Source organism: Passer domesticus, chromosome 6, assembly GCF_036417665.1.
Source record: "Passer domesticus isolate bPasDom1 chromosome 6, bPasDom1.hap1, whole genome shotgun sequence".
In the NCBI taxonomy this organism is placed as follows: domain Eukaryota; kingdom Metazoa; phylum Chordata; class Aves; order Passeriformes; family Passeridae; genus Passer; species Passer domesticus.
Genome location: NC_087479.1, coordinates 69,824,516 through 69,932,957, shown reverse-complemented (window position 1 = coordinate 69,932,957; position 108,442 = coordinate 69,824,516). Strand labels below are relative to the sequence as shown.

The 108,442-nt window shown below is 48.7% G+C and overlaps 2 protein-coding genes and 5 long non-coding RNA genes across 7 annotated transcripts; 4 read left to right on the top strand and 3 right to left on the bottom strand.

Moving 5' to 3' along the window:
- Positions 1-6,922: 6,922 nt before the first annotated feature.
- LOC135303947 (uncharacterized) lies at positions 6,923-32,562 on the top strand. The gene is made up of 3 exons (XR_010365370.1): positions 6,923-7,145; positions 31,488-31,623; positions 32,348-32,562. It is a non-coding gene; the product is annotated as an uncharacterized LOC135303947 (long non-coding RNA).
- On the bottom strand, positions 28,955-54,185 carry LOC135303948 (uncharacterized). Its single transcript, XR_010365371.1, has 2 exons — positions 54,096-54,185; positions 28,955-30,233 (listed from the first exon to the last, which is right to left on the bottom strand). It is a non-coding gene; the product is annotated as an uncharacterized LOC135303948 (long non-coding RNA).
- LOC135301975 (serine/threonine-protein kinase pim-1-like) lies at positions 41,542-51,957 on the top strand. The gene is made up of 9 exons (XM_064422555.1): positions 41,542-41,854; positions 41,949-42,055; positions 42,166-42,216; positions 42,421-42,642; positions 42,693-42,819; positions 43,436-43,612; positions 43,847-44,000; positions 44,236-44,401; positions 51,844-51,957. The coding sequence occupies exons 1-7, from the start codon at positions 41,542-41,544 to the stop codon at positions 43,951-43,953; spliced, it is 1,104 nt and encodes a 367-aa protein (XP_064278625.1). The 3' UTR covers positions 43,954-44,000; positions 44,236-44,401; positions 51,844-51,957.
- Positions 54,186-57,021: 2,836 nt separating the features above from the next.
- Positions 57,022-58,024, bottom strand: LOC135303949 (uncharacterized). The gene is made up of 2 exons (XR_010365372.1): positions 57,961-58,024; positions 57,022-57,103 (listed from the first exon to the last, which is right to left on the bottom strand). It is a non-coding gene; the product is annotated as an uncharacterized LOC135303949 (long non-coding RNA).
- A 5,939-nt stretch (positions 58,025-63,963) lies between these two features.
- On the bottom strand, positions 63,964-67,767 carry LOC135302207 (uncharacterized). The gene is made up of 3 exons (XR_010363908.1): positions 67,620-67,767; positions 64,631-64,763; positions 63,964-64,353 (listed from the first exon to the last, which is right to left on the bottom strand). It is a non-coding gene; the product is annotated as an uncharacterized LOC135302207 (long non-coding RNA).
- A 21,488-nt stretch (positions 67,768-89,255) lies between these two features.
- Positions 89,256-91,760, top strand: LOC135302206 (uncharacterized). The gene is made up of 3 exons (XR_010363907.1): positions 89,256-89,285; positions 89,667-89,713; positions 91,185-91,760. It is a non-coding gene; the product is annotated as an uncharacterized LOC135302206 (long non-coding RNA).
- An 8,869-nt stretch (positions 91,761-100,629) lies between these two features.
- On the top strand, positions 100,630-104,365 carry LOC135303946 (pituitary tumor-transforming gene 1 protein-interacting protein-like). The gene is made up of 4 exons (XM_064426248.1): positions 100,630-101,525; positions 101,629-101,694; positions 102,076-102,122; positions 103,594-104,365. The coding sequence occupies exons 1-4, from the start codon at positions 101,317-101,319 to the stop codon at positions 103,635-103,637; spliced, it is 366 nt and encodes a 121-aa protein (XP_064282318.1). The 5' UTR covers positions 100,630-101,316; the 3' UTR covers positions 103,638-104,365.
- Positions 104,366-108,442: the final 4,077 nt, after the last annotated feature.

The window sequence follows — 108,442 nt, the reverse complement described above, 5'->3', positions numbered from 1 at the left end:
CGGGGCGGCCCCGCCGAGGGGCGCCGTGCGGGACGCGGCGTGAGCCGGGCGGGAGAGGTGGGACACGGACGGGACGGGACGGGAGCAGAGCGAGTGTGAGAGCGAGAAGGGGATGGGGAGCCAGTGGAAAGTCGAACGGAAAACCCATCGAGAGAAGCGCTGCTGCTGCTTCTGTGCCCCGCGGAACGAAAGAGAGAAAGAAACAAATCACACCCCAAAGTCATTCCTATTAGAGAAATAACCAAAGAAAACAATGGAGCAATAAAGAAGAGTGCTGGCTTGTGGCTTCTTTCTTCTTTGGGTGAGACGAAGCATTTCATGGGGAAGAATTGCCTCTTCTGACAGTTTTGCCTGAGTGGACAGGAGTGCAGCATTGAATTTTGAAGTCGAAAAGGGAAATCGTGTCAGTAATGTCATCTCTTTTCATCCTCTCTTGAGACAGTTGCAGGCTGCCAAAAGACATGGGCTGCAGTGTGGAACTTGGGGCCAAGTTTCTTTTTCTGCCAGAGGATGAGAAGGGGAAGCATCCCAGAATCATGGAGTCGTGGCATGGCTGGGCTTGGAAGGGATCTGAAGAATCCCATGGCTGCAACCCCGCTGCTGTGGCTGGGGAGCCCTTGCACTAGACCGGCTTGTCTGGAGCTCCGTGCAGCCCGGCCTTGACAACTGTCAGGGACGGGACATGCACGCCTTCTCTGGGCAACCTGTTCCAGGAGAGTCTTTTTTTCTGAATCCCTTAGCTAAACCTAATCTGTCTCCATTTGGATCCAGTCTCCCTTGTCCTGTCCTTGCCTGCCCTTGTACAAAGTGGCGGGGGGGGGGATTGGTTGTGGAAGAGATTAAGAAAAGTGCCCAATGAACAGACAATCAGTGCCCCACCTCTAACAGATAGGAATAGAATTCCCCTATTTGCAACCTAAGACAACTGGGATCCTGGATCCATTTTTCCTGTGGCTGCGGGTCCCAGCCCCAGCGGAGCAGAACTGGGAGCTGGGACTGCGATCCCTGATTGCCGATCCCCTTGTCTCTCTCTCTCCTGTTCCCTCCCTTTCCTCTGGGGGATCACAAATCCCAGAGCAGCTGCAGAGCCCCGTGCCCAGCCCGGGTTTCCCAGCAAAGGGAGGCCTGGGGGTGAGGTGCCCCGGGCTAGCCAGGAATGGGGGTCCGGGGGTCCCTGGGCTCATGGAAACAGGGAACCCAGGGGCTGGCAGAGGGGGATACCCGGGAAAGGGGGTGCAGGGGGTGTTGGTGCAGGACAAGGGAGTGCAGGGGGTCCTGGAACTGGGGAAGGAGATGCAGGGGGGTCCCAGTGCCCCAAAATGGGGATTCAAGGGGGTCCCCGGGGGAGTCCCCAAAGCCCCTCCCAGGGGGAGCAGGAGCTGGGTCGGGAGCTCTGGGCAGAGAAAAGGGGGTGACCCCGGCATGGGGGGACATGGGGGAGTCAGACGCGCTCTGAGGGGGGACACGACCCCCGGGGACCCCCCTCACCTTCTCCCGCAGGGGAGGCCGAGCCCCAGCCCAGCAGACGAAGCCCAACACGAAGCCCCCGAGCCCCGGCAGCACCTTGGGGGGCATCCGGCGGCAGCTCCGGGGGCGGGAGGGGCAGGATCCGGGAAACGGCGGCTGGGAAGGGACCGGCACGGACTGGGACAGGCTGGGATGGACTGGGACAGGCATGGACTGGGACAGGGATGGACTGGGACAGGCATGGACTGGGACAGGCACGGACTGGGACAGGCACGGACTGGGACAGGCATGGACTGGGATAGGGATGGACTGGGACAGGCATGGACTGGGACAGACTGGGATGGACTGGGACAAGCTGGGATGGACTGGGACAGGCACGGACTGGGACAGGCTGGGATGGACTGGGACAGGCATGGACTGGGACAGACTGGGATGGACTGGGACAAGCTGGGATGGACTGGGACAGGCACGGACTGGGACAGGCTGGGATGGACTGGGACAGGCATGGACTGGGACAGGCACGGACTGGGACAGGCTGGGATGGACTGGGACAGGCATGGACTGGGACAGGCACGGACTGGGACAGGCTGGGATGGACTGGGACAGGCATGGACTGGGACAGGGATGGACTGGTACAGGGATGGACTGGGACAGGGATGGACTGGGACAGGCTGGGATGGACTGGGACAGGGATGGACTGGGACAGGCACGGACTGGGACAGGGATGGACTGGTACAGGGATGGACTGGGACAGGGATGGACTGGGACAGGGATGGACTGGGACAGGCTGGGATGGACTGGGACAGGGATGGACTGGGACAGGCACGGACTGGGACAGGGATGGACTGGTACAGGGATGGACTGGGACAGGGATGGACTGGGACAGGCTGGGATGGACTGGGACAGGCATGGACTGGGACAGGCTGGGATGGACTGGGACAGGCATGGACCGGGACAGGGATGGATTGGGACAGGCTGGGATGGACCGGGACACTGGGACACACCAGGGTACACCGAGATACCCCAGGACACACCAGAATACACTGGGACACACCACACCCAGGACTGGGACCCACTGGGAGCAGGATCAGAGCACACTGGAACCTAGCAGGACCAGAAGTGGGGCAGTAGGGATCATAGTGGCAGCAACTGGGATATACTGGGAGTGACTGGGATCATACTGGTGGAAACTGGAACTATATTGGGTTAGCTGGATGTGACTGGAAAGGACCATGAGTATGCTGAGGGCAACTGGGATATACTGGGAGTGTCTGTAACCATACTGGGGGTGACTGGTTTGACTGGGACCATGCTGAGGGAGAATGGGATCACACTTGGAATGACTGGGCCAGTGCTAGGGGCAACTGAGAGCAACTGGGATCATACTGGAGCAACTGGGACCACAGTGAGGGTGACTGGGGTCATACTGGGATCATATTGGAAGTCACTAGGAGCAAGCTGAGAACAGCTGGGACTATGTTGGGGCAACTGGGATATACAGGGAGTAACTGGAATCATGCTGGAGTTGACTGGGAGTCGCTATGAGCAACTGGAATCATGGTGGAAGCTACTGGGAGCAACTGGGAGTGCGTGGAAGCACGCTGCAGGCAACTGGGATATACTGGGAGAGGCCAGGAGTGAGTGGAATCACAGAGCAATCATAAAGGAAGCTACTGGAATAATATACTGGGAGTGACTGGGATGGTACTGGGAGTAACTGGAACCATACTGGGATGATAGTGGGGGAAAAGGGCATTGTACTGAGAGTACTGGGAGTGACTGAGATGATACTGGGGGTGAGTGGAACCATACTGGAAGAGGCTGGAACCATCCTAGGGTTGAATGGTAACACCTGGGACCATTCTGGGATCATTCTGGGAGTGACTGGGATCATACTGGGATTGTAATGAATGCAACTGAAAGTTACTGGGATCATACTGGGTGTGACTGGGAGCCACAGGGCCCATGCTGGGAGTGACCTGGGCACCCCTGGGGGAACTGGGGCAACTGGCCCAGCTGGGGCTCAGGGTTGTTCTCCCCCAGGGCTGCCCCGGGTCCTGCTGCCACCTCCGACCCCACAGAGCCAAGGGACAGGGGACAGGGACAGGGGAGAGCTGAGGGACAAGGACAGGAGACAGGGACAGGGACAGGAGAGGGACAGGGCAGAGCCAGGGAACACGGCCTGGCCGAGGGACACTGAGCTCCAGCACTTGGGGCTGTTGCCCTTGGGCTCCCAGCACAGCCCAGGGGCAGAATCCCCTCCAGAAACTGTTGTTTGCTTTCAGCTTTGCTCTGCAACATTCCCCAGGAGCCCCTGCAGCGGCTGCAGCCCGGCCGGGTGCCCGGGGCCACCAAAGCCGCTCCGGCAGTGCCCTCCTGCCCTGGGCAGGGCACACAACAGCCAAGGAAAGGCTCCTGCAGGGCTCAGGGCAGGCACAGGGCACTCCCCTGGCGCTGCCACGGGCACAGCAGAGCCGGCCTGGGCACAGCATTGGCACCCATGTCCCATGCAATCCCAGCAGGGATTATGTCTCATTGTGTTATAAATGAGAAGCTTGACTAGACCAATGTTCAGGCAGCAATCAATATATTAATTAATATGGTAAAGTATGAGCAATACAGCACTTGGTAACAGTGGGGGAAATTTTCCCTGCAACTGCACACCGATAGTTGAGGCTTACAGGCATTGATAGGGGTACTCATAAGTTTTCTCAGCAGTTTCCATTCCCAATTTTTATGTCACAATTCTATACACTATTATGATTTAGTTTTTCTCAGGATGTATCCCAGAAAGGAGTATCCCCAGATGGTGGTGTCTGTCTTCTGAAAGAAGGAAGAAATCTCTCAGCTGGTGAGGTCCAGATTCCAGATGGGTTCACCTTTTAATTGCAAATCTCATAACAGTGATATCCAGCTTCCCTTGGTGGAAACTATCAATCCTTGGGTAGATGTTCATCTTCCTTTGTTAAGCTGCTTTTCACTGTTTTGTTAATGCGTCGAGATAAGCATGTTTCCTTTTGATATCTTCTAAAGCTATAGTTTCAAAGATCCTTACTACAAACAATATTCTAAAATGATACTTCAAAAGGTTATTATTGCAAAACTCTTTTTAGCTCAAAGCAGAAAATTCCTGTCAAACAGCAACATCCTTAAAGCTTTAATTCAAATGCTCCTAAATCAAGATTTATAAAGATTAATTGTGAACAAAGGAGAGGTTCAAAGGCCTTCTTCCATGCTTTCCTTCCTCAGTTATTTATTAGAATTGTCTTTATAACTGTCCCACAGTCAGTTTCTACACATATCACAATCACAGATATACACGTTGCCTGTATGTACCTGACATGAAACACAGCTTTGTATTTCACATTACTCCCTTTTTTCTTTTTGTTACTTTTATTAACACTTTCTTTATAACCTTTTAAAATTTTAAGCCTGCTTTACTTTTCTCCTAATCCTATCTCACAACAAAATAAATATATAAATATTCAAGTGACAATAAAACCCACCACACTCATGAATACATTAATTAAGAAATCTCAAAATTAGAAAAATCTTAAATTAACAAACTATAACACTACAATGTCACAATAAACCTTTTGCCAAAATTTCTCTAATTTTCTAAAGTTCCCAGTAAAGGCTGTTTTGAGCCTCTGAGAATCTCTTGTTGGTATTTCTCCAGGGAGGCCAACTCAAAGGACAAAATAATAATAAGTCCTTCTAAAGGTCTTCTTGAGAGAGTTGTTTGGAGGAAACAGCTGCAAGAGGAAATCTGGGAGCAAGGGGAAGGGCATAGATCCAGCTGCTCCAATTGAAGAGATGTCCTTAGACATGGCCATTTAACCAGGAGAGCTGGAAACACCTGAAGGAGGGGGTCATGAAATATTAGACTGAATGTTGGTGGCTCAAATAGAGGGGAAGATCAGTATTTCTTCTCCTGACATCAGTAGAAGAATCCATGAGATCCAGGAAATAATTTCCTGTTCCCGATGGGATAACTTTGCCATTTCTTAAATGTACTCAAGTGACCCAGGTAATAAAGGTTTGCTTGTATATGATGAAATATGCAAGTATTAAAACCTGTGCCCCTTTCCAGGCAGCCATCAGCTGTGTGCCCATGAACAGGCAGTGCCACTTGTGCCCTGAGGTGCCCAGCTGGGATTGGATCTCTCCGAGAGCACCTGAGGGAGAGCAGAGCACCTTGCAAGCTGCAGGTCCCTGACTGCCCCGCAGGGCTCCTGTCCCATCAACATCTGCTCTGCTCCAGTGTGAAACAGGGCCCAGCATGGTGCCGGGATCATCAGAGAGCTGAGGTGTGTGCTGGAATTCAATGCCCTCCCCATCCCGCAGCAGCCCTGCATTTCCCTGCTCCAGCCTTGGTCTCAGCACAGCCATGGAGGCTCTTTGGGCTCCTGACTGTTCCTGCAGCCCCCAAGGGCAGCTGAGCTCTGCCTGTGGCAGTGGGGTTTTTTGAGGTTGTTTGGTCTCCTCTTGCACTGGGTTTGAGTATGTTTGGTCTTTCCCTGTCTGGCTGGAATGGCAGTTTGAAGATGTTTAGTCTATGTTTGCCTCCTGTCTAGCCAGGGCACTTGCAGTGGTTTTTTCCCCTAGCCTGGTAAGTTCCCTGTCAGTTCCGGGTTTCTCTCTTTGCTATGGGTTTATGCCTTTCCCATCTTAGCTTCTGACCTAACCCCCACCCCGATTTCCCGCTCTCTCTTACGCAAAAGCCGCTGTTTTCTCTGCCTCCCGGCTCTGTGCCACTGTCTGCCCTTCCAGCTGCACGGCTCCCGCGCTCTGCCGGATCCCGTGCCCCGCCGGCTCCCCCTCCGCAGCCGGCACCCCTCTCCGCCCGGGAAAGGAGGTCACCCCGCGGGGCATCGGCCGCCTGGCTCCTGCCCGCGCCGCCGGCACCGCTGAGCCTCCTGTGAGCCACGGCTCCTGGCGAGAGGGGGATCGCTCACACGAGCACCGCTGCTGCCAGCGCCGTGAGGAGAGAGACTGTCCCCGCCGCCAGGAGAGAGACTGTCCCTGCCGTGAGGAGAGAGACTGTCCCCGCCGTGAGGAGAGAGACTGTCCCCGCCGTGAGGACAGAGACTGTCCCCGCCGTGAGGAGAGAGACTGTCCCCGCCGTGAGGAGAGAGACTGTCCCCGCCACCAGGACAGAGACTGTCACCGCCGCGCTGCCGCTGCCTGCGAGTGCTGCACCATCTTCTCACGCCGGCGCTGCTGCCACCGCAGCAAAGAACAGCTCCTGTGCCACGCTGCCGATTCCAAGCAGCGCCATCCTGGCGCGGGACAGAAATAAAGCGGCTCGGAGAAGCCAGCACGGGGTCGTTCCTTATTTCCTTTACAATGAATCTCAGAGGCTGAGCCCGCGTTTCAGCAGCCGAAGCGTGACCCTGCCGGCCGGCGGCAGAGGTCGGGCACGGCCGCTCCTGGGCCTGCCCCGATCGCCTGCAGGGATTGGGGCACGCTGGTGCACACCTCAGCTGTCTGCAGGGCGCACGGACGCTGCTGCCAAGTGAAGTTCGTGCTCCGTCAAGCGCTGCCGGTGAATTCGCACACTTTCTGCTTGCTGCAGCTCCCGGGAAAGTCAACCCCCTCCGTTCCAGACGTGAGAGGAGTTTTCCCCTGGTTCAAGGACTACCTCCGAGATTTTCGTTTCAAGAATCTTGGGTTTCGTGAGTATTCCGGTGGCTGGGACGGACCGGACTGGGGCACCTTAAAATTGGGTGGGGGTGACTCCCGGGGATTAGGGGAGGCACAGTGCACAACATTAAAAACTCCTATGGCTGGTGATTCTTGGGTGTTTTTGTTTGACCTGGGAGATGGATGGAAAAGAACCTAGCAAATAGTCTCAGTCTGAGTTTTCTAGTGGCCAGGACGGACCCGACCGGGGTGCAATGGGGTACAGCGAGACTGTCTGCTTAGGAGAAGGAAGTTTATAAGCAAATTGTGGATTCCTTGGTGGGGGAGGGTTTTGTTTATCACAGGTGTTATAAATGATAAGCTTGACTACGCCAATATTCAAGCAGCAATCAATTTATTTATTAATGAATATGGTAAAGTATGAGCAATACAGCGCTGAGTAGAGTGGGGGAAATTTTCCCTCCAACTGCACACTGATAGTTGGGGCTTACAGGTATTTAGAGGGGTACTCATAAGCTTTCTCAGCAGTTTCTATTCTCAATTTTTACATCACAATTCCAGCTATCAGTAGCAAGGGATTTTTATTTTAGTTTTTTCAGGGAGAATGGGAAATTAAAAATACTTTTTCTTCCTTAGATGCTAATGTATCTTTTACTAGTTTTTCTAGGCTGTAGGATAATGATAAGTGCAGAACAATGTTCTTTTATGGAACCTTATCTCCTTGTAACATTTCAGTTAAATGCCAGTTGATGTTTGGCTTCTCCTTCTTCAACTTTTTGGCTAAACGTTTCCTAAACCTCCAGTGGCTGTCTCAGCACCACACTGCCTGTATATCTGTAAAACCAGCTCATAAAGAGGAGGAGCATCCCAAAAGAGATTGTTTGGCTCATTTTAGTCTGTTTATGTTTGGAATACGGAAAGTTCAGTTGTGTAATTCACAGTGATTCAAAAATGAATGAGGGAAATATCATTTGCACTTTCCCCATGTGCATGTCCAGTAGCAAGCAGCCTCTGCAAAAAACACAATACTGCTTTTATTCATCCACAATGTATCAAAACAAAATTGGTTAAAAGGGGAGATGTGAAAAATTTAATGTTGGCAATGTGCTATTGGTACCTAGTTTGGGTTTTACTTTTTGGTAATTTAAAACCTGATCCTTCACATTCCTACTGGAGACCTTTAAGTTCTAGGCATGGATTAAGTGCTTCTGAAAACCAAAATTTTGATTAAATGTTCACAGCCAGTGAATTGGGTTTTGTCATTGTATTTTCAAAACATGAATATAGAAATAAGCCTGCAAACACCAGCAAAATTAAAAACTACTTGGTTTGGCCAATGAAGCACAAGCAACCAAATGTGTTCAAACTTGTAGAGAATTCTTTGTTTTCATTTTCACAAGTTTCACTTGATTTCATGGAGGATCAAAGTGAACTAACAAAAAATAACTGCTCCCACAATAACCAGGAACAAAAGAAGAACAAATCCTTCCTCAACATAAAACACAGCTCCCTCTCCTCTGTCTATTGACTCTGACACACCTCAATATTTTGTTTAAACCAGTGCATAAAACGCCTTCTGAGTATGTTTATTTTACCTATATAGAGTGTCTGTGTGTGAAATTATATTTATACAAACACGTATTATTAGTTGTACATGTAGGCATGAGAATGTAGATAAATCTAATAATTTAGCATTACTAACAACCTGACTGGGTGTTAGTTTCAGTAGTAGGCAGCTTAATAGCTGAGAGTGTTGAGAGGTAACATTTTTCACTTTTTTTCCCTGTTATTATTTTGCCCTGATTTACTGGGCAGGTTGCAAGAGTGGTGAAGTAGGTCATGGGGATTTATTGTTTGAAAATAGAAGTTCAATGGGTCAGAGATTGGATTCAGGCATGGATTGAACCCAAAACATCCTGAAAGGTGATGATTCAGAATTCTGTCCCTGTCTTGATTCCTTCTGTCTGAAACTCAGGAGACAAGTCTGCCTGACCTCTGGCAGCTTCAGTCTCACCCATATTCCTCATAACTGTGTTTGTAATGGACCAAAAACTCCTGCGTGGCAAGGGAAAGCTTCCAAAATCCCAGAAGAGACAAAACTGTTACTGCAGTGTATCCCATAGGATTTTCCATAGGGTCCTCCTGTATTCACAAGCAACCATCTGATGATGTTTTGGAAGAAACCAGACTGGAAAGTCTCCTTTGTGAAGAGAGGAAGGTGTGAATATCAGCAGGGCAATGGGGTGAGAGGAGACTGGAACAGCTGCACTGGCCTTTCCTTTTCCTCTCAGCACTTTGCTGGAGGAGGATCACAGTGCCTCAGAAATTCAGATAATAATGAGGACACTGTGGAAAAACCCAGACTTGTAGAAGGTTGAGAAGCAGGTGAACAGCAGCTTTGGAGAATAGCTGTGTGACAGTGAAAACTTAATGCAGTTCTAAGAAATAGTATCTGGCATGCACTGTTTGGGACTTGAAAATTGGGAGAAAATTTGAGATTTTCGTATAAAAATTGGTTGGGTGGGGTTGTTTGGTTGGTTTTTTTTGGGTTTTTTTCTTTGTTTGTTGGGGGTTTTTTGGGGGGGGGTTGGGGTTTTTTTTTGTTTTTGTTATTGTTGTTGTTGTTGTTGTTTTTTAATAAGGAAGTTTAAAAAGGAAAAATAAAAATCATTGAGAAAATTTTCCTGGGCCCATCTGGAGCATAAGTGGGAGAGGGAGCAGTGAGGTGGGTAAAATGGAGATTAGTATGGTGGATTTGGCATTTTTCTGAAGCAAAACAGATTCTTAAATGTCAAGAGTCAGGAGTATTAAGTGTTTAGGAAGCTGTCGAAGAAGAGAGTGGTGAGAGCTATATGAAGAGTGTGTGGTGAATTGCATGAAAAGATGAGTTTTAAAGAGCAAAAAATCTTCTGGGAGGCTGTTGCAATTAAAATGGAGGACGAGGTGTTGGCTGAGATGTGTACTCTCCTTTTTTTCTTTGTATAACACATTATTGCTGATTCCTGTGGAATGGTACAAGGTGTGAGAAAATAATTCTTTTTTTTTTCAGTCTATATGTGATCACAATTCAATTCCTGAGGACATTTGTATAGTATGATACACCTTAGGAAGTTACAATGTAGAAGAATTCAGATTTATACTGGCTTCAAGATACTCACAGCATCTGGTATGAGTGAGGATGTAGATTTCAAATGTTGTCCCTCCCTTGATGTCTCCAGTCACATTGGTCACATTCTTGCTGAATTTTGTATCACTTTTCTAAACTTCAGTGCTATACAACATTGGCACTGCTTTTCTGTCTGGCTCCATCTGTCCTTTCACTCCATCTGAGATATTTAACTTCAGTGTACAGAGGATTTGGCTTCTCAGCCCCTGCCAGCTTTTCCCCAGGAGCCATAGGTGCTTTGCTCTTCCCTGCTGCTTTTCATGCTCCACAGAAAGGCACAGTTTTTGAGCCAGCCTTTGGCTTAATAGCCAAACCATCCCTCTGTGAAGCATGAAGGACAAGAGAGAGCAGCGGGGCAGCCCCAAGAGACAGATGGAAAAGAAGCTGACTTGGTGAAATCAGCAGCCAGGCTGTGCCCCACCTCACACAAACAAACCTGGCCACAAAGAGCAGCTCAGGACAGCTCTCAGGCTTGAAATCCTGCTGCTGAGCTTGGAGGGAAGAGCAGCTGGAGCTCCCTGGGAAGCCACTTTGGGCCAATGTCCCTCCCAGCTGTGCCCCACAAGGGCATTCACAGGGGTGACTCACGCCCCTTGTCTGTGGAGGTGCCACCCTGCTCCACACCAAACCATCTGACTCACAGACAGTCTAGCAGAGTGGCAAAACCTCTCATGTCTTTACTGTTCTTAGTACCAGACAGTAGTTACAAGATTTTCCAAGTCTGTGTAGATGATATAACTATACTTAATTGGGGCCTCTTTGTGATCACATGGCAATTGGATAAGCTAAAAACCCACCAAAGTACAAAGCAAAAGGTCATCTTACTGTTGCTTGTTCTGTTTGCTTTGGTTAGCAGTCAGATCAGAACTTTGGCTAGTGGAATGGCCATTTTGAAACACAAATCTCTATTCAAATCAATAAATTATAACAAGAGTACACTCCAGCTTCTCATATTCAAATATTTTTACAACTCTTAAATTGAGTTGCCTGGGTCCACAGTAATGGGTTTTTATTGCTTATACAATTCAAAGTGTGTGTCACCTTCGTCCAGAAAATGCTATGGACTCCTCAGTAAAAAAAAAAATTGAATTATTAAGAAGCAGAAGCTCCTTCTTCCTTCTCTTCCTTCTCTTCCTTCTCTTCCTTCTCTTCCTTCTCTTCCTTCTCTTCCTTCTCTTCCTTCTCTTCCTTCTCTTCCTTTCATTCTTCTTCTGTTTCTTTCTATCCTAACCAAACTGAAACCACTGGCCAGAGGAAAACAAATTTTAAAAAAGGAATAGTAACAGAAATGGTTGATGTAGAAGGCCTTTATTTCCCTTTCATGCATGAAAAGCATGATCAATACCACAAGCATATGTTTTGCAGCACACTCATTTGTTGTCATCATGGACTCTCATTCTATTCCTTTGGTTGTATCTTTCAGAACACCTTGAGACTAATTATTATAAGTAAATATTACAATATGTGAATTTCCTCTGTAATAGAGGGTTTCTCTAAGTTTTCACACTGCAGCACAATAAATGCATTTTAAAAATGCCATGGAGGAATGAGGTCAGCTGTCAATATATTATGAAGAGAGTGAATTCTATGCACAGGTCTTACTGCATTAATTAAGATAACACAGGGATATGATTGTAAACTCTTTAGATACATGCTGCCTTCTATCAGCTTGTCATCTGAGAAACTGGTTGGTAGATTATCCTGAACATAATGTCAAGGTTTTTAATCAAAACATGTTCCCTATTCAGAAGAAAATCATATAATGGCATTAGCAAAAGTATTTGAATTAGATCTGTAGAGAGAAGGATGTTGTAGAAAAGGGTTGGGAAAAAGGTAATAACAGGCCTAGCAAGTGGAGGTACAGGAACAATGGATTGAATTATAGCATGGAAGGCAAGCTGTTCTCTTTAATCAATAGTGGGTGACCCTCTGTAAAACCTCCTGTGTCCAGTACAATTTAAAACTCAGAAACCACCTCGTGTGTCTGAGACTTTCCCAGTGGAGAAAAAAACCCATATTCTTGGCTTCCACAACAACAGAGTTGTTTTGACAGGCTCAGCAGGCTCAGAGTGTGGCTCTGCAGAACGCCTGGGTGCACAGGGTGCTTTGCCCACAAAAGCTGAGGGAGAGGCTGGGGAAACACGAGGCAGAGTGCTGAATGGGTATGGCAGAGCCAGACTGTACAGGTATGGATGTTTATGGGTGTTCATGCAAAAGAAAAGGGATTCCTGGAATGGCAAACATGCTGGAAGCACTGTGTGTTAACTCCTGGCTGGCTCAGTGCTGGTCCCTGAAGGGTGCTGGAAAGCATTCCAGACTTGGAGACCTTTGATCTGTCTCAGTCCCAGGTGACTGACTTGTACCAGCTCCCTACAGAGAGCAAAAGGCTGAAAGCCTGGCTTGTGTGTTCAGCAGCAGATGGAGGCTACAAATGTCTTCTCTATCACTAGGAAGAAGTGTCCTCTGCTTTGTCCAAATGCAACTGATATAAGAGTTCTCATGGTTCTCTGTCACTGGACAGAACTGCAAACTTTCGTTTCAGCACGTACATGCAGCCTGATTCTTATTTTATTTTATTTTATTTATTTTATTTTATTTTATTTTATTTTATTTTATTTTATTTTATTTTATTTTATTTTATTTTATTTTATTTTATTTTATTTTATTTTATTTTATTTTATTTTATTTTATTTTATTTTATTTTATTTTATTTTCAATAGCAGCATTCAGGACTGGCTTTATGATTTCTGACTGAGGACCCTAAGTAGGTTTCCAGAATTGGAAGTGTTCAAACCACATCTCCTCCAGCCCATGCACAGAGGGAGGGGAATCGAGTGTGTCCTGCCCACAGTGCAATTTTAACTAGAAATCCTTTTCTCCATGGGTAGTATGGACTCCCAGAGCAGGTACTGAAAGCTCATGCTTGCTGGGGTTAACCTGAACATTTGCACAGGAAGGAATAAAGCTACTGCCAAGTGGTTTGTGGAAAGCCCACCAGAACATGGTGAGATTGTTCTGCTGTCCTTGTGCTGAAGACCTTTGTGTTCCAGGCACAGGAATTGTAATTTCAGCTGACTGGAAACACAAGACAGTGGCTCGTGGCATGTGAGTGGCTGTTTAGCAATGCAGCCTGCTGTAAGCACTTCAGGTCTCTCTTCCAGACTCTGCACTCTTGTGGTACCAAATCCTGCCCAAGGAAAGTGCAGCAGCACTCAAACTGCAGTGTGGGGGTGTCTGGTGCTGCCTGTGCTACAGAATTTCAGCTGTGCTCTCAGTGCTTGATAGGAGACAGAAACCCTGGGGGCTCAGAGACACTCAGCTTGTCCCTCAGGTGATGTGGAACAGAATATTCCTAGGAATAAGGTCAAGCTGGAGAGGAAACATTTCTGTCAGCTCTTTCCATGCCCCAAAGAAACCACATATCCCCATTCTTCCACACTGCAAGCAAGGAGAAAAGAGGCCAAAACATGTAAGATCATCAAACTGGTTTAGCTGCAGAATGAGAAGGAGATAGACAAGACACATTATCATTTCTATTTTAAAAAGTTGGAAGAGTTTGCAAAGTTAGGGTATGGGGTGACACCTGGAAAAAGAAATCCTGATCCCTTCTGTTTTTCCCACACCACTTAGGTGATTGGAAGTGGTCAGCACCACTGAGTTTGTCATATTCCATATAGCAATAGTTGGAAATTTTGTTTTAATCTGAAGCTAGCTCAGAACATTTAACTTGAGAAAGTGTGTTTTGTGGTCAGTTATAGTATTTTAGTGCTTTTTACATAAACAACTTCCTCAGTTTTCAAATGAACTTGCCCAGATACCAAAAACGTTGTCTTCTCCTGTGATATGTGAGGATGCAGTTCTTGTTCTAAACTTCAGTTCCTGCCAGCAATGCTTTTACAGCCATCTGACATGGCACACATCTGCCCTTCTATAGCATTTATCCTTAAAAAACCCTCCAAGAAATCTCTGGAGGAATTTATTACTGAATAATAATGGTTTCTTAAGAGAGGGAGTAGAGGTATAATCAGAAGTGGAAACACTTGAAGCAAGATCTCTAGAATCTACTGTTTCCTACTGTAATCTCACTTAGGAAAGCATCTGAAGTGTGTGCTTGAATCGTAGTAACTACACAAGCAATAAACACATTTCCTAAGTGTCGTGGGGACAGGACATTTTCATGCTTATTATCCCAAATCGTAGTTTCTGTTCCCTGCTCCGTTTGTTGTGTCTATCGTTTTGTCCTTCCCCCCCCCCCCCCCCCGCTTGGGGGCTCGGCTTTTTGGCATGCTTGCTTGGCCGGCTGGCTGCTTGCTTGCTCTTCTAGCTTTGCTTCTCTTTCTTTTTTTTCTTGCTTTTTTAGCTCGCTTGTTTTTTCGCCATTTTTTTTCCTCCTTTCCCCGGTTTCTGTTGTTCCCTTCCTTCCCTTTCCCCCCCCCCCCCCCCTTTTCCCCCCCGAAGATATCGGACCGGCACCGGGCAAGGGGCTCTGTCCGGGGTCTGCAAGAGAAGCTTCGTACCCTCCGCAGCGAAGAGAGAAACGGCTCGACCCCTTGGACTGGTGAAACATCTGTTGCCATCTCGGGCTATTTCTCTTGTGCTGGGAGTGTTTTTTTTGTTGTTCTTTAATAAACAAGTTTTTTCCACTTCCCCTCTGAAGAAATTCTTCCCGAACCCAGTGGTGGGGAGGGGGGAAGGTGCGGAGGGTTTTGTTTCCTATAAGGGGCTCCTTTGGAGATATTTTCCCTAATTTGTCCTAAACCAGTTCAAATAATTTGGTGGCCCGTACGGGGATACCGGACGAAGTGGAAAAAGCTTTACTCTAATAATATTTTTTGGCTTTAACTGTTTGTGGGAATATTGGTATGTCTCCTTTTAAAGTTGTAATGTCATTTGGAGTGAAAGCCTGCCTCTATCTCTGGTCATTAGAGTTCTTTGAAGTTTTCATAGCTTTATGGTCACTGGGGTTATTTTCTTATCCAGAAATAGCTCCGGTATTGTCCCTAATACGTAGCTTTTGTAGCAGAAGGGCACTAACCAGAATATTCATCGGGCTGGGCTTGAGTGTGATACTTTGCAAGGGGCTTATAAAAATGTTGTTATCGGTTCCAGGAATGTATAATTCGTGGTTGCGGCTGTGTGTTAAATTTGTTATGGGGGAGGAGGTTATTCAGCCTTTGCTTTCCTTTTCCTCCTCCGAATTGTTTACATTTCTATTAGAAAATGTTCAGTTCTCCCTGACTGCCAAGGACACCATCTTTCTGTTATTTAATTTAACAACCTTGCTCTATACTGTCTGCAGTTTATATAAGATGAAGGCTGCAATTTCTAGAGGGGCTGGTGAGACCCCTGATTTAGGGGTACAACCAAGGGTAAAAAGTCCTGAGTGGTGTGGGAAATGGGAGGATATGGGCCAAATTTTAAAGGAGTTTTCTGATCCGGTAGACTGGGACTTTCCATCTGAACAAATTCAGAACCCGGCTGAGGTGGCGAAGTACCTGAAAGGGAAATGCCAGGATAACCCTAAGGAGAAAAGGATCCTTGCAGTGAGCTGGGCCCTGGCATATGCTTATCGTACCCTGCTAGATACTGTAGGGCAGCAGACAGAGGCAGGGGGACAGGGAGATAAATCAGCAGCTATCCCAGTTACTCAGGCTGCAGCTAACACCCCAAGCTCGAAGCCAGCAGTTAAATCAGACAGTGAGCCTCAGCCAAGGGCTGTTGCTACTAGTACAAGAAGTGGAAAGTGTACAGATAAGACTGACCGACCAGTGGAGGATGATGATGATTACGATGCAGGAGAAGGACCCTCAACACCTCCTGACATAAAATCAGGAGTCAGAGCAACTGGCACAAGATCAGAGGCCACTATTGATTCCTTCTCCCTGAAGGACCTTCGAGGCCTAAGGAAGGATTATCGGCGACAGCCCGACGAATCTATAATTAGTTGGCTGGTCCGCCTTTGGGATGCGGCAGGGGAGGCTACCATTCTGGATGGCACTGAAGCGAGACATTTGGGATCCCTGTCACATGATCCCGTCATCGACCAAGGCATGATGAGGGGGGCTAGCCCTCACAGCCTCTGGGAACGGGTCCTGGACAGCGTGGCACAGAGATATCTGTGTGCCGATGACCTCTATGTTCAGCAGACACGATGGACGACCATAGAACAGGGGATCCAACGCCTGAGGGAGATGGCAGTGGTGGAGATCATTTTTTCAGAAGATGTAACAACTAGGAATCCGGACTTTGTACCATGCACACCTGTAATGTGGAGGAAACTGGTGCGACTTGGGCCACCTGAATATGCTTCTGCGCTAGCAATAATGAAGCGGGAGGAGGTATATGAGACTGTACTCGATATGGCGAAGAAACTTCGGGCATATGCGGATGCTGTACATGGCCCAACTCATGCCAGAATTGCAGCTGTGGAAACACGACTGCAGGAACTAGAAGACAAAATAGAGGAAAGCAGCAAGAAACTCAGGGAAGAGATTAAGGAAGACCTCCTCCAAATTTCAGCTGTACAAATTAGAGGCCCTGGTACCCAACGCAGACGTTCCCTTGTTGGGGAGAGAAGGTACACCCCACGAGCTGAGTTGTGGTTCTTCTTACGTGAGTCTGGAGAAAACATGAGGAAATGGGATGGGAAGCCTACTGCTGCTCTGGCACAACGAGTGCGTGAATTGAAGGAAGGTAAGAAAAGGAAAGCAGCCCCAGTTGCCCGTAGCCGAACAGCCAGGTATGATGATGATGATGACATGTCTGATCCCCTTGAGGGAACCTCCAAGACATATGCCCCAGGAAAGAAGGATAAACAGGCGTAGAGGGGCCCTGCCTCTAGCCAGGTAGAGGCATGGGAAAACCGTATCTTTTGGACGGTGTGGATCCGATGGCCTGGCACATCAGAACCACAAAAATATGACGCTTTAGTGGATACTGGTGCACAGTGTACTCTAATACCATCGGGACATGTGGGGGCCGAGCCTGTTTCCATTGCTGGTGTGACAGGGGGATCACAACAACTGACCCTGGTGGAAGCTGAGGTGAGCCTGACTGGGAAGGAGTGGAAGAAACATCCCATTGTGACTGGCCCAGGGGCTCCGTGTATTCTGGGCATAGACTTCCTCCGGAACGGTTATTACAAAGACCCAAAGGGACTCAGATGGGCTTTTGGCATAGCTGCTGTAGAGGCAGAGAACATTAAGCAATTGAACACCTTGCCTGGACTGACAGAAAACCCATCTGCAGTAGGACTCCTGAGGGTAGAAGAGCAGCTCGTGCCAATTGCGACCTCGACAGTGCATCGCCGGCAGTATAGAACGAATCGAGATGCCGTGATCCCCATCCACAAAATGATTCGTGAGCTGGAGAGCCAAGGGGTGGTTAGCAAAACCCACTCACCCTTCAACAGCCCCATCTGGCCTGTGCGTAAATCTGAAGGGGAATGGAGATTGACGGTGGACTATCGTGCCTTGAATGAAGTGACTCCACCACTGAGCGCTGCTGTGCCGGACATGCTGGAACTCCAGTACGAGCTGGAGTCCAAGGCAGCGAAGTGGTATGCCACTATTGATATTGCTAATGCATTTTTCTCCATTCCTCTGGCAGCAGAATGCAGGCCTCAGTTTGCTTTCACCTGGAGGGGCGTGCAGTACACCTGGAACCGACTGCCCCAGGGGTGGAAACACAGTCCCACTATCTGCCATGGACTGATCCAAACTGCATTAGAGGAGGGTGAGGCTCCAGAACATCTGCAATACATCGATGATATCATTGTGTGGGGGAAAACGGCAACAGAAGTGTTTGAGAAAGGAGAGAAAATAATCCAGATTCTCATGAAAGCCGGCTTTGCCATCAAGAAGAGCAAAGTCAAGGGACCTGCTCGAGAGATCCAGTTCCTTGGAGTGAAGTGGTAAGATGGACGGCGTCAGATTCCCACCGATGTCATCAATAAGATCACAGCTATGTCCCCACCAACCAGCAAAAAGGAAACACAAGCTTTCCTAGGCGCCATAGGGTTTTGGAGAATGCACATTCCGGAGTATAGCCAGATTGTGAGCCCTCTCTACCTGGTCACCCGCAAGAAGAACGATTTCCACTGGGGCCCTGAACAGCAGCAAGCCTTTGCCCAGATCAAGCAGGAGATTGCTCATGCTGTAGCCCTTGGCCCAGTCAGGACAGGACCAGATGTGAAGAACGTGCTCTACACTGCAGCCGGGAACCATGGCCTGTCCTGGAGCCTTTGGCAGAAGGTGCCTGGGGAGACTCGAGGCCAACCATTAGGATTCTGGAGTCGAAGCTATAGAGGGTCTGAAGCCAGCTACACTCCTACAGAGAAGGAAATTTTGGCAGCCTATGAAGGAGTCCAAGCCGCCTCGGAGGTGATTGGCACGGAGGCACAAGTCCTCCTGGCACCCCGACTACCAGTGCTGGGGTGGATGTTCAGAGGAAAGACTCCCTCTACCCACCATGCCACCAGTGCTACATGGAGCAAGTGGATTGCTCTCATCACACAGCGCGCCCGTATTGGAAACCTGAATCGACCTGGGATTCTGGAAGTAATTACAAACTGGCCTGAAGGTGAGAATTTTGGTCTCGCTGATGAAGAAGAACAAGAAGTGACACGAGCGGAAGAAGCACCACCATACAACCAACTGCCGGCAGAAGAAACACGGTATGCTCTTTTTACTGATGGTTCTTGCCGCATTGTGGGAATGAATCAGAAGTGGAAAGCAGCTGTATGGAGCCCCACACGACAGGTCGCAGAAGCCACTGAAGGAGAGGGTGGATCAAGCCAACTCGCTGAACTTAAGGCCGTTCAGCTGGCTCTGGACATTGCTGAAAGAGAGAAGTGGCCAAAGCTCTACCTCTACACTGATTCGTGGATGGTAGCCAATGCGCTGTGGGGCTGGCTGGAGAGATGGAAAGGGGCTAACTGGCAGCGTAGAGGAAAGCCAATTTGGGCTGCTGAAGAATGGAAAGATATTGCCACCAGGTTAGAGAAACTACCTGTGAAGGTTCGCCACGTAGATGCCCATGTCCCCAGAAGCAGAGCTAATGAAGAGCAGCAAAACAATCATCAGGTAGATCAGGCTGCAAGGATAGGGGTGTCAAAGATAGACCTAGATTGGGAACACAAGGGAGAGTTATTCCTAGCTCGATGGGCCCATGATGCCTCAGGCCATCAGGGTAGAGATGCCACCTACAAGTGGGCACGAGACCGAGGGGTGGATTTAACCATGGACAGTGTTTCTCAGGTTATCCATGACTGTGAGACGTGTGCTGCCATCAAACAGGCCAAGCGAGTGAAGCCCCTATGGTATGGTGGGCGGTGGTCCAAATACAAGTATGGGGAGGCCTGGCAGATTGATTACATCACACTGCCTCAAACCCGCCAAGGCAAGCGCTACGTGCTCACAATGGTAGAAGCCACCACAGGATGGTTGGAAACCTACCCTGTGTCTCATGCTACCGCCCGTAACACCATCCTGGGCCTTGAAAAGCAGGTCCTTTGGAGGCATGGTACCCCTGAGAGGATTGAGTCAGACAATGGGACTCATTTTAAAAATAATCTTATTAACACCTGGGCTAGGGAACATGGCATTGAGTGGGTATACCACATCCCCTACCATGCACCAGCTGCAGGTAAAGTGGAGAGATGCAATGGATTGTTAAAGACCACCTTGAAGGCATTGGGTGGGGGGTCTCTCAAGAACTGGGAGCAGCATTTAGCCAGGGCCACCTGGTTAGTTAACACTCGAGGTTCCACCAACCGAGCAGGTCCTGCCCAGTCTGAGTCCCTCAATATAGTAGATGGAGATAAAGTCCCAGTGGCCCATGTCAGAGGTTTGTTGGGGAAGACAGTATGGATTAATCCTGCCTCGAGTACAGGCAAACCCATTCGTGGGATTGTCTTTGCTCAAGGACCAGGTTATACCTGGTGGATAATGCAGAAAGATGGGACAACCCGTTGCGTACCTCAGGGAGATCTGATTGTGGGATGATATAATTGTTTGTTAAGCGTGACCACCATTGTCTGTACATTAGATCATACAGACATGAAACAGAAGGAAATATGAAAGTGTCGAAGGTCTGAGCAAGTAAGAATGAAAGAAAACGTGTAAGTGTGGAAGGTTGGAGCAAGTGAGAAGAAAGTTTACGTTGTTCAATAACATGTTCACGATATGGGATAAGGGGTGGAATGTCGTGGGGACAGGACATTTTCATGCTTATTATCCCAAATCGTAGTTTCTGTTCCCTGCTCCGTTTGTTGTGTCTATCGTTTTGTCCTTCCCCCCCCCCCCCGCCCTGCCTGGGGGCTCGGCTTTTTGGCATGCTTGCTTGGCCGGCTGGCTGCTTGCTTGCTCTTCTAGCTTTGCTTCTCTTTCTTTTTTTTCTTGCTTTTTTAGCTCGCTTGTTTTTTCGCCATTTTTTTTCCTCCTTTCCCCGGTTTCTGTTGTTCCCTTCCTTCCCTTCCCCCCCCCCCCCCCCTTTTCCCCCCCGAAGATATCGGACCGGCACCGGGCAAGGGGCTCTGTCCGGGGTCTGCAAGAGAAGCTTCGTACCCTCCGCAGCGAAGAGAGAAACGGCTCGACCCCTTGGACTGGTGAAACATCTGTTGCCATCTCGGGCTATTTCTCTTGTGCTGGGAGTGTTTTTTTTGTTGTTCTTTAATAAACAAGTTTTTTCCACTTCCCCTCTGAAGAAATTCTTCCCGAACCCAGTGGTGGGGAGGGGGGAAGGTGCGGAGGGTTTTGTTTCCTATAAGGGGCTCCTTTGGAGATATTTTCCCTAATTTGTCCTAAACCAGTTCACTAAGAAAGAAGGACTGGCCCATGTACTGAAAATGTGGTGAATATTTTGAAGAACCATGTTCTATATTAGATCAGTGACAGAAATTATGGTAATATGACAACTCTGCTTTACAGACTCTTTCTTTCCCTGTCACTCTATGACTTTCATTATATTATCTTTTTGTCTTTCACCTGTTTCTTCAAATTGCATGGGTTACTCCTAGGACATAGAAGAATCTTACTAGGCATGGAGAAAAGCCTTGTCACAAAGAAAAAGGTGCTGCTCTTTTAAAACATTGGTCTGGAAAAGGATGATACAGACTGATGGAATTATTGTCTTAGCTCTCCATTGTCTTATTTATGCACACATCATTTTTATAGCTATTGTTTGTTGGCTCCTTAAGTTACAGTAATTTCTTTAAGACACTCCTTAAGATGGATGTAGTGTGAAGTGTATATAAAATAGTTTTCCAAAGTGGATAACAAAATGTCCAAATATTGTTTCAAGTAAGCAGTAAAATACCTAAAGCCATGCCATAAATGCTGCATTAAAAGTGAGCTTTCTTCAAACCTTTTGGCATGAAACCATCACAACATCCTGCCAGGAAAAAAAAAAAAAAAGAAAGCAATAATTAAACCTGATTTGAAGCATCATAGGAGACAGAGCTGGGAGCTGGGTAGAAATTCTCTGTCCTACCAATTTCCTGTAACTCCACAATACAATTATGTGTGACAAAAAGGATTATTCCCTGGACCAGGTGTGTTTGGTAGCGTATGGTGAGGTCTGAATACCTGCCATAAAATTGCTGCTTTTGGCCAATTTCTGTTGCAGTAGATATTCCCAAATCTGGAATATCCAGAAGATTGAAGGTGCCTTCCAATTTCCCCAGTGGCTCGTGATGCTGTCTAGCACACTAGCCTTGCTAAAAGGTGTTTGCTTGGTTTTAACAAGGAGATTCTCCAGGAGCTTTGGTGAGAAAGATACTGGTTGTTTTCTTCTGGTTTATTCTTTCTCCTGTAGATAAGAAACGAACAGTGTTTTTGTGTGTCTTCAGATCAGTTGATGGGCAGAGTGGGCATTTTAGGGCCACACACACATCCTAGAGATTTGTAAACAAGAACGTGTGAAAACTGTATGATGGAATGACATCTTTCTTTTCACATGGTCTGCTTTCCCTTCCTGTGTGAACTGCAGTCTTCACTGTATTTGCTTTTTTGCTTTGTTCTGAATGTCACCACGTACCACGAGCACTCCTTGGGTGTCACCCTACGGGGTCATGCAATTAAGCTGTAATTGAGCAGCTGCACATCCATGGGAGGCTGTAGGGATACTCTGAAAATGTATCAGAGCAAACCAATGGACAGTTGTTTCCCTTGACTGGAAATTGCTTTGCATGGATTTGAGCAATAATCCATGCCATGACACATATCAAGGACATTGGAGCTGTTGCCAGTCATTAAAAAGCTCCAGAGTCCTGTAGGATTATTTTATATACCATATGAGAATACAGAGAAGTAATATTACATCACTTTTTGTTAAAATTTCCCATGAAAATCAGATCATTGTTCTTCTTTGGCTGGGCTTTTTTAAAGAAGGATGACCAGTTTTGTAAAAAAAAAATAGTATTTTTCCCACATATAAAACTAATTTCAGTGGAAAGTTTTCTATTATCGATACACTTGAATAGTGTTACACTGGATTTGCATGGATTTAAATGAAATCAGAAACCTTCCAAAACACAACTCATTGACTTTGCCCTCAGAGCTTGCTTGAAAGGTGTTGACAGTGGCCTGTAGGAAGGTAAAGAATTATGGTTAAATTAATGATGTAGTGATAAATTTTGATTTCCCCTTCAGTATTTTTAATAATCTGAAAACATTTAATGGCTATTTTGTGAGCTACCCATTAGTGATGTGAAATAAACTAGTCCTAATCCCAATTTACAGAAATAAGCACAGTTATTTCAACAAATAAACAGGAAAGAAGTTTGTACTGTTAGCAGCAAATCCAGCCTTGTGAAGCAAAATGTTGCTCCAGGACAATTCTAGGTGGCCATAATCAGTGGCAAATTTGTTTTGGTGTTTGAGAAACCAACATCTCAGTAATTCAAGTATTTGTCAAGTATAGCTCAATAGAGAAACTCAACATAGAGATAAAAAGTACAGCACTTGCATTAGGTATTTTTTTTTGTCTGAGAGTAGTTTATTCATTGCTGATTGTTTCCATTTCTAAATTTAGCAAGTTAGGTAAAAACCCAACAATAATAGTACAGTACAAATGGAGAATTTTTATTCAGGGAAAATTGCATTGGCATGTAATGAAAAACAACACCTCACCAAAAAATCTGGATGGTTTAGGATGGATTGGGTAAAATCAACTAGCAATGGAAACATGAATTTTCTGCAGGGGAAAAAAATGTAGTTTTATTTTGATAAATATTTTGATAAAATGAAGGCAATCTGAATTTCACTTCTTCCAGCTCCCCCAGGCTTTCATTGCAGAGCCTGTCAGCTGAAGGGAATGGTGTTTTCCTAGGACCAGAATATTTTCTCTGCAAGTGTGTCTGCAGAGATGCAGGAGCAATCTGAGGCTCCACTTCCATGGCTGTGTCATTTAACCACGAGAACAGACTCTTACCAGGGAGAATTGCCAAGGCTTGCTCCTTCATTGCTGCAGGCACCTGCAGAAATGGTAGTGCAGGGCATGGAATGCTCTGATCCCTGCCATACAGAGCCACGCTCACAAGAAAATAGCTCCAGTGAACAAGGACAAGTGGAAGGAAGGGCTTGACAATCCTGACCTACCAATCTCAGAAAGAATCAATCTGATTTTGAACTCCAGTGTGCAAAATTGGCACAAATATCAGCTCACATCTTTAAAAAGTCTTCATAACATGCAAATCCCAATTAGTCACCTTTGGTGACTAGGTAGCAAAATATTATCTGTTATCAGCCCATCTTGTTGTGGTAATTAAGCTTGCAGGGAGGTTTTATTCCTCTGTCTGTGATGATCTTTGGTGCCCTAAATTTAATTTCTTTTCATAATCCCTACAGGAGCAAGCAGCACAGAGGAGTTTTAACTAATAAAGTATTGGAACCTTGGAAGCACCAAGAACTTGGCAGAAACACCCATGGGATGAGATAAATTTTCGTATTTAAAAACAAACAAGCAGGCACTATAAGCCTTAGTAAGGCTGTGAGCAGTGCTGGCTTTCCATTGCAGAGCCTTGCTGGCTTTTAGAAGAGGGATGAGGGGTGCAAAGGCAGCAGTAAAAGCCATGTGGTGGCTTCTGTCTGTTCTCTTCCTTCCTTCTCAGCAATCCAAGTCACCAGGTGCTGCAGAGCACCCTGCAGCAGCCGCTCCTGCAGGGACAGGCACAGGCAGCAGAAAGCTGCTTTTCCTTGGATTCAGGCTCAGAATTCTTTGTGCGGGAGCCCTGAACTAGCCTGTAGAACCAAGTGGTCAGGGAAGAGACACTAGAAATCCATCCCAGTTTCTGATGTCAAGCTTGATTCTTTCATCTGCAAAGCAGGATGGAATATCATTTCAAAATCTGCAAAGCTGTTGCTTTGAAATGATGTCTTCACATCTGCCTTTGGATGGGGAACTTAGTAAATAAATCTGAAGGCAGAACTGAAAAATGGGAGTCCCTAACCACTCTCAGCTTTGCCACTGTACTTCAGCAGTGCAAAACACTTAGAAAATATCACTTATAGATATGGTTTATTGCACTTAGAAATATGGCTTATACAACGTGAATTTTGTCCTGGTGTTCAGGGTCACAACACTGAATTTTACTTAAATATTTCAGTTACTCTTGTATCCCTCTTCTTTTACCCAAAGGCATTCACTGAGCCAAGGTGGTGTCACATTTTTAGCATTGCCCTTTAGAAGCTGATTGAACTTTAAAAGCAGCTTTTTATTTCCTCACTGAAACTAAATAGGCTACATCCTGAAAGTTTAGACCACTTAAAATTGGCTCATAGATAAACCTTTTATTTATTACTTATATATTAGTTATTTATATTGTATTGTAAACTGTGTGAGTATGACTTTAGTAAAAAACTGCATTCCTATAATAGAATTATTTCTCAAGCTCAGGAACAGACTCCCAGCAGAAGAAAGCCTTAGGGTCTATCAGGTAACACAACCAAATGTAAAAGCAAACATCAGCTTCTCTAGAAGTGAGGTGTACGACTGCCTTTGAGAGAAAGATCATCCTACACTCACAGCGAGATGTTCTCTTTCTTTTTGGTAATTGACAGTAAAAAGAAGTGCTGGAGTACCTGGTGGCATGAAATAAGGGGCTGACAGTGGGAGGAGGGAACAGTGGTTGTTCACTGGGGCTAGGAACGCTGGTACGAGGTGCAAACCTCATCTAGCAGCAGGAATACTTGCTACATGAACAAGATTTCCTGACAGACTCCATCTGTGCCTTCCCACCAAACAAGGTCACTCAGTCAGATCCTAGGAAGCCTAATGAGCAAAGTTGCCAAGTCTCTGCAGTGATAATGGAGGCTTGCTCTGACTTACGCCTCAGGCACCTGCAATATTTTTAGTACTGGAAAATAAAACAGGGTAGAGGAAAAAAGGTCATAATTTTTATCAAACCAGTCCCCCTTGAGAAATATCAGTGTGCGTGCCTGTGCATGAACATACCTGGGTATTTTTTCTTTCTTTTCCTGGTGATTTGCAGTTTACTTTACTCTTGAGGCACTCCTTCAACTTGGGATTCATCCTGGCCATTCATCTCACATCTGCACCTTGGTTATGGAAACATCACTGTGGTGGTACCATGCCCCTTCCTTACAAAACGCTGTATCAACAGCATGTGTGGTGGCTCCAGAGCTGAGGGAGAGGCTTTAACTATGGATTTTTGATGTTCATCAATTTTCTGCCTGGAGTTTCTGTGATACAGTCTGGTCAACTTACAGGAAATATTGTGGTAAGGGACAAAAATAAATTTAGAGCATTGCACACGCCCAGAAAAAAAAAAAATCTCTGCTAAGAACTTTTAGTATTCACAGCTGATTTGTTCCTGTAGACAAGCTGATAGTTAAACCAAAACAACTGAACCACAAGTACCCTGAATCCCTTGTTTGATCTAGGATCTATTCATGTTTATCTGCTTTTGATAGGAATATCTGGTCCAGTGTATATTTCCAGTGTATGTTTACAATTCATCTTTTGCACTGCCTGCAAAAAATTAGCCCCTTATTTGACTTCTTAGTGAGTAAAAGAATTCTTGTCTAAATCTGTGAGATGGCATTAAGGAGACCAAAACCATCATGTAAAACAGTGAAATAAGAAGAGAAATTTAGATGGACAGTCAGTGAAGTTTCTCAGTGCCATCCTTTAGTGCGGGATGGAATGTTTCTGGAATGAAATAGTGCTTCTTGTGGTGAGAGATGTGTTGCAATGTACGGCTATCAGAGTCTTAGTATGGAGAAGATGTGGAGCAGATCTTTTGGAAATGGCTTTACCCTGCAGAATCCATTCTGTGTCACCTTCTGACAGGATTCTGTTCTGCCCCTGAGTCAGTGTAAACTAACTCAGGTCCTAATATCTCACATACAGAAAACTTCTTCACAGGATGGGGAGTCACATTTTCTCTTGTGTGCCTTCACACTCAATGTATACAACAGGACATTGCCAAATTGCACACCTGGTGATCAGAATAGAGCACTAATTTAAAAGTTCTAGGGGATAAGCTTCCAGGAAAATGCACATGCACAAGTGAATATTTCCATATTCTGGAGGAGATGTCTCTACAATTGCCAAGGGACTCTGCATAGTGACACTGGCACTCAGTTGCCTTGTAAAATACAATTGTAAGAGATGTCTTTCTGCAGTGATATAACATCACTGACTGTGGTAGAAGTAGATCTACAAGTGGAAAAGACATGAAAATTTTAATTCTGAGTTGAAGAATACACCAAGATTATGAATTAAATTTTTATTTATTGCTTAACTTACAAAGACACTGTAGCTCAGGCTCTGCAAATATCCAAATATTCAGCAGTGAGTGCAGACTGGAAATGCAGAACTTGGTGTTAAGCCCAAGGCTTTTTGGGATATCTGTCCAAACTTCCAGTGTAGGATGTCCTGGATTGCCCACAGCTTTCAAATGGCAGCTGAAGTTTGCTGTAAGCAGTGCCAAGGTGTTTTTTAGCAATACTCACCCTTCTAAATTCCCAGTTACAAGTGGGGGGTAACTAGTTTAGCAATATGAGCTATATGGAGGTAGGAATTGATGGTTTTCCCCTTATTCTCTGTTGTTTCCTGCCATCTGACAGACTTACAAAATGACAGCTCTGCCCATATTTTCAAAACCATATCTAGTAATATAATGACTCACCTAATAATCCTAAAAGTCCTTTCTATTGCCTGAGAGATGTAATGAAATGTTCTGACGGGTGGGGGTGGAACAGTATGAAATCTCCAAACCAACAGCAAACATGGTATTAGTTCCCATAACACAGAACAGCACAGATGTGCACAGAACAGCACATCACCCTGCACACACACTAAGGAGAAATGAAGGTTTAAGGTGCAGTCTCTCAGCTCTTCTCCCTAAAGAGCAGGTACTTGTTCCCTGAAATCCCTGTCCCACCGTTCCCCAGTTCACTCTGGCACACCACACAGTATTTCACACCTGAAACTCAAAGCAGCTCTGTCCTGGCTGTGCACAGATCTTGAGGTGCACTGACAGCTTCACCCTCAGGCACCAGAATTGCCAAAAACCTGAAGTTTTTTCTCTCCTGTCCCATCACATTTCTGCTAGTAATTATTTTTATTTCTTTTCCCTTCTGACCTTCCCCACAGCCATGCCTGGCTCCATGCTGTGTGTACCAGTGTTCTTTTCCAGCCAGGCCACCTCTCATCTCCCCCTGCCCTCACGCCTCACCCAGGTCAGCCTAAGCCCAAGTTGTAGGTCAGATCTAAGCCCCGTCTTATCTCTTGCTCCACTGCAAAAACAAGACAAGAACTGTGTGGGAAGTGGATTCGTAAAGAATTCTCAAAACCTGGCAGAAAGCTCACACAGTCTTGTACATCTCTGTGCAAACACTGAGTTAAGGTGTGATGACTTAGGAAGGCCATATTTCCTCAATTAAAATGCTTATAAACACTTTTCAGCCTGTTAGCTTTTACCACACAATGCCACTATTACTTCTAACACCAATCACCTATATTTTTACCCCAGGTGATCCTACTACAATCCATCTTTCACAGTTCTAATTCTCTAAAGTATCTAGTCTTTTCACAAGGGCATATTTTGAAACTTATTAAACTTATGAAACTTATTAAAAGTTATTTCTTGTTCAGTCTCTCTCTCAACAATGTCATCTCTATTCTAGAGCCTTCCTAAATCAACACACCTTATCTCAGTGTTTACATACAGATGTACAAGACTATGTGAACTTTCTATCAGGTTTTGGGAATTCTTTACAAATCCATTTCCCACAGAACTGCACCTTGAGTGTGGGATTCCAGGCACTTCTCATAGCTGTCTCACCAAAACTGGCTGTCTGGGCTTAAAAACCACCAGTTTATTGGTTCTTACTGGAAAATGGGTGATATTTTGAAAAAGTGTTAACTCTGGCTTTCTCTAAAACATTATTTGTGTTGGATTTTCCTTTATTTTGCAGTTTTCTTTAGCTTTTATAGTTTTGCATGGGCAAAAAAAAAAAAAAAGGAATTCTCTATTATCTCAGATGGCTGCTCTGACCCTGGATGGGAGAGCAAGTCATTTTTCTATAATATGTATTTCATGAAGCTCCTCTCCTGACCCATATTATTCAGTTATTCATTAAAGCTAAAGGATTGTGTATGCTTTTCCTTTGTTGTTGTTTGGGTGTTTTTTAAGAAAAAACCCAAATATTTTATACATTATAATCAAAATTTAATTTAATTTTATTTATAATTAAAACCATGTCTTAAACTGAAAGGAAAGTTGGTGCCTGAAAAAAACAGTTCAAAATATGTTTTGCTATAGAACCTCTTTACAACAGCAGTGTTGACTTGTAAGAAATTATATGTGTAATCAACAACAAACCTTTTGTGTACATCTTACAATGCAAAAAAAACCTCACTTAGAGAGATCCACAGATGAAGCTATTAGGAAGCATGGATGCAGATGTTGTATTGAATAGCCTTGCACAAATAAAAGGAAGTAAGGGATACAAGAAGCTTCAAGTATTCACTGTCAATAAATTGAATCTAGAAAGACTTGCCACTGGGTAACACAAACCCATATGACATGACTATAAAGAGAGATGAACCTTTTCTTTGGGATCTTCCCATGTCTCTCATTTAACCTTTCAGTTAAAGATGTTTTAAGCTTGAGCAGCTGTCAATGCAGCATTAATATGTGAAAGAAATAGAAGGAAACATTTCAGACTTCCTGCAGAGGCAGTAATTTGCTGGCTGTTCCCTCTCAGGCTTTCATGGTCCGGTGCCCAGGTGTCCTGTCCTGGAGCTCCCTGCCACGCTCACTGAGGGCTGCATTTCCACTGAGCTTTATCTCAGCCTGATAAAATTGTAATTCTTGATGAGTTTCAGCCAGGCATGCCCTAGGAACTGCAGAATAGAATGGGGAAGAGTCAGGGAAAGGCAAAGACAGGCAACACTTCTGTACATTGGTCATAGGACAACTCTTTCATTTCAAGGGAGTTGTTCTGATACAGCCCTGCTTAGCACTGAACAGAGGGTGATTAATGTTTAATTAGTTACAATGCACCTTTTCTAGCAATTAGTGAACACCTCCCCCAGTGACTGAGACCATCTCAGGTTCTGAGACTGGGTTTCCATCACCACCCCAGCACCTGTCTGCTTGTTGCAGCTTGGTTTGGAAAATCACCTACATGAAGAAATGTCCTTCTCTTTGCCAGCTGGGCTCCAGAGGGTTTAACCAACCACTAATAGGACCCCTCATCTGCTGAGTTTTTACTCATTCATGGTCCTGCCTCCCACCACAAACAAAGCACATATGGAAACCTCTACTGAGATTACTCCATTTGTGTCACTCAAAAAGGCACTGACAGTTCCAGTGCCTCAAACAGTGTCCCATACTGTGTTTTCACGCAGGGAAAAGCTAATAATTATAGCAGTGACTCTTTCTGTGACTGGGTAATATGTACAGGGTGTATGATCCATTTCTCTAAAAGAAAAAAAAAGTACTTTTATATGGCAGCATTGGCAGTGAAACTGATTTTTAATGAGTACTTCAGGGATTCCAGATGTCACTTGACAAGTTGAGCAAAAGTGCTAGCTTTTCCATCAGTCTGTAACAAGTAATCATGTAACAGGTGCAAGATTACTCAAGTGGCTCTAAGATTATTTTTGCAGCCAATTTCAGTCCATGGAATTGTAGAAATAGTCCCCCAGGCATGTGAGAACTTTTGTGGTTGTTATCTGTCTGGAGGAATATATAAAGAAATTACAGCCCATCTATAAGTAATATTGATTAGAAATATCTCTGTGGGGAAAAAAATAACCACCACAAAAAAACACCACCTCCAAACCAAAACTATTGCATCTAAAAACCTGGCTGGTTTTGGTTTGGTTTGGGTTTTGGGTTTTTTTTCCCAACTGTACTTATTTAAATTATGTCAACTTTACTTAGAAGTAAACCTTTGCTCTGTGCAGCCTGCCTTAACACAGCATCAGGCCCTGTCTTCTCATGAATGGATGATAAATGAAAGAAATTGGTGAGAAAGTGTCAAAGAGAATCAAAAGTATTTCTCACCTACTCCATGTCACTTAGGGGCATAAACTCTTTGGGATAGATTTCTGTGCTCTTCTGCTTCTCTTTTCTATTTCTGAATGCAGAGATTTCAAAATTATTTTTTTTTCTCAGAGGAAAAGACTGCGAAAATGCTAAGCTGCGTGACCTAAGTGACAGCCTAAACTATGTGCCATAAAGCCTGAAAATGGTGCCTTCCCTGGCATCTCAGGATGTCAAACAACAAATCCCCAGAGCTCCTCTTTTCACACAAAAACAGTGTAGAAAAGACAAAAAACTCCACCTTTTTGTGTCTTCTGTTGGTGTCAACTAACAGAGCTACAAAGCCTCCTGCTAGCTGAGGGCCAAGCCCTCTGTGGGCAGGGTGAGAGCAGGAGCTAAGAAGAAATATTTGCAGGCAGGAAAAGCCACCAAGGCCTTAAGAAGGGTTGTCTTTTGTTTAAATGGTGGATTTTTTAAGCTGTCCAAAAGTGAAAAAAATGCACATTTATTGTAAATGCAGGGCCGCCAACCAGGGAAGGAATGATGAGGAGGACTCCTTATCAGAAGGCTAATTTATTACTTTGATACTATTTTACATTAAAGAATACTATACTATACTAAAGAATACAGAAAGGATACTTACTGAATGCTAAAAAGATAATAATGAAAACTCATGGCTCTTTCCAGAGTCCCGACACAGTTTGGCACTGGTGGGCCAAAGAGTCAGAACAACTCACACCAGAATCCAGCCAGGCAATCACCTGTGGTAAACAATCTCCAAACACATTCCACACGTGAGCACAGCACAGGAGAAGCCAATGAGGTAAGAACTGTTTTTCTTTTTTTCTGAGGCCTCTTGCTGCCTTTCAGCTCCCCAGGAGAAAATCCTGGGCGAAGGAATCCCGTTCAGAGCATGAGAATGCCACAGGCATTCATTTAGGGCACAAGAATATGGACAGAGGTGACACAAGTGCCCTTGGAGGGCTGCAGCTGGCTCCTGGGTTTGGGGACACCTGGGTGTGAAGCTCCAGTATGTCCCAGTCTGAAATAAACACAGAGTTTATCAAAAGTCCCACCATTCCACAATGATCGTTTGCAACCTGAAGCCCAAAGACTGCTTCCTAGTTTTTTTCTGACTATTTAAAACATCTTGGAGGGGTGGAGGGATGGCAGCCATCCAAATTATTTTCATTTTAGCATGACTGTCAAATGAACATAGGTCCACTCATGACAGAAAGTGTTTAAGGGTAGAAAAATGAGAATGGAAGGATTGCGTGGTTGCTGAACAAGCTGCTTGGTTTTATTTTTTATGACAGAAACTCTAAAAGTGCTTGAAAACCAAATTTTTCCAAAGTTAGAAGTGTTCACATGTGTAAGAATTGTCATTAATGGAGGAGTCCTTTTAGAAAAAGTTATTGTAGTTCTGAAACTACAACCCTCAGACCTCAAAATTTCATTAGGTGTCTGAAATCTTATTTCAGTTCTAGAACACACTTAAGCTTGAAAATCAAATTTCTCCTATAATTCAGTTCTCTGTCTTTCCACAGCAATTAAAATAATTACACTCTGTCAAGCTACATCTTTTCACCCTGATTAAAGACAGAGCTGTATGGAGCAAACACATCAACTTGTCTGCTGACAGGTGAAAGAAGAATGCAGAGCATGTCTGAAACCATACTGATAACTTCCCATTGAGTAGTACACAGGCTAAGAATTCATCCTGTATGCTTCTTCTAGAAAATAAACACTTTATTAAGAAAATGATTTATTCTGTATATCCTTAAACCCAGAATGTTTTACTTATAAATCAAAGCTAATGATTTGGATCCTGTCTCAAAATTAATTACTGGTGCATTCTCTTAAACCTGGTTGTATTTGCAAGTAAGTATCTAAAACCAAAGTGGATTAAATTAGATGAAAAAAAAATCTTTGATCATTAAAAGCATATACAGTTATGTTTAAGTTATTAGTGCAGATGATTTGGCTATTTACAACATAATTACTGATTCGACTATAAAAAAAAAAGTATTGCAAATTGTTTCACGTCAATTAGCAGTAAATAAATTATTCCACTGTGCATAAATTTTTTACTGTTGAAAACTAGCACATAACTTTTTATGGTGCTCTCAAAACAGGTCTAATGCAGTGCCAATAACACCCAGAAACCCCCCTGCCTGCTGGGGAGGGGGAGGAAGGCATTTGTCACAAGGAGAACAAGAAATGGAGCTGCACCAAAACCTGCTCAGAGATTAACAATTGCAAATAATATGAGCAGTGAAACATTGCAAAACTGCACAGTATTACAATGCAGCAACAGAGATAAAAGAGAATGAGAATTATTATACAGTGAAAAAAACCCAGAAAATGGTGACATTTTAAAATTTCTATTAAATTTTAAAATTTTATTTAAATTAAAAACAAAAAAGTGAGAATAATAGTCAAGGAACACTCACTAGCAAGAATTATTTTTGATTATTAAAATGTAAGAAATACTATTTTAGAAAGATCAGGAAATATTTAATTGAAGTGTGAAATCAGTGCCATCCAAACAACTCAACTGAGTTTGACCAAGAGCTACCTTTGATTTGCAGGCAATTGGAAAATACATGGGTTTATTTCTCAGTCTCTCTTCAATGACAAGCTGAGACTCACAAGCTGTCATCCCAAACAAGCAACTACTTCTGAAAGAATCCTTCCACGTATTTTAACCATTTTCATCACTGACATTAAGTATAAAGGTTGTTCTTTGTTTGCCACATTGATCTTGGAACAGAAAGATCAGGACACTTCCTTAACCTTGATTAAATAATTTTTGCATTCCTGTCATAAATTCAGACCTGGAATTTCAAAATTCAGAGCAGCTATTTAGGAAAAAAAAGAAAGAAAAAAATAAAGCAACACCCTGAATATTGCTCCAAGTGTCAGTGAAAGGCAAGACAAAAATATTAGGATGTAGCAAAAAAAGGAACCAGCTGTATGTATGATGCCAGTGATGAAGATGGCTGAACTTTTCTTGGGATGACACAGATTTCTGAGCTACCAGTTTCAAGGACAGGACAGAGGCAGTGAGATTTAAAAAGTGGTGTTAACAAATACTCAATTCGTGGTGAGTTTGGGGCTATTTTAAGCATAGCAGAAGAGAAATGCTGAGATATATGTAAGAATTGCATATTGTAGAGCATCTATACTTCTATATAAATTTTACTACAACAGAAGAAGAAGAGGGTATTCACAAATATTTAAATGCAACAGATTTAAAATGCATGAAGACATTCTTACAAAACTTTTCATTAACCTTTGGAACTTGTTGCCATGTGGTATCGCTGGGTCAAGAGTGCAGCAGGATTTAGAAAGAGAGGACATTTTTATGTACAATCAGAAGTTCCCTCGTTACATTAGAGAGCATAAAGTGCTTTTACAGAGGACACAAAGTGCAATGCTTGGGGCCATGAGGCAGACACTCACTCAGGGGGTGAGGAGGGGTGTTTTCAGCTGGCAGCTTGCTCTGTCCTGGCCCCTGCAGGCTCCTTGGAGCTGCTGCTGTGCTGTGGCTGCAGTCAGGGGCAGGTGAGGCTGCTGCCAGTCCATCGTGGCATCACAGCTCTGCCTGCTTCATCTCTGCTCCTACTGCTGCCCTCGGTTTTGTTCATTTATTCCTTTGCAGCGCTGCTTTGCTAGCTGTTTGTGTTACAGGCAAAGCCAGCCTGGCAATCCTGTGTACGCTTTGCTCAGTAAAGAGAAATGGCTGTGATTTCCTGTGCAACACATCTGCTGCATGCTCCTCTTTTTGAGGCAGACAAGCTGCTAATCCAAGGCAGATGTTGCAGTATTTGTTTCACTCTTCACCAAAGAAGCCAGCAGATCTCCTTTCAGGGAAATGCTTTCAACTCAACTCACTCTTCTATTAATTCTTGGTAACTGATTGTAAGAACTGTGTTAGTAAAATTGATATTTCAGAGCTGCCCTGCAAGGGATATTTTTAACATGCAGCAGCACAGCCCCTGTCTCTCGTCACTCGTGTCATGCTGTCACTGTGTGTGCCTTCAGACACAGGCAGGCTGCTGCTAATGAGCTCACCACTCCATGTTCCTCTAACATAGAGTTCACTACTAATGAGAAAAATCCCCAGACTGTACTCACACTCTAAATCAACTTGGCAAGATTGATCAAAATATTCATTAAAACAGTTTGTTCTTCAGCTCAGCCTGAGCCCTGCAGGCATAACTCTCCTGCTTCTGGGAGGGTTGGTGTGTGTGCCTGCGTGCACACATAAGTGTGTGAAATTAAAACAAGGGGCTTGCTTTTCCTCCTCACAGTGTTCAAGCAGCACTTTCAGAAGGAAAAAAAAAATAAAATGAAAAAGAATAGCTGACTTGTCATTACTTTTTCCTCCTTGAAAAGTGCCCAGGAGTCCAGAGAGGCTAACAAAAATATTCTGCACTCCTCTTCTCATGTGCCTGTCATCAGGAGGCCTGAGAATGACCAAAATGAAGAAGCAAATTGTCGTCAAAAGGGCAACTAGCAAAATAACAAATGAAGATGTGTCAGAGAAAGAGAGACATCACTGGCCACACAACCCTGGGAATTTAATGTGTCTTCTGCCTGTCATCTGCATGGTACATTTCCATGTCCTCCTTCAACAGAATTTCCTCTTGCTTTATCAGCCTTGAGAAGTATAGGTTAGCTCACACTATCTCCTTTATCACATGCATTTCAAGATAAAACACAGCCCAGAGAGCCAGGAATGACAGTAACTGACTAATGCTGAGTGAGCTGGACTCTGCTCAGAAGGCTCTAGACAGAAAACCAGAGCAGCACAAATTGCAGGGAGAGATGAGCAGGGGATAGATTTAAAAATCTCAGCTATGATGTTATCTATCCCCCAAAGGGACAAGAATAATTCTTGTTGGTACCAGTTTGAAAGCCAGACACCTTGACTAGTCATATATTATATACTTCTGGTTCATTTCAGCAATAGAGAAGGTTGCTCTTGGTCATCTGACTTCACTATTCATTGCCTAGACATCAGGAGCTTTTTCCAAAGGACTGAGAGAAAACTTAAACCAGACATGGTTTTTAAATACATCATGTGGTACTGTTCACAACATTGCAAACCCCTTTAGTTTAAAATGTTAATGAATTCCCAACAGCCCATTTCTTAGATCTATTATGTGCTATAAAATGAGCTCCTGTGTTCCAAGAAGACTGCAGTGGGGTGCTGAATCAATCGCTCAGAAGCTCCAGAGCAAGCTGCACAGGCAGTGTCCTGCTGAGCTGGAGCAGCAGCTGCTGGTGGGGCTCCCGCAGTGGGGCATCAGGAGGCACTCTGCCTTGGCTCAGAGCACAGAGCCTCAGCAGCTCAAACTGCAGCAGGCAGAAAGGATTCCTCCAAAAACTGCCAGTGGCACACAAAGGCTGTGATCCAGATGTCGTTGTTATGTCATTTCCACAGCTTTGTATTCCAAAGGTGCCAAATTGAAAGTGGCTGCACAACTGACTGGGACATGGACAGCTCTTTCACCATGTGCACTGTGGTATGAGATTTTCTTCCCATTTAAACACTGCTGGCTGCTCAGAGACTTTTGCTGTGGCCTGCCTGCATGCTGAGCACCCCAGAGTTCCCAGAGCAGTGTACCAGCAGCCAGCGAGGCTCCAGGCAGCAGGTGCCCATCCAGGCTGGTTGAGTCTGCCTGGAGGCGCAAGAGCTCCTGCAGTGCAAACGCTCACAAACGAAACCACTGCTTCAATGCAATGATGCCAGCCTTCTTCACAAGAGCAGTCCAGGCTCTGCCAATGCAGAAAGCTGTTTCTTTGTCCAGACAGGTTCTCTGGAGATAAGGTGCTATTAATCAAATGCTCATTTACAAGCATATCATCTGCCATAGAAAGTGAGGACCAGCTCTTAGCACTTTCCTTTCACAGTGCAAGATGCTGCTTCTAATGTGCTTCCTGCTTGCCCACTTTTATCTGGCTGGTGAGGTTTCTTTCTCTTGACAGAAGCTGTCCCCAGGCATCTATTTCCACAAATGGAGGGAAAAGCAGATACTGGAACTGCTTGACTGTTCTGTGGATAGACTCTACTGAAGGCCTTTGAAATTTTCATTAAAAGAGAAGTTTTAGGGAGCGCAAATACTAACATCCTTTAAAAATATTTTTTCTATTTATGCAAGACAACAGCTTTTAGGAATTAGTTAAAATTTTGTTTATTCAGTTATTGAAAGTATTTCTGCTAAAATTTTAAGTCAAAAGTAAAAAAAAAATCAAAACATGGTGTCTAATAATAGAATATTGTCTACTAATTCAAAACATAATTTTGTCTAAAGGTGTGTGTCTCAAGTAGGTTTTGTGAAGATTTTGTTTTCTGCACTGGATTAATAACTGAATAGATAGCAGAGAAAATGAAGCACACAGTTCCTCCTTCCCCTTCTTTGATCTTAATAGGCTGATTCATTTATTTTAAAATCATGCAGGAAAAATATTAATGAAAGTCATCTATTCAGAAGAGTGAGATCTTTGATTTACAAGAGACTTCTGAATCACTCCATATTCCTTGTACAGCTTGTTTTAAATTGTCATGTTTCTTTTTCTGTAGCTTTGAAGCATCTCAGACATTTTCATCATCAGCTGGAGATCACTTTGCTTAGCACAGTTTTTTATTCATACATTTTTTCCCTCAGAATCTTAGGCAGTAGGTACAGAAGGAGGCAGAGAAGTTTGGTTCAGTGGCAGAAAATGCCCTGGCTTACTCTCCTGTGATGTTCTCTCTGATTTTGCCCCTCACTTCCCACCAGTGCCAGACTGTTCTAGGAGAGCTGCTGCAGCCCATGGCTGAAGGGAAATATCTCACCCACTCCCGGAAGGAAGGAAGGAAGGGCGCCCAAAGGCGCTGGGGCGGTATCGCCAGCTTTTGGCTCCGCCTGGCCCGACCCCGACCCCGGTCCCGACGCAGGGTCCAGTCCCGGCCCCGACCCCGGTGATGCACCCTCTTTTTAACCCCTAAATTCCTGCAAAAGCTCTATGCCCAGCCAGGCCAGTCATTTCCCCCTCTGGGTCATCTTTCTGCACAAAGGGACAGCCTACTCTTGCTCCTTCAAGATTTCTTTTTTGCAGTGTTTCCATCCTTCCTGGAACTCGTTGTTTTTATGGGCTGTTTCTCTTTAAAAAATCAGTACCTGATTTGGTGCTTCCCAAATCTTCATCCTCAACAGGCCAAAGTCTGCCCTCAAAAGTCCAGTGTAGAAGATTTATTGATGCCCCTCCTTCTTTTACAGAATATTTAAAAACTCAATAATTTCATGATCACTATGCCCCAAACAGCCTCTGACCAGCACTTCTCCCACCAGCCCTTCTCTGTTCATGAACAGCAGGAGACAGAGCTTTCCTTGGGAGTGGGAATTGCAGGAAACCTCCCCAAAGTGCAGCTTGGAAGGTTCAGCCTGGAGCTGAGGAGAAAGCAAAGTCCCTGCCAGGGTGGAATTGTGGTGCTCGAGGTGTGGCAGCGTGAGGCTGGGCCATGGCCGGCTCTGTGTGCCAGGAGCCAGCAGCGCTGGGTGCAGGGAGCCCAGGGAGGGCACAGAAACGCTGGCTGAGAAATGCTGGGGCACAGCAAGATGGGCGAGTGCAGCCGGCCAGGGCACAGGAGCAGCACGCACAGGGGGCACAGCCTGCAGGACAGATGGCCGAGGGCTGGGCAGGGCTGGCAGGGCCACAGGCACCCAGGCCTTTGTGCCCTGGGCTCGGGCAGCGCCTCTGGAGGCCCCACAGCAGGAACTTTCCTGGCAGGGGCTGCACTTTGGCTCTCCCTCGGCCTCCCTGGCCAGGCTGGCAGGGGCTGCAGGTTGATGGCATTTGTCCTTGCTGCCCATCACATCCCCCTGCCCCACAGAGAGCCCCGAGCCACCCGTGAGGGACAGGCCCTGCTGGCCCAGGCTGGGCTCAGGGCTTGGCCTTTCTGCTTCCCCCAGCCAGCCCAGGCCTTGCTCAGCATTGCAGTTCCCTGCCCAGAGCCCTGGGCTCCCTGCACTCCTGGCCTCAAGGATCTGCTCTCACCAGTCCCTGGGAGCCTTTGGCACTCCCTGCCCTCAGTGGGGCCCAGCCATGCTCCACGGCACTTGGAGTTTTGCTGCTGACTCCTTGAGCAGCTTCTTCATCCTTCTCTCAGTGCCTGAGGCTCCTGGACCCAGCCCCAAATCCACCGTGGGGCTGATTAAAACACAGAAAGCCCTCAGGAGCTCTTTGTCTCCCTTCAATTGTCTTCAAGTCTCCAGGGCTTGTGCAGTGATTGGAGTCAGTTTGGAGTTCTGTTAAGGAGGAAGATGTCAAAGTGCACCAAACACATGATGTTTGGATTTAATCATATGGGTGGTTTTTTATTTTTCATTGCAGAGAAGAGGTGATAGAAGCATTGCCAAAGTGATCTTGATGCTGAATGTCTCCTTAGGAGGTCTGGGCACAGAGACGAATGAACCCCTTTTGGGCTGACCCTGTTTGTACAGCCTGCTGCTCACCCCAGCCTCACCATGTCTGACATGGCCCACCTGGGACTGACATCCTAAAACATGTAAAAATGTTGCTGTAATTTATTATTTTATTTTATTCTGTATCAAATTATTTTCTGTTATTATTTAACTACGTATATATTTATTATATCCATTTCTATTTATAATAATAACATTGTTTTTTCTTACCTAGTTTTTATGTTGTGAAATACAAAGCTATGTTTTGTGTCAGGTACATACAGGCAACCTGTGTATCTGTGATTGGGATATGTGTGGAAACTGATCATGGGACAGTTACAAAGACAATTCTAATAAAAAACTGAGGAAGTAAAGCACGGAAGAAGGCCTTTGAACCTCTCCTTTGTTCGCAATTAACCTTTATAACTCTTCAGTTGATTTAGGAGCATTCGAATTAAAGCTTTAAGGATGTTGCTGCTTGACAGGAACTTTCTGCTTCTAGCTAAAAAGAGTTTTGCAATAATAACCTTTTGAAGTATAATTATAGAATATTGCTTGTAGTAAGGATCTTTGAAACTGTAGCTTTAGAATATATCAAAAGGAAACATGCTTATCTCAACGCCTTAACAAAACAGTGAAAAGCAGCTTGAGAAAGGAAGATGAACATCAACTCTATCAAGGACTGATAGTTTCAACCAAGGGAAGCTGGACATCACTGTTATGAGATTTATAGTCCTTGCAATTAAAAGGTGAACCCACATCTGGAATCTGGACCTCACCAGCTGGGAGACTTCTTTCTTCTTTTGGAAGCTGGACCCCACCATACAGGGATACTCCTTTCTGGGATACATCCTGAGAAAAACTAAATCACAATAGTGTATAGAATTGTGACGTAAAAATTTGGAACAGAAACTGCTGAGAAAGCTTATGAGTACCCCTCTAAATACCTGTAAGCCCCAACTATTGGCGTGCAGTTGGAGGGAAAATTTCTCCCACTGTTACCAAGTGCTGTATTGCTCATACTTTACCATATTAATTAATAAATTGATTGCTGCTTGAATATTGGCCTAGTCAAGCTTCTCATTTATAACATTTCACATCCTTTTCTCTTGGATGCAGTTGGCAAACTTTCTCATGCTGGCTGCCCAAGGGCAGTGTGCTTCTACTATCAGGCACGTACACAGAGTGTTTGCAAGCATGCTTCTAAATCCACAGAATGTCCATTGTTTTGCCTGCAGGGTTGTGCACATAGGCTACAGTGTCTACCCAAAATGCTCTCTAACAGGGAAATCTTTTCCTGAACTAGTAGGGGGAGGGGCTGCTTGAACTTGCTTTCTAGACCGACCCCTTTTGGAGGTTTCCTCCCAAAATCTGCCTTAAACCAGCACAAACAGTTAAAATGAAAACTTCACCAGTGGCACAATTCCACAGCCCACCAGCAAAAAGAAAGGACGTGTAAAGTTCTCCAAACATTGTGCTGCTTTGATGCAAAAGTCATGCTGCACACACAGTGCAGTGTGGAAAGCCAGGAGAAGCTGCAGCTGGTGGCAAATCTTGTGACACAAGCTTGACCTTGCTCTCCATGGAAGGTTCTTGAGAAGAGCAGACAGGAGAAGATTCCTGGAAAACTGAAACAGCTTTCCAGAAGTGAAATGAAAGTGAGAGAAACATTCCAAAATGTTTTCCTCTCTTTATTTCTAGTCTGCCCTTTCCCATGTTGCACTACTTCTCCATCCCATTCATTCCAAATGCACCTCACCTCTAAGATCGGTGACTTATCATGTTTGAGACACCCTAAAATACCATGAGCCACACAACAGTTTTCCTTCCCCTGTTTTTACTGGAAAGCAACACTGCAGATGTAAGTGCAGTGCTTGGGTCAGGTAGGAATCCTACACCAAGGGAATGTGCCCCGACAGTGTTTAACCCGCAGCAAGGACAATGCACAGCAGCGATTGAGGGGATTCCTCTGCCGGCGTGCAGGAGTCAGGGCTCTGCATGTGGGCTCAACACTGCCAAGTTCCCGTGTTTGGACAGACCAAGGGGCTGTCCCGGGGCGCGCGGGGCTCGCCCGTGGGGCTCGAGCGGGGAACGCACACGCGGACAAACGGCCCCGGGGCTTCAGCTGCAGCGGCGGCAGCAAAAGCAGAGAATCTAGAACACTCTTTATCTTTCTCTCTTTCTCTTTCTCTCCCTTCCCCGCTGTCGGACACCCTTCCCTCGGTGTCCGTTTCCCGCCGTCCCTCTCCTCTCCCCGCCTCCCTCTCCCCGTGCCGGGCTGGGCCATGCCCCCGTGCCCGCCCCCGGCCGTCCCGCTGCCGTCTCGCCTCAGCCCGGCTCTGGCCGTGCTGGCGCTGGCGCTGCTGGGCGGGGATCAGTGCCTGGGGCAGGGGCGGCATCGCCGGCATTTGGCTCCGCCTGGCCCGAGCCCGGCCCCGGCCCCGGCCCCGGCCCCGACGTGGGCTCCAGTCCCGACGCTGGCCCCGGCCCCGGCTCCTCCCGGGCCCCGCGGAGGACACAGGCGGCGCGGCCGCTCCCGCCGCCTCCGCCGCGGCTTGCCCGGCCCGAGCTCCGCCGCTCGGCAGCGCGGCCGCCGGGGCGGGTGGGGATGGCTGGCCCGGGGCGCTCGGGGGGCGCTCGGGAGCCGTTGCTGGCCCCGGGCAGAGCGCTGACAGCCGCGTCCCGCCCGCAGGGAAGGCGCAGGAGGCCCTGCAGGAGCGCTACCGCCTGGGTTCCCTGCTGGGGCGCGGAGGATTCGGCGGCGTCTGCTCAGCGACGCGGCTCTCGGACGGCGCCCCGGTGAGCGGCGGGGCCGGCGGCGGGCGGAGGGGGAGGAGGACAAGGAGGAGAAGGTCGGGGTGCGGCGGGACGGGCGTTGAGCTCAGCCCGCTGCTCTCCCTTGCTCGCAGGTGGCCATCAAACGCGTGCCGCGGGATCGCATCCGGCACTGGAGCGAGCTGGTGAGAGAGCGGGGCCGGCGGCAGAAGCCGGGCCGTGCCGGGTGGCGAGGAGCCGGGGCCCGGCAGGGTGGGAGCTGCCGGGAGCCCTGTGGGGAGAGCAGGCATGGGCTGAGCGGGGCATGCAGAGCATCCCGGGCTGGCTGAGGGGTCCCAGAGCCCTGGCATGGCCTCAGCTCCACTGACGGCATCGCGCTCCTCCCGCAGCCCGACGGCACCAGCGCGCCCCTGGAGATCGTGCTGCTGGCCAAGGTGTCCTGTGGGTGTGCTGGTGTCATTCAGCTCCTGGAGTGGCTTGAGCTCCCCGACAGCTTCTTGATGGTGCTGGAGCATCCAGAGCAGTGCCAGGAGCTGTCGGATTTCCTGGCGGAGCAGTGCCAGGAGCTGTCGGTTTTCCTGGCGGAGCGGAGGTTCCTGCCGGAGGAGGAGGCGCGGGGGCTGTTCCGCCAGGTGCTGGAGGCCGTGCGGCACTGCACCAGCTGCGGGGTCCTGACAGGGACATCAAGCCCGAGAACATCCTGCTCGACCTGGCCAGCGGGCAGCTGAAACTGATCGACTTTGGCTGTGGCGCTTTCCTCCAAGACACAGCCTACACCCAGTTTGCAGGTGAGCCCTCGCAGGGGATGCTCCTGGGCATCTCATGGCCCAGCCTGGGTGTAGCACCGGGGCTTCCCCCTACTGCAGCTGGGATGGGATTAATGCTGGAGCCAAGTTGATTTGGTTGGGGTGTGAGGGGGGCCAGCTCCCAGCCCTGCTGACAGCCTTCAGTACCCACTGTGCCCTGGGCTGGGGCTGGAGCTGGTGCAGCCAGCCCGACAAAAACCCCCATGTGGGTAGTGGAGAGGGGGGTCTGACCCCGTGCCCTGGATGGTTTGGTGTGCAGGGGAGGGGGGCTTGGACTGCTCCACTCCCCTTGTTTGCCTTGGCTTATTAACATTTTTTGGGGGCCCATGCAGGCAGCGAGGAGAGTGGGTTTTCTCCACCAGTGGGTGGGTTTTTCCTTTCTGTGTCATGGCTGGGCCTTCCCAGGGTTTCTGCTGCCCTCTTCCAGCAGCACTGGCTTCTTTTCCAGCCCCGAGTTTGTACACAAGTCCCAGGTCATGGTGAGAGGGCAGCAGTCACCCCGTGTGCTGCTGGAGCAGCCCCCACATGCCCGGGGATGCTGGGGCCAGGCTCTGGGAGCAGCAGCATCCCCCTGCTGAGCTCTGTCTGTGTTCCACAGGAACCCTGGCCTACAGCCCACCAGAGTGGACCCAGCACCAAAGCTACCACAGCGAGGCAGCGACGATCTGGTCCCTGGGCCTCCTGCTGTACCAGCTGGTCGTGGGGAAGCACCCGTTCAGGAGGGGCCAGGAGATGATCTGGGGGCGCATCTTGTTCCCACCACGGCTCTCTCAAGGTGGATCCTCATCTCTGGGCACAGGGGGAATACCGGTGCTGGGAGACAGCAGCGGGCTGATGGGCATCCTGCTCTGGCAGCTGCTGAGGAGGTGGCACATGTCCTGCTCTCCTCTAAACAGAGAATCCGTGGGGAAGTTTAGGCCCAGCTCTGGGCACACCCAGTATGGCCTGGGCACAGGAACAGGGGGGCAACTTCTCCAAGTGACTGGTGATTTCTGGTTTGTCTTCCCAGAGTGCCAAGATGTCATTAAGAGCTGTTTGTCCATGCAACCCTCGGACAGGCCATCATTAGAAGAGCTTTTCTGCCATCCTTGGATGCAGGGTGCTCCTCGTCCCTAGAAGATGAGAGAGATCCATGTGCACAGTTGGATCCAGAGGCCTGGCAGGTAGGAGCTCCACACATCTCTTGGCACTCAGTGGCAAAGCAAACCAGACTGGTTTTGTCCTGCCTGTAGCTCTGAGCAGGGGTCAGCAGAAGGGAACACGCAGCTCTTGGGCTGGAGCTGAGCTGGAGATCTGGTGTGGCAAGCACTGGTGGCCACCATCCCCCCTGGTTTGTTTGTCTGGTTCATGTTTGGCTGGGGCCCTGGGCAGAGCCCTGACAGCCTGGTCTGGTCCCAGGGAAGGAGAAGGAGCTCCTGGAGAAGCTGTACCAGGTGGGGCTGCTGCTGGAGACAGCAAGGACAACCTCAAGGATGAAAACCTCTTCCTTGGCCTGGCCAGCTGAAGAAGATGGACTTGGATTCTGGCACCTTCTCTAAAGACACCCTCCACACCCAATTTGCAGGTGAGTTCCACAGCCAGGGGGATGCTCCCAGACCTGGGCATGTGTCCTGGTTTAGGGCAAGTTTGGGAGATAACCCCCAAAGGGGCTTCTCTACAAAAGCAGATTCAATTGCCCCTCCCCCCCTCCAACCGGTTCGGGAGAAAATATCTCCTTGGAGAAAAGTGGAAAGAAACCTGTTTATTAAACAATAGAAACCAAACAATATTAACAATAAAACTTCTCACTGCTCCAAAGAAAGCAAACTCAGAACAGTCCCCTCCCCAGGTTGCAGCTCGGCTCACTCAGTCTCTGATCAGTCTCTCTGGTGCTGGAAAACGCCGTGGCCCAGGCCCGGCCAGGGGGCCACAGGTGGAGCTGCTGGTGCTCTTCTGGGTGTTCAGTCCAGAGCAGGCTTGAACAGGTCCAAGAAAAAAGGAAAAAAAATCACAATGCAGAGAACTTCTTTGCCTCAGCTAGCTAAAACTAACTAAAAGCAAGAAAAAGGGAAAAAAGGAGCTCTGTCCGGCTGTCTGTCCATCCGCAGACAACACAGTCCAGGAGCAGGAATGTGGAGGAGTGAGAGCAGTCTGAAAACAAACTGCGCGCTTCTTCCCTCCCCTCCTCACTGTCTGGAAGAGAGTCTTAAAGGTGTAAAACTTATTATTCAGTATAAACAGAACAAGACGATTGGGGATAAAAGCATCATATAGTCAACCCAGGACATTCCACCCCTTACCCCCATATTGTTACCTTACTACTAAAACTAATATATATATTCTAACTCTACAAACACACACATTATACATCTAATATACAGCTATACACAGACAAGGGTGGCAACATTTAGCAAACAGTGATATATATACATGGTTCTCACCCAACAATCAGATCTCCCTGAGGTACACATCGTGTTCTTCCATCTTTTTGCATTATCCACCATGTGCAACCTGGTCCCTGAGCAAAAACAACCCCGCGAATGGGTTTGTCTGTACTCGAGGCAGGATTGATCCAAACTGTCTTCCCTAACAAACCCCTGACATGTACCACTGGGATTTTGTCTCCATCTACTCTATGCAAAGGCTCTGATTGGGCAGGGCCCACTCGGTTAGTAGAGCCTCGGGTATTAACTAACCAGGTGGCCTTTGCCAGATGCTGCTCCCAATTTTTGAAAGATCCCCCACCTAAGGCTTTTAAGGTGGTTTTTAGCAGCCCATTGTACCTTTCTACTTTTCCCGCAGCTGGTGCATGGTAGGGGATATGGTACACCCACTCAATGCCATGTTCTCTAGCCCAGGTGCTGATAAGGCTGTTCTTGAAATGAGTCCCGTTGTCTGACTCAATCCTCTCCGGGGTACCATGTCTCCACAGGACTTGCTTTTCAAGGCCCAGGATGGTGTTACGGGCAGTAGCATGAGGCACAGGATAGGTCTCCAACCACCCTGTGGTGGCTTCTACCATTGTGAGCACGTAGCGCTTGCCTTGGCGTGTTTGGGGCAGTGTGATGTAGTCAATCTGCCAGGCCTCCCCATACTTGTACTTGGACCACCGCCCACCATACCATAGGGGCTTCACCCTCTTGGCCTGTTTGATGGCAGCACACGTCTCACAGTCGTGGATAACCTGAGAAATACTGTCCATGGTTAAATCCACCCCTCGGTCTCGTGCCCACTTATAGGTGGCATCTCTACCCTGATGACCTGAGGCATCATGGGCCCATCGAGCTAGGAATAACTCTCCCTTGTGCTCCCAATCTAGGTCTATCTTGGACACCCCTATCTTTGCAGCCTGGTCTACCTGCTCATTGTTTTGGTGCTCCTCATTGGCTCTACTCTTGGGCACATGGGCATCTACATGGCGGACCTTCACAGGTAGCCTCCCTACCCTGGTAGCGATGTCTTTCCACTCTTCAACAGCCCAAATTGGTTTTCCTCTACGCTGCCAATTAGCCTCTTTCCACCTCTCCAGCCATCCCCACAGAGCATTGGCTACCATCCATGAATCAGTGTAGAGGTAGAGCTTTGGCCACCTCTCTCTTTCAGCAATGTCCAAGGCCAGTTGAACAGCTTTGAGTTCAGCAAGTTGGCCTGATCCACCTTCTCCTTCAGTGGCCTCTGCAACCTGTCGTGTGGGGCTCCATACAGCTGCTTTCCACTTCCGATTCATTCCTACCATGCGACAGGAACCATCAGTAAAAAGAGCATATTGTGTTTCTTCCGCTGGCAGTTGGTTATATGGAGGAGCTTCTTCAGCACGTGTCACTTCTTGTTCCTCTTCATCAGTGAGACTGAAGTTTTCACCTTCTGGCCAGTTTGTAATTATTTCCAGAATCCCAGGGCGATTCAGCTTTCCAATACAGGCGCGCTGTGTTATGAGAGCAATCCACTTACTCCATGTAGCACTGGTGGCATGGTGGGTAGAGGGAATTTTTGCTTTGAACATCTGCTCCAGTACTGGTAGTCGGGGTGCCAGGAGGAGTTGTGCTTCGGTGCCTATTACCTCTGAGGCAGCTTGGACTCCTTCATAGGCTGCTAAAATTTCCTTCTCTGTTGGAGTATAGTTGGCTTCAGACCCTCTGTAGCTTCGACTCCAAAATCCCAGTGGTCAACCTCGAGTCTCCCCAGGCACCTTCTGCCACAGGCTCCAGGACAAACCATGGTTCCCGGCTGCAGAATAGAGCACATTCTTCACATCTGGTCCTGTCCTGACTGGGCCAAGGGCTACCGCATGAGCGATCTCCTGCTTAATCTGGACGAAGGCTTGTTGCTGTTCAGGGCCCCAGTGGAAAGTGTTCTTCTTACGGGTGACTAGATAGAGAGGGCTCACGATCTGGCTGTACTCAGGAATATGCATTCTCCAAAAACCTATGGCACCCAGGAAAGCTTGTGTTTCCTTCTTGTTGGATGGTGGAGACATTGCTGTGATCTTGTTGATGACATCAGTGGGAATCTGACGCCGTCCGTCTTGCCACTTCACTCCCAGAAACTGGATCTCTTGAGCAGGTCCTTTGACTTTGCTCTTCTTGATGGCAAAGCCGGCTTTCAGGAGAATCTGGATAATTTTCTCTCCTTTCTCAAACACTTCTGCTGCTGTCTTCCCCCATACAATGGTGTCATCAATATATTGTAGATGTTCTGGAGCTTCACCCTTTTCTAGTGTACTCTGGATCAGTCCATGGCAGATGGTAGGACTGTGCTTCCACCCCTGGGGCAGTCGGTTCCAGGTGTACTGCACACCTCTCCAGGTGAAGGCAAACTGAGGCCTGCATTCTGCTGCCAGCGGAATGGAGAAAAATGCATTGGCAATATCGATAGTGGCATACCACTTCGCTGCCTTGGACTCAAGCTCATACTGGAGCTCTAATATGTCTGGCACAGCAGCGCTCAGTGGTGGAGTCACTTCATTCAATGCACGGTAGTCCACCGTCAGTCTCCATTCTCCTTCAGATTTACGCACAGGCCAGATGGGGCTGTTGAAGGGTGAGTGGGTCTTGCTGACCACCCCTTGGCTCTCTAGCTCTCGGATCATCTTATGGATGGGAATCACAGCATCTCGAGTGGTTCTATACTGTCGACGATGCACTGTGGAAGTGGCAATTGGTACCTGTTGCTCTTCTCCCTTCAGAAGCCCTACTGTAGATGGATTCTCAGACAGTCCAGGCAAGGTATTCAATTGCTGGACGCCCTCTGTCACTACAGCTGCTATCCCAAATGCCCACCTCAGTCCTTTTGGGTCTTTGAAATACTCACTTCGGAGATAATCTATGCCCAGGATACATGGGGCCTCTGGGCCAGTCACAATAGGATGTTTCTTCCACTCATTCCCAGTCAAGCTCACATCAGCTTCCACCAAAGTGAAGTCTTGTGATCCCCCTGTCACACCAGCGATAGAAACGGATTCTGTCCCCACGTGTCTTGATGGAATTATGGTACACTGTGCACCAGTGTCGACCAAAGCTTTATACTCTTGTGGTTCCGATGTGCCAGGCCAACGAATCCACACCGTCCAGAAAACACGATTTTCCCTAGCCTCTACCTGGCTAGAGGCAGGGCCCCTCTAAGCCTGGTTATCCTTCTTTCCTTGGGCATATGTCTTAGAGGTTCCTTCAAGGGGATTAGACATGTCATCATCATCATCATCATCATACCTGGCAGTTCGGCTATGGGCAACTGGAGCTGCTTTCCTTGTGGTGGAACTTCCTCTCTGAGCCCTGTCTTCCTTCAATTCACGCAAGAGCAGCGGTGGATTTTCCATCCCATAGCCTCATGTTTTCTCCACAATCACGCAGGAAGAACCACAGCTCAGCTCGTGGGGTGTACCTTCTCTCTCCATCTGGGGAACGTCTGCGTTGGGTACTAGAACCTCTGATCTGTACTGCCGAGATTTGGAGAAGGTCTACTTTAATCTCCTCTCTGAGCTTCTTATGATTCTCCTCTATCTTATCCTCTAATCTCTGCAGACGTGTTTCCACCGCTGCGATTCTGGCATGTGTTGGGCCATGTACAGCATCTGCATCGGAGCTTCCTTGCCATGTCAAGCACGGTCTCATCCGTGTCATCCCACTTCATAATAGCTAGAGCAGATGCATATTCATGTGGCCCAAGTCATACCAGTTTTTGCCACATCACAGATGTGCATGGTACCAAGTCTGAATTCTTAGTTGTTATGTCATCTGAGAAGATAATCTCCGCTACTGCCATTTCCCTCAAGCGTTGAATCCCTTGTTCTATGGTTTTCCACTGTGTTTGCTGCATGTAGAGATCATCGGCACACAGGTATCTTTGTGCTACACTGTCCAAGACCCGTGCCCAGAGGCTGTGAGGGTTAGCCCCCCTCATCATGCCTTGGTCGATGACAGGATCATGTGACAGAGATCCCAAATGCCTCGCTTCTGTGCCGTCCAGAATTGTAGCCTTGCCTGCAGCATCCCAAAGACGGACTAACCAGCTAATTATGGATTCATCAGATCGTCGGGTGTAATCCTTCCTTAGGCCACGCAGGTCCTTCAGGGAGAAGGACTCAATATTGGCTTCTGATCTTGTGCCAGTTGCTTTGACTCCTGATTTTATGTCAGGAAATGTTGAGGGTCCTTCTCCTGCATCATCATCATCATCATCCACTGGTCGATCGGTCTTGTCTGTGCACTTCCCACTTCTAGTGCTAGTAGCAACAGCCATTGGTTGAGGCTTATTGTCTGGTTTAACTGCTGGCTTAGGCTCACTATGTGGTTTAGCTGCTGACTTTGAGCCTGGGGTGTTGGCTGCAACCTGAGCGACTGGGATAGCTGATGATGTATCTCCCTGCCCCCCTTCCTCTGTCTGCTGCCCTACAGTATCTAGCAGTGTGCGATAAGCATATGCTAGGGCCCAGCTCACTGCAATGATCCTTTTCTCCTTAGGGCCATCATTGAGATACTTCTCTTTCAGATATTTCCCCACCTCAGCTGGGTTCTGAATTTGTTCATGGGGAAAGTCCCAGACTATAGGGTCAGAGAATTCTTTCAGGATTTGGCCCATATTTTCCCATTTTCCACCCCACTCAGGATTCTCCACACGTGGGTCTACTTCTGGGTCAGGGGTCTCATCAGCTCTTTTAGACATCTCGGCCCTCATTCTAGAGAAGCTGCAGACCATATAGAGGAAGCTTACGAGATTAAATACCAGAAAGATGGTCTCTTTAACATTCAGGGGAAACTGAACATTCTCCAAAAGTGACATAACAGATTCAAAGGAGAAGAAGGAAAGGAAAGGCTGGAAAGCCTCATTCCCTGCTCCTCCTCTAACTAGCTGGGTGTAATTACTAATAAATTCCCAAAACATACTGCTAGAACTGGGATGCAGGGTAGGACGAAGAAACCATAAACCATACATATCGTAAACAGACGCCATCTTTGTAAACGCCCTATAAATCATTATCACCAAGGCTAACACAATAGCTAATCCAATCCGTGCCCCTTTACCGCAAAAACTACGTGATAGAGACAACAATCCTAGTGAACAGAAAGGTATTGAAACCTCAAAAAGGTCTAGAGACCAGAGCCACATAAAGGCCTCCCCAAGAGACATTACAAATTCAAATAACATGGCTACTGGGTACTTTAACCTACTGCACAGCAAGCACAACCAATCTGCAATCAATAAAGGGTTTTTTTCCACTTTCTCAAGCCACGCGTTGGGCGCCACTAACTGTATTTGTCCTGGTTTAGGGCAAGTTTGGGAGATAACCCCCAAAGGGGCTTCTCTACAAAAGCAGATTCAATTGCCCTTCCCCCCCTCCAACCGGTTCGGGAGAAAATATCTCCTTGGAGAAAAGTGGAAAGAAACCTGTTTATTAAACAATAGAAACCAAACAATATTAACAATAAAACTTCTCACTGCTCCAAAGAAAGCAAACTCAGAACAGTCCCCTCCCCAGGTTGCAGCTCGGCTCACTCAGTCTCTGATCAGTCTCTCTGGTGCTGGAAAACGCCGTGGCCCAGGCCCGGCCAGGGGGCCACAGGTGGAGCTGCCGGTGCTCTTCTGGGTGTTCAGTCCAGAGCAGGCTTGAACAGGTCCAAGAAAAAAGGAAAAAAAATCACAATGCAGAGAACTTCTTTGCCTCAGCTAGCTAAAACTAACTAAAAGCAAGAAAAAGGGAAAAAAGGAGCTCTGTCCGGCTGTCTGTCCATCCGCAGACAACACAGTCCAGGAGCAGGAATGTGGAGGAGTGAGAGCAGTCTGAAAACAAACTGCGCGCTTCTTCCCTCCCCTCCTCACTGTCTGGAAGAGAGTCTTAAAGGTGTAAAACTTATTATTCAGTATAAACAGAACAAGACGATTGGGGATAAAAGCATCATATAGTCAACCCAGGAAACAATGGCACGGCCTGGCCAGGCACCAAAGGTTCCCCCCTTTGCTGGGAGGGATGCAAGGAATTCTTCAGTCGGCTGCCCAGCTGCTTTTTGGCTCTGGGCAGCTGCTGAGGGCTGGATGTGCCATAGCTGGCTGCAGGCTGGGCACATGTCCTGCCCTCCTGCCCTGCTCCCCAAGGCAGCACTGATGGGCAGCTCTGGGCACAGCCAGCATGGCCTGGGCACCGCGGGCGTTGTGACAAGGGGACAGGAGCCTTCAGCTGATGGGCAGTTTCTGGTTTCTCTGCTTGCGGCCGGGCTCTGCAGGTGCTGAGGCTGCTCTGGGCTCTGCCATGGCTCTGCTGGGCTCATCCCTGGACACAGCTGGGCTGGCTCTGCCCTCACATTGCTGTGACAGCTTTGCATCAGACGAGCCGGTTCCGAGCACAGCGCCTGAGCTTTCTGCTTTGGCAGGTGAGTGAGACTCTCCTGCGGGCCCAGGGATTGCAGTTGGGGACACACATCCAATTGGCAAGGACCCAAACTCTCCACAGTCCCAGCTGAACGTCTGAATCTCCACAGGATGTTTCATCTCTCCCACTCTTCATTTCTTTTTGGCTTTTTCTTCCTCCTCTAGAAGTGCCACGAGAGGGCCAAACGTGGCGAGTGGGCCGTGTTCCTGAGGCAGTGCAGTCTGGAGATGATGGATGGAGAATTGCCCTTCTGCACTCCCAAACCAGAGCAAAGAGCTGTAAGTGGGACTTTGTGTCTTTAAGAAATCCCTGACAGTTTCAAAGGGAATGTGCAGCTCATTCACAGGGTGAGAAGGAAGGGCATCTTCTGAAGGATTTGGGGTTTGACAGAGGTTAGATTCCCAGTCCTGCTTGGAGCTGGAAGGGCACAAAGCAATTTCCCATTGCTTCAAGCACAATTTAAAATAACAATGTTGGAAACAAAGCCCAAAAACTTTTTAAAAATGCTGCTGAGGTCAGTAATATGGATCCATGCCATCAGCACATTCACAAAGTAATGTATGAAAAAAATAACTGAGTTTTCTTCTTCAAAAGATCACTTACCTCTTAATACTAAGTCACAAAAGATTTTTCACTGCACACTTGGGTTTTGTTTTTATCTTTATCATTTTACCAAATTTTATTTTTGGGGTTTTTTTTTCCCTCATAACAGAAAACATGCTGTAAAAAAAGAGTGCCCTTTGCTCCTGGCTCTCGTGTGGAGCAGCTCCCTTCCTGCTGGCTGAGCTGCTCAGGCAGAGCCCGGCAGCTCCTGGCCCTGCAGGGCTGAGGCTTTTCCCCACTGCTGGGCACAGACTGATGGAGCAGCACTGCTGAACACGGGCACACAGAGGGACCAGGAGCAGCTGCCTTTGGCCACCTGAGGCTCCAAGGCCCAAACTCTGAGCAGCCAGGGCTGGAAGAGACTCGCAGGCTCCCTGGTGGCTGTGCTGCCCCACTTGTGCCCGGCCCAGCTTTGCCTGGGGCAGAGGGAGAACAAGGGGCAGCTCCCTCCCAGCCCAGCCCAGGGACCCCTCCAGCCCCAGGGCTTGGGGCACTGTCAGCACCTGCTGCTCCAGCCACCGCTCCTGCTGGCCCTGACAGCAACACCCAAACTGGGGCTGATCCCGAGGGAGCAGCAGCAGGGCCTGGATCTGATCCCTGACTCTGGGGCAGGGCTGGACAAATGACCCCACAGCAGCAGCAGCAGATGGAGCTGACTTTCAGCACAGCCCCTGCCATTCTTCCCTCCTGTGTGCAGCGGTGTCACAGCAGCCTGAGGCACCTGGGAGCCCCCAGTGCCAGCAGGGACTTGAGATGGCAGCCCTGGGCTCCTGGAGGTTGTGCAAGGAACAGAGCTGGAGACTCCCTGTCTATGGGGAGCTTCCGGATGGAAGAGGCTGCTGTGCCCAGGCAGCTCCAAGGCCACAGCAAGGAAGGTCTCGACCACTGCATCTGTGCCAGTCCCACAGTCCTGGGCAGCAGCCACTGAGCCCTGGGGGAAGAGAGGGCACAGCAAGAGGGACAAAAGCAGGCAAGGTCAGAGACTGGAGAGAGCCAGAACCAGGAGCAGGAACAGCTGCTCCATTGCACTCTTGGAGAAAGCTCTTGGCTAGTTCACAGCGCTGAAAGGCATGAAGGGCAGAGAGGAGGCCACACCACACTGTTTCCACATCCTCTCCTCTCCGTGTCCCAGAAAGAATTGCATGGACTGTATTCATCTCTTTGAGTCGTCTCGTTCAGCATGAGTAGTTTAGCACCAGGAACTCAAGGAGCTGCAGCCATAGGCCACAGGAGCTGAGCAAGAGGGAACTTTTGGAGCAAAGTAATGCTGCTCAAATAGACCTAGCTGAATGCAGTGGATATAATAATGGAATCACAGCATCCTTTCTGTTGGAAAAGACCTCTGAGCTCATCCAGTCCAGCCGGTCACCCAGGAGTGCCAAGCCCAGCACTAAACCACGTCCCTGAAGTGCCAAGGCCTGGACGACAGCCCTGAGTGAGGCCTGAACAGCAGGCCCTGAGCCAAAGGTGGCCTCTGGATGAACCTTCCAACCAAAGGTTATCTTTGTATCTGCTCATTAATGAAGCATGCATGGTCATTAGCACTGTGATAGATGTAGCCACTCCTTAAGTGACACATGTATTGATCTTTTTGTATTTGCAAGCCAGACAAGGCCATGAAATCTGACATCTGGCCTTGTTTGGGGCTGAAGGATCAAAGTCAGCTCCCTTGGTTCCTCCTTGAGCCCTGGCCAGGCTTTGGGAGAAACCCAAGAGGAGGATGAAACCAGATGTTCCCACACTAGAAGTGTTGTCAGTTTGTTCATTCAGCACTGTCAGAGCTGGGCCTCTCACAGCGAGGTTGGAGCCTCACCTGTGGCTGGAGGCACCTGCAGGAATTCCCAGTGTCCAGGAGTGGCTCTGCAGCCCTTGGCTGGGACAGCTTCCCTCAGCTGCTGTGTGGATCTGGGGGATGGTGAAGTCTGAGGGGAACTGCTGCTGGATCTTTCTTAATCACTGCAGGCAATCTTTGGTGCTGATGATTGCGTGCATTGCTGAGCTGCTCCTTTTGTGATCCTTTGCTGCTTTGAGCTGCAGTAAATGACACTGATTCCTTCAGTTGGAGTCTGTGTCTTTGGTGCTGACCCTGCCCACTGGTAAAACAAAACTGACACAGTCTGGCCAGATCACAACAAAATGTCACTTGTTAAATGTAAATGTGAGGAATCAGTGCCATCAGAAATTCCCAGATGGGAAGCCCTTCCCTGGAGTTGGCTGGCTCTGGAGTGGGCTGAGGTCAGAGCACCATGGGAGCAGTGGGGCAGTTGGTTAAAAGAGGATGAACCCCTGGATGTCTTAAAATGCATCCAAAAATTGCATATGGAAAAGGAAAAGAACTTGTGGGTTTGGGCAGACAAAGATGAATTTGTTAACAGTACATTGGAAACAGCACCTTCAGAAGGAACAATTCTTGTTGGAATGCTCCCACATGGAGCAACAGAAGGTTTTAATCTTGAGCTCCGATGCATTTGTGCAAGTGAAATATTAATATGATAAATAACTGTGTAGATATTTATAGGATAATAAGACCTTTATATATATATATATTTATATATATATTTTATATGTATGTCTATACCTATCTAGCTATATCTATATTTCTATATCAATATCTGTATCTACGTATAAAATAGTAATAATGTGAAATAGTGCTGACAATACTGATTTGGTAGCTTTGGCTGCTCAGGGATGTAACATTAAATACTCTACAGAAAAGGATTGGCCAGGACCTTAATGTCAGAGGTAAACTTTGTGAGATTGTATACAATGAAAAAGGAGGAGGGGATAAAATTGCCTATTTTTACAGGGTTTGCTGATACTGTGATTCAGAGTGCTTTGTCTGTTTCTGTGAAAAATACAATGATTAAGAGTGCAGGGTTTTTCATGAACCAGATTATCCTCAAGCTGCAGGACTTGTTGAACGGGTGAAGGGGTTGTTAAAAGAGTAGTTGAAAAAATGAGGAGATGGGAACCTGTCCCCATGGAGAACCCATCTCCCAGATGTGCTCCATACCCTTAACAATGGCCCACTGGGGAAATGGAAACCCCCTGGCTGTGCATGGCTGCACCCAATTTGCAACTACAACCATGGGCAGTGAGACTTGGACTGCCTGGGAAATTGCTCTGGGTGTGATGGCCCCTGGCAGGGCCAGCCCAGAGGCTGCAGGGCTGGACCTTCATGCATTGGAATTAATTAGGAAAAATCCAAAGCAAATGAGAGCTATCAATACTGAGACAGGAATTCAGATTCCTCCAGGACACTTTGGTTTGGTAACTGCTCGCTTGGAGCTTGGCCTTGCAAAGTGTTCATGTCATGGCAGGAGGAACGGAGGAATTGATGCAGAATATCAAGGAGAAATTACAATAGTTCTGTTAAACAATTGCCAATAAGATTGTGTTATTCAACCCCATGACAGGGTAGCACAATTATTGATATTGCAATTTTAAGAACGATTGTGAAAAATGGAGATCCACCTCCAGTCATTACCATGTGTGGAGATAAAGGGTTTGGATCCAGCAGTCCTAACAATGGAGGCAGAGTGTGGGCCCGGAGGCCAAAAGGCCCTCCTGAGGCAGCTGAAGGAGCAGCTCCTAGGAAAGACAACACTGAATCCTGAAACCTGGGCAGGAACAATGGGAATATGTCCCTGCAGCCAAGTATTCTGTGTGAGAACAAGTAGATATTACAGGATACTGTTTTACACATCTTGCCAGACCAAATCTCCTTGTTTGCCCCAATGGCCCCTTTGGAAAATGCTCTGATCCACAGGGCTCCCTGTGAAGGCTGCTGTGACACTGAGGGACTTGCACACAAATTCCATCCAGGAGCTTTGGTGCCCTCAGGGACTGGGCCCCAGCCCCCTTCCAGCCAAAGGGGAAAGGCCCCACCAAGCCTTGTTAGCCACAGACAACATGGTAAAGCTGAACAGCAAAGGACCTTGGAGGCATTCTTCTGGAATTAAAAAGGCTCCATCTCCATGGACAACAGAATTATTGTTCCTAACTCGAATGAGATTGAGAAAAAAGAATGAAGAACAGTGTCACTAAAGTACTACTCATGTCTGGAGGTTGTACCTTGATAGTCAGCCAGAATCTTTGTTTGCCACAAACACCTCCAGTGTTTCACCAAGGGATTAGTCTAAAAGACTTTTATGCTATTTTCCCTCTCTTGGTGTTTTCACACTTGTTGAACAAGGTTTCCTTTCTAAGAAAGTGAATCACAATATCCCAAAGGATTAAAAAATGCTTGGGTATTTGTTCCCTAAGTATTTACAATAGCAGAATAAATTACAAAATCTGTATAAATCCTGGATATAAAATGCAAATAAAAATAAACTTGAGAGTTCTCCCAAAAACCTTGTTATATTTGTCCAATTATCCAATTTTAAAAAAAAGGAAAAAAAAGGCAAAATTAAATGTAACAGCAATTTTAATTAAGTAGCTTAATATATATAAAATGGAATACACTCAAAATATTGACAATACAATTTGGGTAAAATAAGGAATAATTTGGTTCTGGTAATACCATATAAGCAAAACTAACCACGTGGGGTAGCGCGGGGTACAGAGGGCAGGGCTTGACCCCTGTCACCTCACGTACAAGCTTGTCAAGCCAAAATTCCCTTTTTATGCTGTATGTCATTATCATCTCCCATTTTCAATTTGTCACACTTGTATCACCGCCCATCATCACCTTTACCACACGTCCTCCACCATTCTTTTAGGGGGTCGTGCCCCTCTTTGGGGTTCTTCTTTGAAGAAGGCCTCTCCTCTACCTTGGTGTCCTTTAGTTCACCTTTTGGATTACACGTGTGCACCAAGCTGGTATAGTACAAGCCAATATTATATTCTAACGTTAAAGCATCAAATCTCATATAAATAACATTTTCCTGGTGTCCAACCAAATTTTATTCTCTTCCAACTAAATTTAGTAATAGTTATCTCTTGCTTCTTCCTGTTCTGAACATCTGCAGGAGAAGGGGGGCAGGGGAAAGCCCTCATCTCCCTTTCTATCTTGGCATTACACCTTTAACTGTTTTATTATTTCCAAATATAAATTACTGTATCAATATTGATTACTGTTTGAATTTTATCAGCACAAATCATACCTATTTATTACATTTCCTTTCTAAGAATATGAACCACAATATCCCAAAGGATTAAGAAATGCTTGGGTATTTATTCCCTAAGTATTTACAAAAGAAGAATAAAAAAATCTCTACAAATACTGGTTGTAATATGGAAATAAAAATAAACTTGAGAGTTCTCCCAAAAACCTTAAGAAAAAAACCCCCATGTATTCCATAAATCTATATAATTCATCTACAGAATACAAAAAAGGGACATGTTCTAGAAGAGAAAAATTTGTACCACAGTGCTGCACAGAATTCTATGCTTTCATGCTTTTTGCACTTCAGGGGCAGTATCATTCTCTGCACTGCAGTGCTCTGAGCATGTTCTGCTCACCATGGCAGCTTTCTGCTCTCCCTGGTACAGATCATCCTCCCAGCCAAGGCTGACTGCAGCCACCACAGCTCGCAGCACCTTCCCACACAGCAAGAGCCGAGAGACGGCTTCCCCCAACTGCTGTGTGTTCTAACACTGCCACCTCGCAGCTGCTGAAAGCCTCAATTCCTGGGTTGCGGCGTGTTAGTTTATTGAGTCGCATGCTCCGTTACCTTGTGGTATGTTCAGGTGTTCCCCGAGTTATTACAGTTAATTTCTCCCCTGTGTCATGTCCTCCTACCCAACCGTCTCTCCAGGAATCCCCTCCCTCCTTCCCAGATTTTTCCCTGTCGGTCAAGACAACCCAGCCCCTTTGCCCTGTCCATCAGCCCAAACCCTGCCCTTTGTTCCAGAAAGTTCCCTGTCCCTCACCCTAAGATCCAATCCCTATCCCAAGCCTCTCTCCTCCCCTTGTTCTGATTTGTTGTAGTCCTCAAAACCACACCCTGAGACTCGTTTATTGGTTACTATATGGTGCCTACCCCCTGTTTTGAGAGATTTTTAAAAACCCATGCACAGAGCTGGTGAGGGCTTTTTTTTGCTTATGTTCCCATTTGGCAATTCTCTGCTGTGTACCCTCCCTCTGCCTCTGCTAATAAATTTATTGGACTTTGCACTGCAGAAGAGCCTCCTCTGCCTCCTTCACTCGCTGCTCGTGGCTCCTCCAGGGTCTCTACTGCTAGGCTGGCTTAGAGGTTCTGGCTCAGGCAAAACCCCAGTCTAGCCACTTCCCAGCTCTCGCCATTGCTCCTGGAGCATCACAGAGCTAGCCAGGGCTCCGGAGGACAGTGGCAGTGACCCATGCCCTGGCATGTCCCAGTCCCCAGAGCCACACCTGCCAGGCCACGAGCCCCAGCCTTGGTCCCCACTGCCGGCCTCAGCGGCTCCTGGCCATCCTCACCCTGAGTGCAAAGCCAGCCCCAGGAGCCCCCCAGGGCGCTCTGGATCCAGAGTGAGACACCCTAAAGCCATCACTGAAAGGGACATGGATGGGGACTGCAGCTGGATCTTCCAGTGCTCACCACCCCTGACTGTGCTCCAGATGAACCCAAACCTCAGCTGCTGCACCTTGAGCGCATTGATCCTTCTTGCCCATTCTGGAACTTGGTGTTCCCACATCATACACAAGCCCTTTGCAGGGAGTGACCAGCTCTCAGCTGATCTGCTGCCCTGGCCTTGCTTTCTGTTTCGCAGCAATGAACTTAATGGATACATTCATGAGAATCCCAGCACAGCATTTGCTTCTCAGGAGCTCTTAGGTAAAAAAACTCCACTCATCACTAGTTTTTGCAGAGAGAAGGAGGTGCTGACAAGCATAAGGCAGAGACAGGTCCCTGACAGAAGAATTCCTGAGCCATAGGATTCCACACATTGCTGTTCCCAGCTGCTTTGCTCATATTTTATAGCCAGTTCTGGACATCGGCTGCTGCTGACAGGGTAGGAAAATTTGGAAAAATAAAGGTGCAGCAGACAACCAAAACCAAGAGGGAAAACACTTAGAAATACAGAGCACAAGAGAAGACCTTGGAGATGGTACAATAGAAAATGCCAGCAGCAGCGCCTGGAGCCCGGAGCTGCTCACTGCCACCACAGGGGCTCCTCAGTGCGCTGCTGGTTTGTCTGATCCCTGCTGGGCTCCCTCTGCCCCTCCAGCAGACACAGCCCTGCCTGCAAAGGGCTCCGTGCTCTGGTGTTCTCAGCTTGCTGCAGGCTACATTCTTAGCAGCGCTGAAAGAAGAGGTGAAACAAAGAGCCCTTTTCTGTGCTGCCTGCAGCTCGGAGTGCCTGGAGCCCAGGCCCGTGAAGAGCTGCTCCTGGCGCTGGCTGTGCTCAGCCCGCTGTGCCGAGCAGCCGCGGCCATGGAGACACGGGCGGGAGCTCTGCCCGAGGCCGGCAGCGGCCAGGCCCAGCTCGCAGCTGCGAGGACGCCGGCAGCCTGTGACTGAGCCGAGGCCGTGGCGGGGGGTTTGCGGGCAGGGCTTTTGCGAGCCGGCCGGAATGTGCCGCCTCCCGTGTGGGCCCGGCTGCGGCAGAGGCAGCGGGAGCGCGGCGGGGCCGGCAGCGGCGGGCAGAGGCCGCGGAGAGCAGCAGCCCGGCCGGGCCCGCTGCGGACCGGCAGGGAGCTCCCGGGCAGCCCTTGGCTGTGTCTGTGCCCGCCGGGCAGGAGCCACAGCAGGAGCCGGCCATAGCGGCAGCTCGCCGTGCCCGGGGCCGCGGCCGCAGCTCTCCCCGCCCGGCCGCAGCAGCAGCCGCTCGCCTCCGAGGCTCCGGCGCTTCCCGAAGAGGACGGGCCCAGCCCCCGGGACGCGCTGGAGCCCCGCAGCGAGAGGAGCCGCCGGCGCCGCAAACGGCAGCGCGGATGGCGCAGCCTGAGGAGGAGCAGATGAGGCTCTTGCTGGGCCACGCTGTGGCAGCTCTGCCCTCTCGCCTTCGCCTTGAGCCCTTTGCTGCTTTTCCCTGAGCCCTGATCCCCCATCCTTGGCCAAGGGCCCCCGGAGCCCTTTCAGGGCTGCAGGGAAAGTTCCCTCAGTCACAGAATCACAGAATCACTGGGTTGGAAGACACCTTCAAGATCATGGAGTCCAACCCATGCCCTAACACCTCAACTAAACCATGACACCCAGTGCCACATCCAGTCTTTTCTGAAACACTTCCAGGGATGGTGAATCCACCAGCTGCCTGGAGGGGTCTGTCCCAGGAATAACCAAGATAGCACTGAGGCCTTCTACCTCCCCCCCGGTAGTGCTTGGAGCTCTGGAAGTTTGTCTTTCTGCTTAGGGAAAGGCCGTGGAAAAGTATTGAAAAACTAGTCACTAATAGAGTAGCTTACAGAGCTACAAATATATGTGCAAAGAATACAGAAAACATAGAAAAGAAAAATGGCAAAACCCAAACAGCATCAGCAAGGTCTCGGGCATGAACACATAGATCCAAATGGTCTTCTCAGCCCTATATCTGTGTATTTCTGAGAACCAAAGGAATCCTGCTGGAGCCTGTGGGGAGATGGGTTTGGGAGGTACAAGTTCATTCATTTTTTTCTCCTTGGGTCAGCTCCTGTTCCTAACGTCAGCCAAGCCTGTCTCCAGCCTGATGCCTCTGATGGTTGCAGCCAAACAATTAATGGCAGGCAGAAGACACTGACACTTCCAGGGACATGACTTTCTCCAGTGCTAGCTCTGAGTGGGAGTCAGAATAAAAACTACAGAAACCACAACTCCATTGGAAAATTCCCTTCCTTTTCATTCTGTAAATAAGTTCTGTATCCACTTCTGAATTGTCAGTTATTTGTTAAGGATGGGAAGTTCTCTTTTATGAATTTTTAAATGTGGTTTGCAATTGGATAAGGGTCTCCTTCCTTCACAAACTCCAGCCCAAACTGCCTTTGGAATATGGCCCACTGGGCAGTTTTTGCCAAGCCATGGTCCTTCTGGATAAGAAAGCAAGGGCAATGGTATTTGCAGCCAAAAGCCAACAAAGCCTGGGAAAAGCATCCTGTGGAGATCCAGGCCTCCAGCTGTTACTAGAAATCAGCAGAGTTCCAGCCAACTGGTTCTGTATCACTAAGTGCAATCTCTTTGCCTGGATCAGAGCCTTGCTCAACTGAAAAAGCAGAAAGATCAGCAAGGGTGATCCCAAAGGCCCACAGCAGTGTTGCTATTTTGCTCATCTTGTTTAAGTTTGCAACTAAATGTTGAGCTGATGGGGGGGGGGGGGGTGGTAAGAAAAGAAAAGAGGTTTATGACAGGGCCATGACATTCCACAAGAGGAATCACTGGTGTGCCTGGTGTGCATTTCCTGGACCTGTCTCAATTCCATTAAAGAATCGTAGCCCTGATTTAAAACAGACAGGTAGGAAACGACCTTTGAGAGCCAGAGGCTAAAATGGCTTGTGGATTTTTTTTAAGAATGAGGACATAAAAATTACCAACTGCAATAAATAAAGAGTTAAAAAAGAAGTATTTTGTTATATGAATAGTTAGAAACACAAAAATGTGGAAATGGGAATGCATGTTTTCATAAAAATAATGAAATTATAGACAAAAAACACAGAGCTGTTGACATTTATCTCTCCTCCTGTGGCATCTTGAGTGCTCTAACCACATCTCCAAAAGACCTAGAAACAAAAGAGAAGCAGTGAAATGAGAAGCTGTTTAGCTCTTGGAGTGAAAGCCAGCCCACACAGGAGATGTCTCCTGCAAATGCCCAGAACCTGCAGGATGCAGGAGGGCTCTGCCAGAAGGCAGATGATGCATTTTCCTCTCAAGTGCATGGGCACTGCGCCTGTTCCTGAAGCATTGCGGTTCACTGCCTCAGCTCCTAAAGGGAGTTTATTCTTTCATCTTGGGTTTCAGTTTCTAAACTGTGTGGTTCCTATCCTAACCACAGATTATTTCCTTCAGCAAACCATGGGAAAGAAATGTTCCTGAGAACTGTTATCTGACAGCTTTGATAAGGGGATTGCTCTTTCAGGCAAGCAAGATTCTTCTTTTTTCATTAGTGTGTCAATATGATTTTGAGACATACAAAAATGCTAAAGAAATCAACACAGAGCTGTCCCACACTTGAGAGACAAGGAGATCTTCCAGGTCCTGCTCCTTGATGCAGGCAAGACCTCGGCAGCATGAAGATGTCTCTGACAAAGCACTCTGAGCACACTCCCAAATTCTGAGCAGCACTGAGAGATGGGACAATCTATCCCCAGTGTGTGAAGATGTTTCCAGCTGGCCTGACTTCATGCTGGATAGACATTTCCACCAGAAAAACTCCTGGCCCATGGTTGTGTAGGAGTAACTGCGTTTGGACTCACCCTCTGCCAATACGTCCCCTTTCCGTGTATTTAATCACAGGGTTTTCCATGGTCACCATTCTCCCTGAGGGAAACAAAATGCAAGATGCTCACTTTTAAGCAGAGATCCGAGCTTCCAGGAGATACAAAAGGCAGCCCCACTGTCTGGGGCTCTGAGCCCTTTGTGGTCAGCTGGGTAACAATAGTAACAACCACAATAGCAAAAACAAACCAAAAGAAAACAAACAAACAAACCCCACAAAAATAAGCAAAACAAAACAACAACCCTTCCCCCCAACCAAAATGACAAAAATAAATCCCCAGCCAAAAAGACAAAACTCCAAAACCAGTCAACTTCTGTGAGGTTTGTTTGCTCTGATGACTAGTTGGGAGTCAGGAATCTAAGGATCAGGAATCTAAGGAGAATTTAGGAAGCTAAAAACTGTGTTCAGTTTGGCCACTAGCACACAGGACTTGTCCAGATGATTTGCTAGCTCACAGCCTTCATCTGGTTCAAGAACAATCTGTGCTTCAGCCTTTAGCAGAGAGGGAAGCTCAGGCAAAGCCAAGCCAGTCCAAGCTGCCCTCAGAAGCAGCAGGAACACCCAGAGCGCTCCCTCGCTGCCTTGGAGCGCAGCACTTCCTCTGGGGAGTCCTGAATGTCCCCAGTGGGACACCAGACTCAGGAGGAGCATTTGGTACAGCTGTGCTGACACCTGCACAAAGTACACTGTCCCTCAGACAAGAAATACGCCAGACTTACCCAGTATCTCCAGGTACTTCTCAGTCTCCGGTTTCGGAGCATCCATGCTGATGTCAGACCTGGAGATGAACAAACTGCCCCAGCTCGAATTCCCAGGCTCAACAGAATAGATTCCCCCAGGTAATGCTGCTGCAGCAGGTTTAGTGCCAGAGCCCATGTAGGTGTGCTGAACCTGTTGCACTTCTGGTGGGGACAGTTCCTGTGCTTCACACCAACCTTGGGGCCCTTCATTGCCAGTTGTTTTCTGGAAGTCTTTGTGGTCTGCCAGGTGAGATGTCAACACTTGCACCTCAAGTCAGAGAACAAAGCAATCAGAGACAACAGCTTGTCCCTATCAGCCAAGAGTCATTGACTGTGAGCAACGGGAAAGAACAGATTTACAAGGGATACAGACAGCTTGTTTCAGTCCTCCTCTGGGTCACCATGTTCCCCTGTAAAGAAACAGAGAGAGCAGCAACAGGCCAGCAGGAATCAATTTGGATGATTGCTGGCCAAAAAGCCAAAGAGCAAGTCCCACGGTCCAGGGCAGCACTTGAGGTCCAGCACAGCAGGAAATGTCCTTCAGAGTAACTGTGATCCACACTAGAGCAGGATGGCACTCAGAGGCATGGCCCCACTCCCGGCTGCTCTGCACTGAAAGGCAAGAAGGGCAGAAGGCACCAGTTTGGTGACTGCAGTGGCTGTCCCTCCTTCACTCGCTTTTGTAGAACCTTCTTTCTCTCTGATGATTTTCATTTCTTCTTCCAGCCTCTTCTCCCTTGCCTTGTTCCTAGCCTCAGATTCCTGCAGCTCTGCCTGCACATCTTCCTCGATGGTTTGTAAACAACAATGGAGAGGAAGTTTCATGAGTGGAGTGGCTGCCATTCTTTCTCTCACCTGGTTTTGTTGGTCGCCCCTGTGCTGATGGAGATTCATCTCCTCTTGAATTCTTCTCATGTCTTCCTTGTTCTTTCTCTTCACTACCATGATGGCACTCTGGGCTTCAGGCAGCTCTGCTTGTGGCTCTGCCTTGATGTCCTGTGCACACAAATGCAGAGCAAGTGACTGGGAGCTGCCATCAGGCTCAGCTTTTTCCTCTTGCAGCCTCAAAATCACATCTATTCAGCCACTTCTTTCTGCTTCCCTACCCACCTCTGCTTCCACTGCAAACCTCCTGTCCCAGTACTGATCTCTGCAGATTCCAAGGCTCTGTGCTTTCAGTGCCTGTGGGACTCCTGGCCTCCTCAGTCCCAAGAGCTCCATTTTATGCCCCTCTTCCTGCCCTTCCCTCTGTCACCTGGCCAGTCAGGCTTACCTGGTCATTTCCTGTGGCTCTTCCACCTGCTGCCTGAGCTGCTCTTCCTGCTCTCGGGCTGGGAACAGCTCTCCCTGAGTCTGGCATGGCATCTCTGATAAGCAGTCTGCTCCTGCTCTTTCTCTAGAAAGACCTGCACAGAAAGCAAGAAAGGATGGGTTTCAACTTGCCGTACGATGTTTGTGGGCCAAGACTCAAAGGCTGATGGGCTCACACATTCCCAAGGCACTGTGCTGCTGCTCTCCTGGGTCATTCCCTGCCCGTGGGGAGGCACAGATTCCAAAGTGACCCTGGCACTACAATCAGGGGCCATCTGGCACTGAAGCTCCAACAGCCTGTCAGGCAGCTGACAGAGAAGGTGTGGCATTCCTCAAGGCTCTGGTGAGGGCCTCCTTCTGCTCCTGCCATGTCCTCTTTGTCTTTCAGTAGTGACTGACACCCAGCCCTGTCCCACAGCTCCATCCTGGCTCTGCAGGTGGCTTCCTGGCTGAGCTCACTCCTTGTGAGAGACACTTCTGCAGTTCACGTTCTCCTCAGGCCTGCACCAGCATTCCTGCCTTCCTGACGTCTACACTATTGTTAGAAATCCTCGTCATTCAGGAGATAGGGATGGGTGCAAAGATACTTTGATGTATGTCACAGAGCCTCTACAGCCGCCTCAGTATATGGAAGAGGACCAAGGTGTTTTTTCTCCCTCTTTTGTCAGCTGAGAATTCTGACCAGCAGTAACAGAGACTCTCATAAGGCCCAATTAACGAATGCACTTACACACCCCTGGGGATGCTAGTGAAGGAAACCGTGTGTCATGTAATACATGTATGACCAGAGTCACCAAACAGCACCTAACCATGGAATTGTTCCACCTCTCTAGGACAAGCAGAAATTTAAAGAATTAAGTGGGGACTTCAGGGCAGAAGAGGGCGGAGGAGGAAAACAGCTTTGAGGGGAAAAAACACATATCTGGAGGGGGAAACATCTCTGCCTGCTCAGAACTGGTACACAGAACGTGTCTCTAATCCTCTCCTGAAAGGGATGCTTTAGGTGAGGTTTGCACCTCCAACATCCTTGGGCCAGAGATGGGAAGATTCAATTATGTAAAAGTTACATAGATAGATAGACAGACAGACAGGTAGATCTCACTACTATAATCTGTCTTTACTGTCCTCTCTCACATCAAAACTTGGTAGGCAGTGCCCCCACTCAGCAGCAATCCTGAGATTGCTGTCCTGCTGCTTCAATAAACCACACTCTTGGGGAATCTGGAGCTTGTAGGTACTTATGGAAAACGATCTGACCCAGAGCATTGCACTGAGAACTGCACTCTTTCTGTATCTGTGCTTGAGCAAGTTCTTCTCTTGGACTCAACCACAGTGACACTGCTGAAGTGGCTGTAATCAGAAATGCTGCCCAGCCCTTCCCAGCACCTTTGATCTGTGAGGACCAGTTGGAATGAAAGGCCAATGATATCCTGCTCAATTCCCAAACACAAAACAAATTGATTCCCTGGGCTGCAAAAAGCCACAGGCATTGATAACCTGAAAGTGATCTCAAATGCCATACTGGCTGGCCTAGAAATACACAGTTTCATCTGTACCAAGGTGCTAGCACTGAATGATGTCTTGTCATGCAAAACTATTTCATCCTACAGCAGTGACACCTTAGAAATTAAAAGTCTAGCAGAACCAGTACCAGTCCTGTAAAAGGGAAGAAAATAATGAGGAAAAGCAGCATGGATGGGAAAAAAAGAAAATGAAGAAGTCTCATTCTCCAAGCAAAGAAAAAATAGCAGTTAAAAAAAAGGGGGGGGGGGGAAGTAACTACAAAAAGTGGCTAAAATAGTTCAGTGGAGAGAGTAGAAGCTGAAGGTCCCCTCACGAGCCACCCGTTGTCCAGGCTAAAGCTCCCTCAGCACCTCGTCACTGGGCTTGTGCTCCACACCCTTGCCCAGCTCCCATGTCCTTCTGTGCACCCGCTCCAGCCCCTCAGTGACGTTCTGCTTCACAGGGCCCACAACTGCATACAGCACTCACTGCAGCTGTGGCCGCAGCGCTGCCCAGCACAGGCCGACACTCAGTGCCCTGCTCCTGCTGCCACTCTGCTGCTGACACAGCCCACCCTGCCCTTGGCCTTCTTGGCCACCAGGCCACCCGCTGCCTCACGTTCAGCTGCTCTGGACCGGCAGCACCCCTGGCTCCTTTTGGCCCACGCAGCTCGCCAGCCACAAAGTTGCCCATCTGACTTCAAATACTGCATCCTCCATTTCAACACGTCCCTCCTGTGCAGAGCAACACAAGACAGCACTCAAGGACTTGCAGCTTCACCCCCACTCCAGGCTCTAAGGCACTTTCCAAAGCTGCAGACTTCAGAGCGAAACAGAGCCACAGAAACTCGCCGCCTCTGCCTTTTGCCTGACAAGAAGGCTTCGCAACTGCGCAGTTCCTTTCCTTGGCCACACGGGACAGAAATGGCCCCCCACAGCTTCAGGGACAGCACAGTCATCTCCTTGCAGCTTATCAAAAGCCAAAAGTCAGCTGGGCCAAAAGAGTCTGTACGAGTGAAGAACTCCTCAGGAATACTTCAGAACACTTCCACAAGCCAACCACACTTTTCCACGATGGAAAAACCAACATAGCCCTGGGACCTCCAGCACTGCCATGTGTGCCCTTGGCCAAAGCACTGCAGAAGCCCAGAGACAGAGCTTCACGGAGTCAGGCAGCCAAAGGGTCATCCAGACCACCCAGCTCTTCGGTGCCTCAGCATGACAGGTCAAAGGCCAATTTCCAGCTGTCACTGCCTGCAGCAAATGGCTACATCCTGCAGGACTCCAGCACTCGGCATCCTTGGCCAGCAACAGCAAGTGCTGGCTGCTCAGAAACTTGCACCTCTGCCTTGCACTAAAGACAGCAGCCCCCACACCTGGCACTTAGTCTCTTGGAATGATCGGGCTGTGCTGTGAGCACAGCTGGACGCATGTGGTTGTCCTGCTCACTTTGCTCCTCTTTGGCTTCTTCTCCAGGAGCAGAGGGAGCCAGGGGAGAGACGGCTGTTGCTTTTGTTGTCTGTGGCAAGAGAGAAGCATGAGGGTCAGGCTGTTACCTATCATTTCTAACCTCATTTCTCCTCGCATCTACAACCAGAACTTCTAAGGAGAACTCATCAACTGTGTCACAATGGCCCCTTGGTTCCATTACACTCCAAAGCATCATAATGGTCTCCACAGTTCTATGAGGCCCCTTGGTGTCACAATGGACCCTCTGTAGATGGGGCCTCACAGTGTCACGATGGTCCCTACCTTCCATGGAGCCACACAGCTTTAGTATGGTCCCCCTGTTCCATGAGGCGAGCGAAATATCACAGTGCTCTCCATGATTTCATGAAGCCCCACAGTGTCACAATGGTCCCTTGGTCTCACAGGGCCCCACAGTGTCACAATTGTCCCTTGGTCTCACAAAGCCCCATTGTGTCACAATTGTCCCTTGGTGTCACAGGGCCTCACGGTGTCACAATGGTCCATGCATTCCATGAGCCCTGTGCTGCTGCATTCCCCCCTCCCCTTCTCAGGCTGCCCTGCCAGCTGAGAAATGCTCCTTGGGCCTCGGCCTTGGCCAACAGCCCCTGGGCTCAGCTCCTCTGTGTAGGAATCCATAAAATCAGAGGGTTTTGGGAAAGCTGCAAAAGGCAAGCTTCAGAGACAGCAGAACTCTGATTAGAGCTAAGCAGTAGCCATAAGATAGGTCAGCAGAAAATAATGTAAGAAGTACAAAATAAGCACAAATAGAACAATGGTCTGTATATTAACGCTAGGCTAAAATAACTCCCTAAGCTCCAGAAAAGTATATCTAGTGAGATATTAGGAAGTTCTAAGCTTAATAATGGAGCTCTGTGCTTTGTATTTTAAGGCTTACAAGCAGGTATTGTATTTGAAATAAGCAAGCATTCTTTATGTTATGCTGCAAGCTGAGAAATGCTCCCTGGGCCTCGGCCTTGGCCAACAGCCCCTGGGCTCAGCTCCTCTGCAGCTCAGCACAAACACTGTCTGCTCCAGGCACTGCTGCTGCCCAACCAGCTCCTGGTTGCTGTAGGAGCAGCCCTGGGAACTGGTTTTGTTCCATCAGTGGCACAACATGCCTGTTCTCACACTGCCAAAGAAAGCTGTTGATGCCAAGTGCGGCCAGGAGGAACCATTGCTGTGACTGCAGCCCCTCTCTTGGGGCCCTACAAACAGCGCTGCAAAAGGAGCCCCTTGGAGCTCTCCTGGGCCAGCGACTCCCTCTGAGTGGGGCGTCTCCGAGCTGGGAACTCTCCCATTTGCTGCACTCGGGGATCCTGAACAACGAGGGAGCCTGGGCCGATCCCCCCACTCCTCCAGGCTCAACCCTTCACCCGCTGGGGAGATGCCAAAGCATCCACAGGGAGCATTTCCTGCCCTCAGGGGAATTTGTCACAGGTGCCTTGCACTGACTCTTTGTGTCTGTGTGCACACAGGAGTGCCTGTGCTGGGGAAATGTGGCAGAAATGCTGCTCTCAGAGGGGTTGGAGTGCCTTGGATAGCTGAGTCAGTCAGGCCTGTAAGTAAGGTTAAGTCAAGAGGTCTAAGCTGATTTAAATGCTTCTAAAAGTTGTCCTTTGGCTAAGTTATTACATTTAATATAAGTTATAAGCTAAGTTAAATATTGTTAGTGTTATTCCTCTTTTAAGTTGATAAGTCATCGGTTTTATGTGAGGCTAAATGCAATTAAGTCGGGTTGTTTTGTTAAATTGTGGAGTTGAAGGTATCAGTTAAGGTTAAGGTATACATTAAATCCTGTTCAGTTTGAGCTCTGTTCAGCTTTTATCCCATTATTCCTTTTAGCCTTGCCCTCACTGTCCTTGTGTCACACACATACGCACTGCGGTGCCAGGGGCGGGGGGACCCAGGGGGACAGGGGACCGCGCTGTGCATGAGCAGCATTGGACTGCTCTGGGGGAACTGTGAGGGGGGCTGGGGCAGAGTGAACTCCCCAGGGACCTCACACAGCCCCTGTGATGTTACACAGCCAACAGTGATGTCACAGAGTCCCTGTGATGCCACACATCCCCCTAATGATGCCATACAGCCTCCCTGTGATGTCACAGCCCACTCTGGGATGTCACACACCATCTTTGTGATATCACAGTGCCAACACTGAGATGTCACCCTTTGATGTCATACAGCTGTGCTGTGATGCCTCAGAAGACTGTGTCACAGCCTGCTCCAGGATGTTTCACAGCCACCTAGTGATGTCACAACCCACTCTCTGATGCCACAGAGCCACCCTCTATGATGGCAGGATCTACTCTATAGCATCACACCCTAATCTGTTATGTCACAGACAGCCGTGTGATGTCACAACCCACTCAGTGATGTCACAAACCCCTCTCTGTGATGTCATACTGCCACTCTTTAATATCACAACAGACTTTGACCTCACAACCTGCTCTATGATGTCATACAGCCATGCCATGATGTCACAGCCTGCTATGTGATGTCACACAGAATCCCCTCTGTGATGCTGTTGTTACTCAATGACCTCACACAAGAAACTCTGTGATGTCATAGCCCAACCTGTGACCTCACACAGCCCACTCTGTGCTGTCACACAGCCCCTTGCTGACATCACAGCTGCTCTGTGCCTCCATGACACAGCCACAGAGGTGCCGCTGTGACACAGCCCCCTCTGGGACATCCCCCAGCCCCTGCCAGTGCTGAGCCCCTGTCAGCTCTGTCTGTGCCCTGCTCATGTCCCTGAGCTGCCCTGGCAGTGCCCCAGCCCTGCTGGGCTGTGCACAGGAGCTGCTCTTGGCCAGAGCTGTCTCTCTGCAGCGCTGCCCTTGCCAGGAGCTGCCTCTGGGCCAGGAGCCCGGCCCAGCTCAGCAGCACAGACACAGCACAAGGACTTGAATGACCCTCTGGGGCTTTGGTGCTCTTTGCATCAGACTCAGTCCCTCAGAGTGCGCTCAAAAACCTGTCAACATCTCAAAGTCAGATTGAAACACAGAAGTTTTCTTGAAGGGTTAATGGTTCCTATTGAAGGACATGACTGAGAAACTGTTTGCAGGTTCCAGGTAGAGCAGAACACTGGAGGCAGTGATGAACTGATGACAGCTGGGGACAAGCAAGGCAAATGTGTTTCTGGTGCTAAGCAAACCTGAATACTTCTAAGGAATGCAAAGGGCCAAGGCCTGAGCCCTAGCTCCTGGCAAGGCAGATCCTGTCCCTCTCTCCTTGCTCAGGGCTCTTGCCGGGATGGGCACTGGGATGTGGGGATGTGCAATGCCAAGGACAGCACCATGGGGCAGCCCCTGCCAGGCTGCTGAGCAGGGACAAGGAGGCAATGAGACCCCAGGCCTGCAAGGGTCACTTGTCTCCTGCTCCTGGCTCAGGCCCAGGGCCAGCAGCCATGGCCAAAGTGCTGCCCAAGTTGGCTCTGTCAGGGCCTTGCAGCTGCTGCCCATCCCTGTGCCCTGTGCAGCCCAGGCTGTCCTACGGTGTCCCTGCCCTGTGCCTCTGTCCCTGCAGGCTGTCGTCATCCCTGGCTGCCCCACCTGGCTGGCCCCTTCCTTTGCTGACAGCTCTGCCTCCTGCCTGCCTCTGCCTGCCCACACAAAGCCTTGGGCTGCTGCAGGCTCCTTCTGCACCATAGCCCTGCCCTGGGGGAGGAAATTCCTTTCTCTTCATGTCTGGGCCTCCCCAGCTGCCCTTGTGTTGTGTTGCACTGCAGTAAGCAGCAAAACGACTCCCCCAGACCCCAGAGTCTCAGACCTCAGGCAGGTATCGATGACCAACAGGGAAAGGAAGGCAACAGGATGGGTCTTGGTTTAGCAAAGCCCAGGATCCTTTATTGTGCCAGGTACCAAGACAAGAAATGAAGGGGGAGAGGGGGTGGTGGCTTGTCATGGGTTTTATATGACAGGGTAGGGGTGGAGTTTAGGGTCGGGGTCCAATAGCAGAAGGAGCAGGGGACTGCAAAGGAGTGGATCGGGGAGGACAACCAATGGAAAAATCTATGGCGGGGACTTTGCAGTAGAGTTTGGACCAATGAGAATACAGAAAAGGAAGAACGTTCTGCGGCCATTTTTTATTTGACCAGATGGGGTGGAGTGTCTTTTCCTGGGCTTGTAGAGGAACACCCCACATGGTGGAGGGGCGGAATCCTCTTTAAATAACGCCCCTCACCCGATGCTCTCTGTCTGGGTAGAATGCCTGCTTCCTGGGGCAGGGGAACTCCACACCCTTGGTGCCATTATTTCTTTCTCTGGGTGTTTTATGCAATGAAGAAAAACTCCAGCCTCTCTGAAACCACCCTTCAATCTCTCTTGGGCTGCTCCTGTTCTGTCCTCAGTCTCCACACCACTGAGACAAGAGCCACCACCTTCTACCTGCTGGTTATGCGATGAGGCATCCAAACCCCATCTTGGGAGATTTTTGGTTACTTTCCAAGGTCTGTGAAAATGGAAAAATAGTGGTCAACGTTATTTTGTCCCACATCTGGCAGTAACAGAACAAGAGTCAATATCGCTCAACTGAATGAGGGTGGATTTACATTAGTTAGAAGGAGAAATATTTTACAATGATGAGAGTGGCAGAAAACTGCAACTGTTTTTCCAGAGAATTGCATTCCCCATTGAAATAAATGGGCAGGAGATCTTTCTCCTTTTTTAATGCCTTTATTAAGGAGAATCAGCTCAGGTGGGGAGAAATCGATGGGTTGCGCCCACACCACCGTTGCTCCCAGGCGTGGCACGAAGAAGGAGGATGATGCAGCTTTGTCCGCTGGTCTGCAGACAGAACTGGAGACTCTGTCCTCACGGGAGAGTCGTGGAGTCCTTAGCTTGTTTGTTTAACACTCTGGGATGTCTTCTTAATCAGTATCTTTTCAGGTTAGGGTGAGAAACAAAAAGGTCCAAGCAGGTACGGGACTATGCTCCCATCCTTAGACGTCACTTAAGTCACTTGTTGGCTCGTGATTTTAGGGGTTTTTCTTGTAAAAACTGTAAAACTGTAAAAACACCCAGGGTGCAATGCATTTCTCATTTGCATGTTGTCTCTGGTGTCACTGCCCATTCTCTTTACCCTGGAGGGTTTCCCTTGGTATCTTTTTGGCAAACGGCCAGCATCAGAGGAACAATAGTTAATCACCGGCCATTAACAGGTAATTAAGAACTTTTTCTTTGGCAGCACACCCAAAGAAGTCTGACCGGTTTGACTTTTTTTTTTTAACTCTGAAACTTAAAAAAAAATTCTATTCATAACACCCATCACAGTAATTGTCCAAGAGCAGGAGCTTTGTGCAACCTGACCCAGTGAAATCCTCTCATCCCCAAGGACAGAATTCCTGTTGTGTGGGTTCTCTGATGTGCTGGGTGCCCTTACAACGCTTCTGGCCAGAATGTCTGCTGAGGGCAGCCAAGCTGCTGCAGGGGCAGTGACCTCACAGCCATCACCATGGCAGCCCTGTCCCCTGGGCCTGGCTCTCCCCTTTCCTCTGCCCTTGCCTTGTCTCTGCTGGCATGAAGAGTTTTGTCATTCATATCTTGTCCCCAAGGTGCTGGGGCCAATGGCTTCCCAGGCAGGCTCCTGGAGCAGAAGTGGCTTTTCAGAGCCCAGGCAGAAATGAGCCCTGAGGCAGCAGCTCGGCAGTGCTGGCCACCAGGCCGGGCTGCCAAGGGAGGCTTCTGGCCATGCCCTGCAAGCAGCTGCTGCTGCCAAGGTGCCTTTGGTGCCTCAGGCTCTGCCTGGCACAGCTCCCAGCATGGCACTCTGCCCTTGTGCCTGAGCCCTTCCCTGTGCTGGGGCTGACCTGGGGCTTTTCCTGCAGCGGGACCTGCCCTGCTGATGGCACAGGAAAGGCAGTTCCTGCTGGAGCAGGAGGCTCTGCCTGCAATGAGCTCCAACCACTCCAGCAAGGCTCTGTTGATATCAGAATTGCTTCCTAGATCACTATATTCTAATTATTCTAATAATTGTTATAGCTCCTATACTGTGGAGTAAATAACTCTCTTTTTTAAAATTTAATCTGTGGTGTGAACAAACCATTCTGTCTAATCATGATCAGAATCAATCAGAGCTGTATTTATATAAATTTATCTAGTATTCCATGGATAATCCTGTGGGACAAATTGCATTAAGGTTCAATTCTACCTGTCCAATCTTTTACACCTTTGACAAAGTCTGGGGCTGGGATTGGATCCAGCCACTCCCACTCTCCTGTACTAAAATAAATTTTGGAAGTTTAGGGGCCGTGCAGGGGTTTGAGGATCCACGGTGGCAGTTGGGTGTCATTTCTCCACCTCATGACTCAGCAGGAGTTTCTTCAATAAAGAACTAAAGCTTTTGCCTGAAGCTCCCATCGTGCCCATGACAGGAACCCCTGTGAGTGTCTGGGACATCCCGGCTCTGTGGCAGCCTGGGGACTCCTGGGATGTCACCGTGGAGTCCCCGTGAGTGCCTGTGACAGATCTGTGCCTTTGCAGCCCAAGATGCCCTGGGATGTCACCATGGAATGGCTGTGACTGCCTTGACCACAGGGCTCTTTACCATCCCCAGAAACCCCTGGGAGGGCTCCAAGGAGCCCCTGTCTCTGCCTGTGACATTCCAGCTCTTGAACAGCCTGGAGACTCTTGGAAAGTCCCCATGGAACCCCTCTGAGGGCCTGTGACAAATCTGATCCTTAGCAGGCAACCATCACCAGGACCCTGTTACTATGGGTCATGGGATCCCAGATCCACAGAACTGGCTGAGCTGGGAGGGACCCATCAGGATCCTGGAGTCCAACTGCTGGCCCTGCACAGGACACCCCAACAATGCCAGCCTGGGCCTGGCAGCGCTGTCCAAATGCTGCTGGAGCTCAGAGAGCCCTGGAGCTGGGAGCCTTCCCTGGGGAGCCTGGGCAGTGCCCCAGCAGCCTCTGGAGAAAAACCTTTTCCTGAGATCCAACCTGAGCCTGCCCCAACTCAGCTGCAGCCGTTCCCTCCAGTCCTGTCCCTGGGCACCAGAGGGAAGAGGTTCCCACAGCCCCAGCCAGGGACCCACTCCCAAGGCTGTTGCCATGGCCAGCAGGTCTGGGACCAGCTGGGATGCTCAGTTTCCACGGACCAGGGTTCAGGAATGGGATTCCCCAATTTCTTGCTCCTGCTAAAACCGTGCTGCCGCTCACTGCCCTCCCACCTCCCATGGAAAGCACAAAAGGCAAAGATCCTGGGCTGGGATAAGAACAATTTATTTGGAACAGCAACAAGATAAAGAACAAACAGGAACAGAAACGATACTGCTAACAAAAAGGAAAAGAAAAACTATTTACAGGGAAAACCAAAACACAACTCACTGGGTCATCCTGGCCACATATTTCAGCCTGCCTGGGAAGGACACTCTCCTCCTCAGGGAGAGAGAGACCCTTTCCTGCCCCAGCAATGACCTGAGGAGGGAGTGGGTATAATGACATGGCCCTGGCCAGAACCTCATGTTCATCGATCCCACATCATGTCATTGGCAGGGACAGGAAAAGGGATCCCAGCATGGATTACAGTGAACATGGAACACAGGTCTCTTCCCAGTGTGGATCCTCCAATTGGGTATGAAGCTGGAGCCAGGCACGAAGCTCTCGCTGCAGTTGGGGCATTTGCAGGGCTTCACTTACTGGTGCCTCTGTTGGTGTCTGGTCAAGTTAGAACTGTTGGTGAAGCTCTTCCCACACTCAGGACACTCGTAGGGCCTTTCCCCAGTGTGGATGTGCCGGTGGGTGACGAGGTGGGAGTTGTACTTGAAGCCCTTCCCGCAGTCAGGGCAGTGGAAGGGCCTCTCATCGGCGTGAATCCGCTCATGCAGGAGGAGATTGGAGCTGGTGTGAAACCTCTTCTGACACTGGGGACACTCGTAGGGCCTCTCCCCAGTGTGGATGCATTCGTGGGTCACAAGGGTGGATCTGTAGCTGAAGCCCTTCCCACATTCCCCACACTCGTAGGCCCATTCCTCTGTGTGGATCATCTGGTGGCTGATCAGGGCGCTGCTCTGCCTGAAGCTCTTCCCACACTCCAAGCACTTGTAGGGCTTCTCCCCATCATGAAGCTCCTCATGGACCACCAGCTCTGAGCTCTGGCTGAAGCTCTGTCCACCTTCCTGGCACAGGGTGGGTCTTTCCTCCTCAGAGCACCCTGGGCTGGGTTTGCAGGCCCTCATCCTGTGGGATCTCTTGGGCTTTACCTCCCTGTTCAATTCCTGTGCCATGGAGTCCTTCAAAAGCTTCTTCCACAAGGTTCTGTTGTGAAGATTTGTCCTCTCTTGTCTCCGTCCTCAGCTTCTTCTCTGGGGAAGGTAGGACAAGGAGAGGATGTGATTTGTCTCCGTGCCAAAGGGAAAGGGAACGAGACACCCCCAGTGCATGCCCAGCAGCATGGCCAAGGCAGAGTGGTTGTCCTGCATCTCCCATGCTGAGCTGGGAGATGGAGCAGGAGAGAAGGGGAAAGGGACACTGACTTCCTCCTCACCTGCCTGGGTGTCCCAGGGCTCCTTCCTCTTCCTTGCAAAATCTCCCTCCATCTGGCCAAGGTTTGGGAATGGGAAATCCTGGTCTGGGAGAAAAAAAAGGGATGAGTACATGAAGTTTTGTATGGGTTTCAAGGTAAACCAGGTGGAGATTCTAAGCCAGAATTACAATTTATTAAGAAAATTAAGATCAAAGCAATGATACAGAAACACTGCCTTAAACTGACACAGTCAGGATATAACCTGACACCCTGTTGGTCAGGGTGCTGGTAGCAGTCCCATTAAATGGTGGCTGCAGTCCTGTTGCAGTGATGATCGTGATTCTGTCAAAGCAGTGATCCTGTAGAAGGGTCTGGTCTTCCTCTCAAGGTCCAGTGGCGCTTATGGGAATCCAGTAGGCAAGGTGCTCCTGGTGGTGCAAGGCTCAGTTTATATCCAGGTAGGAATGCTTGGCTCCTCCCCCTGGGCGGAGCATACAACAATGGGATGATGTCATTTTATCAGTCCTGCAGGGACACTCAATGGCAAAATTTGGAAATTTCTGTCTTGAGTGGCCAGGGTGGGCCAGGGCGAGTGGCCGCAAAGAGAGGCCATTTTGCAGGGGAAAAAGAAGTCATTTGCCCAGGCTCTGGGCATCAGGTGAAAGCTGACATTTGGGGCTCTAAGGACCTGGATTGACCTAGATTCTGGACACTTGAGTTTTGGAGAAATCCAGCAAAATTTGGAAATTTCTAGCTTGGGTGGCCAGGGTGGGCCATGGCGAGTGGCCGCAAAGAGAAGCCATTTTGCAGGGGAAAAAGAAGTCATTTGTCCAGGGTCTGGGCATCAGATGAAAGCTGGCCTTTGGGGTTCTGAGCACTTGCTGGGACCTGCATTCTGACCTCTTTAGTTTTGGAGAAATCCAGCAAAATTTGGAAATTTCTGTCTTGGGTGGCTAGGCTCGGCCATGGTGAACACATGCAAACAAGCAATTTTCCAGGGAAAAAAGAAGTCATTTGGCCAGGCTCTGGGCATCAGGTGAAAGCTGGCATTTGGGGCTGTAATTCCCTGGATTGACCTAGATTCTGGTCACTTGAGTTTTGGAGAAATCCAGCAAAATTTGGAAAATTCCGTCTTGAAAGACCAGGGTGGGCAAGGGCGAGTGGCCGCAATGCGAGGCCATTTTCCAGGGGAAAAAGAAGTCATTTGCCCAGGCTCTGGGCATCAGGTGAAAGCTGGCCTTTGGGGCTCTGAAACTTGCTGGGACCTAGATTCTGGACACTTGAGTTTTGGAGAAATCCAGCAAAATTTGGAAATTTCTAGCTTGGGTGGCCAGGCTCAAACAGGGCGAGAGGCTGCAAAGAGAGGCCTTTTTCCATGGAAAAAGAAGTCATTTGCCCAGGCTCTGGGCATCAGGTGAAAGCTGACATTTGGGGCTCTAAGGACCTGGATTGACCTAGATTCTGGCCACTTGAGTTTTGGAGAAACCCAGCAAAATTTGGAAATTTCTGTCTTGCCTGGCCCGGGTGGGCCAGGGCGAGTGTCTGCAAAGAGAAGCCATTTTTCAGGGGAAAAAGAAGTCATTTGTCCAGGGTCTGGGCATCAGATGAAAGCTGGCGTTTGGGGCTCCGGGAACTAGCTGGGACCTAGATTCTGACCACTTTGGTTTTGGAGAAATCCAGCAAAATTTGGAGATTTCTGTCTTGGTTTGCCAGGGTCGGCCAGGGCGAATGGCCGCAAATGAAATTGAGCTGCAGTACCTCTCTCTGTCCCCAAGGCGGTAGCGCTGGAAGAAATCCCTGCTGGGGGAAGCTGCGCCATTTCTCACTTTTTACGAGGGGCCAGCACTGCCACCGACATCTTTTATGGGGAGGGACTGGGAGCGACTGGGAGGGACTTGTGGAGGTCACTTGGAGGGAATGGGAGGTGTGGGAATCCATGGGATTAGAGGATTTTAGAAAAGGTGGGAAAAAGAAAGGCCGCAGAGACAGTAAGGATAGTGGAATGCTTAAGCAGCAGAAAAGAGATATCAGCAGTAGCGAAGACATGAAAAATAGAACAATAAAGCTATGTAGTTTGGCTTTCTAAGTTGCAAAAAAGTATATTTTAGTAAATATTTAGAAGGTTAAATATGAATAGGGCTCTGTGCTTTGTCTTTTGTAAACGAACCATTGTATGAGAGAAAAAGTTGCTATTGTTTTAACCAAAGCTACGTGTGCTTCATGTGGTTGGATAGAACGACTGTCAATATGCTTTTGCTCTATGTAATTGGCTGAAACTAGGTCTGAAACTATCTTATAATATGTTGTAACATTAAGTTTCCTTGGCCTTCTGTCTGGATAGCGAGCTGCTCGCATCGATCCATTGCCATAGCCATGTAATGAGACTGATGCTTCTTAAATAAACAGCTCACGACGCTGTTCAGGTGTGGTCCCGTTCCGTTCGTGTCTGTAAATAGTTGCCGGCGTCAAATGGTGCCCCTCTGTGAGGAGGACTTTAGACTAGAATAAAAAAAGAAAATCTTGGATAAACTCGGGCGCCGGAGACCCAGGAGGAATACATCATCCCTTCGCCTTCTACATCTGATGTCTTTGTAAGTAATCTTTTTCTAGGGGCTTCCTGGGTGACGAAAATGAAAAATCATTTATCTAAAACAGAATGGGACGTTTTTTACCGGCTTGAGAAAATGTTGCAAGATAAAGGACCTTCAGATATCACAAAAAATGAACTGAAAGACTTATTAGTCTGGGTAAAAGCGAACACTCAAAATATAGACTTGCAGTCTGCTTTTACCTTTGTTTTTTGGGATCAAATAAACTGGAAAATCTATAATCTGTTCTCTCTCAAAAAGGACGAGACTGTATACAAATTCATGCCTGTTTCCAGGGCTTTGTTAGAGTGTTTTAAACAAACTGATGATAATACAGACATTTCCAAACAACAGAACAAAATATCTTGTTCAGATGCTTTAAATCCACATAATACCGAGTCACTGTCCTTTTCTGTGGAAGTTTCGGGTTCCACTCCGAGTTCCTTTCCTTCCAAAGCATCCAGTGTCATGTCTTCCGGAGACGGCGAACCGGAACAGCTTCCATCTCGGGTCGCGTCCCCTGTTTCTTCCAGGCTTGTCAGCGTTTCTGCAGCTGAGAGCAGTTCTTCGCCCCTCCCTCTGGGAAAAAATGAACTTTTGCCGTGTCGGGAAAGTTGTTCGGAAATTTTGTTGCATTCCGGGAATGAGAATGTGCGCGAGTTCTGTTCGGGGGTGGGTGCGAGCCGCGTGAAGGTGGTAGATGAAAGTCTGCCGAGGTTTCGTGATAAAGAAATTGCATGTTCTGAAACTGTACAAGCAGGGTTAGCCGAGATGGGCTTGGGATCTGTTTTGCCTGGTTGGGAAACTGTGGGGGTCACTCCTGCCACTGTTTCCTCTTCTCATGCAGACACCCCTTTGGGTTTGATTCAGGCGGGCTGTGTGTGTTGTCATTCGAAAAATCCTTTTCTAGTGAATAGTTCTGTTAAGTCTCTGCCAGGTTTTTCTGTGGCTCACCAAGCTTTTGGTACAGAGGATGAAATAGCTGTAGCTGTGCCTCTGCCTTCAGAGAACAGGGCAGGGGAAAAGATAGAGGTAGCAGTCGACAGCCAGGGGTTTGAAAAGAAAGCAGGAGATTTTCGAAAGGTCCCTGTTGAGGCACCGACTGAGATTTTGATGGATTTGAAATCTGTCTCATTTGTTGGTGAAGGAAAAAATAGTATTTCAAACCTGCAGTCTAATGTTGGTAACCCTCCAGCTGAGTCTTCGCTGGCAGGGAGACAGTGTGAAACATGCAGTAAGGTTTTAGAAATTATCAGAGATATAAATTCAAGGACAAGTAGCCAAGCTGAGACAAATTTTGGATTTTTTCCACAATCCAGAGAATACAATTCCTCCCCGGCCCCTCTTGGGAGGGCTCCGGAGGGGGCGTGGTTCATGGTTGAGCCCGCCTCTGTCCCTCTGGGCAGGTCTCCAGGAGAGGCGTGTTGTTCAGGTGTCTCTGCTAGGAATTCGGAGGTGTGTTCTCCCGCCCATCCTGGCAGAACTCCTGGGAAAGTTCGTTGCTACAGCAACGTCCATGCCAAGAATTCGGACACTGGCAGGGTTCCCGGAACAACCACTGTCATTGAAACTGTCAGTTCTAACCCTGATCCTCCTTTAAAGCTGCCGGACTGGTCTAATATTAATCAACAATTAGAAAAAGATTTGGATTCAAAGAAACAACTCCTTGCATTACCTGTAAGATATGGTCGTAATGATGTTAACCCTAGATATGAAAGTCTCTCTCACCATGATATAAAGGAATTACGTCAGGCTTTGAAAGAAAGTGGGTTCTCTTCTCCTTATTTTAATAGTGTGTTGAAAAGTACTTTTAATTCTCACGATTTAGTCCCTGCTGATTGTCAAAATATAGCTTCACTGATTTTAACCAATTCACAATACCTTCTATGGGAATTACAATGGAAAAAACTTCTTAATAAGTTGGTTGAAAAATATGCAAATACTGATCATGCAGATTTAGATGTTGTTCAATTAGCAGGCGATCCACCTTACCACAGAGCAGAAAATCAAGCAGTAGATTTGCCTCGGTCTGTATTAGCTGATATTAAAGATGCTGCTAGGGAAGCCTTATTTTCAGTAGAGCCAGCTGGCACACATGTAAATTCTTATACCTTGATTAAACAAGGTGAAACAGAATCCTATGGCTCTTTTTTGGATAGACTAACCCAAGCAGTTGAAAGGCAATGTCCAGATGAAAAAGCTCGTTCTTATATTGTCCAAAACCTTGCTTTTGTAAATGCTAATGATGAATGTAGAAAAATTATTTTAGCTTTGCCTGATCAGCCTCCAACTGTTGTGCAGATGTTAACAGCATGCAGCAGAATAGGTGGATCACAACACCTTGAAAATTTACAGGTCAATACCTTAGAAAAAACATTAGAAGATAATTTGGCAAAACGAATGGATAAATTTGAAGAGTTTTTAGAAAAAAAGCTTGGGGAAAATTCTGTTAACACTGCACAGTTGGAATCTGATAAAAGGTCCTGTTGCTTTGCTTGTGGTAAACCAAATCATGTTAAAAAGGATTGTCCTGCGAAAATATTTCCACCAAAACAACTTTCTGTCTGCCCTCGATGCCGAAAAGGGAGGCATCTTGCTAAGCATTGTCACTCTCTTTTTGATATCGATGGCAAGCCTCTGTCGTTAAACTTCAAAAACAGCGCGCATTACCACCGCGCTCAGACACAAGTAGTGGTACCCCCTGGCAGCCAGGTACCCACTCAAATGGTGATGGTACCTCAGTCATTTGTGCCTCAATCAACCAATCCACAAACGATCCCAGCTCAATATCCTCAAACACAAGGATCGAATTGGCCTCCTCAAAATTAATTCCTCTATTAAACAATTTATGCTGGGTGAACATTCCTACTGGAATTGTCAATCCTTTTCAGCAAGGGCAAGAATTTTTAATTTTAGGCAAAGTCAATAACAAATTTCTTGAACTCTCAATTCTTCCTACTGTTGTTTCAGTAAACTCTAATGAAGAGCTAAAGATTTTAGCTCTTGCACTTGAAGTTCCTATGGTAATTCCTCCAAAAACACCTATTGCTATTGCATTTCTGTTTCCTGTGAATACCCACAAGCAAAACAATTTTCCAAAGAATTCAATCGTGTCTGTACCTTCTAGTACCTCAGGTCCAGAGGTCTTTTGGATGCAATGTTTGGACCGTGACCGACCTCAATTAACTTGTAGCCTGACTCACTGTGGTAAAACAATTTATGTTACAGGCATGCCAGATACTGGTGCAGATGTCACTGTAATTTCTCACATGTTTTGGCCTAATGACTGGAATTTAGTGGCTCCTTCAGGTTCTCTCACTGGGATTGGAGGTGCTACTGTGTGTCTGCAAAGTGCATCCATGATTAACATTACAGGTCCTGAAGGAAAGACTGCTGCGGTGCGTCCTTTTGTTGTTCAGAAGCCTCTCACCGTCTGGGGAAGAGACGTTCTTTCCCAGTGGGGAGCGAAACTAGAAGTGTAATGACAACCACGTTGAAACCTGCCACTTTAAAGATTACCAGGAAAACTGATCATCCTATATGGATTGATCAATAGTCTTTGACAGAGAAAAAATTAAATATCCTTAATAAATTGGTAAAGGAACAATTACAGCAGGGTCACATCGTCCCAACAAACAGTCCCTGGAATTCACCAGTCTTCGTCATCCACAAGAAAACATCAGACTCCTAGAGATTGCTTCATGACCTGAGGAAGATCAATGAGGTGATCAAAGACATGGGACCTCTTCAACCTGGACTGCCTTCTTTATCAATGATCCCAAGACACTGGCCTCTCGTCGTCATTGATTTAAAGGACTGTTTTTTCCACATTCCACTTCATCCTGATGATGCTCCAAGATTTGCTTTTTCAGTTGCTGTCATCAATCGAACGGAACCCGTGCAGAGATATCACTGGAAATCACTGCCACAAGGGATGAAGAACTCGCCTATAATTTGTCAATATTTCGTCGCCCAAGCTTTGTCTCCTGCTCGACAGAAATTTCCAAAATCCATGATTCTACACTACATGGATGATTTGCTCATCACAGCTTCAACGCAGGAAGAGATGGAGCAAACCCGTGCTTGTGTTATTGCTAAAATCCAAAAGGCTAGACTTGAAATTTCTACAACAAAAATTCAAAAAGTTCCACCCTGGAAGTATCTGGGATAGAAGATAACTGAAACAACAATAACACCACAAGAAATACAGATCCAGACCAGTGTCAACAACCTACAAAACTTGCAACAACTCTTGGGAGAAATCAACTGGGTCAGACCTGTTTTGGGAATCACCAACGATGAACTGAGTCCACTTCTCGATCTGCTAAGAAGAAGCTGTGACATCACTTCCCCAAGAACCTTAACCCCTGAAGCTCGTGCTGCACTCGACAAGATCACAGAAGCTCTCCAAAGAAGACAAGCTCATCGCTGCATTCCTGAAAAACCTTTCTTTTTTGCAGTTTTAGGAGAAAAAATGCAACTTTGTGGTCTCATTTTTCAGTGGAACCCTTCTGAGCCTGATCCTTTGTTGATAATAGAATGGATTTTTCTTCCCTACAGGTCTCCAAAGACAATTTTCACAGTCTTAGAAACGATTGCACAAATTGTAATTAAGGCCAGAACCAGATTGTTAACTTTAACAAACCAAGAATTTGCAGTTATCTATTTGCCATTAAAAAAAGACTATCTTAATTGGGCAATGCAAAATTCTGATGATTTACAGTATAATTTCTTGGGCTTCTCAGGTGCTTGTTCTGTTCACTACCCATCTCACAAACTATTGCAAGCAAAATTGAGTTTTAAAAAAAAACCTAAATTAAGTGAAGAACCTTTGAATGCAGTCACTCTCTTCACTGATAGCTCTAACAAAAGTCACAAATCAGTCGTAACTTAGTTAAACTAAAAATCTAATGCTTGGGAGTCAGACATTCAAATAGTAAAAGGGTCACCTCAAATTGTTGAACTTGCTGCTGTAGTTCGAGCTTTTCAGCTCTTTCCTCAACCTCTTAACTTGATAACAGATTCTGCTTATGTTGCTAATGTAGTTAAGAAATTAAAAGAGTCAATTTTAAAAGATGTTAGTAATGATACTTTATATCGTTGGCTTTCATGTCTTTATACAACTTTGCAATATAGAACTAATCCATATTTTGTTTCTCACATCAAAGCTCATTCTTCTCTTCCTAGATTTTTAGTGGAAGGAAACGCGAGAGCGGACAAACTGACGATGGTCATTTCAAACACTCTGCCAAACATTTTTGAACAAGCAAAACTGAGTCATGCCTTTTTTCACCAAAACGCACAAGCACTTGTGCGAATGTTTCAAATTACTAAAAGTCAAGCTAAAGCTATCATCAATACTTGCCCTGACTGTCAGCTTGTGCAACCTCCTGTTTCCACAGGAGCAGTCAATCCACGAGGTTTGCAAAGCCTGCAGTTATGGCAAACAGATATCACTAAATACCCTTCCTTTGGCAAATTTAAAAACATTCATGTTTCAGTAGACACGTTCTCTGGTGCAATGTTTGCTTCTCTTCACACAGGTGAAACAGGCAATCACGCCTGTCATCATTTTCTGCAAGCTTTTGCTTCATTGGGTGTACCCCAAGAAGTAAAAACTGACAATGGTCCCGCATACATATCTCAAAAATTGGCCACATTTCTAAAAGAATGGGGTGTTCGTCACATCTTTGGTATTCCTCACTCTCCCACAAGCCAAGCAATTATTGAAAAGGCACATCAAACACTAAAACGCATTTTAGATCAACAGAGAGGGGGAGCAGAGGTCACACCTCAGATGAGACTGAACAAAGCTTTGTATGTTTTTAATTTCCTAAACAGTTCGTTTGCAGAACCTGATCCACCAATTTTTAGGCATTTTTCAAATAACACTCAGGCAAAATTGAAAGAAAATCCACCTGTTTTAGTTAGAAACCCTGAATCTGGACAAATTGAAGGTCCTTTCCGATTAATAACCTGGGGCAAAGGGTATGCTTCTGTCTCTACAGGTGCTGGAATTGGGTGGGTCCCCGCCAAGAACGTCAAACCATATCACACCCCAGAACGTGTTGACGAGTCCAGAACCGAGGAAGCAAGTACGCAGACGTGAGCCGAGCAGAAGGATCCGGGGTCACGCCTGAAGTTCGTTGTGCATCGGTGGAACCTGCAAATTCTGACTTTGTGTTAATGTTATTTATAAGTGTGTCAATTGTATGTCAAATGTTTGTTTTGTAGAGCTGATTTTTGGCAAAAGTTTAGGTTTTTGTTTTTGTTGAAAGCAAAATTTTAAAAATTGATATATATGTAAGGATTCTGCCAAAACTTAGCTCATGGATAAGATGAAGCAAATGCAAGTTGTATGTTGGTATTGGTGGGTTATAATTTCCTTTTGTCGTGCCGATTTGCCTGTGGAACAACCGAAAACTAATGTTTGGGTGACCTTAGCCAAGGCAGCCGGCTCAGATACCATATGTTTGTGTAATTCGGAACCAGAAAAACCTTTCTCAACCTGTCTGGTTGGTGTGCCAGTAAAAGAGTTGCCTTTAGTCAAAAAACAATCCAATGGTAAGCCAGGTGAAATTGACAATGGGAACAATCCCACAGTGAATTGGAACGTTTGGGCCAAAAAACTTCCTAGGGCAGCTTCTGAACCCCAAGAATTGGAAATCCTTGGTTCTTAGACAATGGATTTTTGCTTTACCTTCATAGCTAATGCTTGGCAAAAAGGTGATCCTCCAAATTTCAATGTTACTCCTCATTACTTTGCATATAGAAATTTGAGTTTTTGGTGCAATTCTTCAAACAGTTGGGATGTGATTCCTGAGGCTGACCTATATCCACGGCAATTGCCTAAGGGATATTGGTTCATTTGTGGAGACAGGGCTTGGCAAAGCATTCCAGCACACCTTGAAGGTGGCCCTTGTAGCATTGGGATGCTCACTGTAATCGCACCCTCAGCTAAAGCGGTCATGAAAAGGAAACAAAGGAGAACAAGATCTGCTCATCATTACGATGAGAACTGTCAGAGTGATTTCATGCCTTGGAAAGCTGCAAGAAGGGTTTCAGCAAGTATATTTTTACCCCAATTGACTTCAGCAGTAGCTTTGAAACAATTAGATCGAGTTGGGTGTTGGCTGAGCAAGCAAACGAATGCCACATCCTCTGCCATTAGTGATATGTTGACCGATGTTGATAGTGTTAGACATGCTACCCTTCAAAACAGAGCAGCAATTGACTTTCTTTTACTGGCACAAGGGCATGGTTGTGAGGAATTTGAAGGACTGTGTTGTATGAACCTGTCCGATCATTCGGAATCCATTCACAAGAGCATACAAAAACTGAAAGATTTGACAGCCCAAATTAAAGAGGATAGTGAATCCTGGTTGGATGATCTGTTCCAAGAATGGAGCTTTGCACCTTGGCTAAGGCAACTTTGCAAGATAGGTCTCTGTATATTGGGTGTTTTGGTAATGATGTTGATAGTAATCCCCTGCATACTTCAGTGTGTGCGACGGATGATGAACAAAGCAGTCAAAGAAGTTTTTGTCATCAAGAGAGAGAAATAAGAAGTAGAAGCACAGAGAGTGTTAGAAATCTCACAGAAATGACGGATGAAGGTATAGAAATGGAGGAGGGTTTTGAGTTAAGACCCTGGAATCGACAAGAACTTTTTGAACAATGACTTATAACTATTGTCAGACATGATTCATATCTTTTCACTGACTGGGCCTTCACAGCATTAAATTGCTGTGCTGTAACATAGCGATGATTAGAGTCTGCAAGAATAGGCCTCAAGCAGATAGTAAGCAAAAGTGTTACAGTAAGGCTATGAAACGCAAGTAGTGGACGACATGGTTTTGAAGATTTCTTTTTGAGTCAACAGAGAGGGGGAATTGTGGGAATCCATGGGATTAGAGGATTTTAGAAAAGGTGGGAAAAAGAAAGGCCGCAGAGACAGTAAGGATAGTGAAATGCTTAAGCAGCAGAAAAGAGATATCAGCAGTAGCGAAGACATGAGAAATAGAACAATAAAGCTATGTAGTTTGGCTTTCTAAGTTGCAAAAAGGTATATTTTAGTAAATATTTAGAAGGTTAAATATGAATAGGGCTCCGTGCTTTGTCTTTTGTAAACGAACCATTGTATGAGAGAAAAAGTTGCTATTGTTTTAACCAAAGCTACGTGTGCTTCATGTGGTTGGATAGAACGACTGTCAATATGCTTTTGCTCTATGTAATTGGCTGAAACTAGGTCTGAAACTATCTTATAATATGTTGTAACATTAAGTTTCCTTGGCCTTCTGTCTGGATAGCGAGCTGCTCGCATCGATCCATTGCCATAGCCATGTAATGAGACTGATGCTTCTTAAATAAACAGCTCACGACGCTGTTCAGGTGTGGTCCCGTTCCGTTCGTGTCTGTAAATAGTTGCCGGCGTCAATACAGAAGCCAGCTTTTGGGGGCTGGAGAAGGAAGGAAGCAAGCTGGGACCTGGTTGCACTCACCCACCCCCTTGATGAGGAGCCTGGAGCTGAATTGCCGTTGCCTGTTATCTTTTGTGCTTGAGGCTGGGCTCTGTCTGCCCACAAGAGTTCAAACTGCTCTTATGCTTGTGGAAGAAGAATCTCCTCTTTGTGAGCCCTGTGGTATGCTTTTCTGAAACTTCTGTAAGACCTTGAAGTGCTAGTTTTGATGTGAGTAGCTTCGAAGATCACATTCCTTAGCTTGCAAAACTCGCTATAGAGAAGATTAGTCCTGTGGGAGATTAGCTCTTATGTGATTCTGCTTTTTTGGTGTGTGTGACTTAGCCTCTGTCATCAGCTGGAGGAGTGCCTGGTGCTCTGCCTCAGACCTCTCTGTGTGGGAAGGGGGGAGCTGAACCCCAGGCTCATCCTGAAACCCCAAAAGGGTTTCAGAAGCACTGACACTGCTGGAGTCAGCTCAGGCTGGAGTACCTAAAAGAGGATCTCTTTAGAACAGATAAAAGGAAGAAGTTTCTTACAATAAGGGTGATGAGACAGTGGCACAGGTTGCCCAGAGAGGTGCTGAATGCCCCATCCCTGGAAACGTTCAAGGTCAGGTTGGATAGGACTGTGAGCAGCCTGGTCTAGTGAAAGATGGAGTTGGACTAAATGACCTTCAAGTGCTCTGAGCAGGTTCAGGTGCACTGAGATTTCTGTAGCCTGGCTGTCGTGTGCAAAGTGGCTCCTAAACAAATATTTCCACAGGCACAATTCTGTGAACAGCCTGAACCACACTTGGAAGAACCTCCTCTTTGTTGTTGCCTGAAATCCTTGGCATGTAGATGTGTCAGTTTAGGCTGGTGTCTCTACTGCCATTACTGCAGGAGCTGAGTGGGATGAGCAGGGACCAGGGCTCACGGCTGCTGCCTCGCCATGTTCCAGCAGGCTTTGTTCTGTGTGTGGGCAAGCAGAGCCCCCCAGCCCTGGGGAGACGTGGTAGTCAGGTGCAGGAAGCAGGACTTGGCCCTCAGCTGCCTGAGCAGCACTGCTGGCCCCAACCTGACAGATTTTTTTTCAGTTTATCTCTTGCCCAAGGACTTCAGATGCCGCTAAGTGCTCATCTCATCAGAGATGTCTTCTGAGGCTGGCTCCCATGGACAGTAATTCCTCCCTGTCAGAGATGATTCCTTAGCCCTGAAGCCTTCAGTTGTTGGGTTTTTTCCCTCAATGGTTACTTTTTACCTGGATTAGTGATTAAGATAGCTTTGCTCCTGTTTCTGCCAGAGGAGTTTGACCTGAGTGCGTTTCTCCCTGCCAGTAACTGAGCGCTCCTGTTAGCAGGGACATGTGCTCAGCTGGTGTTTATTTGTGGGTACCAACACTTGTTATGTCTACATAGGTTTATCTACATTGTTATCCACAGCTAACAATGTCCATTTGCTTTCCCAGGTGGCTGCACATCTCCAGCCCAGTGACTGAAGCTGCTGGTGACAGTAGCTGTATGTTCATAAACAAGATCAGAGAAAGTGGCTGTAGGATAAGAGGAAATGGCCTCAAATTGCACCAGAGGAGGTTTAGGTTGGATAGTAAGAAAAAGATTCTTCACTCAGAGGGTGGTCAGACAGTGGAACAGGCTGCCCAGGGCAGCGGTAGCATCCCTGGAAGCATTCAAAAAACACAGAGCTGTTGCACCTGGGACATGTTTACTGGAAGACCTGGCAGTGCTGGGGGAACAGTTGGACTTGATGATCCCTGAGTGCTTTCCCAACATTAATGATACTGTGATCCTGTATTGTAACCCCAGACAGCTGTGTCTGTGTGAGCTAAACACGTTTTTGTCAAATCCTTCAGTGAACTTTGAAGCCCTGATCATTGCAATGTCCGTGGTGGGAGGAACACTTCTGATCATGTTGGGGGTGTGCTGCTGCTGCTGCTGTTGTAAGAAAAAGAGCAAAAAGTAAGTATTGGGGGGTGCCGTGATTGTGGAGCAGCTCAGATGCAGCCGTGTGCTGCTGCAGGACTGAGTGCTGAGTGCACTAAGGGGTTTTTCTGTCCACCAGGCCAGAGAAGGATGATGAGACAGCAGCCAGGGAGTAGGGAGAAGAGGCGGGTGCGGCAGGAGGAGAGGTGAGTTTGTACCACAGGCCCTGAGGCTGCAGGATGACTTGGCTGCTGTCTGTGCCATCAAATGTGATGCCAGGAGGCACATGGGGCTCAGCACATGCAGTCAGTGGCTGCTTCAGCCCTAGCTCACACACAAGCCTCATTGGGAGTGTCACGCCGGGGTAACTCCTGGATGTAGCATCACAAGTTTTGTGTATGCAGCTCCCTGAGGGCTGCTGATGTGTGGGCTCTGGTGGTCCCCAGAGACTCCCTGAGGTGGCAGGCTGAGCAAACCTGCCAGCCTGGAGCTCCCTTGTTTGGGAATAAGCAAGGAGCTCTGGCTCTTCTTGTTCCCTTTTGTACCACCAGTTACTGACTCATGGCTTTTTTGTTTGCCTCTCGCAGGAGAGCAGAGATGAAATCACGGCATGATGAAATCCGAAGAAAATACGGTACAGTGCTGACGTGAGTGATTCAAACTAAGCTTTAGATGAAGCAGCCTCTGTAACTGTGCTCCTTGCCATGGTTACAGCTGTAGATGAGACCTGGCCAGCAGGGAAAATATGGTCCCTGCTTCTCTTGGCTCAGAGTAAGTGTAGAGATGCTGGGGTCATGGTGTGTGAGCCCATACAAGGGCTATTTTTCCTGGGCAGGGAAGAGGAAGTGTATAATATTCTCCAGAATGTGTCCTCCAAGCTTACCACGTGGGAGAAGTTGATGGAGCTTGACTAGAAGGTAGAAGCAGAAGCTGGCAGACACAGCACCATCATAATCCTGTTACCCTTCAGACACAGCCCTCCAGTAATCCTGTGGCGAGCCAGCAGTCTGGGGTGTGGGGCCAGGTAGGAATCAGAATGCCCACAGCTGCAGGAGCACAGAGCAGGCACCAATCCCACCCCAATCCCTCTGCTCCTCTGTGCCAGCAGTGGTGTCTCAGTCCCCTGGGGATGGGAGTGCACAGCCTCCCTCCTGGGGCTGAACTGCCCCTCAGGTGAGTCCCAGAGACCTGGGCCAGGTCTGGACCTGCCTGAAGGGAACATCACCTTGGAAGTTGCGCTGTCCCTCCAGCCTGCCCACTGGGGCTGCCGGGGGCTCTGCCAGTGTCTGGCTGTGGAGCACTTGGGCTCATGCATGCTGCACTTGGTGGTCTCTGGCTTTGGAGGGGCTGTAGGGAAAACTAGAGACCTTTCCTCTGCCTGCAGCTGCTGCCCACTGCAGGTCCAGGTTAGGCAGGAGATTCCAGGGCCTCTGGATGGGCTGGATCCTTTAGGAAAGAAAGAGCAGGCAAAGCTGTGCCTGAAGGAGCTCTTGGTATGTGAAGCATCTGCCTGTGGAAGAGCTGTGCTCTGGGCCTGTCTTGCAGTGTCAGGACTGTCTTGCTGCAGCCTGACCCCAGAGTTTGCAATCTTGTCCTTTGTGGCTCTTCTTCAGAAGTGTTGAGCTGGGAAAGCATCAAACAGCATGGCACGTGGCTTGTTGCTAGCCCAAAAGTCAGCCCCATACCCTGCCTTGCCATTTCCCAGTCTCGATGCAGGAGCAGGGAAGCAAGTCTAAGAACAGTTTTAATTTAATTTGGGTCTGGGCTCTTTGCTTGTAATCCAGTCTGACAGAAGGGCTGTGTAGAGGGGAGAGCTCTGGAGGATTAGGCAGGCTGCTTTACCTGGACTGTGCATGGCCTGCCTGGGAGAGGAGTTTGCCATCAGGTCAAGCTTCTCAATGGATGTCTCCTCTTATGCAGAAGGGGAGAGTGAAACACTGCTGACTGTGGGCCCTGCGCAAGTAAGAGCAGGTGTTTTGGGAGAACTGCAGCTGGGAGGCTTGAGGATGCTTAAATGACAAAGAGTTATTTCCCAGGACTGGTTTTCTTGCTGGCTGTGACCACTGTGGGAGCTGCTGTCTGAACAAATCTCTTTTCTCTTCTAGGCCTGTTCAAGGAAGAGAACCCTTACGCAAAATTTGAGAATTAGCATCTCCAGACACACCCACCCACCCTGGTGAACAGTGCCTTCTGCAGAGCCAAAAGTCTCCAGGCTTCCCCCCACCACCATGGTGCCACTTCAACTGCCACAGAAGATGACCCAAATCCTTGGTGACACCATTGTCCCCACTCCAGGTGCTTGGTCTGCCCAGACTTTGCTCTTGCCCTGCTGGTGCAAGAAACCATGGTGACAATACTGGAAGATGGGGCATTTTTTCCTCACTCACCCCAGGGTGGTTGTGGTGTCCAAAGCAATGCACATAACAGCCCTTGTCCCAGCCAAGGGCAAAAGCAATGTCACACATCTCCCTCACTCCTGCCTCACCAAGAACACTTCATGCACACAGAGCTAGCCTCTTCTGCTCTTCCTCCCCCTCTTTTTTTTTTTCTTTTAGTATATGCAAAAGCCAGCAAGAGTTTCCTGACGTAAGGGCTAGCAGGAGGCTTTGGCTGTCACTCCAGGTGCATGCACTTATCCCAGCACATTAGCAGTCCTCTCAAAGAGCACAAGTTTCTGGTGATCTGGTGCTTCCAGGAGGAAGGTCTTACGTGCACCTTCTCACTTGCAACTAATCTGGGGAAATGCCCCAACTCTCCCACCTCTCTGTGCCTTTCTAGAAAGGTGGTCTTGGGCTCAATGGCCACGTCTGTTAGCAATACTGTAAGTTTCAAGTGCATTTACAATATGCTGACTGTATATTAAACTGATTCAATTACTGTTCTGGTCTGAAAGAGTTTAATTCTCCTTCCACAGCAGGCACAGGTTGGGAGTAGTGGCTGATGGAGTTGTCACTGTTATGTGGCTCTGACTCACTGGGGGTAGCTGGGGGAGGCAGAAGCAAGGCTGCCTCGGGCTCTTGCTGGGCTTGAAAGGAACAGTCTGTTCCCAGAGATGTTCAGGTGTTAGGAAGAGCTTGGGATGGAAGCAAGGCTGCTCTCTAAGGAAGGAGCTGGCTGTTCTGGCAAGAGTTGGGCCTTTTGTCCCCTGGCCTCTCCAGGAGAGAGCCCCTGTGTGCGTGGGTGGCCTGGGGGCTCAGGCTGCAGCCCGAGCAGTGTAAGGGCCTGGGTGGGAAGGGGATGGAGCTGCCTGCTCTGGAGCCTGCCCAGGCCTGGCCCTGCAGCAGCTGCAGCCCCATGTGCAGGCCGGGCAGGGCTGGGAGAGTCTGGGCTGAGGAGAGCTGCCCGTGGCCTCCTGCCGGGGAGGCTCCCGTGGGCCGGGGTGAAGCTCTCCCTCTGCACGGCCGGGCTTGTGGAGCTCAGCACAGCGGCCCCAGCAGGGCTCGGGGAGCTGAGGCGCCGGGAGCCCTGGCTGCTGCCCCAGGGGCAGGGCTCGCGGGTGACTTTTAATCCAGATTGTCGCCGGCTACTGCCAGGAGAGGCTCGGGTGGGAGGAACACAGGGCCTGACTCTGCCGAGCTCTGGTGGTGGCTGCTCTGCCACCTTCTGTCCGGGCAGGGGCTGCGCCCCGGGGCTGCCGGGCAGGAGCCAGGGTGGTGCCGAGAGCGCCGTGTCCGGGTGTGCACGGCAGGGAGGTGATGATTCACAGATCCCGGCGTGGCTGGAATCCCTTGTGCGTGGAGGATGAACTGTGGAGCCCAGTGAAGAGAAGGGAAAGTGCTGAGAGGGGTCCTTCATGTGCTGGCCCAAAGGGCCCGTGGTGCCTCTGCCAGCCAAAGGCACAGGGAAAGCTGTGGGGCCTTTGCTTGAGAGCCAGCAAGGTCCAGGGACAGCTGGTGCCAAAGCCTTTTGAGCTGCCTTTCCCCTGCTGGGCTGCACCAGGCTCCAGTCCCCCTCCTGTCCTGGAACTGGGACCAGTAAATTCATTTTGAGTACCCTGAGTGCTCCCACTGGCCCTGCTCCTAGAGCTAAGGAGTGATGTCTGCAAACCTATCAGGGAACTGCAAGCAAGTTCCTCTTCCTGAGACCCCACTTGTGACTGGCTCTGTCCTCCTCTGCTGAGCCAGGGCAGCAGAGAGACCTGCGGGGAGCCAGGATGGATGGTGGATGGAATGTGGCCATGCCCTGGGAACTTGGAAAGAAGGGGTTAATGAGATGTAACAGGGAGCTTGGCTTTGAGACTGAGATTTCTACAGCCCTGCACATAAAGGCCACAAAAAGCTGGCACTAGGCCAATTCCAACCATGTGATAGGAAAGGTGGGACAAACAGCCAGCACTCTGAGAGGCGAAATCCCAGGGGCAGACTGAGCTGTGAGCACAGGCTGCCCAGCTGCATGTGGATAACTGTGCTGGGGCGGCCTGCTGTCATCACAGCCTCTTCCATTCCCTTCACAGCAGGGCTATGGTGGCAGCAGCAGCTAGGCCCTGAAGTGCCTGCTGCTGGAGAGTCTGTGCCAAACAACCTGTCTCCTTGCAAAGGTCACAAATTATTCCAAGTGGTGGTGTCAGTGTGTAGTGCTACAATGGTATTTCCAGGAAAATACCAGGTATATTTCAGGTATATTTCAGGAAAAGTGGTGGAAGAAGCAAACAATTCAACAGATCCTATGCTGTATGCCAGAGCTGCTGTATTTGAAGGGGGAAATGCTCACTGGGGCTGATAAATGGTCAGTGTTATAAATATGGTTAGTAATTCGTGGGAATAAAAGATATATCAATATATATATGTATAAAATGAACTACTGGTGTACAAGGCGGGGGAGAGATTCTTCCCCAGGATGGTGAAACCGTGGCAGATGGACAGAGAGGCACCACCACATTTACATGTGAAGGAAACTCTGCTGCACAGGGGATGGGCATTCACAAGGACCTGCACCCAGTGACCCCAAGCGATGATGGCCCAGACAAGACACCTATCTGAGAGGACCAGGGCCATCAACGCCTTCCATCTGAATGCTGGATTCCGGGAATCAGGGAAGTGTATTATTCTATTCCCGGACGGAGGCTTTGTGCAGCCCGAGCCAGAGAAGGAAACCAACTTGAATATGAAGAACTCAGAAAGAAACAAAGACGTTCTGCCGCGGGCGAAATAAACTGTATAAGAACTGCTGCCTTGGAGCAGCCAGTGTGGACGGGGAGGAATTGGCGCTAGCGAGGCCAATCTCACGTTCACCCACATCACCTCCCAGGGGCGGCTGTCCGATTGATTGGTGGCTGTCGAGACTGTGTTACGGTCGTGAAATAATTTTTATTTTTTATATTTTTATTAAAATTGGCTATTTTTCATTTTTCATCTATAACAATCAGACATTTCTCATGAGTTTGGAGAAAGCAGGAGGCTTGGGGGAGGCAGAACTTTGCAAATAAGCTCTGCCCTGAGAGGAGGTGATTTTAACTGTTGATACTGGTTTTTAAGTAGAGTATGAAGCTGAGAGAGAGGCTGATCATCAGCAGTGTAGCCCAGGCGTCAGTACTGGGACCGGTCATCTTCCTTCTTGATAGTGGTCTGAATAACGGGGCCCAGAGCACCCTCAGCAAGTTTGCTGAATTTCCTACAGTGGGAAGAGCTGCTGAGACACCAGCGGGTGACTCTGCACCCACAAGGGCCTCAACAAGCTGGAGAAATGGGCTGATGGAACCTCCTGAAGCTCAACCAAGGGCCGAGCAGAGTGCTCCTGCTGAGGAGGTGCAGCCCCAGCACACGCCATGGAAGGCAGCTCTGCAGAGCAGGATCTCTGCAGGTCCTGGTGGGTGTGACTGGCAGAGAAGGGAAGGGATCTGGGCAAACGCTGAGGCGTGCAGCCCACCGCCAGGTGGGTTTTGTGCCATAGAATCTCTGTGGGTGGGGGGGCTCCTGGGTGTGTCCCTCAGAGCCCTGTGTTGTCACCACTCATGACCATTATGACACACTTGCATTACTATAACCACCAGCGTTGGGTAGTGCCAGAGCACTCACGTTGTGACCCAGAGCAGCTGAGGAGCTTCCACTGCTGCCAGCATCTGAGGAGCCTGTGTGCTACCAGTGTCTGTGGATCTTCCGAGTGCTGTCAGTGACCCAGGAACCTGAGCACTGCCAGTGACCGAGGAGCCTCTGAGTGACTCCAGTAAGTGAAGACAACCCTCTGAGTTCTGCCAGTGAGTGAAGAGGAGCCTCTTAGTCCTAGTGACTGAGGAACCTCTGAGTGCTGTCAGTGACTGAGGAGCCTCCGAGTGCTCCCAGTGACTGAGAAACCTCTGAATTCCAGAAGTGGGAGCCAAGCCTTCGAGTCCTGCCAGCGGCTGAGAGCAGCCAAGCCCAGGAGCAGCAATGGCCGAGGTTAGACAGGAGCCATCAGCGCCACGAGCCGTGCGCGTCTGCCGCATCTGCGTGGATTTCCTGCGCAACCCCGCTGCTGCCGTGGAGCCCTGCGGACACGTGTTCTGCCACGCCTGCATCCAGCCCCAGGCTGCCACCGACGCCGCCGCCACCTGCCCCACCTGCCAAGGGCCCATCGGCAGCATCCGCGTGCTGGAGGGCCAGGACAACCCAGCCCCGGTGGCCCCGCGTCGCCCCCGCCGCCGCCTCCATCCCTTCGTGGCGCGGTGGCGCCAGCGGCAGCAGCAGGAGGCGCAGGAGGATGCGGCTCCTGGAGGTGGCCGGCGCCGAAGACATGCTGATGGCGACAGGGCACCGAGCCCTCTGCCCCGCCAGCGTCCCCGGAGAGAGCAGGATGACCTGAGAAGAAACGGGCTGGGACAGCGGCCACCGAGGGGAATTGCAGCGCTGGCCGCAGGGGACAACCAACACCGTCCCCCTGCCATCTGATTTGATGTGGATCCTCCACAGCCCGTCTGAGCTAAAGACCAGGATGCTGAGACGGGCCTCGTCTAGTTTCTTCTACCTGTTTGGGGATACTTCAAGACTGGGAGAGCAGGAGCTGTTGGAGGGAAAGCATATAGTTGTAGAAACTTGGGGAGAGGGTAGGATATTGATATTAGGATATTAGGATATTAGGATATTAGTATATTAGGATACTAGGATATTAGGATATTAGTATATTAGGATATTAGGATACTAGGATATTAGGATATTAGGATACTAGGACATTAGGATATTAGGATATTAGGATACTAGGATATTAGGATATTAGGATACTAGGATATTAGGATATTAGGACATTACGACATTAGGACATAAGGACATTAGAACATATAGGACATAAGGACATTAGGACATAAGGACATTAGCACATTAGGACATCAGGATATTAGGATGTTAGGATATTAGGATATTAGCTATGAAATAAAGTTTTTTATTCCGTTTGAAACATTGGAAAGCAGTCATTCTTTATCCGCGTCGGACACATGGAAGAGTATCTCCTTTAATGTGATGTGTGTGGTGAGAGTTCACAACAGGGTACTTACTCCATGCTGATCATACATATTCATTACAAGGTACCTCCTAGCTAATACACAAACACCACTTTCCTAGAACTAATTTGCATGCATTCACCTTTTACTGGAATTACTTTTTTGGTCCTGGAGGTCATCTAAAGGGGTGTCTGGTGGTCATATTCACTGAAGGCTTCAGTATTACTGGTGACCTTACTTTGAACTTTTTCTTTGGGCATGCACTGTTGGTTTTTGTTATGTAGCTCACAAAAAACCCCTCTCTAGTCCTCTGTCTGTTTCTCCACTGGTTCCAGCTACATTTATCCTCCTTTGTGCATACCTTTACATCCTTCTATCTTTTTTCTAGTTAGTCCCAAAGCTTTATTCAGCAACTTCAGGGGAACTGAAAATTTCTAGTCTCTGTGTTATTTTTCAAGTCTCCCCTTTTCTTGAGACTGTCTCTTTTAGACAATCTCAATACTTCATTTTCCAGCACGAAGTGCTGCAACAACCATAACAGTTTGTCCTGTGTCCAGGTTCAGACCTTATCCACTCCCCTGCCCAGCTGGATGCATCCTGTGGGGATGCCTTCATCCATGGTGGCTCTGGTCCTGTGGCATCCATGGTGGCTCTGGTCCTGGGAGCCACCTGTCTCTGTAAACTGGGGTCTTCCTCCGCCAGATGGGGGTGGAAACAGGTTCTGAACATCAGCACAGATTTTGGCTGCAGTGCTGCTGCATTGCCTGGACTGTGTCCTGCTGAAGGAGGATTTGGATGAACTGGCTGGGGTAGGGTACCGCCCTCGTGTGCAGCAGGAGGCCTCCTGCAGGATCTGTGGCTCTGTGTGTCCCTGTGTGCTCCTCTGCTTCTCCTGGCAGCAGCTTCTGTGTCTGGGGCTTGTTTGCTTGAGCTGCTCCATATCTGGTGCTACAGGACTGTATCACCCAGCCACTGCTTGCCCTCATCCTCATAGGGTCCCTCCAGACCGACTCTAGCTGTGTGCCCTGGCTGCCCTACTGCCACAGCAGATTCTCAGGCTTTTAGGGAAATAAAACCCAAGAGAGGAACTCGCAGCTTAGGGCTTTGTCAGCAGAGCAAGGCAGAACTTGCCTTGCATTTGGGCTTCCCACCATGACATGGAGCATGTGCTGAAGCTGGTGGCTCTTGCAGCAGCAGCATGCACTGCTGCTGGCCCAGTGGTGGGTAGGAGCAGGCTTGGAGGAGCCCAGAGTTTTAAACCACTGAAGCTCTTCAAAGTCCTGAGGTGTCTTGTTTTCTTCCTGCAGATTGTCACCAGTATACGAACAGGAGCTGTGAAGAATGCCTGAAAAATGTCACTGTGAGTAGCAGCAGTGAGGCTCCCAGCCTCTCACCATGCTGAAAAAGTTTCCTTCCTGGAAGCAGGGCTGGTCCCCTGCCCTTGTCCCAGACATGCTGCAAATTCCACCCACCTATGAGGGTGAGAGGGCAATCCCTCTCTGGTGCTCTGGAAGGAGGTTGCTAGAAACTGGGTGGGTTTTGTTGTGTGCTTTTTGATTAGAGTAATGGAATTGCTGAGCTGCTTCCTGATGGATGGACGATGTGCTTGGAGAAGGGACTGAGTGGGCTGGGCTGGCTGGTCAAGTTCCCCTCCAGCAGCTGGGCCGTGGCACTGGCTGGGTGCAGGATGTGTGCTGGTGTCCTGCCAGTCCCTGCTGCCTTATCACAGATATCAGCACACTTGAACTTGAGTCAGATCTTGCAGCTGATGTAGCCAGAACCAGTTTGACCAAACCCCTACTGAATGCTGGGGTTGGGGATTGGAGCCACCAGGAGAGGAGCATGCAAAGCTCCGCAGGTGGTCTGTAGTGGCTGGGCACATGCACACCTCTCCTGCTCATCAGCTTTGTGTGTGTAGAGCGCTTTGTCTCAAAGGCTTTCTTCTTATCTCAAAAATAAACGTAAAGGATTTGTGTTATTAATGGTGGGATTCTTAAGGCTGTCCTGGGCAGGGCCAGTAGTTGGCTCAATGATCCTTATCAGTCCCTTCCAGCTCAGGACAGTCTACAATTCTAAGCCAGGAGAAGGATTCTCAGCATCTTTACTTGCTCGAGAGCTCTGCACTCCCCTCTCCTGCCTCTCCTGGTGTGATCTGTGCTCACACAGCTCTTACTCCTGAGCGCCCTGTTGCTGCTGGGTGCTGTCTCGTGAGCCAGCAGAGGTGGCCCTGTGCTGTGGCTGCCAAGCAAAGCGAGGGTCGCTGTCAGTGCAGCAGTAACGCTGTGCTGCCTGCTCCTGTGTCCTAGTGCCTGTGGTGTGCCAGCAGCAGGAGGTGCATGGAGTACCCCGTCCGAAGAATCCTCCCGCCGGCCGACCTGTGCGAGCTCCGCTCGGCGCGCTGGGGAGTCTGCTGGGGTGAGTGCCAGCCTGGCTGGTGACTGTGACAGTGCTTGCTGCTGTGGGAGGTTCCCCTGCCTCCCAGCTCTCTGCCAGTGTAGCAGTGACAGGCTGAAGGCAGTCAAGGTTCTGCAAACCTCCTGAAGCGTGGGCGGGGAAGCAGAGTATGAGCAGTTCCCTGCCTTCTGGCAAGTAGGACCTGTGAGGATTTAGCTACTCCAAAATACATCCCTTATGCTTTGGTGTGATGGAGGCTCCAGACATGGCTAGCGCCTGGGAACAGGAGTGGAAGGTTCTCTGTGGGCCTCTGCAGCCCTCCTGGTGTCTGAATCCCAGATCTCTCCTCTGCAGCTGGCAGGTCACTCTGTGCACTGCTTCTGGTTCTTCACGTGGCTGCTGTCCCAGGTGGGCTCCTGGAACCAGAGGTGTGATGACTTCTCTGGGAACCTGTGTGTGCTTCTAGTGCTGAGTGTACCGTGGTCCTGCTCAGCTCTCACCCACCTGAGAAAAAACCTCTTCTAAAACTACCCCTGCACATGCAGGTCTCCTCTGGGAGCTTTCTCTGGTGGGCAGCTGCCTCTCCTCCCTGCTGCTCTGTTTTCTGAAGGATTTCTGGAGAGATTGGTGCCTTGTTCAGACCAAGCTTAGTGCATATTCATGCTCATAGAGAAGCCAGCTTTTGGGGGCTGGAGAAGGAAGGAAGCAAGCTGGGGCCTGGTTGCACTCACCCACCCCCTTGATGAGGAGCCTGGTGCTGAATTGCCGTTGCCTGTTATCTTTTGTGCTTGAGGCTGGGCTCTCTTGTCTGCCCACAAGAGTTCATACTGCTCTTATGCTTGTGGAAGAATCTCCTCTTTGTGAGCCCTGTGGTATGCTTTTCTGAAACTTCTGTAAGACCTTGAAGTGCTAGTTTTGATGTGAGTAGCTTCGAAGATCACATTCCTTAGCTTGCAAAACTCGCTATAGAGAAGATTAGTCCTGTGGGAGATTAGCTCTTATGTGATTCTGCTTTTTTGGTGTGTGTGACTTAGCCTCTGTCATCAGCTGGAGGAGTGCCTGGTGCTCTGCCTCAGACCTCTCTGTGTGGGAAGGGGGGAGCTGAACCCCAGGCTCATCCTGAAACCCCAAAAGGGTTTCAGAAGCACTGACACTGCTGGAGTCAGCTCAGGCTGGAGTACCTAAAAGAGGATCTCTTTAGAACAGATAAAAGGAAGAAGTTTCTTACAATAAGGGTGATGAGACAGTGGCACAGGTTGCCCAGAGAGGTGCTGAATGCCCCATCCCTGGAAACGTTCAAGGTCAGGTTGGATAGGACTGTGAGCAGCCTGGTCTAGTGAAAGATGGAGTTGGACTAAATGACCTTCAAGTGCTCTGAGCAGGTTCAGGTGCACTGAGATTTCTGTAGCCTGGCTGTCGTGTGCAAAGTGGCTCCTAAACAAATATTTCCACAGGCACAATTCTGTGAACAGCCTGAACCACACTTGGAAGAACCTCCTCTTTGTTGTTGCCTGAAATCCTTGGCATGTAGATGTGTCAGTTTAGGCTGGTGTCTCTACTGCCATTACTGCAGGAGCTGAGTGGGATGAGCAGGGACCAGGGCTCACGGCTGCTGCCTCGCCATGTTCCAGCAGGCTTTGTTCTGTGTGTGGGCAAGCAGAGCCCCCCAGCCCTGGGGAGACGTGGTAGTCAGGTGCAGGAAGCAGGACTTGGCCCTCAGCTGCCTGAGCAGCACTGCTGGCCCCAACCTGACAGATTTTTTTTCAGTTTATCTCTTGCCCAAGGACTTCAGATGCCGCTAAGTGCTCATCTCATCAGAGATGTCTTCTGAGGCTGGCTCCCATGGACAGTAATTCCTCCCTGTCAGAGATGATTCCTTAGCCCTGAAGCCTTCAGTTGTTGGGTTTTTTCCCTCAATGGTTACTTTTTACCTGGATTAGTGATTAAGATAGCTTTGCTCCTGTTTCTGCCAGAGGAGTTTGACCTGAGTGCGTTTCTCCCTGCCAGTAACTGAGCGCTCCTGTTAGCAGGGACATGTGCTCAGCTGGTGTTTATTTGTGGGTACCAACACTTGTTATGTCTACATAGGTTTATCTACATTGTTATCCACAGCTAACAATGTCCATTTGCTTTCCCAGGTGGCTGCACATCTCCAGCCCAGTGACTGAAGCTGCTGGTGACAGTAGCTGTATGTTCATAAACAAGATCAGAGAAAGTGGCTGTAGGATAAGAGGAAATGGCCTCAAATTGCACCAGAGGAGGTTTAGGTTGGATAGTAAGAAAAAGATTCTTCACTCAGAGGGTGGTCAGACAGTGGAACAGGCTGCCCAGGGCAGCGGTAGCATCCCTGGAAGCATTCAAAAAACACAGAGCTGTTGCACCTGGGGACATGTTTACTGGAAGACCTGGCAGTGCTGGGGGAACAGTTGGACTTGATGATCCTTGAGTGTTTTCCCAACATTAATGATCCTGTGATCCTATATTGTAACCCTATATTGTGTCTGTGTGAGCTAAACACGTTTTTGTCAAATCCTTCAGTGAACTTTGAAGCCCTGATCATTGCAATGTCCGTGGTGGGAGGAACACTTCTGATCATGTTGGGGGTCTGCTGCTGCTGCTGTTGTTGTAAGAAAAAGAGCAAAAAGTAAGTATTGGGGGGTGCCGTGATTGTGGAGCAGCTCAGATGCAGCCGTGTGCTGCTGCAGGACTGAGTGCTGAGTGCACTAAGGGGTTTTTCTGTCCACCAGGCCGGACAAGGATGATGAGAGAGCAGCCAGGGAGCGGGAGAAGAGGCGGGTGCGGCAGGAGGAGAGGTGAGTTTGTACCACAGGCCCTGAGGCTGCAGGATGACTTGGCTGCTGTCTGTGCCATCAAATGTGATGCCAGGAGGCACGTGGGGCTCAGCACATGCAGTCAGTGGCTGCTTCAGCCCTAGCTCACACACAAGCCTCATTAGGAGTGTCACGCCGGGGTGACTCGTGGATGTAGCATCACAAGTTTTGTGTATGCAGCTCCCTGAGGGCTGCTGATGTGTGGGCTCTGGTGGTCCCCAGAGACTCCCTGAGGTGGCAGGCTGAGCAAACCTGCCAGCCTGGAGCTCCCTTGTTTGGGAATAAGCAAGGAGCTCTGGCTCTTCTTGTTCCCTTTTGTACCACCAGTCACTGACTCATGGCTTTTTTGTTTGCCTCTCGCAGGAGAGCAGAGATGAAATCACGGCATGATGAAATCCGAAGAAAATACGGTACAGTGCTGACGTGAGTGATTCAAACTAAGCTTTAGATGAAGCAGCCTCTGTAACTGTGCTCCTTGCCATGGTTACAGCTGTAGATGAGACCTGGCCAGCAGGGAAAATATGGTCCCTGCTTCTCTTGGCTCAGAGTAAGTGTAGAGATGCTGGGGTCATGGTGTGTGAGCCCATACAAGGGCTATTTTTCCTGGGCAGGGAAGAGGAAGTGTATAATATTCTCCAGAATGTGTCCTCCAAGCTTACCACGTGGGAGAAGTTGATGGAGCTTGACTAGAAGGTAGAAGCAGAAGCTGGCAGACACAGCACCATCATAATCCTGTTACCCTTCAGACACAGCCCTCCAGTAATTCTGTGGTGAGCCAGCAGTCTGAGGTGTGGGGCCAGGTAGGAATCAGAATGCCCACAGCTGCAGGAGCACAGAGCAGGCACCAATCCCACCCCAATCCCTCTGCTCCTCTGTGCCAGCAGTGGTGTCTCAGTCCCCTGGGGATGGGAGTGCACAGCCTCCCTCCTGGGGCTGAACTGCCCCTCAGGTGAGTCCCAGAGACCTGGGCCAGGTCTGGACCTGCCTGAGGAGAACATCAACTTGGAAGTTGCGCTGTCCCTCCAGCCTGCCCACTGGAGCTGCCGGGGGCTCTGCCAGTGTCTGGCTGTGGAGCACTTGGGCTCATGCATGCTGCACTTGGTGGTCTCTGGCTTTGGAGGGGCTGTAGGGAAAACTAGAGACCTTTCCTCTGCCTGCAGCTGCTACCCACTGCAGGTCCAGGTTAGGCAGGAGATTCCAGGGCCTCTGGATGGGCTGGATCCTTTAGGAAAGAAAGAGCAGGCAAAGCTGTGCCTGAAGGAGCTCTTGGTATGGGAAGCATCTGCCTGTGGAAGGGCTGTGCTCTGGGTCTGTCTTGCCATGTCAGAGTTGTCTTGCTGCAGCCTGACCCCAGAGTTTGCAATCTTGTCCTTTGTGGCTCTTCTTCAGAAGTGTTGAGCTGGGAAAGGATCAAACAGCATGGCACATGGCTTGTTGCTAGCCCAAAAGTCAGCCCCATACCCTGCCTTGCCATTTCCCAGTCTCGATGCAGGAGCAGGGAAGCAAGTCTAAGAACAGTTTTAATTTAATTTGGGTCTGGGCTCTTTGCTTGTAATCCAGTCTGACAGAAGGGCTGTGTAGAGGGGAGAGCTCTGGAAGATTAGGCAGGCTGCTTGACCTGGACTGTGCATGGCCTGCCTGGGAGAGGAGTTTGCCATCAGGTCAAGCTTCTCAATGGATGTCTCCTCTTGTGCAGAAGGGGAGAGTGAAACAGTGCTGACTGTGGGCACTGCTCAAGTAAGAGCAGGTGTTTTGGGAGAACTGCAGCTGGGAGGCTTGAGGATGCTCAAATGACAAAGAGTTATTTCCCAGGACTGGTTTTCTTGCTGGCTGTGACCACTGTGGGAGCTGCTGTCTGAACAAATCTCTTTTCTCTTCTAGGCCTGTTCAAGGAAGAGAACCCTTACGCAAAATTTGAGAATTAGCATCTCCAGACACACCCACCCACCCTGGTGAACAGTGCCTTCTGCAGAGCCAAAAGTCTCCAGGCTTCCCCCCACCACCATGGTGCCACTTCAACTGCCACAGAAGATGACCCAAATCCTTGGTGACACCATTGTCCCCACTCCAGGTGCTTGGTCTGGCCAGACTTTGCTCTTGCCCTGCTGGTGCAAGAAACCATGGTGACAATACTGGAAGATGGGGCATTTTTTCCTCACTCACCCCAGGGTGGTTGTGGTGTCCAAAGCAATGCACGTAACAGTCCTTGTCCCAGCCAAGGGCAAAAGCAATGTCACACATCTCCCTCACTCCTGCCTCACCAAGGACACTTCATGCACACAGAGCTAGCCTCTTCTGCTCTTCCTCCCCCTCTTTTTTTTTTTCTTTTAGTATATGCAAAAGCCAGCAAGAGTTTCCTGACGTAAGGGCTAGCAGGAGGCTTTGGCTGTCACTCCAGGTGCATGCACTTATCCCAGCACATTAGCAGTCCTCTCAAAGAGCACAAGTTTCTGGTGATCTGGTGCTTCCAGGAGGAAGGTCTCATGTGCACCTTCTCACTTGCAACTAATCTGGGGAAATGCCCCAACTCTCCTGCCTCTCTGTGCCTTTCTAGAAAGGTGGTCTTGGGCTCAATGGCCACGTCTGTTAGCAATACTGTAAGTTTCAAGTGCATTTACAATATGCTGACTGTATATTAAACTGATTCAATTACTGTTCTGGTCTGAAAGAGTTTAATTCTCCTTCCACAGCAGGCACAGATCAGGGGGAGTGGCTGATTGAGTTGTCACTGTTGTGTGGCTCTGACTCACTGGGGGTAGCTGGGGGAGGCAGAAGCAAGGCTGCCTTGGGCTCTTGCTGGGCTTGAAAGGAACAGTCTGTTCCCAGAGATGTTCAGGTGTTAGGAAGAGCTTGGGATGGAAGCAAGGCTGCTCTCTAAGGAAGGAGCTGGCTGTTCTGGCAAGAGTTGGGCCTTTTGTCCCCTGGCATCTCCAGGAGAGAGCCCCTGTTTGCGTGGGTGGCCTGGGGGCTCAGGCTGCAGCCCGAGCAGTGTAAGGACCTGGGTGGGAAGGGGATGGAGCTGCCTGCTCTGGAACCTGCCCAGGCCCGGCCCTGCAGCAGCCGCAGCCCCGTGTGCAGGCCGGGCAGGGCTGGGAGAGTCTGGGCTGAGGAGAGCTGCCCGTGGCCTCCTGCCGGGGAGGCTCCCGTGGGCCGGGGTGAAGCTCTCCCTCTGCACGGCCGGGCTTGTGGAGCTCAGCACAGCGGCCCCAGCAGGGCTCGGGGAGCTGAGGCGCCGGGAGCCCTGGCTGCTGCCCCAGGGGCAGGGCTCGCGGGTGACTTTTAATCCAGATTGTCGCCGGCTACTGCCAGGAGAGGCTCGGGTGGGAGGAACACAGGGCCTGACTCTGCCGAGCTCTGGTGGTGGCTGCTCTCCCACCTTCTGTCCGGGCAGGGGCTGCGCCCCGGGGCTGCCGGGCAGGAGCCAGGGCGGTGCCGAGAGCGCCGTGTCCGGGTGTGCACAGCAGGGAGGTGATGATTCACAGATCCCGGCGTGGCTGGAATCCCTTGTGCGTGGAGGATGAACTGTGGAGCCCAGTGATGAGAAGGGAAAGTGCTGAGAGGGGTCCTTCATGTGCTGGCCCAAAGGGCCCGTGGTGCCTCTGCCAGCCAAAGGCACAGGGAAAGCTGTGGGGCCTTTGCTTGAGAGCCAGCAAGGTCCAGGGACAGCTGGTGCCAAAGCCTTTTGAGCTGCCTTTCCCCTGCTGGGCTGCACCAGGCTCCAGTCCCCCTCCTGTCCTGGAACTGGGACCAGTAAATTCATTTTGGGTACCCTCAGTGCTCCACTGGCCCTGCTCCTAGAGCTAAGGAGTGATGTCTGCAAACCTATCAGGGAACTGCAAGCAAGTTCCTCTTCCTGAGACCCCACTTGTGACTGGCTCTGTCCTCCTCTGCTGAGCCAGGGCAGCAGAGAGACCTGCTGGGAGCCAGGATGGATGGTGGATGGAATGTGGCCATGCCCTGGGAACTTGGAAAGACGGGGTTAATGAGATGTAACAGGGAGCTTGGCTTTGAGACTGAGATTTCTACAGCCCTGCACATAAAGGCCACAAAAAGCTGGCACTAGGCCAATTCCAACCATGTGATAGGAAAGGTGGGACAAACAGCCAGCACTCTGAGAGGCGAAATCCCAGGGGCAGACTGAGCTGTGAGCACAGGCTGCCCAGCTGCATGTGGATAACTGTGCTGGGGCGGCCTGCTGTCATCACAGCCTCTTCCATTCCCTTCACAGCAGGGCTATGGTGGCAGCAGCAGCTAGGCCCTGAAGTGCCTGCTGCTGGAGAGTCTGTGCCAAACAACCTGTCTCCTTGCAAAGGTCACAAATTATTCCAAGTGGTGGTGTCAGTGTGTAGTGCTACAATGGTATTTCCAGGAAAATACCAGGTATATTTCAGGTATATTTCAGGAAAAGTGGTGGAAGAAGCAAACAATTCAACAGATCCTATGCTGTATGCCAGAGCTGCTGTATTTGAAGGGGGAAATGCTCACTGGGGCTGATAAATGGTCAGTGTTATAAATATGGTTAGTAATTCGTGGGAATAAAAGATATATCAATATATATATGTATAAAATGAACTACTGGTGTACAAGGCGGGGGAGAGATTCTTCCCCAGGATGGTGAAACCGTGGCAGATGGACAGAGAGGCACCACCACATTTACATGTGAAGGAAACTCTGCTGCACAGGGGATGGGCATTCACAAGGACCTGCACCCAGTGACCCCAAGCGATGATGGCCCAGACAAGACACCTATCTGAGAGGACCAGGGCCATCAACGCCTTCCATCTGAATGCTGGATTCCGGGAATCAGGGAAGTGTATTATTCTATTCCCGGACGGAGGCTTTGTGCAGCCCGAGCCAGAGAAGGAAACCAACTTGAATATGAAGAACTCAGAAAGAAACAAAGACGTTCTGCCGCGGGCGAAATAAACTGTATAAGAACTGCTGCCTTGGAGCAGCCAGTGTGGACGGGGAGGAATTGGCGCTAGCGAGGCCAATCTCACGTTCACCCGCATCACCTCCCAGGGGCGGCTGTCCGATTGATTGGTGGCTGTCGAGACTGTGTTACGGTCGTGAAATAATTTTTATTTTTTATATTTTTATTAAAATTGGCTATTTTTCATTTTTCATCTATAACAATCAGACATTTCTCATGAGTTTGGAGAAAGCAGGAGGCTTGGGGGAGGCAGAACTTTGCAAATAAGCTCTGCCCTGAGAGGAGGTGATTTTAACTGTTGATACTGGTTTTTAAGTAGAGTATGAAGCTGAGAGAGAGGCTGATCATCAGCAGTGTAGCCCAGGCGTCAGTACTGGGACCGGTCATCTTCCTTCTTGATAGTGGTCTGAATAACGGGGCCCAGAGCACCCTCAGCAAGTTTGCTGAATTTCCTACAGTGGGAAGAGCTGCTGAGACACCAGCGGGTGACTCTGCACCCACAAGGGCCTCAACAAGCTGGAGAAATGGGCTGATGGAACCTCCTGAAGCTCAACCAAGGGCCGAGCAGAGTGCTCCTGCTGAGGAGGTGCAGCCCCAGCACACGCCATGGAAGGCAGCTCTGCAGAGCAGGATCTCTGCAGGTCCTGGTGGGTGTGACTGGCAGAGAAGGGAAGGGATCTGGGCAAACGCTGAGGCGTGCAGCCCACCGCCAGGTGGGTTTTGTGCCATAGAATCTCTGTGGGTGGGGGGGCTCCTGGGTGTGTCCCTCAGAGCCCTGTGTTGTCACCACTCATGACCATTATGACACACTTGCGTTACTATAACCACCAGCGTTGGGTAGTGCCGGAGCACTCACGTTGTGACCCAGAGCAGCTGAGGAGCTTCCACTGCTGCCAGCATCTGAGGAGCCTGTGTGCTACCAGTGTCTGTGGATCTTCCGAGTGCTGTCAGTGACCCAGGAACCTGAGCACTGCCAGTGACCGAGGAGCCTCTGAGTGACTCCAGTAAGTGAAGACAACCCTCTGAGTTCTGCCAGTGAGTGAAGAGGAGCCTCTTAGTCCTAGTGACTGAGGAACCTCTGAGTGCTGTCAGTGACTGAGGAGCCTCCGAGTGCTCCCAGTGACTGAGAAACCTCTGAATTCCAGAAGTGGGAGCCAAGCCTTCGAGTCCTGCCAGCGAGAGCAGCCAAGTCCAGGAGCAGCAATGGCCGAGGTTAGACAGGAGCCATCAGCGCCACGAGCCGTGCGCGTCTGCCGCATCTGCGTGGATTTCCTGCGCAACCCCGCTGCTACCGTGGAGCCCTGCGGACACGTGTTCTGCCACGCCTGCATCCAGCCCCAGGCTGCCACCGACGCCGCCGCCACCTGCCCCACCTGCCAAGGGCCCATCGGCAGCATCCGTGTACTGGAGGGCCAGGACAACCCAGCCCCGGTGGCCCCGCGTCGCCCCCGCCGCCGCCTCCATCCCTTCGTGGCGCGGTGGCGCCAGCGGCAGCAGCAGGAGGCGCAGGAGGATGCGGCTCCTGGAGGTGGCCGGCGCCGAAGACATGCTGATGGCGACAGGTCACCGAGCCCTGTGCCCCGCCAGCGTCCCCGGAGAGAGCAGGATAACCTGCGAAGAAACGGGCTGGGACAGCGGCCACCGAGGGGAATTGCAGCGCTGGCCGCAGGGGACAACCAACACCGTCCCCCTGCCATCTGATTTGATGTGGATCCTCCACGGCCCGTCTGAGCTGACGACCAGGATGCTGAGACGGGCCTCGTCTAGTTTCTTCTACCCGTTTGGGCACACGTCAAG

Bases quoted from the DNA above. Each gene is read 5' to 3' on its own strand.
- LOC135301975 (XM_064422555.1), top strand. From the start codon at position 41,542: ATGCCCCCGTGCCCGCCCCCGGCCGTCCCGCTGCCGTCTCGCCTCAGC. The intron at 41,855-41,948 runs GCGGGTGGGGAT...TCCCGCCCGCAG, and splicing joins TCGGCAGCGCGGCCGCCGGG to GGAAGGCGCAGGAGGCCCTG. The intron at 42,217-42,420 runs GTGAGAGAGCGG...CTCCTCCCGCAG, and splicing joins TCCGGCACTGGAGCGAGCTG to CCCGACGGCACCAGCGCGCC.
- LOC135303946 (XM_064426248.1), top strand. From the start codon at position 101,317: ATGATCCTTGAGTGTTTTCCCAACATTAATGATCCTGTGATCCTATAT. The intron at 101,526-101,628 runs GTAAGTATTGGG...TCTGTCCACCAG, and splicing joins TGTAAGAAAAAGAGCAAAAA to GCCGGACAAGGATGATGAGA. The intron at 101,695-102,075 runs GTGAGTTTGTAC...TGCCTCTCGCAG, and splicing joins CGGGTGCGGCAGGAGGAGAG to GAGAGCAGAGATGAAATCAC.